Source organism: Abramis brama (genome assembly GCF_963993115.1).
Source record: "Abramis brama genome assembly, chromosome: 8".
NCBI classification, from domain to species: Eukaryota; Metazoa; Chordata; class Actinopteri; order Cypriniformes; family Leuciscidae; genus Abramis; species Abramis brama.
Genome location: NC_139970.1, coordinates 42405955 through 42520954, shown reverse-complemented (window position 1 = coordinate 42520954; position 115000 = coordinate 42405955). Strand labels below are relative to the sequence as shown.

Genomic DNA, 115000 nt, shown 5'->3' with positions numbered 1-115000 from the left:
ATTCATCTTGCTCTGTTTGTTTACCACTAGCACATGCTGATGACATTTTATTCTATATACTATCTTGTGTCGTAGCCAATAGGTGTGATCATCGTACAGTCTACATACATGTCATACCCAAGTTTATTCAGGGTTCACACACCTTGGTTAACTTCAAATTCAAGGACCTTTCAAGGACTTTCCAGGTCCAATACCCTCACATTCAAGGACTTAATATGGGGACACATTTCAAGTGAGAGCAAGGTTACATCATGTTACCTTGTAAGACACATTGTTACAGTTTTCATGCGTCAAACACAGCTATGCAAAAAAAGCTATTTTTTTCGTTCGTCATGGCAACGTACAACACAAAGCACCTCACGCGGGAAACACTTAACGTAACGCGTAAATTTGCGTAACTAACGTAAATCAAGCAAGCTAGTGTGCATAGGCCACGAAGTGTTGGCGAAATAACACATTAACGGACCAGATGGAATAATATGGAATTTTTTCCAGAAAACTTCTTGCACAAAATAAATTCAAGCACTTTCAAGGACCTGTATCTATATATGTGTAGCCTATTTGCAAAAACTTTCCAGGGCCTTGAATTTTTTTTTTTTTTACCAGATTCACAAACTTTCAAGGATTTCAAGGATTCCCTGTTTATTAGATCCATGTGTGATTTGTAAGGACCTTATAGGAGTGCTGAAATCTGGCATTAGGGCCGGTTCACACAGAATGCGTTTTTGCAGTGCAGTGGAATTGAAAACCGTGTTTCTGTGTGAACGGTCCCTTAATTTAATGCTGCCTTCACGTGCTGTCGGAAATGCCCTACTTCCCACTTTTGAAGTCGTGATTTCAAGCTTGTTGCTTTGTTGTCAAAGAGAATCATGGCTGAGATACAACTATTGTAAATCTGGAATCTGAGGGTGCAAAAAAATCGAAACATTGAGAAAATCTCCTCTAAAGTTGTTCATTTATGTTGGCGATTGTGCTGCATTCACTCACAAAAATACATGTTTTATATATTTACGGTAGGAAATTTACAAAATATCTTCATGGAACATGATCTTTACTTAATATCCTAATGATTTTTGGCATAAAAGAAAAATGTATAATTTTGACCCATACAATGTATTGTCGGCTATCGCCACAGATATACCCGTGCGACTCGAGACTGGTGACGTGATCCAGGGTCACACATAGGCCTGGTTTCACAGACAGGGTTTAGATTAAGCCAGGATTAGGCCTTCAATTAGGACATTTAAGCAGCTTTTATAAACGTGTCAGAAAAAAACATTACTGGTGTGCATCGTGAGACAAAACAATGGCACTGATATATTTTAAGAAATGTCAGTGCTAGTTGCTTTGTTAAAACAGCTCAAACATGCATTTTAGTCTGGGACTAGACTTATGCCTTGTCTGTGAAACCAGGGGCTTCAAATTATTATTCATATTTGTAAGTATGCATTATAAGTTTATGAGCTGTCCAACTCCAGAACTTGGGTATCAAAATTATCCCCGAGCTTCCCAGTGGTGATTACGACTTGTATTTACGATCATTGAGAGCGCTATGTCAAGAGTGAGACGCGAGTGCAACAGTTAAAGTCCCCCTGTAGTCAATATTTTTTTTCCTTAAAAAACTTTGATCACCAAAATGACATTTAAACGTTTTTCCGTGAAAAAAAAAAAAATTCTTTATGCCTTAGAATATCTTGAATGTAACTCGACACCCTCGCCTCATTTAGTATACGCGGTTCTATGAATATGCAAATGAGCCCCGCCTCCACTCACTCACTCACTCAGCTCAGAGATCCACTGGTTGACGATCACACGTTGATCTGATTGGTTACAAGGTAGTTTGTGACGTCAGAAACACCAGCGATTTCAAAGCGTGTTTTTGAGACGTGTCGACTTATGAATTTACACATGGTTTGTCTTAAAGCATATTAAAAACACCACACATATAAACAACATTAAAAACTGGATTTTCACCACAGGGGGACTTTAAAACACATCCATCTAGCATGTGATTTTAGGGATCGAGGATAACACTTATTTTATTTTCGATACGATACCGATACTTTCAAAGGCCAGTATTGTCAATATCAAGCTACTGATACCGCTAAACTGAACTTGTAAACTATTACATTTATTAAATTAGGTACTAATGTAAAATGGGTAATAATGAAATGTTTTTATCTGAAATTTGGAAATTTGTTTCCACTGTACATAACACAACACAACACATTAACTTATCATAATACAATCAAAGAAAGATCAGAAAAAGATACCCACTTTTGAAAGGGATTTTAACATTCAATATGCATTAAATGCAATTGATTAGATTATGTTTTTGTTTACACATGGTTAAAATGTGTTTACTGTAGTACTAGTGTGGAAATCTACAAATACTACAGCAACTGTAGTAAAACCATGGTTCATTTTCATAAGTGACAGGCTTTTGCACCCATAAAATTTAACCTTTTTATTCAGACAGAGTATGATTTATATTAACATTAGTTACAGATAGAACATGATAATTATGAACTATTAACGTTAAATTAAAATAAATGTAATTGCACAAGCTATGTAGGCTACAATTTTATTTTTATATTGTGAAATAACTCAAACATATTGTGTTTTCTGTCCTCTGATGAGCATTATTCTGGGCTGCGTTTCCCAAAAGCATCATTGGTTTCTTATGATCTATATTTGAGTATCGCCTACTTTCGATAGGCCTACTCACATTAATAACCATTTCAATAGGCAACTTCAGTATCGATACGAATATTCCTAGTGGAAAACAATGGAAAAAGAAGCTCAGTGAAATGGAAAACGCGTTTTGTGAACGGACGCTTGATTGACAGGTCTGATGCTGATGTATGAGAGATGTTGACGATTGCACAATGGAGAGAGTAAAGTTTTAAGTCTCTGTTAAAGTCTCTGTTCTTGTCGTTACTTACAATACTTTATAACATCTGCCATACTATCATGTGCTCTGCACAAATAACTGAGTTATGATGATGCAGATAAGATCAGACCACCAATAGAGCGCCATCTGCTGGCCAAATTCATTCAAAAAAAACTAAATAAAATGTATTTAGGTTTTATCGTTGATAAGAGTGTTTTCATTAATGTCTCGTTGACAGTTTTTAAACCTAAAACATCAATGTTTTATCAACAAAGCGTCCACGTAGAATGATTGACAGCTGAGCGCGTTCTCGTGGCATCTTCTCTCGCGCGCAGGTCACTGTAGTGTCCGGCAGGTGGCGCGCTTCGCCCTCATTTTACTCTTCTTTTTTTGTCTCAATCAAAATCAAAAATTCAATTTGGCATGCTTGCTTTGCATAACATTATAACATTATTTATTACACAGATAACATTATTAAAACATTAAATAGAACAGAATGGACACACGATTGAATACAGCCACTTGAGAGTGTGCACGAGACTGAAATAAGTGCACCTAAAAATCCACACTATCCACACCTGGGTGAAGTGCACGTCTGTAGTGTGCTAGACTGATGTCTTTAGGGTGTAGTGTATGAGTATTTTGTAAAACATTTGCAAATGCTTTTAAACACTTGATTAGAAGCAGCACAATTCAATTAAACAGACATTTAGACGTTTATTTTAAAGTGAAACTTGAAAATCTAAAAGTGCACAAAACTGCACATAAAGCTCTGTACAAACTTTACTTGCATTCTTTGCATCAAAAGTTATGCACACTTGAACACTTGGGCCAAATACAGGAAATGCAAAGACTGCAAGTGTGTGTAATGGGAGAAACCCATAAAATTACTGATTTTTCATTATTATCACTATTCACTATTCTGAGATCATCTTTCCCATATCACAGTCGTGCTTTGACAGTATTAGGCAAAACAAACAATCTCTCCAATAATTGTTTCTTTGACCAAAAAAAAAAAAAAAAAAAAAGCGTCGGGCATTTGAACGGTCACATGTTTGAGCCGCTCTGCCCCGCCCACATCATCACTCTGTGACGCTCGCGGCCGCTCTAGGGTGCGCGCTTTCTTCTGCACTTGAATGCGGAAGTGGAAAAACGCTTCCTTCTCGTTTCCGGGTTCCGCCTCGCGCACAAACGGAGCGACAGATCACTTGTACCGGGAGCTCACCGGCTCTTTAACCACTCGAGATGGCCGCTCGGTTACCGGCATGCGTTGTGGATTGTGGCACAGGGTGAGTTAACAACGCAATCTGTCCAGTGCTAACGAAAACCGGCGCTACACGGGCGCGCGCGCTCGCTCGCGCTCCTGCACGGATAACATTCTCTTGCTGTATGGCTGTTTTCAGTTTATCAGCTGCTGTTTGGATGTTGCGATATTAGCTTTTACCAGCACCGAGATGCGCAAATAACTGTCATGAAATCAGTGTGTTTGTGCTGAATGTGTGATGCTGAGATTACAGGCGCGAGGAGCGGCGATAAAACGCTCCGCTTTAACGCTCATATGACATTTGTGTTTTGTTCTTTTGCGGAGAGGACCGCCTAACATGATTAGATCGATGGTAAAAATTTAAAACTAAAGGTGTTTGAAGAGCAAGTGAAAATGATTGAATCTGTTGTCTTTTATTGTGCGCATGCGCACAGCTGCTTCCTCTTCCTCTACTTCCGTATTCTTGCTGCGGCCTTATATGGGCAAACACAGAAAAACACAAAATCCTGTAATATCCATAACCTGTATCAAATATCAATGCTGGACATTGACGAATGTGTAAAGTATTATAACCGCAGATCTGTCTTTGTTTTGATTCTGTGATGATGTAATTGATCAGAACAGATCGACAGTGAAGATAGTTTGACATGTCTCAACATGAAACATTCTCCGATCTGTGTGTGTGTATGAGGGAGAGATTAATTGACCAATAATTTAAAAAAAAGTTCTTAAATGCAAAAGGTTCGTGTGTTGGTCTATGGCTGTGTAATTATTGTTAAAACAGTATGTGAGAGATGTGATCCTTCAGAGTTATGATTTTAAAGAAAAAAATATTTTAGATTTTTGAACACACTCTGAATGAATGAAGTGCTCATCATAAAGAAATATGAATCTGACAGAATGAATTGTTCATAAATGGGACCCTCAGTGTTTGATTTATTTTGATCTGCGGCTCTCCAACCAGGAACTGCGAAATGAGTGACGTGCATCATGAGTGAATGAATATGAGCATTAATGTGTGCTTTTTGTTTCAGGTACACTAAACTGGGATATGCAGGAAACACGGAACCGCAGTTCATCATTCCGTCATGTGAGTGTCTGTTCTTCTGTGCCGACGACTGTACGACGACACATCTGTAGGGTGTAGTGCACATCTGTAGGGTGCATGACACTAGTGTACTAGGTTGATGACCTTTCCTATAGTTCAAACAGTAGAGTGTTGGCGCTTGCAACGCCAAGGTAATGGGTTCGATTCCCAGGGAAAGCAAGAACTGATAAGAATGTAAATGTGTACCTTGAAATGCAATGTAAAAGTGTCTGCCAAATGCATAAATGTAAGGGTGTAGTGCACATCTGTAGGGTGTAATGCATGACACTAGTGTACTAGGCTTATGTCTGTATATATTATCAAAAGTAGCGACTTCTGTACCAAGTCGGTACTGAAATTTAAAAATGTGACGATATCAGCATTTCCCTCTAGCATTTTGAGCGCTGTTGAACGGACTCTTAAACGCCTCTGATTGGCCATTGTGTTCACGCGCTCAACATATATGTCTGTGATTGGCTACAGCGATCAACAATGACATCTTTGGACGCTCTTCACCGAGCGCTTGCACAGATACACACAGGAGCGTTTAAAAGCAGGCGTCTATCAGCAGATCCCTGATATATCCACTGATAGATGCCGCTTTCAAACGCTCTCTATCTGTGCAAGTGCTTGACGAAGAGCGTCAAAGATGTCATTGTTGATCACTGTAGCCAATCACAGACATATATGTTGAGCGCATCAACACAATGGCCAATCAGAGGTAGTGTTGTCACGATACCAAAATTATTGTTTCGATACCGATACCAAGTCAAGTATTGCGATTTCGATACTTTTTCGATACTTTTCCTGAAAAGGGAGAAACACTCTCAAATATCATTGCTGTGCTTTATTTTAAAACCGGGACAACATTCTAATCATATAACACACTAATAAATGAACATATGAACAGCAGATATATTAAACATTTGAACAAAATATGAAATATAAAAATATAAAAAATAAATTAGAGCAATGACATTCAAGGTAAAAAAATTTATAAATTTAGCAGCATTATCTCATTTATCATAAGAAACATAAGAGCTTTATGTTGATTCTGAACTTTGAATAAAAATATGAACAGCGATTATATTAAACAATGTTTAATATTGGTAACATGAAGCCTCATTGGTGATATATTTGACGTGGGGAGAGAGTTGTGGAAGGCCTATACTTCATGTTAAACATAAATATATAGCAGCAAAGCAACGTCGGCAGTGTTGACGGCAAAATAGGCTACAGAATAATTCGTTCTGTATTGAGAGGTGCAATATTTGAAAATCGATAATATTTTTTTTAATTACATTTATATTGTATTTATGTCAAAACTTTCAAACATCAAAATGTCATTTATTAATATGTATTTGTGTCAAAATGACATAGAAACGTCTTTTCCTATTCTATTTTGCCTGGAAACGCTTCCAACACGCTTGCGTGTCACGTGAAAAATAGGCGTCGGTTCTATTTCTAGCATGCACGCGTTTTCCGCGCATCTCGAGCTGCGCCCAGACGCGTGTGTCACGCAGGCAGTTAACATGGGAGCCGAAATAAAAACATCATTGATGCTGATGTCGTCACATTTTTAAATTTCAGTACATACTTGGTATCGAAGTCGGTACTTTTGACAACTCTGTCTGTAGGGTGTAGGGCACATCTGTAGTGTGCTAGGCAGATGTCTGTAGGGTGTAGTACACATCTGTATTGTGCTAAGCATATTTCTTTAGAGTGTAGTGCATGTCTGTAGTGTACTAGGCTAAAGTCTGTAGGGTGTAGTGCACGTCTGTAGTGTACTAGGCTAAAGTCTGTAGGGTGTAGTGCACGTCTGTAGTGTACTAGGCTAAAGTCTGTAGGGTGTAGTGCACGTCTGTAGTGTACTAGGCTAAAGTCTGTAGGGTGTAGTGCACGTCTGTAGTGTACTAGGCTAAAGTCTGTAGGGTGTAGTGCATGTCTGTAGTGTACTAGGCTAAAGTCTGTAGGGTGTAGTGCACGTCTGTAGTGTACTAGGCTAAAGTCTGTAGGGTGTAGTGCACGTCTGTAGTGTACTAGGCTAAAGTCTGTAGGGTGTAGTGCATGTCTGTAGGGTGTAGTGCATATCTGTAGTGTACAAGGCTAAAGTCTGTAGGGTGTAGTGCATATCTGTAGTGTACTAGGTTAAAGTCTGTAGGGTGTAGTGCATGTCTGTAGGGTGTAGTGCATGTCTGTAGGGTGAAGTGCACGTCTTTAGGGTGTTTTCAGGAAGCAGAGTTAAGTATAATTCTCATATAGAAGCCGCAGAAGAGCGAGTGTTTAAAAGCGGCTCCCAAAGCCAGCTTCTATAATTTTTTTGTGGCTTTTTTTAGTTAATATACATTTTTCTAAGTGGTTTATTGGCTTGAAATTGCTTTTCACCGACTAAAGTCATTACGATTATCCCATTTCGGTTCTGTTGCGTCAGATATTTCTATTCACAGTTCAACTCAGTTTCAAAGCAGCTTTGAGAGAGTGCATGTGTCTGCGTTACGAGTGTGTTGAGCACTGAATCACTGGACAACTCGTCGGTCGAAAGAGCATAAAATCATCTCACAATCTTCACCACATCCTCAAATAACACCGTTCTTCTTTTCTTGTAGACTCGCGTCAGCACTCAGTTCTCTCTTTTCTGCCTCTCTTCATGATTGACTGCAATCTGACTATTTCTGGCTTCCCATCATCCTTTTCTTCTGTCAGGCATCGCCATTAAGGAGTCGGCGAAGGTGGGCGACCAGGCTCAGCGGAGGATGATGAAGGGTGTGGATGATCTCGACTTCTTCATCGGAGACGAAGCCATCGATAAACCCAATTACGCCACCAAAGTGAGTGAACCGGCATGAAAAACTGATTTTGTTGGTTCAAAAGTTTGGAGTTGGTGAGATTTGTTTTAATGTTCTTGAAAAAGGTCTCAACTGCATTCATGTGATCAAAAATACAGTAAAACAGTGAAATATTATTACAATTTAAAATCAGCTGTTTTCTATGTGATTATATTGTGAAATGTAATTTATTCCTGTGATCAAAGCTGAATTTTCAGCATCATTACTCCAGTCTTCAGTGTCACATGATCCTTCAGAAATCATTCTAATATGATGATTTGATGCTCGAGAAACATTTATGATTATTATCAATTTTAAAAACTGTTTCTGCTGATTCATAATTTGGGGGAAACTGTGATAAATGTTTTCCTGAATTCTTTGATGAATAAAAAGTTAACAAAGAACAGGATTTTAATTTAAATTGAATCTTTTGTAACATTATGAACGTCTTTACTGTCACTTTTGACCAATTTAATGCATCCTTGATTAATAAAAGGGGATAGATATATATGACCATTAATAGTTACAAACACGATACAAGCAGGTTCTGGTCCAGTAGTTTGATTGGCCAGTTGTGGTATATGTTTGTGACGCTCCTTGTGTTTTCATTGGCAAGAGCGAAAATCACATTTCTATCCATAATGTGTGTCAAAATGTCACACAAACATCTTGTTTATTAATCTCTTAAGGACTTGTTCAATAAAATCCTTCCAGAAAACGTTTTAGAATTTTTATCAAATGCAAATATAATTTAAATCTGTTGTACTTTTCTATTTTATTTTGTCTGGTTTTATTTGATTGTATTTATACAGCACCGGCAGATAATGTACAGCTCTGCTCTTGGTATGAGAATAGCTTTTAGTTGCTGATATGGCATTACAATTTATACTTATGGACTGCATAAAGCGATATGACACTCGAATCAGTCATGTGATGAAGACCAGCAGCCGTGATGCTGAAGGTCTCTCATCATCATCAAAGCGTGCCCTTCCTCCAGAGGTGTGTGTGATCTGAGTGTGTGTGTGTGTGTCTCCGCAGTGGCCCATACGGCACGGGATCGTGGAGGACTGGGATCTGATGGAGAGGTTTATGGAGCAGGTGATCTTCAAGTACCTGAGGGCCGAACCCGAGGACCATTACTTCCTGTTGGTGAGTAACACTCCACCTAAACGCTGATGCTCATGTGATGATCTTGTGCTTTAGGTGGACACACTAACACACGTGATTGTCCATGTTGATCAGAGGTTTTGTCCTAACCAGCTGACGACAGAGACAGCGTATTTAGGCCACGCCCACACCGGGGGGGGGGGGGACAATCCAACCGTCTCCATTGACTTTGCATTGCGAGAGGCTGCCTCCTTATAACAAAATACAAAACAATGTCTAAAAGCTGCTATGTGACAAGGTGTACAGCAAACAAGCTATAAAAAAAAAAACAGAAATAAGTTTTTATAAGCCGTCTACCCTAAAAAAACGAATGTTTTTGACACAAAAGTGGATACAGGCAATAGACCTTATACACAGCAGCGCCATCTTTGATTTTTAATGGGAATGAAAGCGAGTCTGTGAGGGACAGACATGCATCTCTTCAATGGGCTGTACTCAGAGGCGGACAGAGTACACAGCTTCATTACTTGAGTAAAAGTGCAGATACCCCTTGCTAAATTTTACTCAAGTACAAGTAAAAGTACTACAGTCAGATGTCTACTGAAGTAAAAGTGCTAAAGTACTTGTTTTTAAAAGTACTTGAGTATCAAGAGTACAAGAGTACATGCCACAGTGCTTACACTGGTAAACACAGCAAACACTTGAAGCGAAAACTATCATTAACTTGTTCAGAAAATTGAAATAGTCTGGCGAGGTGAGGCCACGGGTTGGCACATTCCCGGGATGGACCTGCTGCGTCTTCATCCATTGTTTCATCCATGGTTTCGTCTCTTATCTAAATCTGACCATGGAGTTGACTTTGGCGGAAAGCTGAAGGTGATTGCTGATAGGCTGTCCCAATCAGTGGCGCCTGCACAATCCAATCACATTTGAGAGGGAAACAACAAATTGAGGGTTTCCGAGATTTTTCTTTTTTCCTTTTTTTTTTTAGAAGTAGTAGTAGTAACGGGTACTCACGGTTATGGATAGAAATGTAGTGGAGTAAAGAGTACAATATTTGCCTCTCAAATGTACTTGAGTAAAGTCATGAGTACTCCCCAAAAATGATACTCGAGTAAAGTACAGATCCCTCAAAATTGTACTTAAGTACTGTACTCAAGTAAATGTACTCCGTTACTGTCCGGCTCTGGCTGTACTAGCCTGGGTTTCCCCATACTGCCTTGTTCGCAGCGTGATTTTATTCCCGCTGCTAGGCAGCCTGGACACCATGGACCAGATTTTCCCCTGAAAAAGGGAACCAATCACAGAACGGGGAGGGAGCAGCAAGACGATGACGACACCGCAGTTTGTTTATATCTATGGATCCAACATGTCATCAGACTCGACGTTACCTTCTACCCTCATGTTTATCTTGCACAAACGGTAATATTCGCTAAACGCCATCGTGTACAAATAAACGTTTGACCCATCGTCTTTTTCCTCGTCGAATTTCTGTCGCTCTACATACGTCATCTGGTATAATTGAAACGATTGGCTATGAGCTACGTACAGGCGCATTTGATAGACATTCATAGCGCCCAATAAACGGCTTCGCATTCGTAAACCACGCCTCAAATACGAGAAAATGAACATGTGGTTCCCAGACCACGTCTCAAATGAGACTTGGTCTGACGTTAGCCAGGCTAGGGCTGTACTGTTATTTAATGTGTTTTTCGATTGTTCTGCTCATATGAAACACTAGAAAAATATCTTTCCAAAAAATGTCAGTTGACAAAAAACTCACGACAATATAAGCTGTGGAAAATAATCTTTTTGCTTTTTACAGCGGATGCCATTGGGAAAACGGCAAGTCCATTACTCTGAGAACTAACGTTACGCCCGCTGGAGGGGAATGTAATCGGCGACAGAATAGCTTATCTTACAGAAATATAATAATATATAAAACTGACATTTAGATATTTGACTCACCAGTGACAAAATGTTTAACTTACTGCACACGTAGTGTATTTTTGTCAGTGTCAGGATCCCACAATTTACCCATTCGTTCCAGCCTGTATGCACTTTTATGCCCTTAATCGCTTGTTGTTTGGGGTCGAGCTTTTTTTTAGCTTGTTTGCTGTACACCTTTTCACATAGCAGCTTTTAGATTGTTTTGTTTTTTTCGGTGTGGGCGTGGCCTTCAGATTATGACACGTGTCGCTCTGTCTCTATGCTATTTTAGAAATGTTTTTTATTTCTGTGTGGCTGGAAAAACATGCAAAGTATGACCATGCTAATCTCAGGCACTGTTTATGTGCGTCATTTAATGTTAAAAGCATCTAATATGATGTTGACTATCATCAGATCTTGTAAATAAATTACAGGAAACACAAACGTTCAACTCAATGTGAACAAACAGGGTTCGAAATGAGGGGGGTCTGGGGGGGTCCCGGACCCTCCATAAGTCATTAGGGACCCCCCATAAGAATTTATTTTTGGATTTTGGGGGGTCCCCGACAAAATTGCATGTTTATATCCTGCAATTCTGACTTTATAATACGCAATTGGGAGATATAAAGTCAGAATTGTGAGATATAAACTATAGGTAAAAAAGGTAAAAAAAAAGGTCCGTCTTTTTTTTCCTTAGAATTGGACTTTATATATCACAATTGTTAGTTTATATCTCACAATTCTGAGAAAAGATGTCAGAATTGCGAGATATAAACTTGCAATTATGTGTTTAAAGTCAGAATTGCGTGATATAGCCTAAAGTCGCAATTGCGAGAAAAAAGTCAGAATTATTTCACGCAATTCTGACTTTATATCTCGCAATTCTGAGAAATAAAGTCAGAATTGCGAGATGTAAACTCGCAATTGTGAGATAAAAAGTCGCAATTATCTTTTAATAACATGTTTTATTCTGTGGCGAAACAAGCTTCCAGCAGACCTAGCAGCTAGACTAGTTATTCAAAGCTAGCATAACAACCTACTTGTCCAGTCAGTGATTACGAAAGATAACCAGGACTTAATTCAAGTCTGTGAGTTGATTAAAGTGAATGTGATTTGAGCATGAATGAGTATATACGAGAGCTTGGTAAGCTATCTAGGAAGCTAATATTATTTTTCTTAATTTAGAATCCTGCATCATGGAGAGAAAAAGAGGAAAAAGAACTTGTAACTTTGTTGCTCCACAGTTAGAGGTTTACCTGTTAGATTATAGCCACTTCTCCAGACACCACTACAATACTGGGCCTAGCCCAAACCATGAAAAAAATCCCAAGACCATTATCCCACCTTCAACATTGGTCCATATAATTTTGCCTACAGTATATAGTGTAGCAAGGTAGTCTTCAGAATTTTTAATAATTTAATAATTACATTTTAGGGGACCCTCCAAGAGTCCTAAGTCATTTCGAACCCTGTGAACAAATAAGTCTATTCTATGACAAAGAGTGTATCCGTGTGCTTGCAGAGAGACTCCTTGCAGAGATGTATTTTGTTGCATCTCGTAATCAAAGAAATGGAAACCATTTCAAATAAAATCACATATTGTCACGCTTTGCGGCTGGTAAGGACAAAACCTCTGATTAACACTGAAAGACACCTTTTATTGCGTAAAGCGTCTGGTTAGAACATGATGTAACTCTACTAGATGTTCATTTAGACCAGTGTATCACTTCCTGCTCTTGGTTTCTCTGTTGCAGACTGAACCACCTTTAAACACGCCAGAAAACCGCGAGTACACGGCCGAGATCATGTTTGAGTCCTTTAATGTGCCGGGGCTGTACATCGCTGTGCAGGTACACACACACACACACACACACACACACTAGAGTTGCATGATTCTGGATGAATTGAGAATCACGATTTTTTTGTTTAAAATAGAGATCACGATTCTGAATAGATGACTAAACAGAATAACATGTAATTTAATAGAGGTTCTGACAAAATGTGAATTGTTGAAGTCTATTTAAAAAAATATTTTATTAATTTGAAGGAATTATTTAGTTTGAGTGAATGATTCAATGACTTTTCATTACTGAATGAATCAGCTTTTTTGAACAAATCTCTTGAATGAATGATTCAATGACATAAATTAAAATGTATAGATTATAAGTCACTTGTCGCCACCTACTGGTGTAACAGTGTAATTGATACAATCTTTATTTGAAGAGTCAAGTAACTTTCAAAAGGTGATTTACTCTACCCTACCGTAGACATCAGTGTTTATATCCGAAATATAAACTTTTGTGATGATTTGAATGTTTGTAACACAGAAATAATGATACAGTCTGTTTGAAAAGACTTTGTGAAGCTGTTTCATATCTATACATGACAAACTGCTCTCTCTGGATTGTTCGCTTGTCAAAGGTTTAATAGACGGAGCCGAATCGCTGTCATTTAGGAATTAGATCGCATGGGTGTTTGAATCGAGATCACAATCTTTTTAACGATTAATTGAGCAGCTCTAAAACACACACACACACACAAATACACACATGCGGTGTTTGGCTGATCATGTGTGTGTGTTCGTCAGGCTGTTTTGGCTCTGGCAGCATCATGGACGTCTCGGCAGGTCGGGGAGCGAACACTCACAGGAACCGTCATCGACAGCGGAGACGGAGTTACTCACGTCATTCCAGTGGTACGTCACACACACACACACACACACACACACACACACACACACACACACACACACACACACATTACAGAACAATCATTCTGTCAAATGTGCTGTTTTAATTCTGAATGATTCTGTCCACTTGTGGTTTGACTCATGTCAGTCCTGAGAGCTGGAATATAATGTGTGCCATTTTTACATTTCATTTTCAAACATTGATTCACACTTAAACATTTTTACATTTCAATCTGGCCATATAAGATATCTGAAGATGGTGTAATTTATTTATTATAGTATTATTTTATGGTTGTGTCCTTTAATCTGTTTGAAACATCTGTTCACTTAATATATTTTTATTGTGTATTGTTTTACTGCATTAAAATCTACAGCGTTCTTTTTGTTATATGGAAAGGTTATTAAACTTGTTATTAGGAGGACAACACTAACTTAATTCAATACCATGATAAAAGCTTCAGAAATTATAGGGATGTGCTGTAAAAAATGATGTTCTTCCTCAGTGTTTCTGTCTTGTTTTCCAGTACAAATATCTAAACATTCTTAAATCAAGATACATTTACTGGAGAAGCAAAATGACTGAAGATATTAAGTCTTGTTTAATGAAAAATGTGTCAAAATGAAGTGAGTTTAAAACAAGAAATAATATCAGGAAAATAATTTTGTTTTTCCTTTTAAGTTTATTTTTCTGACCCCTTTGGCAGATATTTTCACTTTTTTTAAGCATAAACTCACTTAAGTTTGATACATTTTTCAGAAAACTAGACTTAATATCTTGAGAATATCTTCTTTAGTATCTTGATTTAAGAATGTGGAAAACAAGACACAAATACTGAGGCAGAACATCACTTTTTGCAGCGAATGAAAATTTGATACTGTCACATGATATGCATATTTTGATGTTTTGATCCTGTTGAAGTTGATCTACTTGCTCACGGCACTCAGTAGGACAGAGCAGGAACGTTAAAAAGTCTCTGATTTGATTGACAGGCGGAGGGATACGTGATCGGCAGCTGCATTAAACACATTCCCATCGCTGGCCGGGACATCACGTATTTCACGCAGCAGTTGCTGAGGGAGAGAGAGGTGGGCATCCCACCGGAGCAGTCGCTGGAGACCGCCAAAGCCGTCAAGGTGAGTGTGTGTGATGATCACACGAGCGTCTCGTCCTCCAGACTCTAGCCTCGTTTACACTGTCAGTGAAATGTGACCCAATTCAGATTTTTTGCTCATATGTGACACAGATCGGATGTGTTCTCTGAACGTGTAAACGGGGAAAAAAAACATTCATTCGGATATTTCGTTTCAGGCCTCATTCATATGTGGAAATAAATCAGATATAAATCAGATATGTGACTGTCATGTAAACGGGCAGATCGGATTTTCCTGATATCACGTGCGCAAACACATATAACCTATATTTATATATATATATAAAACAGTTATGTCCGGACGAACGATGTATTAATTATCTTCAGATTGGATTGTGTTGGTGAAAGGCTCTTATCTAACGCTAAAAGATGTTTCGTGCCTCTAACAAGTGCGTTCGATCTTCTCTCTGATCTGATGGTGTGTGTGTGAAACACTTGAGTTTTGCCACAGACTCGTCCCAGCGTCTAGAACGCAACTGATGCTTTTTCAAGCGTCTCCATACTTTAAAAACAGCGGAAAACTACTTTTAAACAGGAAATGACGGAATATTAACGTACATATTCACAGCGGGTCTATTCGCACGGGATCAGTATCACCTGAGGTCATTTTTCCAGACCTTTTTACTGAAGGTAAAGTCGCCGTAATCTTTACTGACATTGTCCGTGATGATCTCTGAGATGCACATTCAGACGGGACTAAAATCACGGAGAAGCTCTGGAGATTATTACTTTACTCCACCTCTCCATGTCACACTAGTCGCGTCCGGATAGGGCTTTAGACCTGCAGTGTAGACGAGGCCTCTGAGCGTGTCTTTCTGCTGTGCAGGAGCGCTTCAGTTACGTCTGTCCCGACCTGGTGAAGGAGTTCAGCAAGTACGACACAGACGGAACCAAATGGATCAAGCAGTACACCGGCATCAACGCCATCAGCAAGAAAGAGTTCACCATCGACGTGGGTTACGAGCGCTTCCTGGGACCTGAGATCTTCTTTCATCCTGAGGTTTGTACATGCGCACGGACATCTGCTATTAAATACCTATTAAAGGGGTGGTTGATTATGATTTGACTTTTCTAACTTTAGTTAGTGTGTAATGTTGCTGTTTGAGCATAAACAACATCTGCAAAGTTACAACGCTCAAAGTTCAAAGCAAAGGGAGATATTTGCTTTTAAAGAAATTGTTTTTTAAGGACTACAACAAACGGAGTGAGCTTCCTCCTGGCTTAGTGACATCATGAACCCTAAAATTTACATAAATCCCGCCCCCTGGGAACAATATTAATATTAATATTGCTATTAAAGAACATAGTATCTGCATAATAATCTTTGCACTTTTCTTTAAATATATTATCATCGTATCAGCAAAATGTATTATCAGTCGACATCTAATTCATATGTATTGATATTAGTACACAAACAAATTTGAGTACAGGACTAGGAAAATTGACACTCTTTATTCAAATATTAATCAAAAGATTTAAGCATATTGAGTAGTTGTGCTTGGGGTCGATTGTTTTATGTGATAATAACACAATAAACTATTTTTATCCAGGCTGTCATACAGAAATGATGAACGCATGCAGAACCAATGAAATATTAATAACTGATTATGTTGTAGTCAATGTATGCTTTTTTTGCATAGTAAAATAAAACCTATAGCTTAAGTTTGCCTTTTTTTGCCAAATAATTTTGTCAGATATACATTAACCAAGCTTAGTGTTTTGTTTTCCCCTCATATTTAAAAAAATATAAATTTTTCTCATATTTTGAAGGTTTAATGTCTTTAAAAACAAATATCCCCTCTGGACATCACTTTTGGCCTCTACTGTAGGTACATATTGAGTCTTTAGTGTGTTAAACATGTTTTGCTGATGAGTCCTCGTCGAATGTTTGCTCCAGCCTGTTTAATTAAGTAAAATAATCTCAGGTACATTACTTAGATATTTTGGGGGGTTGTTCATTTTGTTTGTGCAGTTCTTCAAAAATGTCTTAAATTGGATTTTAAAAATATTCCCCAAACCGCACGCTCACACACTCTTGTTTCCTCTTCCAGTTCGCTAATCCAGACTTCACCCAGCCGATCTCTGAGGTGGTCGACGAGGTCATTCAGAACTGTCCCATCGACGTGCGCCGTCCGCTCTATAAGGTCAGTAATGCTCCTCTGCGCTGAAGGATCAGGGTTTCTACTGGTCTTAAAAAGCCTTACACTATTCCACAATTTAAGGCCTTGAAAAGGTCACAGCAGGAAGTCTTAAATTCATAAAGTCATGCATTAAACTGCAGAATTTTTTTTGTTTTTGTTGTGTTCTAGTACAAATATCTAAATTGTAGATGCGTTTACTTGAGAAGCAAAATGGGTTTTTAAAAAAATGTTTTTTTTAATTTTTTACAAAAATACATCTGCCAATGGGGTCAGAATTTTTTTTCCCTTTTGAATTAAGATTATTTTTCTGACCCCCTTGTTTAAACAAAGTTTTCATGATTTTTTTCAAAATGCAATTTCATATCTTCAGTTATTTTGCTTCTCCAGTAAATGTATCTCGATTTAAGAATGTTTAGATATTTGTACTGGAAAACAAGACAGAAACACTGAGGAAGAACATTATTTATTTTTTTTGCATTATGATCAGAAGGTACAGTAAAAGTTTCCATATTCTAGAGGTATTCAAGCCTTCAGCTTTATCAGTTTTCTAAAAGGAATTAAAAAGTAATGTAAATCTGTTGTAAGTTGTATTTTCAAACTCTAAAGTGTTGCTAATACAACTCAGTTGTGTTTCTGCCTAGAGATTTACATGTAGAGAACATATTGATGTATTATGTTCTATTCAAGTTATTCCTTAAAATGTATTTAATTAGTCTTAAAGGGTCTTTATAAAGTCTTAAATATACTGTTATAAAACCTGCAAAAAAACTCTGATTTTGACATTTTGTGCACTTTATTCTTTAAATGTTCTTTACTTGGTCTTAAAAAGGTATTTATAAAGCTTTAAATCTATCATTACACTGCAAAATAATGTTCTTCCTCAGTGTTTCTGTCTTGTTTTCCTGTACAAATATCTAAACATTCTTAATTAATGTACATTTACTGGAGAAGCAAAATGACTGAAGATATTAAGTCTTGTTTTCTATTAAAAAACCCCATCAAAATTAAGTGAGTTTTTGCTTAAAACAAGAACAAATGGGGTCAAAAATATCTTCGAAGTAAGTGTTTTTCTGACCTCAATGGCAGAAATTTGTGCTTGTTTTAAACACTTAATCAGGTAATTTTGACATTTTTCATCAAACAAGACTTATCATCTTCAGTCATTTTGCTTTTCCGGTACATGAATCTTGATTTAAAAATGTTTTGATATTTATACTGGAAAACAAGACAGAAATACTGAGGAAGAAAGCCTTTTTTTGCAGTGTATGAAACCTGCAGAAACCCTGTGTGTGTGTAAACACAGAAACCTGCAGAAACCCTGTGTGTGTGTGTGTAAACGCAGAAACCCTGTGTGTGTGTGTGTAAACGCGCGTCCTTTTTTGCAGAACATCGTTCTGTCGGGCGGCTCCACCATGTTTCGTGACTTCGGCCGGCGTCTGCAGAGAGACCTGAAGAGAACGGTGGACGCTCGCCTGAAGCTCAGCGAGGAGCTCAGCGGAGGAAAACTCAAGGTCCCGTTTAAAGATCAACTTCAGCGTCCGTGTGTTTAGAATGAGAAATGAACTCAAACTCAATATCTCCTCTGCATCTCTTCTGCTCTCACAGCCGAAACCCATCGACGTTCAGGTCATCACCCATCACATGCAGCGATACGCCGTGTGGTTTGGAGGATCCATGCTGGCCTCGACTGTGAGTCTCTCTCACACACACACACTCACTCACACACTCACACTCTGACGCACACTCACACTCTCACAGACGCACACACACACTCACTCACAGACACTCACTCACACTCACTCACTCAGACGCAAACACGCACACTCACTCACACACTCACTCACTCAGACGCACACTCACACTCTCACAGACGCACACACACACTCACTCACAGACACTCACACTCACTCACTCAGACGCAAACACACACTCACTCGCACACACACACACACACACTCACACACTCACACACACTCACACACTCAGACGCACACACTCTCACAGACGCACACACACACACACACACAGACGCAAACACACACACTCACTTGCACGTGCACACTCACTCGCGCACACACTCTCACTCGCACACACTCACTTGCGCACACACATACTCACTCGCACACACACTCTCTCGCGTGCACACACACTCTCACTCGCACACACTCACTCGCACACACACATACTCACTCGCACACACTCACGCACACACTCACTCACACGCACACACATACTCACTCACACTCACACACACACACACTCACACTCTCTCACAATTTCACTCTCACACACTCACACACACCCTCTCTCTCTCTCTCACATACACTCTCACACACACACCCAATTTACAGCAACTTACATAATCTTTGTTGAAATATTGGTTTATTGAAATGCGAAATATTAACCACTTGACTCAGCCATTATGTATAATGCATTATTCATGCATAATTGAAACTAAAGTTAAATGCATTATAATAATTGCAGTAGGTCTGTGCAATTAATCACAATTGATTTTTGATATCGATTTTGGCTTTCAACGATTGTGAAAATGAGTCGGAGCCGAACGCGGATGAGCAAATGGTCTTCGCGTACACCCAAAACAAAACAAAAAAAGCCAGCGTGTGTATCGGTATATTGGATCCGTGCATTCGCTCTTAAAGCGACAGTAGCCTTATATTCCTGCTGTTTCTGTGCCAGAGAGCCACGCTTTTTCCCCATCACATATTTTAGTAATCATCTTAAATTATCATCGAATGCTTGAAGCGTCTCATAGACGCGCACACACACACTCTCACAGGCGCATACTCACACTCACAGACACACACACTCACAGACACACACACACACACACTCACAGACGCACACACACACTCTCACAGACACACACTTACGCACACTCACTCACAGACGCAAACACACACACTCACTCGCACACTCAGACGCACACTCACACACTCACACTCGCACACACTCACACACTCACTCACAGATGCAAACACACACACACTCACTTGCACACACACACTCACTCACTCACAGACGCAAACACACAAACACTCACTCACTTGCACACACTCACTCACACACACACACACTCACTCACTCACAGACGCAAACACACACACACTCACTCACTTGCACACACACACTCACACACACACAGACGCACACTCACTCGCACTCTCACTCACACACTCACTCGCACACACTCACACTCACTCACACACTCTCACTCACTCGCACGCTCTCTCACACTTTCACACACTCACGCACTCACACACTCTCTCTCTCTCACACATACACTCACACACACACACACACACACACAATTTACAGCAACTTACATAATCTTTGTTGAAATATTGGTTTATTGAAATGCGAAATATTAACCACTTGACTCAGCCATTATGTGTAATGCATTATTCATGCATTATTGAAACTAAAGTTAAATGCATTATAATAATTGCAGTAGGGCTGTGCAATTAATCACAATTGATTTTTGATATCGATTTTGCCTTTCAACGATTGTGAAAATGAGTCGGAGCCGAACGCGGATGAGCAAATGGGCTTCGCGTACACCCAAAACAAAACAAAAAAAGCCTTTTTGGAGGGTATTCAATCCCACAGTGGTTTATGTCTTAAGTAAACATACACCGTTGAGAAAGAAACAGCGTGTGTGTATCGGTATATTGGATCCGTGCATTCGCTCTTAAAGAGACAGTAGCCTTATATTCCTGCTGTTTCTGTGCCAGAGAGCCACGCTTTTTCCCCATCACATATTTTAGTAATCATCATAAATTATCATTGAATGCTTAAACGCTCAAATTCATCCTGTGAAATCCGTTTTGAAAATGGACGTTGTGTTACAATGGAAATTATACTTCAAACCTTTTTAGCGGCTCAATTTTCCTGATGGCAACTTCAAATTTGGAACACGACTTGGTTAGACGTGGCTTTGATTTTCTAGCAATTTTAGAGTCCAAATTATTTAGTAAAATATGCATTTCGTATAAAATAAATGTTTTCAGTACATTTGCTTAACAGTAAACAAAAAAACGTTTTTAGACTTCTATCAATATTTTGCTTTTGAAGCATTCATGAGTTATAAGCATTTCAGTTCAGATCTAAGCTCTGATGGTTTAACAGGTTAATGCTTGTTCTGTCTGAAATCACGTCGTCTAGCGAGTGACCATCTGAGAACGTCTCATCTGATGAGGAATCAGACCTTCCCTGATCACTGAGGTTACAGTTCATTGTGCTGTGAAACATACGCTAGCGTTCCAGCGTTCACTGTTACACTTTCACATATAAAGAGACTTCATTTCTATGAATAACAGCTTCTTTTATTGCACAGGTCAGAGAGAAACAGAGCCGCTGTTTAATGGCCTCATAATAATTAATCAATTAAAATGTCCTGTCTGTGAATCACTGTTTATTGGAGCGTCTCTCTGAGAACTCGATTACACTGATGTTTAGTGATGATCCTCATTACATTCACTCGGCGGGATGTTAAATCAGGATCCCGCGGGTCTTTAAAGTCTTCTCAGTTTGAGCAAATTTAAAGCCATAAAAAGTCTTGAATGGAATAATAAAGGTCTTAATGATCACTTCAAGAGGTCCTAAATTTTGGGACAGAAAAACAGAAATCACAATGTGACTGATTTTTAAACTTCAAAAGATTCGGTCGGTGGTTTAAAAGAAGCTAATGTGCATTTTAAAACTGTAAGTGATTGGAAAATGATATGAATATTTATAATAATAAGATATATACATATACATACACATATCTTCTACTCACCAAGGCTGCATTTGAATTAAAAATACAGTAAAAACAGCAATATTGCTGAATAATATTACACTGTAAATCAGCTGTTTTCTATGTGAATATATAGTAAAGTGTAATTTATTCCTGTGATCAAAGCTGAGTTTTCAGCCTCATTACTCCAGTCTTCAGTGTCACATGATCCTTCAGAAAGCATTTGCTTCTCAAGAAGCATTTATGATTATCATCTATGATGAAAACAGTTGTGCTGATTCATTGTGACTGATGCATTTTATTTTTCAGGATTCTTTGATGAATATAATGTTTAAAAGAACAGCGTTTATTTGAAATGGAATCTTTGTAACATTATAAATGTCTTTACTGTCACCTTTGATCAATTTAATGCATCCTTGCTGAATAAAAATATTAATTTCCTTTAGAAGAAAAAAAAACATTCTGGCCCTAAACTTTTGAACAATATTGCGTAGACATAAAACCATATTTTAAATAAAAATATTCACTGATTCATTCCTTTTCTTAAAAGATTTAAAGGCTAAAATGTGACATTTATCGTCTTTTTGTTTTTGCCAGATCTGTTTAAATCATGTTTTTTAGTTATTTTAAAGTTTAGGATAGACCCCACTCATATGGTGTTAATTTAATTTGTGCATGTATTAAATATGATTTTAAAAAGCTTGCAGATACCCAGTTAAACACTTTTGTGACATTGTGTTTGTCTACTTTTCAGCCGGAGTTCTACCAGGTGTGTCACACCAAGAAGGACTACGAGGAGATCGGCCCGAGCATCTGCCGCCACAACCCTGTGTTCGGCGTCATGTCCTAAACCATCACACACACACACGCGCACACATACACACTTATGGGATGGTAGGGTGCAGAAGCAAAAATAAGAAATACTTTTTCTATTGTTGGTCCCCTCAGAGTAGACACGTGTCCGACGGTGAAAGACCCGACTGCTGGAAACATACGAACATATGTTTTTTTTGTTGATTTTATCCCAGTGTAAGCAACCGAAACAGCTTCAGTCTTCAGTGAGTGTGTGACGGCGTGTAACTGAACTCAGATTGATGATGAAAACTGGACCGGCGTCATTATTGTCATTAAGGGTGTAAAGAATCACATGTTGAACTGTGTGTACGGCTCCATCTTGTCCTTTATTTTAATGTTTTATGACCCTCGACCCCTACCACATTAAAGCAAAGTGTTTCCCGCTCTACTTTGATACTTGCTTTCAATCTATCAAATTTGTGACTAAAAGAAAACTTTACAAAAAATCCCATATACTGGATTTTCTGTCTGTCTCTTTCTTTCATGGCATTTTAGATACTCAACTGCTTTTACCTTCAGATGTCATTTATTCATGAGTGCAGACCAGTCATGTGAACATGATTGAGTGGAATGATGATTGTGCCAGTATTAGCAGAAGCTTGTTTTGATAAAGGCAGATGACACATGGGTGGGATTTATAAGTGTAATGGTGAAACATTCCAATAAAAGCTCATGGTTTCTAATGAATAGGCTCACATGTGTGCTTTCAGCTCTACTTCTGACGTGACCTTCGGTTCAAAAGGCTTAAAACATCATTCTCATCTTAGTATTGAGTTTTTCAGGAGCTTGGCCAAGCATCTCAATCTCTCATGATTCTTAGGCCTACTGTAAACTACCGTTCAAAAGTTTGGGGTTGGTAAGATTTTTGGTCAGAGTCTTGAACATAAAGGAAGATATTTTGAAGAATGTTTGTAACCAAACAAACAGTTTTGGGGCACCATTGACTTCCAGTGTGGAAAAATATACTATGGAAGTCAATGAGACCAGAAACTGTCTGGTTACTGACATTCTTCTAAATATCTTCCTTTCTGTTCAGAAGAAGAAAGAAATTCATAAAGGATTGAAACAACATGAGGGTGAGTATATGATGACAGAATTTTCAATTTAAAGTGGAGTATCCCTTTAAGTACGTTAATGCCATATTGTAATTATCGATGACAACAACAGGAGCTGTTTAACACTTTTCCATTTTAATACAATATAAATTCACTTAAAGATTGATAGATTTTTATGTTATCAGAAACATCATGTTAAATTATAATCAGCTGCTTCTCGGGCTTTCTTCATATTTAAATGATCTAACCCTAACCCTAACCTATCGCGCTGAATCTGACTCTCGCGAGAAGTCGATATTCTACTCTACACAGCGAGCGTGTCATTTTACTGATTAAAACGGGCTGGGTGTGTGTGTGTTTAAAATGTGTCAAACCGAATAAAATCAGTCCTTTAACTTGCCTCATGAAAACAGATGAGTAGAGTTAAAACACGTAACGTTAGAATGGCTGCTTAATTGAGTCTAATGAGCTTCAGTGTGTTTAGATGTGAATTTTTGACAGTTGGAGTTTGAACGGTCTTGGCTCATTTGAACATTCCGTCGATGTAATAACTGTATATGGGATAATTTTCCCGAGTTTTGATCGGTTTTTTATTTGTTTGTTTTTTAAGGAAAAACGTGTGTCGGTTCAATTATATAGTTAGAAAGTCAGAATTCAAGTTGTCAGATTAAAACACGTGCTGATGTTATTTAAACCACAAGTAACAGACTCAGAATAAGATTAGAGAACTGTATGAGTTACGATGACTCAATTAACGTTACTGCATGAGAGAGAGAGAGAGAGAGAGAGAGAAAGAAAGAGAGAAAGAGAGATAGAAAGAGAGAGATAGAGGGGGAGGCGAGCACTGCTCTCTCAATTCATTCGCGTTCATGATGATCGAGGAGCTTCTGTCAGACAAACTCCAGATTCGATTCACGTTAATCGATCGCACCTTTGGATCTTCGTCTCTTTTCCTCGATGAATCAAACCGCCAGCGCCTCAGGTCATCAGGTCAAATGTCAGTCATCAGCCAAGAGCATCACAGTAAGTGTTTTTGAGTGTTTTTTCCAATGCACTGACAGGTTTGTTTGGCGTCACACAACTAATCAAACACAGATGATCAATAATAATTGAGCTGATGGGATTATCATGTAACACCGTTTTGTTTTGTTTTGTTTTACTTTTTTTTTTTTTTTTTTACATGACGCACAAATGCATCCGATCAGATTTATCATAACGAATGCATGGAGTCAGTTGTAGCCTACATGATGGGATGCAGTTCTCCAATGCATTAAACAAAGGCAATGTTTACAATGTGAGTTTAGTGTTTGTTTGGTCTTCTTAAAAGTCCATGCATGATTGACAGCAGACATACAGTCTGCGAGAACTGATGTGATGCATGGAGGGGTTGAATCCTCATGCACGAATGAATTCAATCCTAATTCAGATTCTGAAAGTTTTATTAATGAACTCTAAACGGTGCAATTCGAGGTTCCCACAGCATTCAGGAGGGGAGAAAACAGACACCCTGGAAATATCACCCTTTTTTATTGTGAAAGAATCATAGATAGATGCTTTAAGTATTGTTCATTTAGTTCATTCTAATTGCAACTTTAGAGTGTTTCTGATAATTTTATTCTTGGATAAGCCAATATAGAATATCATGAACTTTCCCAATCCTAAACTAAGTTTTCTTATCTAAATGGTCTGAAAAGTCTTGATGTTGTTTTTGGGCTCTTTTAGAACAGGTTTTCATGCTTTAATGTTGAAAAAACACATTTCCTCCAATATTCTCCATTGTTGCGGCTCCTCTCTTCCCAGTCTGTCAGTAATGCTCAGTTTACTTCCTGTCTCTATGAAGCCCCTCCTTCTGAAAAGCACACTGTGCTCTGATTGGTCGGCGCGAGCAGTGTGTTGTGATTGGTCAAGCGATTTGAGCGTGTCAAATTAAACTAATTTAGTTGAACTTAACAATAAACGTAAATAATTAAAACTCTTAGGCCTACATCATACCCTGCTATGTATGTCATCTTTTTTTTTTATTGTATAACATTATCTGAGAGATGTTTGTCAGCGCTGACGGTGTTGCCAGTCATGAGATTAATAATCGGACTGATTTAATTACATTTTTAATGTTATTTTTGTTTATATTACCACCCATTATCGTCAATCCAGTCATTGCACTCAAACACGGAGGATATGATTTATTTACGATGTTCAAACGATTTTTAAATAATCGTCTATGGGCTGAAAATATTCCTTTATTTAAACAACTTCAATTCAATCTAATTATTGATTATTGCATCGTAAAGTGCATGCATGAAAACATTTTTTTTTTTTACATAACATACATAAATTACATGCATAATTAAATAACATTTAATATGTTCCCCCCAAACCTTTAATCTAATCCCCCAAAATAGTCGTGATTTAATATTTTAAGATTTGTCTAGTTCTAATGCTCTTTAATGTCGTAATATTATGACACCTTTTTTCTTTGTTTCACAATACTCAATTGATGATTGTAAACTGAGGTTGGTGTCCTTAGAAGAAGCATGTGCTGAATTGTACACACATAAGTCACAGCCATTGATACAGGCATGTAATGTTGCTGGCCTTTTACGTCTAGGAGATTTTAAGTCTGTGTGCAGGTAATTGTTGTTAGGAAGTCATAAACCGATCCTGTGTGTGTGTGTGTGTGTGTGTGTGTGTGTGTGTGTGTGTGCCGGTTCCTCTTTCAGCAGTGCTGGAAATGAGAGGTCGACCAGTAACACAGCCCTCATCACTCTGTCCATCATCTCAAACGCACATTATATACATTCACACAATGCAATTAGTATGGCACTAGTGTGTGTTCGTGTGCTCATATTACTTCAGAGAGGCTATCAGATATGCTTATAACAGGAGACTCCGGTTACACACTCACACAGAGTCATAGAAAGCATTGCAGCACTTCCCAGTATTACACTGAAGCGTGTATCTGTCATGACACACACACATACACGTGTAATTAGCTGAGAGAGCGACAGCATCTGCTAACTGAATGTCAGAGTCGAGAACATCGGACAAATAAGATAAAGAGAAGGAAAGTGGCATTAGAGGTACTGAAAGGACAAAAGAAACATGGTTGTTTTGTGGTGAATAGAAGATAGATGATGTTCAGGACACTAATATCAGCCGCTTCTGCTCTGAGTTCAGATGCATGTGTGTGTGACATTCCCAAAAATATCAAAATACCATTTTTTTGGTGACTTGTATACATTATTACATTGAAGTCATTCAATTCTGTTCCGAATACTCCCAATGAAAATTCGGATAATGGTTCAAGAGTATTTTTGTTGTAAATATAGGCTAGTTTTTTTTAGTGACCAAAAGTGATGTCTGGTGGGGATATTGTTTTTAATGACCCTACAATTTCGATTCATTTAACCATCAAAATATGTGGAAAATACACTTGGTAAACTTGGTTAACATATTTATTTGACAAAAAAGACAAACTACAGCTACAGGTTTTATATTAGTATGCAAAAACAAATGCATAGAAAAAGAAGCAGCTCACAGGAAAAATAAACTTAATATTTAATTAATATTTCGTTGGTTCTCTCTTGTTCATACTTTCTTTGTATGACAGCCTTGATTAAAAAATGATGTCGGCCCAATTTGTCATGTTTCATTGTGTTATCATCACTAATAAAACAAATGACTCCAAGCACAACTACACAATATGCTTAAAAAAAGTATTTTCTACTCTTGAATGAATTGAGTGTTCACTCATTCTGAAGGTGAATTTATACACCATTGAAATAACACCATTACTGCACAAACTTTGAGTCACTTTATTTAGCAGCTGATTTGTGTCCAAGTGCATTCATTTCAAGATGATTTCAATTTTATAGAACTGTACCAAGTATGTATTCACGTTTGACCTTGTCTATCACAGCCTGGCTTCGTTCCAAAGTACCTATGAATGATTCATAACCGTTACCTTTCTGGCCTTTACAGCCGCTGTGTCGAGTGTTGAGGTGATTGTCAATTTTGCTTTGCAAACACTGGAATGATGGTTTCCCGTTATTGGTTTGATGACATGTAAAAGGGGAATTAAGGATGATTCAATTGCTTGTAGATGATGTTGGTGGGCGGCAGCTCGCTAATGCGCCGCATAACTCCACACGCACCCACGCAACACATGCAGGAACATGCAAACACACAGCGCTTGTGTGTTCCAATGTAAATGTAAGATGTTGGCATGGTGTCCATGCGAAAGATGTTTACCCTAGGCTATCAACAGTAAATGAGAACCACAGCCTAGTATTTTGTATGTTTATTGTTTAACACACTGTTTATTAAAACCAAATTACTTTAAAGTCTCCATCAGGTTTGTGTAATTTTAAAGAGGACATATTATGGCCTTTTTTAAAGTCTTGGTGTTTTTTGGGCTCTACTAGAACAGATTTTTGTGCTTGATGTTGATTATTTCCCTCATATTCTCGATTGTTGCAGCTCCTCTCTTCCCAGTCTGTCAGTAACACTCTGGTGTGTGTTTCCCGTACAACGCCGTAAGTCACTGGTTCACTACCATGGTACGATAGCCTGGAAATCCAGACCTAAATCTGAAAGATTAATGGTCTGGCATCGACTAATGAAACTCGGCCAGCTCGAGGGGCGGCACCAAGCATGCATTTGAAAATCTCACTGCACGCAATTGGATAACACTACGACCAATCACAACAAGCCCCATACGCTTAGCTACCAGCAGAGCTCACTGGTTGATTAGACTCTTACCATATCCGGTCGGCAAACAGCAAAAACGCGCGTCTTGCAAAGGAAGGATTCGAGCGCCGTCTAATATATTTATAACAACCTCCGGCATGAAGGCACGGCTCACCTCTGGCCATGAAGAAAATAGAGCACCGGTGTTAGGGCTGCACAATATATCGAAATTATCGAAATATCGCAAATGTATATATCGCGATATGCATATCGCAACGGCTTGCAATAACTGGGGTCATGAACTAAAGACGAAGAGAAAATCACTCACTGCTCTTGGCTGAATAACTTTTGTAGCTTTAATAAGAATCAGTAGTTGTCAGAAGTTGTAGGGATGTTTTCTTGTCACAAAAAGAATGTGAAACACACAGGTTATATAATTTAAAATATATTTTAAAGATAATTTAATATCTTAGTTATCGTATCACATATCGCATTTTTCTTCAATATCGTGCAGCCCTAACTTCGCTCACGCCTCCATGTCCCTTTCCCATCCATGATCAGATCCCAGTCTGACTGCAGTAATGATGGATGGCAGAGACAGGTGAAGGCGGGAACGGTGGTCAGCTGATTCATCAGAATAAAGCCGCACAATGAGAACCGCTGTGTTGAGATGGCAGGAGGATGTGGGGGTCACCGCCTGTGAATATGTGATTGTTAGAACAATAAGTTTGAATAAAGCTTTGTTTCATGTGTTGTTGACTTGTGTATATACACTCACCTAAAGGATTATTAGGAACACCTCTTCAATTTCTCATTAATGCAATTATCTAATCAACCAATCACATGGCAGTTGCTTCAATACATTTCGGGGTGTGGTCCTGGTCAAGACAATCTCCTGAACTCCAAACTGAATGTCAGAATGGGAAAGAAAGGTGATTTAAGCAATTTTGAGTGTGGCATGGTTGTTGGTGCCAGACGGGCCGGTCTGAGTATTTCACAATCTGCTCAGTTACTGGGATTTTCACGCACAACCATTTCTAGGGTTTACAAAGAATGGTGTGAAAAGGGAAAAACATCCAGTATGCGGCAGTCCTGTGGGCGAAAATGCCTTGTTGATGCTAGAGGTCAGAGGAGAATGGGCCGACTGATTCAAGCTGATAGAAGAGCAACTTTGACTGAAATAACCACTCGTTACAACCGAGGTATGCAGCAAAGCATTTGTGAAGCCACAACACGCACAACCTTGAGGCGGATGGGCTACAACAGCAGAAGACCCCACCGGGTACCACTCATCTCCACTACAAATAGGAAAAAGAGGCTACAATTTGCACGAGCTCACCAAAATTGGACAGTTGAAGACTGGAAAAATGTTGCCTGGTCTGATGAGTCTCGATTTCTGTTGAGACATTCAGATGGTAGAGTCAGAATTTGGCGTAAACAGAATGAGAACATGGATCCATCATGCCTTGTTACCACTGTGCAGGCTGGTGGAGGTGGTGTAATGGTGTGGGGGATGTTTTCTTGGCACACTTTAGGCCCCTTAGTGCCAATTGGGCATCGTTTAAATGCCACGGCCTACCTGAGCATTGTTTCTGACCATGTCCATCCCTTTATGACCACCATGTACCCATCCTCTGATGGATACTTCCAGCAGGATAATGCACCATGTCACAAAGCTCGAATCATTTCAAATTGGTTTCTTGAACATGACAATGAGTTCACTGTACTAAAATGGCCCCCACAGTCACCAGATCTCAACCCAATAGAGCATCTTTGGGATGTGGTGGAACGGGAGCTTCGTGCCCTGGATGTGCATCCCACAAATCTCCATCAACTGCAAGATGCTATCCTATCAATATGGGCCAACATTTCTAAAGAATGCTTTCAGCACCTTGTTGAATCAATGCCACGTAGAATTAAGGCAGTTCTGAAGGCGAAAGGGGGTCAAACACAGTATTAGTATGGTGTTCCTAATAATCCTTTAGGTGAGTGTATATTTATTTATTGTGACGGTGAATCTTTTACTCATTTATTCATGCTTCTTGTCAGTAAATACAATATAATGAATTTCATTAATTAATGCATTAGGTTAATTCATTGCTTGACTGAAAATTGAGATGTGTTCACTGCATTTATCTAGTGTGTATTCATGCATTGCTATGACAAAACAAATTACATTTAGCTTGTTTTACTAAAAAAATATAATTTACAGTAAAAAAAAAAAAAGTCATATAATTAAGTATTGGTCAGCATTTATCATTATTATAGTGCATAAGTGTTGGGGTGGGCTAGCAATGCAATTAATTTTTTGGGTAATTTTAATTTTTAAGGAGTGATGCTTGAATTTTCCCAGAATAAAACAAGTTTTCTCCAAAGGCGAGATCTTCGCACAGCTGCCCGTCTCCTTTCTGCAGACATTACAAACGCTGAGGAAAACTGTTCTAGGTAGGGCTGTCGAGTTACTGATGTCAGTGCACCTGTTGCTCATATCATTTTATTATTGCAGAACTTATAGTTACATAAAGATCAGGAGATACCATGGTTGTGTCTTTCAACGGTGAACAAGCATAATGACAAAAAAACAGAAAACATATATATCATGGGTTTGTGTAGCCTACCGTTACATCATAATATAAGATTATATACACGGGGGAAAAGCACAATGACAAGGTTAAATATCTTTGAATAATTCATCATAATACATAAAGAAAACACATTTTTTTGTTTGCTATTTATAAGCCTGAGGGATAAAACAAGGGTTAAATTCAACAAGAAAAAGAGGAAAACAATGGAGATTTAAGCGACTTTTGCTTTTGTGGGTGAACATTTTTGCATATAAAATTAAGAAATTAACAACATATTCAAGAGATGACGATTTGGTGGTTTCATAATAAAAATAATATCTTTAAGGATAAAACTGGGTATAACTATAACTATTGGTTATACTACAATCACAGCTGTTTATTCATCAAGACCACAATAAGCAAGTTTCATCAATAGATATTTGCAGATAGATGAGGTAAACCTGTCGCTCATATCTTTTAAGCTGTCGCGCGTGTGATAACGTCGTACGTCACATGATAACGTCAACATGGCGGATGATGTACGGATTGCATTCATACCTGATTCATACTTAATACGAGATCAGGCTATATAGCTCTTAACTCTTTTAGACCTCGTTAAGTAAGTCTTTATTGAAATTAAGTAGCCTACCTAGTGAGTATGTGGTTTCGGACGCGGCCACTACTAACTAAGTCAACCAGGCCCCGCCCCTTTATTCTGCGTATGAATTATTTAAATGAGAAATATTGTGAAGAAAGCTCAAAACTTCAATGGGGGTGTTTCATGGAGTTCAGAAAGACACTGATATAGAGAATAACTCTTTCAGAGCTTTTTCATGCTCAAACAGCAACATCACACACTAAATGAACATGAAGAAAGCATAATAGGAGCCCTTTAACACTGTTCGACCCATAGCCTATTTTTGTACTGTTTATTATCTCCTCAACTTCATCTTTCGCCTGTTTCTTAGCAGCAGAGTTAAGTGGCTTTCTTCCCACACATTTTCCCACAGTTGTAATGGAACTAATGGCTCTTCATATTTGAAGTTACACACAGATTCTCTGTAATTGGTCGCCATAAAGTGGCACATCGCAGCACTTGTCCCTGATTTAAGGTCTCTCTCGATTTGCACTATAGTGATGCTGTGCGTTTGGGTTTTATAGATGTTAAAGCCTTGTGCTGATTCAGAATGAGAGAATCTCTTTTATTCATCAGTTTATCGTCTGAGGTACCAGAAGTAGTAATTCGGTATTTGACTGCACTGACTATCAGACGAGAATTGAGCTGAATAATTGCACTATTGTCTTTTTAGACTATTTGAATTTGTCTCATATTTAAAGTTGCTGCTTTGAAACACTCGTTGTATAAAGCGCTATAGAAATAAAGCTGATTTGACTGACTTTAATCTACCAAAACTCTTTTAATTTATTGCTGCATTTTGATGGTGTTGATTGTAATGCATTATTAATTACTGTAATTTAATTACTTTTCCCTTGAAAAAGTAAAGGATTACTCTACTCTTAATTGTTTTTAATTACAGTTGCTTTTGATGTAATTTAATTAAACACTGAACAATTCTTTATAACACAATAGTGGATTTAACATCAAAATCTAACATCTAATGTAAATGTATATGTTTTTAATGTTACCTTCTCCCTTTAAATACTTTGCTCAGTTCAAGAATAATTTATGCAATTTATGTTATTTATTTGAAAGGATTAAAAAAGCAGTTTCATGTCTATCCTTATAATGTTCAACTGGTCGAGGTTGATATTGGATTTAGTAGTAGTTAGTTATAAGTAATGCAATACTTTTTAGAGAGAGAGAGTAATTAGTGTAGTAATAGTATACTGTCCGCAGGGGATATATGTTTTTAATGACCCTTCAAGTTCGACTGAGGAAAATATTTAAAAAATATTTAAAATATGAGGGAAGAACAAAACATTAAACTTGGTTAAGCTTTTTATCTGACAAAATTATTTGGCAAAAAAATTCAATATACAGCCACAGGTTTTATTTCACTATGCAAAAAAACAAAAACAAAATCATAGAAAACAAAAAGCTCAGAGGAAAAAGCGAACAGTGACTACAACATTATAAATTATTTATATTCTATTGGTTCTCTCGTTTTTGCATGCGTTCATAATTTCTTTGTATGACAGCCTAGATAAAATGTCACGATTTGTCATGTTTCATTGTGTTATCATCACAAATAAAACAATCGACTCCAAACACAACTAATATGCTTACAAAATCTTTTCTGAATGAAGTGTGAAGATGTCAGTTTTCCTATAGGCCGGACACCACTTTTGCCCACAGCTGCACACAATACTTCTATCAAATTGATGCGATTAAGCTCATAATCGTATAACCATAATGGTAGTAAAATATGTGGCATTTGCTGATTTCACTTTTCACATCACTCATGGCCACTAATGTAGATGCACTGACTGCCTGAACTGCTCATTCCTGACCACTAGAGGGCAGTGCAACATGGCAGCCTGCATGAACTTCACTCAATCTATACCTAAAAATAAAGAAAACACTGAAGTCAGTCGTTTATTTTCAGATGTGGAGAAGTTATGGATCATTCCTGCTCTTCAGAATGTATAATATACTGCATAAAATATTAAACCGTGAAGTTTTAAAGATGTGAAACGTATTAGTTTTATCACAGTAGTGATCTCTTTATTCTGATTGTCCTTAAAAAAAAAGACCACACCTTATATTAAAAATAAAGGTTTTTATTGTCATTGATGGTTCCATGGAACCACAAAGGGGTCCTTTATAGTGGAAAAAGGTTCTTTAGATCATTAAAATGTTCTTCAAATTAAGAAAAAAATGGTTCTTTTATGAACTGATCACTTAAAGTTTCTTTGTGGAACCAAAAATGGTTCTTCTATGGCATCGCTGTGAAAAACCCATTTAGGAACCTTTATTTTTAAGAGTACACTGCAAAGAAATTATTTTCTTACTTAGTATTTTTGTCTTGTTTTCCAGAACAAATATCTGAACATTCTTAAATCAAGATACACTGACGACGAATCTCTTGAATGATTCAATGACAAATACATTTGTTTACAGTCACTTGTCGCCACCTACTGGTGTAACGATGTAACGATTACAATCATTAATTTGATGCATCAAGTTACTTTCAAAAGATGATTTACTCTATTTTGATCATTACTGTAGACATCAGTGTTTATATCATATGACAGATTTTACCACCATTATTGCTATGATTATGAGCTTAATTGCATCAATTTGATAGAAGTATTGTGTGCACTGTGCAGTAGTGGCCAAAAGTTATGTCGGAAAAAACTAACATCTTCACACTGTATTCAAATATTATTTAAAAAATCTGTTAAAGATTTTGTGGTCATATTGCATAGTTGTGCTTTGAGTCGATTGTTTTATTTGTGATAATAACGCAATAAAACATGCTAAATTGTGGCAACGTAATTTTTGTCCAGGCTGCCAAAATATTAATAACTGATTATGTTTTAGTCAATGTATGCTTTTTCCTCTTGTTTTTCTGTGTATTTTAAAAAAAAATATTATTATTATTGCATAGTTAAATAAAACCTGTAGCTGTAGTTTGCCTTTTTTGCCAAATAATTTTGTCAGATAAATACCTTAAAGGGGTGGTTGATTATGATTTGACTTTTCTAACTTTAGTTAGTGTGTAATGTTGCTGTTTGAGCATAAACAACATCTGCAAAGTTACAACGCTCAAAGTTCAAAGCAAAGGGAGATATTTGCTTTTAAAGAAATCGCTTTTTAAGGACTACAACAAACGGCTGGTAGAGACTACACGACATTCCTCCCGGGTTAGTGACATCACCAACCCTAAAATTTACATAAACCCCGCCCCCGGAACATGATGATTATCAAGACAGAATATGCTAATCAGTGACTAGAAGATAACTACACATAAGCTTCATAAATTCATCAACTAAACATTCAGAAATGTCCTGTTGCTTCTACATGTTGTCACTTCTTCTAGAGTCTCTCCATCATTGTCTGACTCCGGTTTGAACATAAAAGCCTAAAAGTTTTTGAAATGTTCAGTGCATGTGTGTGTGAGTTAAAAGGACATAAGCTGTTGAAGCTCCGCCCCCTGTGCCGGGAGCAGCAGCTCATTTGCATTTAAAGGAACAGACACAAAAACTGAGTTTTTGCTCACCCTCAAAAATTGACAATTTTAACATGCTATATAAAAATATCTGGGGGGTATTTTGAGCTAAAACTTCACACACACACTCTGGGGACATCAGAGACTTATTTCACATCTTGTGAAAAGGGCATTATACCACCCCTTTAATTAAGTTTAGTGTTTTGTTCTTCCTTCATATTTAAAATATTAAAAAAGATAAAATATTTTCCTCATATTTTGATGGTTTATTCGAGCAAATATCCCTCCTGGACATCACTTTTGGCCCCTACTGTATCTGGTTTATAGAAAACAAACTAATTTCAAACAAAGAGAATTTGGTGTGTAATTCAAACACGCTGTGTTTCTCTCTGCTTTGAGCGCGGCGAGAACGAGGCCGAGTGATCATTCATCAATGGCATATCATTCAAAACCAAAGTGCTGTTTCATCCCACTTTTGTTCTTTCTCACATGAATCAGAACAGCTGTAGTCGCACCCTAATTAAATGTAGTTGCAGCCTAATTAAATTTAGTCACAACCACAAGAAAAATGCTCTGATATTGTTGATCAGATTATGTGTCAATTTTAAAGCTGTAATCCTCAATTAACAGAGTGTCAGTAAAGGTCGCCGGGGTCAAAGGGCAGAAGACTTGGAGGACTTTATTAATAGTGCTGAATCCAGCACGTACTTGTGTAATTATCACTCTGACCTGGAATAATTAGCATACACTCCCGTGAGAGAGAGAGTGCTGTCTCAGCTTAATGAGTGTAAAGCCACCGTCACACACACACACACACCAGATGAAACCAGGACACACAGCTGAGCTCCATCCAGCTTCTTTTTTTGACAGATCCAGTGAGCTTTAGTTCAGCTCTGGTTCTGGTTAGTCGAGTAGTTGGTCAGGCGAGTCATCAACTAGCCCAATCGGTTTTAAAAACATGTAATTTCCTCACTGTCAGCAGATTCATCATTCAATTATCTTGACTTGAAAGATGAGGAGCTGGAAAACACAGACAGGCATACATAAAGGGAGACAGACAGTAGGTGTGATACTTTAATACAACCTAGATTTAGTCTCACTTTGTATTAGGTTTTGCAAAATTCCGGGAATTTTCAAAGTTGGAAACTTTCCATGGGAATTAATAGGAATATATGGGAAATAGGGCAATTGGCAAAGCACAAAGAAGGCACGATATGCCATGCCAGCATGGCTGGAAGCATCAGACCAACTGCAACAATGAGTAATTAAATACATTTTGATATGATTTTAGTCAAAATGGCTGAACAATTATAAATACAATAACTAGTAATAAGATATAATGGTTTCTCAATTTTTACCAATAGGTGGCGCTGTGAACAAATTGATGTGGTGTGGACAGAGTGAGGTGACAATGTCACATGCAAAGTTTGGTGTCAATATGACAAAGCATTGCAGAGATAAAGTCTCAGAGTCATTTTGGCATCATACCAACAAATACGTTGATGTGGTTTATGAAAACGGTTTCGTCTGTCGACACGAAATTCCATAAAAAAGAATTTCCAGCATGGTTTCATTACAATAAGCTAATTTAATCAAAAGCTATTTGAATTTTTGGAAATGTGCTTATACCTTTTGACCACAAGGTGACGCTGCCCCGGACGTGGGGCTGAACAATTGTTTCGTTACAATACGCCAATGCGTTTGTAAAATATAGCATTTTACGACGAAATTCAAAATGGCAGATATAGGAAAATTTGGTGTCTAAAGAGACCAGTTTTGTGATTTTTGGCAAAATCGTTAAGAATTTAGAAGCAAACATTTAAATATCACATCTCCTGACCACTAGGTGGCACTGTACTGAAACTGTGCAGGTACCCCCAGGTCATGGCTGTCATAACACACACCAAGTTTGGTCAGAATACACTAAAGCGTTGAGGAGATATAGCCTAACATCCATTTTGATTTCGTTCCGCGTTATTCGAAAATGGTTTGACAAATCAACTATAGCATAACTATTTGTCGGCATGATCTGAAGATGAACTGGTTCAGTTTTTGTGAAAATTGGAGCAACGGCCTAAAAGGAGTTCGAAAGAAAGAAAAAAAGTAGTTTCTTTGGAAAATTGTAAATTGTAAATTTTCGGTAACACTTTATTTTAAAGTGTCCTTGTTACATGTACCGTAGTAATAACAGTAAATTATGCATAATTACATGCAACTAACCCTCAACCAAACCCTAATCCTACCCTAACCCTATAGTAAGTACATGTAGTTGCTTAATATTACTCAGTAAGACTAGACAATGACACCTTAAAATAAAGTGTAACCAAATTTTCAGGCCGAAAATAACATCATATGGTCTTTGGTCAATCAATCAGAGGAAAAAAGAATTTTGTTTATTGCCCTTATGGTTAAAAAAAATTAACATTTATGTGAGTGCTACTTTGGACAGTTGGTGGCGCTAGAGGGATTGAGTTAGAGACTCCAAAATTGCTATGTTGACAGTTCAGACTGTCCTCTATCTGTGTGCCAAATTTCATCACTTTCTCACAAGCGGTTCTATGGGCTGCCATAGACTTATAATAGGAACGCCAACGGATGCAATAGGTGCCTATTCCGTTCTTGGCCCATAATAAACGGGAATATATAGGAACAAACTGGAAATTTGTAAAATTGCAGGTTAGCCTATAAGAGGAACTAAATGTAGTTGGAAAAAAATACCTTGCAGAGTAATCTTTGTTAAAGCAACCAGATTTAATGCAAATTCATTTGAATGTCTACACTGCACATTGCTCAATCACATGCACACAGCAAACAGAAACAAATCTTAAGAAGCTTGAGAGAAAATGCGTGCATTTCACATTTTTAATGGGACATTTTTTGGGGGTGGGAATAATAGAGAATATGCTTGTTTTATTCAACATTCATGCTTTTTCGTTGTTCAGTGAAAGAATCGAATGAAGTTCTACTCACAAATAAGTCAGTCAAAAATGCAATTTTTCAAAATTAGTTTTAGTTTGCATGCATGTCTATATTTTTTTATATATGATACAGTTTGTATAAATTACCACTAATTTCCAGTTTATCCCCGTAAATTCTCATCAAGTTTCCAATTTGTAATATTTCTAAAGTTCCCATCTTAACTTCCAATGGAAAGTTTCTGGATAATTTTCCGCCCCTCTGCAACTCTACTTTTAATTGAAATTTGTGATTTGATTTGTGATAAGAATTGATATGATTTGGGCTAAAACTGTTGATTATTGTTGTTGTTTAAAGGAAAAGGTCAGTCTTTTGGACAAAGACTCAACGCGAGGGGGTTTAAGTGGGAACGTAATTGCAACGTGAGTAAAACATGCCGCAACAAACACCAAGATTCAGTCCATAATGCAGTTTGATCACTGTAAATAATGAGTAAAACACTTCAGATTGTGAAGTGTGTTGCAGATATATCCACAAACACATCATAAAGTGATTATAAAACAGTGAGTTTTAGGGTGATGGGAGGAATTTAAGACCGATCAAAGTCAAGTCAAGTCAACCTTTATTTTTATAGCTCATTTAAAAACAACAGAAGTTGACCCAAAGTGCTTTACAGATCAAGCTAGAATAAATAAACACATTTAAATACAACATCAGCTTCTAAAACCCAGTTCACGATCTATTCAAAAGCCAAATAAAACAGATATGTTTTTAAGGAAGACCTAGAAATGGCTAGCGATGAAGATGACCTCACATGGAGAGGAAGACTATTCCATAATTTTGGACCCTTCCCCAAAAGGTCACCCTTAGATTTATAACGGCAACGAGGAACCGTCAATAGCAGTCGGTCAGAAGACCTGAGTGCTCTAGTTGGAGAGTAAGAGTAAAAAACATCACTAATATATGTGACCCTGGACCACAAAACCAGTCACATCAATTTTTTGAAATTTAGATGTATACATCATCTGAAAGCTGAATAAATACGTTTTCCATTGATGTATGGTTTGTTAGGATAGGACAATATCTGGCCGAGATACAACTATTGAAAATCTGTAATTTGAGGGTGCAAAAAATTGAGAAAATCTCCTTTAAAGTTGTTCATTTATGTTCACGATTGTGCTGCATTCACTCACAAAGATAAATATTATATATATTTACGGTAGGAAATTTACAAAATATCTTCATGGAACATGATCTTTACTTCATATCCTAATGATTTTTGGCATAAAAGAAAAATCTATAATTTTGACCCATACAATGTATTGTCGGCGATTGCCACAAATATACCCGTGCGACATGTGAATGGTTTTGTGGTCCAGGATCACTAATGTATTGTGTGCGAGACCAAAGAGTAAACAAAAGTCAACATTTTATAATCCACCCTGAATTTCGCCGGCAGCCAGTGAAGAGATACCAAAACTGGGGAAATATGATCCTGTTTTTCTTGATCCTGTTAACAGCCTGGCTGGAGCTGGACGAGCTGTAGACGGCATAATGCAGTTTAGGGCAGAACACTATACAATGATTTTCAATAGTCTAACCTATAAATAATAAATGAGTGCATCACAATTTCCAAGTCAGTATGGGAAAGGAGAAGTTTTATTTTCGCAATTGATCTCAGATGGTAAAAACTACTCTCTTGGACAAGTGTGTCGTATGGACTGAATGTACAATATGTCCATATTATCCACACACACACACACACACGAGCCGGTGAAATCAGGTCAGAAAGAGATTCTCTCTCTCATTCTTGAACACCTCGCACAAGGTTGTCATCACCTTGACTAAATCTGGAGCTCATGAATACAGAGGCGATAGATCACAGAGCTTTGTATTTTCAGGATGTTTGGAGAATCTGAAAAACCTTTGAAATGACACATAAATACTGCAACGTTAAGTTTATCCGACAGATAACATGAAGTCCAGTACTGGTGAGCTGTGAGTGAGACGCTGTGTAATGTTTCCTATGTCCAGGGTCTGATTCTCTTCCTTAAGCCCTCTCCGCTCTCTCGATTAGTATTATCTGGGGACCTCGTGTGATTTAGAAATTACCCAACATCTAAATTTTGTGTTTACTCGAATTTACTGATTATCTCCTGGATATGATGTCAACAGGCTATTGCTTGGAAATGTCTTGTCGTTATTATAGGTGTAGCTGTGTGATATATCATAAACAGAAGAATGTTCTTTACCACATGTCATCCATCTCCATCTAATCATTCTTTTTGTTTCGATCTTCTGATGATTTTCAGCTTTCTCTTTCTGCAAATTGTATAGTTACAGCGATATGATCCAGCACCCAAAATACTATCAAAACGCAGCCTCCATTCTTCAAAAACCACAAAAACCTTGAAAAAAGTATATACGACCCCGCCAAATCACAGAGATGCCGATTTGCACGGGACTAATATTATCACAGGACCTCGGTGTGTTCGGCGAAATATGGAAGGTCATTTGCGGGGGAATTTTCACTTTACAAATTACAGACATGGCCGATTCGCACAGGATTAAGATCACGGACAACCTCCGCAATTATTACAAATGACTAGAGGTCACCAGGTCATACTAATCCAGTGCGAATAGGGCTTTAGTATTATTTAGTATTTCTCCATGTCCATCTTTCTTTAGTGTGTAATGTTGCTGTTTGAGCATGAAAAAGGAAGTTCTTCTCTATATCAGTGTCAGTGTTTCTGAACTCCTGAAACGCCTCCATTGTAGTCTTGAGTTTCTTTTGGGAATGAACACGTCACAATATTCCTCATTATAATAATTAATACGCAGAATAAAGGGGCGGGGCCTGGTTGAGTTAGTTAGTAGTGTGTTGAAACTGGCGGTTATGGTAATTATAGGGGCGGGACATTTCCCAAACACACTGCGCTCGACCAATCACAACACACTGCTCCAGCTGACCAATCAGAGCACAGTGTGCTTTTCAGAAGGAGGGGCTTCATAGAGACAGGAACTAAACAGAGCGTTACTGACAGACTGGGAAGTGAGAAGCCGCAACAATGGAGAATATGAGGAAAATAATCAACATTCAAGCAGGAAAACCTGTTCTAGAGCTCAAAAACACAATCAAGACTTAGCATAACTGTACTGCACTTGAATAACAACTGCAATTAAACAACTTTCATACTGTATTGAGAGTATAAACGTACAGTACCAGTCAAAAGTTTGGAAACATTACTATTTTTAATGTTTTTGAAAGAAGTCTCTTATGCTCATCAAGCCTGCAGTTAAAAAAAAAAAAACCCCAAAAAAACAGTAATATTATGAAATATTATTACAATTTAAAATAATGGTTCTCTTTTTTAATATACTTTAAAATGTAATTTATTTTTGTGATGCAAAGCTGAATTTTCATCAGCAAGTACTCCAGTCTTTGGTGTCTTATGATCCTTCAGAAATCATTCTAATATGCTGATTTATGATCAATGTTGGAAACAGTTGTGCTGCTTAATATTTTTTTTATAACCTGAGATACTTTTTTCAGGATTATTTGATGAATAAAAAGTTAAAAAGAACTGTATTTATTTAGAATAGAAATCTTTTGTAACAATATACACTACCGTTCAAAAGTTTGGGAACAATAAATATTTTTTTGTAAAGAAATTAGTACTTTAATTCAACAAGGATGCGTTAAATTGATAAAAGGTGATGGTAACGATTTATATTGTTAGAAATGTTTTTATTTTGAATAAATGCTGTTTTTATGAATAAATGCTGTTAACGTTTTACTCATCAATGAATCCTGAAAAAAGTATTCCAAAAAAATATATTAAACAGCACAACTGTTTCCATCATTGATAATAACTGAGTATCAAATCAGCATATTAGAATGATTTCTGAAGGATCATAAGACACCAAAGACTGGAGTACTTGCTGATGAAAATTCAGCTTTGCATCACAAAAATAAATGACATTTTAAAATATATTAAAAAAGAGAACCATTATTTTAAATTGTAATAATATTTCATAATATTACTGTTTTTTGTTTGTTTTTTTTTAACTGCAGGCTTGATGAGCATAAGAGACTTCTTTCAAAAACATTAAAAATAGTAATGTTTCCAAACTTTTGACTGGTACTGTATATCATTACACTATACATTACATTGCTTTTAAAAACTACAACATTCAGATCCACCCACAGACATCAGGTGTATGTTTGTTCAGTTTTATTTATTCATTTCCACAAACAGTTCTGTTCTTTGTGAACCGACATGTCAATCAAATCACCTTTATTTATAGCTAGCTCGATACTCAAAGCAGCTTCACAGTGAAAAACATTGATCATTGATGCACAGAATAATTCAATTCTGCTGTAAAGCAGCTCTAAACAAAGAATAGTGTCATTATTCAGCTCAAGTCAGTGTTGATTTGATTCAGTGTAAAGCATGTCACAGATGCATCTTTCAGTGATTCAAGCCATCGATTTGTGAGTTTTTGGTAATATTTAATCAAGGATGTGATCTCAACTGTTGTTTCCATATGAAAAGTCAGTGCAGGTAATTTTTTATTTTATTTTTTATAACAACTTCCTGCTCCTGTTGTAATCCTGCTTCTTGTCCAGCATGTTAATCCTCAAACGCTGCTGTTGTCGGGCTCCTATAAAAACCCTTTTTCCCAGTAAATCTCTTAAAGGGTTAGTTCACCCGAAGTTAGAAATTCTTTCAGTAATTACTCTCCCTCATGTCGTTCCAAACACGCAATACTTTCCTTCGTCTACGGAACACGAATGAAGATATTTTTGATTAAATCTGAGAGCTTTCTGTCCCTCCATTGACAGCTACGCAACTATACTTGATAGTTATTAGGAGTGAGATCTGGTTAGTTCCTAATGTTAATGTGTTGCCTATAGGATCTGGATTTTTTTATGGAAAGTTATGGACTTTTCCTCCTGTTTTCATCTGATGTCTTTTGATTGGATCCTTTCTACTGTGGAAAAGTGATTCATTGCAATTTTTCAATCTTTTTTTTTTTTTTTATCTATTAAGAGTGAATTTTTTGGTCCAATCCAGCCAAGTAATTCATGCTTTTAATCGCTCTTTCTTCTTTTAGAGGTTTATCAACAATTATTTGGGCACAGTTTAGTAACGTGTTCAAAATGAGTGGACCGTTCATGGAAAAGCCAACCATACTATGGAGAATTCACGAACTTTACATGTCAAACTGTAATGGATGCAGAATTTATCCAGCACACATTTCAAAGCTTCAAAAGAGGGATCAAAGCTGTTCACTTGAATGATTTTAAAATTCTGATTTTATAAGTGCATTGACACTAACTGATTTTTTTAATAGAAAGAAATATAATCCTGATTTAAGAAAAAAGCTGTATATCAATTTAGCTTTATATCAATTAAGCGAAAGACGTCAGAGAAATCAAAAGAAGAGTTACACAAAGTCATACCCATATAGTTTTATTAATATTAAATGCTAGGCTATTCACAAATAAATTAAATGAAGAGCAAATGTTTTTCCTCTTTTACGTAATTCTGTGTTGGATGTCATTCAGAAGTCACTCGAGGTCGCGCTTCTGGTAGAAAACAAGTTGACATTGATGATGCTCCTCAGGGATTGACTGCAGGTGTCAGTCAAGATGCTGGAATTGATGCTCGCTGCAGAATGCACTAATGCAATTACTAGAATTGCATTGATGCATGTGATATCCTTGAGCTCTCGTGCTGTTCAAGGTGCTGTCTGTCTCTCTGTCTGTCTGTGGTTTCACGTCATCAAGCACCCCCCCCACCCCACCCCCCCAGGCTCAGCCTCAGCATCAGTGCGCGCGCTGCTCCCGCCTTCTGGATTTGCATCAGTTATTTTCCCGTCAGTTTAAGTTCGCTCGAGCTCAGAATCAGATACACATCGTTCGCAACGATCGATCACGCGTTCCGGTTGCGGTGTAATGCCAAACGCGCCGCGCGCGCTCCTCCTCCACGGACGAAAAGCACACGGAGGAGCGACTCGAGATCACGATTCTGCAGTGCTGGAATCGCCAGTTTGGGTATTTTTGGCATTTCTCAGCGGCATCTGAAAAGGGAATCAAATCATGACGGCCACCAAAGAGCAGCAAAGCCAGAGACCGAATCCGCAGGACGAGGTAACGAACGGCATATGCGTTACACACACACACACACTGATTTGTAACGGCTTTTCTACCCGAATCGAGAGTATCAGGTAATGGACGCACGAATCCAACGCCCGTTCAGTACATTAATGACATCAGACCATTCTGTTCTAATGTAAGGGATACATATATATAACAATTCTGCTGTCGTGTTTTTAATTTCAACGCCTCATCCGCATTTCTTCCAGCTGTCAATCGCGAGTATCAGTTTTTGCGCGACTATTGTAATTAAGAATCGGCGCACGCGCGCGCCCGTGTCTAAACAGTGCATAAAGTCATAAAATGAAATCACAACATGAGACCGAATGAAGAATCAAAGGTGCTTCATGTCTGGCCGGTTCGGGCCCGCGTGTCACCTGTCCGTGCCGCGAACCCTTCGACACGGTGCGACAGTCCGTCTGTGAATAATTGATCGCGGCTTTCTCTGACATAAGAGCGAATAGCTGATGAATTTTTCATCAAAGCTGCTTTGAGACACTGTCACGTTCACGCAACGGAGCTGGACTGCATGTTTGGGGTAGTTGTCGCATCAAGTGTTGAAGGTTTGAATATGAGTGGATGTTGTTCTGCATCTATAATATTATCCTATAGTATCCAATAGACTTTTGTCCACTGTAGTGACATTGTATTTGAGTGAATTTCTCTGACACCGTTACCCCTTACGAAAATTAACCAGGCTTCACTATAAATACTAAATAAAAACTTGGTTATTATAGTTAAAACATGGTAACCACAAATTAACCATGGTTTAGCTATACTAACCATATGGTATTTGTAGTAAAACTGTTGTTAAACAAGTCGTAATCAATCCACCATAAAACTGTTTACTACACGTTTATAATAAAACCATGGTTATTTTTCGTAAGGGATGTGTCACAGTTTTAAGTCTGGATGTCCTTTAAAGAGCACATTCAGGGCTTTATACCAAATGTTTGGAGGTTTCACCATGAGAACAACTTCTCCTTAGTCTTTACAATGACTGACATTAATTTAGAGATCAGATATATATTAACAATATTATGGAATTATGATATTTTGTAATTATTTAAATCGGACTAATTTTCAAATCAACATCTGAGGAAAATGGGTTACGAAACCGGGCATTGATTTCATACATCATGTCCACTGTAGAGACGCCAGGATTAAATCATGTTTATCAGGCATTCTGGGAGACACCGCATGTGAATAGGGAGATCAATTATATATCAATATTCCTATGAAATATTATGAAAGTGTTGCCAATTGTTACTCCTATTACGCTTCTTTTTTCATTACATGTTGCCCCAAGATCACATTAGTATGCAAATAAAATACAGTTTATTGATGTATTGAATGGGAAAACTCATTTATGGCCATTTTCCCCACATATTGCATAAAGTAAAATGGTATATCAATTAATTCCGTTATTTTTTCCATAACAGTTGAGAATCATTCGTTTAAAAAAAAAAAAAATCCTTAAATCTTAAAATGAATTGGTGAATGACACAAAATCACATTGTTTTTGCCTATACATGTCCTTTTATTTTTAAGTCCTGGTAACATGAATAAAAAATATTTTTTTTTCTTTTCTTTTTTTCTTATACTCTAAACAATGTAATGACATAAAAAAAATATTAAATTCCAAAACTTAGTATATAAACGTTAAAAGTATGTGACAGTGATTAAGCATAAAGGCACTGCATTCGTTCATCATCAGATCAGAGTTTGCTCTTCTGTCATATTTTTTTATCATATTTTTTTCCACTCATTTCAACGTTTGCATGGTTTATTCTACGTTCTGAAATGCTTGTTGGCTGCTGATATCCACAGATGACCTGAGGAGTGAGTGTTTCAGCTGTGGTACGAGGCAGTCATGCAGAAGTGTTTTCTGCAGGTTGTTTGTGTTGAATGTTGTACACCTGTGTTCTGTTAGAGTCCGTCGGAAGCATCTTCAGACCATCGCCGGTGTCTCTCACACGTTTTAAAACAGAAAGACATTGTCGGAGTAGTTTGATGTAGCTTACAGTCAAACTGAAAAGTCTTCCTGCTAGGACATATAGAGTAGAATAAAACATACAGCTTACTTTTTTTTAAATGAAAATGCATTTTAGCCTTCATTTTCAGAGCCAGCCTTTCAGATGCACATTCCAGGTAATGATTGCTTTAACTATGGGTTATTAATCTAGAGAATGTGCCATTTATTGGATTGAATGATTGAGTGGTACAGGCAACTATAAAGGCTCTTTCACATCACAAATTAATGTTCAGAGCAAACAAGATTTTGAATAGAAGTAATGCGTTCCTTTGGTGCCTGGCATGCCGGGGACAATGTCCTGATTCATATAATTTGAGCTTTTGGTCACGTGTCTCAAACCACAGTGGGAAAAAATCTGCATTAATCTCATCTACTGTCACAAACAAAGCCTTAGACTTAACCAGTCTATTTCTCTTAAATTCAAGGTTTAATGGAGAATGTGTCACATATCTGGTAGGGTAAAGGCCCATTCATACTAAGAACCATAACTTTTAGTGATGCACCAATTTTGACTGAGACCGATAACCAATAAATCTATATATTTGAAAGCCGATAACCAATATATTGGTCTAAATCCAAATTTTTTTTAAAATAATTTTTGAGAGCCTGATTACAAAAACAATAGTCTCATGTCCTAAGCACACAATTATAATCATGTTCTCATTATAATTTTATTTAGCCTATATGACAAATTTGCGATTCGCATGTTGCACTGAACTGTATTCCTTTAAAAAAAAAAATCAATCATATTTCAAGCAATTCCAAACCATCATGTTGAACAGTGCACATCTGAAGTGTCTCAGCTGAAGGAAATAATCCATTATTTATCGGCGTTAATAAATCGGCCAAATTTTCTTATTGGGCCGATAACGATAACATTAATAATGGATATATATCGGGCGATAGTCATGTGTCGCTTAAAATGCTTGAGCTTTTGGATGAATTCTGATTGGCTGCCAATGTTGGAAAAATTATTGGAAAAGTTGGAAAAAAAAGATTGCTCTGAAAGTGATTCCAACAATATCATTCCTCAGTGTCGTTATTATTATAGTTGTGTTGTGAACTCTGCTATTCTCATTAAATTAGAATTATTATTACAACTTTGTAGTTATAGTTGTTCAATTTCAAAAAGGGGGGCAAAGCAAAACATATATTTTAACGATCTGAAACTTTGTGGGCGAATCTCGCAAATCTAAAATGTGTTGGTCTGAAGTCGCTTCATTACTCATAGGTGTGGTTTGGGCGTAACGTGAAATAAACCAATCAGAGCGTCATCTCACATTCCCTTTAAGAGCAGGCGCGCTTGTTCCATGGCGGATTGCTATTATAACGGCGGATTTGCCAGGAGCGGTTCACAGCCGAGGAGACCGACGTTCTCGTCAGGGCCGTAAAACACAGAGAAGTGACGTTGGGGATGGAGAAACACACCCAAATTAGCTTCGGTTAAACAGGCGTATAATAATTTGGGTAAATGTGTAAGCTAGATTTATGCCTATTTTTTCACATCTTCATGGACACCACAATGATTTCCCTCATGTGGAATATTTTTCCATTTGTATGGTTTGTAAAAATGTGAACTGCTGCGTCTGTGTAGATTAGAGAAGCAAAGTGCACACGCTACATTATGGCCAAGCATGCGCCCTTAAAATAGCATCTGAATAACGCGCCACTGACTTTAGACGAGGTTTCTCCTGGTCAGTGGTGGAATTGTTTTCTGAAACTGCAAAATAGCACCAGGGAATGTTTGCGCCAGAACACGCCTCCTCTTTTCGCTGAACCGCCCCCGGGAGCGCAAGTTCATTCCCTAGTTTACTGACGTGCGTCTGTGGAGGGAAAAGTCCGCTGTGCGTCGTGTGCAAAATAGGAATGATACATGCGTCGGTGTACAAAGTCAATTGCGCTGGGTGCAAGATAGGGCCCTTAGTGACAATATGGTAATATTGTTGCAACATTTGTAAATATCAGAGGATATTTTAGTGCAGCTAAAAACATCTTTACCTTTATGTATTGCATTGATGTGATTCGACCTGTATTGTATTTGACATTTACAATGCCTTCACAAAGAATAACAATCACATTTACAGTGCAATATTATTATATTCATTTTAAATCATCTTTTGTGTATTCGTTTCTCTGTTCTCTATTCAGAATGATTGCACACAATGACATTAAGATGTCAGATGCAGGGAACCATAAAACTCCATTCTAAAAACAGCTCTGCGCTCTGTAGAAATGTCTCTGTAGTTCAGTGTCTGTGTGCAGGGATGTGATATAATGATGTAGTTCATTACTGGATTATGGCTGTGCAATCATTACTGTAAAAATCTGAAGCGTAGTCATGTTTATGGTTTGATATATGTATACATGTACACTACCGTGCAAAAGTTTGGGTTCAGTAAGATTATTATTTTTATTTATTTATTAGAAGTGACAGTAAAGACATTATAATGTTTTAAAAGATTTGTATTAAAAATATATTCAGTTCTTTTGAACTTTCTATTTATCAAAGAATCCTGAAAAAAATGTATCCCTGTTTTCCCAAAATTATGAACTGTTTTCAACATTGATAATAATGAGAAACGTTTCTTGAGCATCAAATCATCATATTAGAATGATTTCTGAAGGATCATGTGACACTGAAGACTGGAGTAATGATGCTGAAAATTCAGCTTTGATCACTGGAATAAATTATATTTTACATATATTCACATAGAAAATAGTGATTTTTAAATTGTAAATATTACTGTTTTGCTGTATTTTTGATAACATAAGTGCAGCCTTGGTGAGCAGAAGAGACTTATTTCAAAAACATTTAAAAAATCTTATGGACCCCAAACTTTTGAACACTACTGTACAATTATCTTGTACGATTCTTGCCTTTAATTCTGTGTTAGCGCCACCACATGCTCTGATGTGTGTAATTGCAGGGGCTCTAGACATGTGACCAGTGTTGCCAACTATTTTCAATTGGACAGTAAGTAGCCAAAGCCTGCTCAAAGTCGCTAGATGACGTAATGCGCCAGTCTGCAGTTTACATGTTTTCTCTCCTAATCCATGCTTACATACTGTCATTTTAATATATAACCGAATGACTGTCCAATAAAGCTGTTAGACAACTGATCGTGTATAATATAGTGACTGACTATAAATCAGCAATCCAAAAAGTCACTATTTTATTTTATTTTTATTTTTTTGGGGGGTGGGGAGTTGTTGCAGGGTCTGAAAAGTCACTAGTCTAGTTGGCAACACTGCATGTGACCCTAAGATCAAATATTATTGGTTTGATGGATAGACTTACTAAAAAAAAAACGGATGTGAACATATAGAAATGCATTATCTCTATTCAAAATCTTGAGTAAATGTGTGTATGTATAAGCCATTAACCATCATCTTTCATCAGAAGCTGTTAGCTTTCATCGGTGAGAGGAAATGTTCCTGTATAGTGTTTCTGGTGCTTCATATAAGCAGCAAAAGAGAATTAATTAGCATATGCACACACTGTCTGAGAGACGCACACACATCAAACACGCGCACATAAAGCCGCTGCTCATACAGAGCTCATTTTGCCGCATTATTAGGCTTCAACGTTCGAATACACACACTTATGTGCCAAAACGCCCAACTATTTACTTGTCTTCTGTAAGCTTGATTTTTTTTTTTTTTTTACTTATGTTAGTAAAACTAAAATTATTTTTTTGTGAAAATGAAATTGGTTACACGAATTGTAAAGTTTCAGTGGTTGATGTTAAAGGGGTGGTTGATTATGATTTCACTTTTCTAACTTTAGTTAGTGTGTAATGTTGCTATTTGATCATAAACAACATCTGCAAAGTTACAATGCTCAAAGTTCAATGCAAAGGGAGATATTTGCTTTTAAAGAAATCGCTTTTTAAGGACTACAACAAACGGCTGGTAGAGACTACACCACATTCCTCCCGGGTTAGTGACATCACCAACCCTAGAATTTACATAAACCCCGCCCCCTGAGCACGGTTTATAGATTATCAAGATAGAATATGCTAATCAATGACTAGAAGATAACTACACATAAGCTACATAAACTCATCAACTAACCATTCAGAAATGTCCTGTTGCTTCTACATGTTGTCACTTCTTCTTGAGTCTCTCCATCATCGTCTGACTCCGGTTTGAACATAAAAGGCTAAAAGTTTTTGAAATGTTCAGTGCATGTGTGTGTGTGAGGTAAAAGGACACAAGCTGTTGAAGCTCCGCCCCCTGTGCCGGGAGCAGCAGCTCATTTGCATTTAAAGGAACAGACACAAAACGGTGCGTTTTTGCTCACCCTCAAAAAGTGACAACTTTAACATGCTATATAAAAATATCTGTGGGGTATTTTGAGCTAAAACTTCACATACACACTCTGGGGACATCAGAGACTTATTTTACATCTTGTGAAAAGGGCATTATACCACCTCTTTAATATAACCTTGTTTAAAGTAAAAATATAGACAGTAGTCAACATTTGAAGTTAATCTGAGTCATCCTAAAACAAGAACTGGTATTGTTCAAAATTCATGTATAACTTTGATGAAAGGTTTTGATCCACTTCAAATGTTGATTCACTGTATATCATGATATATATTGTTATCATGAAATAAAATTACTCCTATTGTGATATTAAGATTTCGGTCATATATTACCCAGCCTAGTTGCAATAGATTCTGGAGGTTTCCAGAGGCCAGATGTTGTGATGTCCATTTTATAATTCTGACATTGTCCAGTCCTTTCTGTAATACATACAGTAAATGTTAGAAACATTTTGCATTTGACATTTGCTTATGTAGACTTGCAGTTTATTGCATTTATGGATTTTGAGCGGTCACACGTGTCTTCGGTCTTCTGCTACATTAGTAAACGCGATCGATTATCGTGTTTCATGGCGTGTGAGGGAATGCAGGTGACATCAAGCGTACGAACCTGAGGGCTTCTGCTCATTTAAGAGATGAATAATGATTGGGTGAATCTGTTCGTCCCTTTGACCGTCCTACATCTGCCCTCAGCGAGGTCAAGGCAAGCAGCCATTACACGTGTTGCCTCGCTAAAAATAGAGGCACACGCTCTCTCTCTCTGTCTATAAACACGTGTACAGACGCTCACATTCAAAGTTTGATGAGTTCATTTTATTTTCGTATTATTGCCATCAAGTGAAATCACAGCTAATGCCAAATCATTCTTCAGATCTGCAGTTTTTTAGCATATCACATTGTTTAAAATTGTTGAAACCCTTCTCTCATAAAAATAACTCACAGATGGTGGTTCTGCAGACAGAGAGTGAGAGTTAAAACCTTGAAGTCTGTGCATATGAGCACACGAGGCTGTTAATTGACGTTTGCAGTATTTAAATAGTTTATGATCCTCTGAAAGGAGAGCTATTTATCCCTGACTGAAGACATAATGTACAGGTATGACTATGGCTGGCTATCGAATTCGATACTTTTTAGGCACCGACCAAATTGCCTCGATACCATCGAGTATCAAAATATGTCTTGTAGTTCGGCACCAAATTTCGATACCTAAGGGGTTAATCTCGTCAACGTCAGTGACCAACCCTCTACACACACCTTAGCAATAGAATCGCCATTGGCTAGTACATTTTTTGGGTTACTCGCCAAACTGATATACTATTTTATATATATATATATATATATACAGACCCTTTCCAAAAAATTAGAATATCATGGAAAAGTTTATTTATTTCCATAATTCCATTCAAAACGTTAAACTTCCATAGATTATAGATTCAGGGCCCACAACTTAAACGATTTCAAGTATTTAGTTGTTTATTTGTACATAATTTGGGCTTCCAGCTCATAAAACCCACGAAAACAGGATTTCAAAAAATTTGAATATTACATGAAATCACACAGTAATTACACAGTGATACCATGGTCATTGAACCAGGTTTTGGTTCTTTTGGCAGTGTGGGCAGGTGCAAATCCTGCTGGAAAATGAAGGAAGCATGAAGTGCTCTGGAAATGTCCTGGTAGACGGCTGCGTTGAGTGGACAGCACAGTGGACCAACACCAGCCGATGACATGGCTCCCCAAACCAACACAGACTGTGGAAACTTCACACTGGACTTCAAGCATCTTGGATTGTGTGCCTCTCCATTCTTCCTCCAGACTCTGGGACCTTGGTTTCCAAATGAGATGCAAAATTTGCTCTCATCAGAAAAGAGGACTTTGGTCCACTGTGCTTTATTAAATCCAGAGTCAACGCAGCCGTCTACCAGGACATTTCCAGAGCACTTCATGCTTCCTTCATTTTCCAGCAGGATTTGCACCGGCCCACACTGCCAAAAGAACCAAAACCTGGTTCAGTGACCATGGTATCACTGTGTAATTACTGTGTGATTTCATGTAATATTCTAATTTTTTTTAAATCCTGTTTTCGTGGGTTTTATGAGCTGGAAGCCCAAATTATGTACAAATAAACAACTAAATACTTGAAATCGCTTAAGTTGTGGGCCCTGAATCTATAATCTATGGAAGTTTAACGTTTTGAATGGAATTATGGAAATAAATCAACTTTTCCATTATATTCTAATTTTTTGGAAAGGGTCTATATATATATATATATAATTCCACCAGTTTAGCTTATAATTGTAAAATGGCACAGCTTTTTAAATATCTAAATGTACACTCTTAAGATCAGTCAATCAAACATTATATTATGATATTATGATAATCAAGCATTATTTAATGATAGAACTTTAGTAATTCGAACTAAAACTTGATAATCATGCATGAATGCATATTTGTCATTTTAGCTGAACTTAGGACTGGTGGTGGTGCTTAAGATGTTGTTGGTAATTATCAAAAAATAGATAATATTAATTGATAATAGTAATTATTATTAAAAGATAATCCTACTACTAATTCTACAACTAATAATGACAATATACAACACATGAGTTGCTGGGTTCATGAATGTTAATCCTGCATGTCTTCTGCTTGTTCTTAAAAGCTGAATAATTCCAGATGAACTCTTATATTGACAGGAAAATACAAACAAGAAAATCGTTTACATGTAGCGCGTCAATTTTGCGTGGTATGTAAGATTCTCTCTCGCTCTCTCTTTGCGTGTGTGAGAAACGCGACGGCGAGTCGTGCGCCTTTACACTAGAGTTTACGGTACATCAAACTGAGCTGAGCTGCATTTGAAACACTAGCACAGATCTCTTGATGAAGAGCGAAACTCTCAAGCGCTCAGTCAGAGTGTTCAGCGAGTGAAAATATATCTATGCTAAACTTATACTTGGCATCTAACACACACACTGGTGAGTAAAATCTAAGAATTTATTAGCCAATGGCTAATGATAGACATTATTTAGTCGCCCAGAGTCAAATATACTCACATATGCGAGTGATTTACGCATTGTAGAGGGTTGGTGAGCCAATAAGCATGCAGCATAATTGGCTGTGGCGAGGCGCCGGGGCATCAAGGTAAAACACTAGTTTACGCCGGTTACGCCCAGAGACGTCGTTTACACATGAGGCTGTAGTGTGTAAGCGTCCCAATCCCCATAGGTGGAAAAGATCCACCAGGCTCAATGCCAACAGCGGGCAATGCAATATTTCTGACAAGATAATTGCCACCAAGACCAGCACTGTACATCACCTTGTTTGTGTTTTATTACATGAAGTCCATGTGGAGACTTGACGAGTTCTCTGACTGCTCACTTCAGCCTGAAAGCGCCATTAGCTTTCATAAGTGAGCGGAAATGTGTTCAGCGTTTCTAGTTCTTTGTGAAGATAGCCTAAAGGTTTAAAGTAACTTGTTGGCAGAACACAGCGGGGAGAGAAGATGAATGACGTCTCCACAGCTGCTTCTCAGAACATTTAAGGTGGAATAAGCTCTAAAGTGTTGGAGCAGAAGGCCTTGATCCATCTGACAGAAACCTCGTCTCCAATTCAACTAGTTTGAACATCACACAGTCTGAAAAACTGATCTTTCGGGTGTGTTTGAGCTCAGTTATACGCAACTCTTGCTTATAGGAATATTCCAGTGTTTTTTCAAACGAATTTCTGAGTACCTCTTATACGAGACATTTACCCAGATCATTCAGACTCGTCCCTCAGTGAGTACAAATGAACTCAAATGAAACCTTTATTAACAGCTTCAGTAAAGCATTACTAGACTTTAAACCCTCAACTTTGCTTCTTTTTTTTTTTTGCTATGTTTTATGAAGAAATATCTTCATTTCTATAGCGCTTTTAACAATGTAGATTGTTCCAAAGCAGATTTACATTGATAATAGGAAATTAAAGTAAAGTGTTTTGGCTTTACAGCAGCTCTAGAATAAAGTTATTGTCCAGCTAAATTTAGTTTGATTGATTCACTTCCGTCGCAACGATCATTAGTTATTAACTTAAGGGCCGCTAACACGACACCGTTTAACAGAAAACTCTTAAGTTCTCTCTGCGCAAACTTCACCTAAATGTTTGCTCACTCATTGCGTTTTTACATTGTGGTTATTTTGTTGTTAAGAGTTTACACAACACAAGGAAGCTTGATTTCAATCTTTGAATTAAATGTTAAATGTGTGTAGGTCTAACTCCAGTATTCAGAAATACTATAGAAACAGAATAAAGTAATCAAATGTAAAATAACACATAGTCTTTTAGTTCTGATTCCTGACTAAATTAAATACACAGGCTAATAATTCTCATTCATTACAATTAAAGCTATCTTTTGTTGTTTTGACGACAACATTAATGACAGACACATAGCCTATGGCTGCTGTCACTTTTACAGCTAGTGCACGGATCCATTACTGTTTTCATTATACTGTCTGTCACACTGTCACATGCGTTTTATACATAACCGACTGTGTTTACGAGTATACTTGCCAAGACCGGAGGTTTTACACAATTTTGCGTTTTTTCCCCCATTAAAGCGATATAATCTGCGAAAAATAACTTTTGTTACTCGCGAGCTGTACTCTTATGTATGCACGCAGTGCAACTATCTCTCAGAGAGCGCGCGAGTAGCCTACTGGATAGTTTAAAATCGCTTGACTATTTAAACTGATAAGACTTAAGAAGACGTGAAAATTATAAACTTTAGTTACAATGCACTGATGGCCCGATTGTGCAAGAGACCATTCAGTCATGTCCCGACTCCTAAACGCGAGAGAGAAGACGTGCGTCGGCAGCACCGCTGAACACTCAAGCTGTTTTGTGAAATTGCTAAATCGTCATTGGAGGCTGACTTGCTGCTCTCGCGCTCAGACAGGTGTTGTTGTTGTGCGCGCTAGGGAACGTAAATGCGGCATACGTCATCGCGTCGCTATATCATTGATATCGCGATATGACACTTTTTTATCATGTAAAAATGTATACCGCTATTATTGTGGACGGTATGATATGGCACACCCCTAGTTTGAATATATGTGCGCAGGCGTGTAGTCCTTCCCTACCAACCCTCAACATACTACTTGTCTGGCCTTAAAATTAATAATACAGAATTTTATCGCTTCCATGTAGCCATGTGAACCGGAATTATCCCGAAAACGCTTTATCTGTACAGAGGTAAAGGGAGGCCTTCACAGGGAAGAGCCTAGTTGACATTTCAGGACTGCGCTGTCGTCGCGTCCAGGCGCAGGTCCTTCATCAGATCTGGATACGGCCTGGATCCGGCGGACTGCGGTAAACCTCGGGATAAACAGAGAGACTAATATTAGCGTAGACACCATTCTTCTTATGATGTAACAAGTACATCAGGATTTATGGGAAGTGTTCCCAGTTCCGGCTGATCTAATCTATGCAGCCTAACATTGAATTATAGAAGTCAATAATGTGTTATGTGTATGCTAGGTCAAAGAGATGTGTTTTTAGTCTAGCTTTGAACTGACAGAGTGTGTCTGCTTCCCGGACAATGTTAACGTGTCTGTTTGTCTTTCCTGAAGGATCTGGGTGGCATGAGTCCACCTCAGAGGAACTGGAAGGGGATTGCGATCGCTCTGCTGGTCATTCTGGTGGTCTGTTCTCTCATCACCATGTCTGTGATCCTCCTCACTCCAGGTACAGCAAACCCCTAATGATGAATTTACAGGTTTTTTCCAATTGCTAACACGCTAAAATGACACGCACAGCACAATTATTTAAACTGACACACAGAGAGCCTCTTCAAAACCTCTTCAAAAGTCTAAACACATTTTATGCTTTACACACATTTTGCAATGCAAAATGGCACTTTTTAAATGCACTGAACACGGTTCTCTGCATAAGACACAACAATCTGACATTAAGTCACGTTTGCCATTTCAAAACACTGCCGTTCAAAATGACACTCCATGATCTGATTGGCCGATACATGTGCCACCTGACCAAACTCCTCAATGGTTCATTGTTAACACTTCAGACTCCTCTTATTTGAGGTTGTGGTTATTCCAACATTAGAACTTTTTAATTGGGAAAGGTCCTCGAGCTGGCACTCGAACTCGGGTCGCCTGAAGCACAACCGCATTACCGTATTTTCCGGACTATAAGTCGCTCCGGAGTATAAGTCGCATCAGTCAAAAAATGCGTCATGAAGAGGAAAAAAACATATATAAGTCGCACTGGAGTATAAGTCGCATTTATTTAGAAATTTATTTCACAAAATCTAAGACCAAGAACAGACATTTAATCTGGAAAGGCAAGTTATTTAACTACACAGTAGCACACAGAACAGCAGGCTGGGTAGGTGTCCGGTGTGTTAAAGCAACACACTAACAGTTATTCAGCTACACAATAGCATAAAGAACATATACCTGGGAGGCTGAATAGGCTAAATTAACATAAGCCAGGGAGTCCAACAAGCAAGTTACCAGTAAACAAGTTCACCAAGCTCCCGCGATCTCATTCCACATCACTGAATCCATTGAATTTTCTTCATATGGTGTCGCTTCTGAATAACTCCGCCAACTAGAGCGCCCTCTCGCGGCTGTAGACGGTAATGTTTTCTCTTGGTTCATCTCAGTCTGAATTAATTTTGATATATAAGTCGCACCTGAATATAAGTCGCAGGACCAGCCAAACTATGAAAAAAAGTGCGACTTATAGTCCGGAAAATACGGTACACCTCAAAGCATTGCCTGTACAAGGCTATCGGCTCTGACAGTTAGAAGATATTTAAATAAATGTTATAATCGTAATAAAAAATATTATTGTATCACTTATGCAAAGCATATTTGTTCAGTGATAGCAATGAAGAAAATGGATAGTAAACCCATAGACCTAACAGTCTTCTCAATTACTTGTACGAACTTCCGGGTAAAGCCCGGCCCACTTCCGGTTTTATCCGAATACGGATATGATTAATTTTGAGATTGTTACAGACTTTCTACTGACTATAAGTATCTTTGCAAGTTCGACTTATTCTACTAACCTTAACCTACCAGTCTACTAATAGTCTAATGAGAGTTAGTTGACATCTACAGTTGTGACCAAAAGTGATGTCTGGGGGGAATAACTCTACAAGTTCGATGAAACAATCAAATTATGAGGACAATATTTTATATATTTTTTTAAATATGAGGGACGAACAAAACACTAAACTTGGTTATGGTATTTGTCTGACAAAATTATTTGGCAAAAAAGGCATAGAAGAACAAAAAGCTCAGAGGAAAAAGCATACATGGACTACAACATAATCCATTATTAATATTTCGTTGGTTCTCTCTTGTGTTCATAATTTCTTTGTATGACAGCCTGGATAAAAATTATGTTGGCGCAATTTGGCATGTTTCATCGTGTTATCATCACAAATAAAATCCAAGCAAAACTACGCAATATGCTAAACTCTTTAAATAATAATATTTGAATTCGGGGGAAAATGTCAATTTTTCCTAAGCTTGACATCACTTTAACCCACTACTATAGTTGCAGATTAATGAGTTAGTTGACATGTTCTTGCAAAATTACTTATAGTTAGCAGAATGTTTAAAGTGGACTATTGAAACAAAGTGTAACCAAACCTCTGCATTGCTAAAGACTTGAGTCTGTGTGTTAGTGAATCTGCTGTTTGTTTATGTAAAGTGTGACACCCGTGGCCTTCAGCGGCTCCATTACTGCTCGTGACGCTCGTGTCTGTCTGTGTGTGTGTGTGTGTGTGTGTGTGACAGTGGACACGCTACCAGGCAGTGACACCAAGTTGGCGGTGGAGGATCTTTTCAGTGCAGATTTCAGCGTGCACGACCCTGAAGCTCTCTGGATCAACGGTAAGACAATATGACCAGAGATCCACACGCATCATTAATTTCTAATGGCTCTCATTCATTAATCATCTGTACACCATCACGAGCTCTTAAGCACAGCTGATCGCAGAGGATGATTGATCATTACCGCAGATAAACATTATAAAACCACCAGGTTGAATAAAAGGAAAACATCTCTGAGTGACATGTTAAGATTCACTGCAAAAATACATTTCCTTTCTTAGATATTTCTACTGGACAAAAATACTTGGCATTCTTAAATCAAGACGCATTTACTTGAGAAGCAAAATTACTTAAAGGGTTTGCTCACCCAAAAATATAAATTCTGTCAGTAATTACTCACCCTCATGTTGCTCCAACCCCGTAAGACTTTCGTTCATCTTCGGAACACAAATTAAGATATTTTTGATTAAATCTGAGAGCTGGCTCACTCCTCCATAGGCTTCTAAGACATTATAACTTGCTGGCCCAGAAAATGCATTAAAGAGATCGTTAATATAGTCCAAGTGACTACAGTGGCTCTATCTTAAGTTTATAAAGCGACGAGAATACTTTTAGTGCGCAAAAACCAAAAAACCCTCAAAAATAACGACTTTATTCCACTATTCATTTCCTTCTCTAGTGTTTTAGTGCAGCGCGTCTGTGTTGTACGTCACACGTAGGCTCACTATTGGCCGATGCTGGTCATGTGTGTGATGTGTGTGACGTATAACACAGAAGCGCTACGTAGTTATACTTAAGCCACTGTAGTCACTTGGACTATATTAACAATGTCTTTAATACATTTTCTGGGCCAGCAAGTTATAATGCCTTAGAAGCCTATGGAGGAGTGATCAGCTCTCAGATTTAATCAAAAATATCTTAATTTGTGTTCCGAAGATGAACGAAAGTCTTACGGGGTTGGAACAACATGAGGGTGAGTAATTCATTTTTGGGTGAACTATCACTTTAAGTTAATGAGTCTTGTTTTCAGAAAAATGTGTCAAAATGAAGTGAGTTTATGCTTAAAACAAGAACAAACATCTGCCAGTGGAGTCAGAAACATAATCTTTATTCAAAGGGAAAACTGTCACATTATGTTCAGTTAGTTTCATTATCATGGACTTTTAGTTTGTGTTCATGTTCATCATGTGTTCCTTTGTTTAGTTTTCCCGTTCCTCATTATTAGTTCATATCTGTCAGCTGTGTTCTATTAATCATCCTAATATGTGTTTGCTATATAAGTTGGTCCCTCACATTCATTCTCTGTCCGATCACCGTTACCCTATGCACTGCAAAAAAAATTGCTTTTCTTACTCAGCATTTTTGTCTTGTTTCCAGTCCAAGTATCAAAAAATTCTTAAATCAAGATGCATTTACTAGATGAGTAAAATGACAAAGGATATTATGTCCTGTTTTCCGGGGGAATTAATTAAAATTAAGTGAGTTGATGGGGTAAGCCAATGGGGTAAGAAAAATATTCTTAATTCCAACAGGAACAGGATTATTTTTCTTACCCTATTGGCAGATAATTTTGCTTATTTTACACAAAAACTCACTTAATTTGTATTTATTTCCCCAGAAAACGACTAAATATCTAATGTAATTTTACTACTTTAGTAAATGCATCTTGATTTAAGAAATGTTTGATATTTGGACTGGAAACAAGACAAAAATACGAAGTAAGAAAAGCATTTTTTGCAGTGTGTGTGTGTTACCCTGCTTGTGTGTTACCTTGCTTGTTTGCCTTCCTTGTGGATAATTATCATTAAACGTCGTGTTGGAACTTGATCCTTCTGACTTCCTGAACCCACACATGACAAAAACATTATTTTTCTGACTCCATTAGCAGATATTTTTACTTGTTTTAAGCCTAAACTCACTTCATTTTGACACATTTTTCAGAAAACAAGACGTAATATCTAAAGTAATTTGCTTCTCTAGTAAATGTCTCGATTAAGAATGTTTAATATTTTGTCTTGTTTTTCCATTACAAATATCTAAGAAAGAAAATCAAATACAGTGGCAAATAAAAGCACTTGTATCATGTTCTTCCTCAGTGTTTCTGTCTTGTTTTCCAGTACAAATATCTAAACATTCTTAAATCAAGATACATTTACTGGAGAAGCAAAATGACTGAAGAATGTTTAGTATTTTGTCTTGTTTTCCAGTACAAACAGGGCCGGGTAGGGCCGCTAGTGGGGTGAAAGGTGGTGACAATTATAGGGGCCCCCGCTGCCCAGGGGGCCCCACAAAATCCAGCAGTTATACTATATAGGCCCCTGTTGTGTGAATAATTCTAATATTTATATTAGTTGTATGCCTGAGATTTAAATAAAAACCACGAAAACATGCAATTTGGTTAAATATTTTTTTCAAAATATTCTCTTACCTCCCTATAAATGGTTTAGTCCGATCTAAAGTATTTATTAATTATTCAGTCAGTGACAAACATCAGATCGACCCAATAAAATTGTAAGTCCCGCCCCAGCTCGTGAACAGAACCAATCAGAGTTGAGGCGGCAGTGCCTGAAGTTAACGATGAACTTGGTGGAAGAGCAGGAGATTGACTGAAAATGTTGGGGAAAAGAAAACATAACTTAGGGCACCAGAAATGCTATGAAAAGAATGAGAGGGAGGCCAGGAGAGTTGCTGTATCACAGTCGATCAAGACGTTCTTTGAAGACAGGTTGTATTGTTATTTCGCTGGAAATAAGAAAACTACCGTCTACAGCCTGTCGGGTAGGCTACTCACTCTTCATTATCGATGCGCAGTTGCGCACCACAATCGACCGAATGATTACGTGTTCAAAATCCCTGTCTTTTTACACTATTGTAAATAGAGTTAAAAAATTGACACGAGTCACGACGCATTGCATTATGCAACGGACCTGCCGGCTGATGTATTTATTAGCCTACATCAATAAAACACGAATGCACTTGAATGAATAAATTTTAGCTTTATTTAATAATATTATCTTTATTAAAAAAATAAAAAATAAATGAGGTTATTTTTTACATTTGACTGCATTCTTGTCATTCTTGTATAAATGTTTACTTTTTGATTTGAATTATAACAGACTGTTTCCCTGATGGGGGAAAAAACATTATTTTGCTGTTACTTTTTTTAAATTGGTTTTATTATTATTTAACAATTTCTTTTTATTAGTTGTAATTTTTATATAAATGTAACTTTTAAAATAAAGGTTTTACAACAACATCACCTTCTTCTGTTATACTGTATGTGGGCCTCCATGCTCATCTATTGTACAGTATATGATATTGGTGGAGGGTGGTGGGGGCCCACATCAATATTTTTTTCAGGGGGCCCCGAATCCTCTAGCTACGGCCCTGAGTACAAATATCTAAGAAAGAAAATACATTTTTGCAGTGCAGTCACATTGTGAATGCCAATTTCAGCAGCTCTGACCGTTTTTGTATTCAGTTCGGATCCGTCAGTGTAATTTGAATATTAATATATCATTTTAATATCATGTTTAGTGTTTGACAGTAAGCTTTGCTCAAAAATGTTCCTTATTTATCACAGTATGGTGAGGCTGTTAGGGCTGGGCGGCATATTGAGTTTGTATGATATATATTGAAATATTTGTATAAACTGTATAGGATGAGGCAATGCCATTCATATCGGTATAGAGCAGCTTAATATTACGAGCGGAGGACAGAGAGTGAGCTACTGTGCGGAAAGTGCATAATCCAATTTGTCCTAAACGTGAGACATGCTGTATATTCACAGCTTCAAAATAACTTAACATGGTTTGCCCCGACAGATGCTCTGACAGATACTCGTGCGCTTTAATGCGTTTGAGATGTGTTTTCCTCAGTGCATTACTTAACATAATTTCACAGGTATATTCTCCATCTGTAAATGCTAAAAAGTCATGCAAATATTTCCATCTCGCTGTCAGGAGTGGATGAGCCTTATGCAAGCGGGTCTCCGCGAAACTTCACAGACTTCAGGGGAAGAGCGCTGCATTTATTTTATACAAAATTCAGTAAAAACTATTTAAATATATTTTAAAATGTAATTTATTCCTGTGATCAAAGCTGAATTTTCAGCATCATTCCTCCAGTCTTCAGTGTCACATGATCCATCAGAAATCATTCTAATATGATGATTTGATGCTCAAAAAATGATTATGATTATTATCAATGTTGAAAACAGTTGTGTACAATTTTTTTTCAGGATTCTTTGAATATAAAGTTCAAAAGAACATCATTTATTTGAAATAGAATCTTTTATAACACTATAAATGTCCTTACTGTCACTTTTGAACAATTTAATGCATCCTTGCTGAATAAACATTAATTTCTTTCCCCCCAAAAAAACAACAAGCCATACTGACCTAAAACTTTTAAACGGTAGTGTATAATGTTACAAAATATTTATATTTTAAAAAAAATGCTGTTTTTTTTTTTTTTACTTTCTATTCATCTAAGAATCCTTTTTTTTTTTACATTAAAAATAATCATAAATGTTTCTTGAGCATCAAATCATCATATTAAAATGATTTCTGAAGGATCATGTGACACTGAAGACTGGAGTAATGATGCTGAAAATTCAGCTTTGATCACAGGAATAAATTACACTTTACTATATATTCAAAATAGAAAACCGTTATTTAAAATTTTAATAATATTTCAAAATATCACTGTTTTTTTGTGTGTGTATTTTTAATCAAATGAATGCAGCCTTGGTGAGCAGAAGAGACTTATTTTAAAAGCATAACAAAACGGCAGTGTATATTGTATATCACTATTTTGCCCAAAATAATACAGAGATGTGATTTCGTCTTTATCGCCCAGCCTTATGAGGCTGTGAGTGGACAGTGTGTCATGCATCTTCCCATTCCTGATCAACAAGACTATTTTCTATAGTATTTCCTGCATCATAAGAATCAATGAGACGAGGAAGAACTATTCGGGCCAGCCTATAGGAAATCAGTGTGTGTGAATAATCCAGTAGCACGTGATGTGACGTGTCTTTGAGAACTTGACATTTCAGTTCCTTGAATACCATCTAGCGACTCTTAAAATATTTTTGCCATATCGGGCATCACAGGCATTGGCGGTTTGTGTGTGTGTGTGTGAGGAAGTATCTAGATGTGGTAGTTGCTATGGTAACAGGAATAGGGAAGGATCACTCAGGTCTTACACTGGCAGCAGCAGCAGCATGAATATTTCATTGTGTGTGTTTGTGTGTGTGTGATGCAGTTGAGCTTCCAGACAAACCCATGCTTATCAGAGTCATGCAGTCACTCCAGTCCTCAGCTTAACGCTGCTCTTCAGCGTGTCTCGCACACGGACGTGATGCAGCTGATCTGATGTGACCCTGAGAGCCGAGCATCTGTGTGTAGATCGTCCTCTAGCGAGCGCTTGTGTGAACGTGCAGCGCATGAACCACAGAACGAGTCCACGCATCACATCAGTACAAGAGAATAAATATTTCACAGCAGCATTTCTCCAAACGTTTTCAAGAGCAGCCACTTACTCAGCTTTACTGTTTTTCGATAATCACTGATGACATCATGGGCATCGGGAGATTTAATAGGCTGGACTCACACTAATGCATATTTTGACACATCAGATGTTTTGCCCTGTCTGTCTCAAGTCCTCAAATGAACACTGTTTACTCTTTCTCCATGTTACTGGGCCGAGAAATTCACATTTTCCGTCAGATTTCGTGAAAACCACAGATTGTACTTCCGCTTTTTTGTATCCCCGCCCACAGACCGTCGGATCGCGGGGGGGTTATTAACATAGCAGTTTTTCTATTCTTATTAAGAGTAGCTTTATCACTGAAAACGTTATCGTACTTTGTCAAGTCTTTAAACATCATTATGGTACAAATGGAAAACTATGGCAACAGCTTTCTTTCAGGTTTTGCCCTCCTTTTGGCCTAAAACACTGTTCGTTATCATCCTCTTTGAAATGCTGACTACAAACACTGAGTTTTTTCAGATTGTCCGTTGTGTCATTCTCTCCATATTTATGATTCTTTTCAGCTAGTCAACAGACTCGGCACTATTGTGATTAAAAGTTTGCTAAGAAGTATTACCTACTAAAGCAAGCTCTTATTTGACTCTGTTCAGGCGTATTCATAGCGGACTGGGACGGCACCATGTCCACTGCATTATTGAAGCTTTAAAGCTAAGTTTTATTGAAAGCCCATTCTGTCAGTGGTGAAATACCACTTTAAGACATAACTGACTGTTTACATTAATCTCGCATCATAAAAGCATTTTGAGATGCAAGTGCATTCAACCACTTACAGTGAGGAAAATAAGTATTTGAACACCCAGCTATTTTGCAAGTTCTCCCACTTAGAAATCATGGAGGGGTCTGAAATTGTCATCGTAGGTGCATGTCCACTGTGAGAGACATAATCTAAAAAAAAAATCCAGAAATCACAATGTATGATTTTTGAACTATTTATTTGTATGATACAGCTGCAAATAAGTATTTGAACACCTGAGAAAATCAATGTTAATATTTGGTACAGTAGCCTTTGTTTGCAATTACAGAGGTCAAACGTTTCCTGTAGTTTTTCACCAGGTTTGCACACACTGCAGGAGGGATTTTGGCCCACTCCTCCACACAGATCTTTACTAGATCAGTCAGGTTTCTGGGCTGTCGCTGAGAAACACGGAGTTTGAGCTCCCTCCAAAGATTCTCTATTGGGTTTAGGTCTGGAGACTGGCTAGGCCACGCCAGAACCTTGATATGCTTCTTACAGAGCCACTCCTTGGTTATCCTGGCTGTGTGCTTCGGGTCATTGTCATGTTGGAAGACCCAGCCTCGACCCATCTTCAATGCTCTAACTGAGGGAAGGAGGTTGTTCCCCAAAATCTCGCAATACATGGCCCCGGTTATCCTCTCCTTAATACAGTGCAGTCGCCCTGTCCCATGTGCAGAAAAACACCCCCAAAGCATGATGCTACCACCCCCATGCTTCACAGTAGGGATGGTGTTCTTGGGATGGTACTCATCATTCTTCTTCCTCCAAACACGTTTAGTGGAATTATGACCAAAAAGTTCTATTTTGGTCTCATCTGACCACATGACTTTCTCCCATGACTCCTCTGGATCATCCAAATGGTCATTGGCAAATTTAAGACGGCCTTGACATGTGCTGGTTTAAGCAGGGGAACCTTCCGTGCCATGCATGATTTCAAACCATGACGTCTTAGTGTCTTACCAACAGTAACCTTGGAAACGGTGGTCCCAGCTCTTTTCAGGTCATTGACCAGCTCCTCCCGTGTAGTTCTGGGCTGATTTCTCACCTTTCTTAGGATCATTGAGACCCCACGAGGTGAGATCTTGCATGGAGCCCCAGTCCGAGGGAGATTGACAGTCATGTTTAGCTTCTTCCATTTTCTAATGATTGCTCCAACAGTGGACCTTTTTTCACCAAGCTGCTTGGCAATTTCCCCGTAGCCCTTTCCAGCCTTGTGGAGGTGTACAATTTTGTCTCTAGTGTCTTTGGACAGCTCTTTGGTCTTGGCCATGTTAGTAGTTGGATTCTTACTGATTGTATGGGGTGGACAGGTGTCTTTATGCAGCTAACGACCTCAAACAGGTGCATCTAATTTAGGATAATAAATGGAGTGGAGGTGGACATTTTAAAGGCAGACTAACAGGTCTTTGAGGGTCAGAATTCTAGCTGATAGACAGGTGTTCAAATACTTATTTGCAGCTGTATCATACAAATAAATAGTTAAAAAATCATATATTGTGATTTCTGGATATTTTTTTTTTAGATTATGTCTCTCACAGTGGACATGCACCTACGATGACAATTTCAGACCCCTCCATGATTTCCAAGTGGGAGAACTTGCAAAATAGCAGGGTGTTCAAATACTTATTTTCCTCACTGTATAGTCGCACACAGCCGTATGCCGCAAGCATTTGACAAAAAAAAATAAAAATGGTCAGAAAAATACATTTTTTACAATTAGCCTTTTAAACAAATGTTTTTATGTTTATGCATTATTTAGCAGTAATTATTTGACATATGGGCCTTTAGCAGGCCTACATCCGCTCGTAAGATTGCCTTTAGCTTGCTTGGCAATCCAGAAACCTTCTGTGGCAATAGACCTTTAAAAGATCTCCTTCACTTTAGCATGTTTTCATTGTTCAAGCTTTAAACATTCAAGCATGAAATTCTAGTAGAGCCCAAAAACAAAATCAAGACTTTGAAAAAGTCAAGTCAAGTCAATTCACCATTATTTATATAGCCCTTTTTACAATTGTTTCAAAGCAGCTTCACAGTGATAACATGAAAATAATACAAAAAAGTTTGTTTCTAGAAGAAAATTGTGTCATCGTCCACCTTAAGTAACTCAGATCAATACTGTTGTTGAATATTTAATGTCCCCAACTAAGCAAGCCAAAAGCCAAGGCAACAGTGGCAAGGAACCAAAACTCCATCAGTGACAGAATATAGAAAAACACCTTGTGAGAACCCAGACTCAGTCTCAGTTCTCCTCTGGCCAACGAGCGAACAGTTTATGATTATGATCCAGGCAGCGTTACAGGTCAGAGGTCAGATTGGATTAGAACATTCAGAATATTATCCAGTTCCGTCTGGTTGGAAGTCGGAGTCACGCCGGTGTGGAGACGAGTTTGTTGAGGATCAGTGCTGATGGCTGTCGTGTCGATGAGGCCTTCACAGGGCTGATGAGGCTGGACCTTCAGGGATGCGTCGTGGACGTGTTCAGGCGCAGGTCCACCATCTGATCTGGACACGGCCCGGATCCGGCTGACTTCAGTAAACCTCGGAATAAACAGAAAGACTAACATTAGCGTAGATGCCATTCTTCTCATGATGTAACGAGTACATCAGGTGTTATAGGAAGTGTCCCCAGTTCCGGCTGACTATCTATGCAGCCTAATAATCATTTTACTGATTTGAATAATAGAAATGTAATGTTCTGTATGAATGCCAGGTAAAAGAGATGTGTTTTTAGTCTAGCTTTGAACTGACAGAGTGTGTCTGCTTCCCGGACAATGTTAGGAAGACTGTTCCAGAGTTTTGGTGCTAAATAGGAGAAGGATCTACCGCCTGCAGTCGATTTTGATATTCTAGGTATTATCAACTGGCCGGAATTTTGAGATCGTAGTAGTCGTGAAGGACTATAATGCGTTAAGAGCTCGCTCAAGTACTGCGGAGCTAAACCATTCAGTGCTTTGTAAGTAATCAGCAATATTTTAAAATGTATACGATGTTTAATAGGCAGCCAATGCAGTGTTGACAGAACCGGGCTAATATGGTCATACTTCCTGGTTCTGGTAAGAACTCGAGCTGCTGCGTTTTGGACCAGCTGTAGTTTGTTTATTAAGCGTGCAGGGCAACCACCCAGTAGAGCATTACAATAATCTAGCCTTGAGGTCATGAACGCATTAACTAACTGTTCCGCATTTTTCATTGAAAGCATATGTCGTAATTTAGATATATTTTTAAGATGGAAGAATGCGGTTTTACAGATACTAGACACGTGGCTTTCAAATGAAAGATTGGTATCAAAGAGCACACACACACACACACACACACACAGGTTCCTAACCGACGACAAAGACTTAACAGAGCAGCCATCGAGTGTTAGACAGTATTCTGGGTTAATGCGTGCAGAGGTTTTTTGCCCAATAATTAGAAACTCTGTTTTTTCAGAATTAAGTAGTAGGAAGTGACTAGTCATCCACATTTTTATATCAAAGTGAAAAAGGGCATAATAGATCCTCTTTAAATCAGAGTTTCACAGTCTTCCAGATGCTTTCTGCTTTCAACAGTCAGTGTTTTGTTCTGGTTTTGTGTTTGCTACTGAGAGATCTATTACTCTATTTTACGTGTCGTCTGCTTTTCCTCACTGCAGCTCTGCAAGAGTCTCAGACCGGAAATTTACCTTTACAACCGTCAAGCAGCTCATAAATGTGAATGACTGACCGTGAAACGGATGAACAGTCCTGCTTTACTTTCAGCCTGTTTATCTGTCCAGAAGTGTGAAGTGTAAGATAGATCAGGACACAAGCTAGAGCACAGGTGAAAGAGAAAGAGAACACGAAAAAATATCTGCAAATGGGGTCTGCAAAAAATGATCTTGTTTTCACTTTGGCTTAAGTTGATTTTTCCAACCCCGCTGGCAGATATTTGTCTTGATCACAGATAGGATATATTGACTAACTCCTTTTTTTAACTCTTTATCAGAATCTGAGGTTATCTACAAAAACCACGATGGACATGTGATCAGGTTTAACATCCTCACAAACCAGACTGAGGTCGTGCTGAAGAACGTCACATTTGTGAGTAAATATTATTTATACAGTAGAGGGCTAAAGTGGAGAATGAACATCTTCACCCATTATTCAAATATTATTCAAAATTTGTTAAATATTTTGTTGTCATATTGCGTAGTTGTGCTTGGATTGTTTTATTTGTGATGATAACGCAATGAAACATGCCAGATTGAGCCGATATCATTTTGATCAAGGCTGTCATACAAAGCACACATGCAAAAACAAGAGAGACTTTAATTTAGGGTCCAATTCTCACTATTAACTAGTTGCTTATTATCATGCATATTATTACTAGGATATTAGCTGCTCTAACTATTAATACGCAGTAGTTAGGAGTTTATTGAGGCAAAAGTCATAGTTAATAGAGAGAATTGGACCCTAATATAAAGTATGACCGTATGCTTTTTCCTGTGAGCTTTTTTTTTGTTTTTCTATGCATTTTTGTTCTGCATAGTTTTGCATTTGGCCAAATAAACTATTTACTAATGTAGAAACACTGGCTGAACATACAATTGAGTTCAAAAGTTAACAGACACCTTGCACAATTTGAAAAATGTTAATCATTTTTAGCCTGTAGAAATTATTAAAAAAAGCCTGTTTATAATTTATATAAATGATAAAAAGCCTGTAGTTTTGAGGATATGAATGTTTATGATCCGATGCAGTAGTGAGGATGACATCCATGTTTTCTTCTTTTTTTCCAGGACACTTTTAAAGCCACCAAATACTCTTTAAGCCCGGACATGAAGTATGTGCTTTTCGCCTACAATGTTAAACAGGTGTGTGATGTTTTCAGGAATTTAACAGATGTTTTATGAAGCTTTGCATTTTTTAAGGGCTCCTATTATGCTTTTTTCCATGCTCATCTTTCTTTAGTGTGTAATGTTGTGGTTTGACCATGAAAAAGCTAATATCTGGATTAATTTTGCTTCTCCAGTAAATGTATCTTGATTTAAGAATGTTTAGATATTTGTTCTGGAAAACTAGACAAAAATACTGAGCAAGAAAATATATATTTTTTCTGTGCACAAACTCTCATTTTAGTAATATGGTTTATTTATGCGTTTAAAATGGGATTGTGTTTAGTTAAGTCATTTGAGCTTTCTTGAAGGTGGTTTTGTTTAATCTTTGTTGTTGTGTTTTCTGACTGCAGGTTTACCGGCACTCATTCACGGCGTCCTACATCATATACAACATTCACACCAGGTGGAGTAAGATCTGTTATTGATCTCACAGATCAGTCAATCAAATCAATCAAATTCAGTGTTTAAACATGCCTTTGCTGCACCAGGTGTTCTTGGGTAAACAATGTGAAATGCACTGAAAAGTATGTAATTAATTAAGTCCTAATGAGAGAGGAGGAGCGTCAGATATGACTGACGCTTTGAACATGCGGCTGTGATGTTGAACAGCTTAATGGTTCAATAACTGTGTAAAATTGATCAGTTATGAAATGAGTTTAGTTTTAGCTATAAGCAGACATAGACGACAATAGTGTCATTATTCAGCTCAGTTCAGTTAAAGTTTTGCTCTCATCCGATAGGGCTGCAACTTATTATAAAAACAATGTTATTCATATGCGCATTTATATGTGACAAAGATGACCATGAAACATGCGTGTTGAGGAGAATAGAAGTTGTTGCATGCAGCAGAAATGTAAAAGCTGTTGTTATAATGTCAATTTGAACGTTGTCGTGTGTGTGTGTGTGTGTGTGTGTGTGTGTGTAGGGAGGTTTTGCAGCTGGACCCTCCAGAGGTGTTGAACTCTAAACTGCAGCATGCGGAGTGGGGCGTTCAGGGCCAGCAACTGGTGAGATCAACTTTTACTATCATTCAGTCAGTGGCGCGTTATTCAGATGCTATTTTAAGGGCGCATGCTTGGCCATAATGTAGCATGTGCACAACGGCATACACTTTGCTTCTCTCATCTACACAGACGCAGCAGTTTTCATTTTTACAAACCATACAAATGGAAAAATATTCCACATGAGGGAAATCATTGTTGTGTCCATGAAGATGTGAAAAAATAGGCATAAATCTAGCTTACACATTTACCCAAATTATCATACGCCTGTTTAACCGAAGCTAATTTGGGTGTGTTTCTCCATCCCCAATGTCACTTCTCTGTGTTTTACGGCCCTGACGAGAACGTCGGTCTCCTCGGCTGTGAACCGCTCCTGGCGAATCCGCCGTTATAATAGCAATCCGCCATGGAACAAGCGCGCCTGCTCTTAAAGGGAATGTGAGATGATGTTCTGATTGGTTTATTTCACGTTACGCCCAAACCACACCTATGAATAATGAAGCTACTTCAGACCAACACATTCTAGATTTGCGTCGGGCGCAAGAGTCATTTATCCCGCCGGTATAATAGCAACAGCGGCCGAGATCCGCCCATAAAGTTACTTGCGTTTCACTTTTGATACTTGTGTTTCAAATCGTTAAAATAGGGCCCATAACTAAAGTTGCGTCCGAAAACGCATATTCTCTTGATATGGTACTTATTTTGAATGATTACATACTTTTGCAAGTGCAAAAAAAAAGTTCAATCCGGACGTACTACAGTCGCCATGTTGCTATAGTCAGTGTTGGGGATAGTTACTTTTAAATGTAATGCGTTACAATATTGCGTTACTCCCTAGAAAAGTTACTTTTTCTCACCTGGGCTGGGCTTGCTTGTTTAACAAAAGTTATGTTTTTGGCAAATGTAACCAACAGTGAAATTAATAAGCCTCTGGCTGAAAAAAATGCAAATTCAGAGGGTTGTAACAAACCTTTCAGCTGTGTTTATACTCTGGATCGCAGAAGAAGAAAGTTCAGTACTTACTTCAGCATTAAAAACTAAAAAATGAAACGTCATTTTTGCTTATTCATGTGGTTAAATTGGATTTTCAAAGGTCAGCAGCAAAGATATTGGTTTATAAAGTTAAATTAAATGCATAAAGTGTATTTGTATATTTAGTATTTGTGTATTTATTTATTGCAGGTTTGCGTAATATTCTGAGTTTGCATCTCACTGTTTTTATTCATTTTGAGGAATACTGAATCTGGTGTTGTGCAAGTGAGAAGAGTAAATGAATGCTCACATTTAGTCTAGAACTACAAGACAGGAGAGCTCTTATTTGTTGCACAACAATATTTTGTTGTACATTTAAAAAGTAGAAGGTCATCCTGGGACTTTTCACCTACTCTTTTATTGTACTGTGAATTCTGACATACTTCTTTTGTCACATACATATAATAGGGAAATATGTGATTTCAGACGCAGCCCATTCCTTGAATAACGGATCAAAGTTGTTGTTGTTGTTGTTGTTGTTGTTGTTGTTGTTGTTGTTGTTGTTGTTGTTGTTGTGGTTTTTAATTTGATTGTCATCTGTCATTTTTGACGAGTGCTGTTAGACCACTGAGGTAAACCAGCCTGAAAATGTCATTTTATACTGTGTGTCATCCTAACAACAAACCGAGCGATGCATAATGGAGCAGAGTAGCATCAAGAATATCAAATATTGTGGGGACATTATTGTTTATCGATATCTGTGGTGGCTAATGGCCCTGCTATCAACATTTACTGTTTACCTCCAGATACTCCTTAAACAGAGCTGTTGATTTCAGAGAGACAGTCTATAACTCTAAATGTGTTATGTCTTCTGTGTGTGTGTGTGTGTTTAGGTGTACATATTTGAGAATAATATTTACTATCAGTCGGACATCAGGAGTAACTCGCTGAGATTGACCTCATCTGGGAAGGAGGGCATCATCTATAACGGCATTGCTGACTGGCTCTATGAAGGTGAGACTTTGCTCTGTTATATGATGATTTAAGGAATATATATGACAAGATGATGATTAGAGCTGCACCATTTTTGATGAATTGAGAATCACAATTTTTTTGTTTAAAATAGAGATCACAATTCTCCCACGATTCTGAATATACAACTAAAAAAAAACTAAAAAACATGTAATTTACTAGAGGTTCAAAATGTTACTAGAGATAACAAAAGGTTATCCAAGGTTCAATTAAATTGAATACTTTTTAAAATTTGGTTTGAATGAATGATTCAATGACTCATGAAGGCTTGTTTTATTACTGGGTGAGTCAGCATTTTTGAACAAATATTTTGAATGAATGATTCAATGACAAATACTTTTTTTTTTAAGTCGCCACCTACTGGTGTAATGATGTAATTGACACAATCTTTATTTAAAGCGTCAAGTTACTTTCAAACGGTGATTTTCTATATTTTGAGCGCTACTGTAAACATCAGTGTTTATATCCGAACTGTAAACTTTTATCCAGTACTTCTGTGATAAATAATATGAATTATTGTAACCGAAATAATGATACTGTGTGGGTGAAAAGACTGTGTGTGAAGCTGTTTCATACCTAAACATGACAACTTCTCTCTCTGGATCAGCAGATTTGAATGTTCGCTGTGATCCCACTTGTCAAAGATTTAATAGACACAGCCGAATCGCTGGCATTTAGGAATAAGATCACGTGTCTGAATCAAGATTGCGATCTTTTAATGATTAATCGTGCAGCTCTAATGATGATGCATGTTTCCTCTGGTGCGACACACAGATGAAGATGAGTGACGTGATGCTCAGGTGTTTGTGTTTGACTCCAGTGTGAGATCTCATACATAACAGATAACTGAACCTATTGTAAAAGACCTAATGACCAATTGCAATTACCACAAACACGCATGTTCAGAGGAGGTCCTGCACACGCATGTGGCACACTGGTGGTCACCTGACGGCGAGCGCCTGGCGTTTCTGGTCCTGAATGACAGTCTGGTGCCAAACATGGTGTTGCCCTCTTTCACTGGCTCTACGTACCCGAAAGGCAAACAGTACCCGTATCCGAAGGTGAGTTTGACCTTCACATTCTCATGCTCAGATATATTACCCAGCGGGGTGGGGAAAGTGAAGACACGGCATTATTTATAAGGAAATAATAGGGCTTTTCACACTGCGCTGATTCCTGGGTTATTGTCATTATAAACCCTGCTTTTGACCCTGGGTAGAGGATTGTTTCAAACTTGTAATTTAGACACTCCAGAGCAGGATTATGGCCGTTTCACACCGCAAGCTTGAGCTTCACGTCAGCGTAACTACATCATCGCTGTGCCTGCGAGAGTATTCACACTGGAAACGTTTATACAGCGTCACAGCAGCGGCTCCAAGGCAACATACAGTACTGTGCAAAAGTCTTAGGCATGTTAATACCCCCCCCCCAGTAGGAAATATCCAAACATTCTTTTTGCCATTAATTGTAATAATCCAGTGAGATTTGTGTGTGCACAAGGAGTCTGACAACATCCATCTGTGACTACATGAAGAAACAGAAGAAACTGAGACAGACTAAATCCAGAAGAACTGCGGGAACGTCTCCGAGACGCTTGAAGAAACCTTCCTGCAAAGCTTCCTGAAAATCTATGCGCAAGTGTACCTGGACAAAAGTCTAAATATTATAAAGTCTATATTATTTTAGAATGTTTCCTGGGGTGCCCTTATAATGTTAGTATGTTTTTTAGATCAAATAATCGATAATTTAATAATAATTTAGAAATAAAAGGCATTTTTCCTAGCCTGATTTTAGCCACTGATTTGAACACTCTGTTTGAAGGGGCGTGTCTGTGTGAGACTTCAGTGTAAACGCCCACTGCTGTGATTGGCTGCTGTGAGACTTCAGTGTAAACGCCCACTGCTGTGATTGGCTGCTGTGAGACTTCAGTGTAAACGCCCACTGCTGTGATTGGCTGCTGTGAGACTTCAGTGTAAACGCCCACTGCTGTGATTGGCTGCTGTGAGACTTCAGTGTAAGCCTGTTGATCGCGTGAATGAAGATCTTATCATTGCAACGCAGTTTCTGCACTCTCACTAATGATTTCACCAATGCAAACATGATGTATGTACAGTAAGAGCTTCGTTGTGCAGCGTGACAGCATCACTGATTTCATAATGAGTTTTGGCAAGTGTCCAGATAAACTCGCGCTGTGTGATTGACAGCTTGGGCGACTGGAAAGGGATTGTTCTTTGATCGCTTTCTGTATAGGCTATATATTAATCACAGTTTAAGTAAGATTATTTTCATCCTACTAAGAGAAACGACGTGAAGTTGATCGTTTAGTCACTGGCTTGATTTACTGATGCATAAACGGTATTGAACGACTTTGAGAGAAAGATTTACATGCCTAAGACTTTTGCACAGTACTGTATAAGCGAGCATTTCTTTACAAAGACAACTATAAATTTGTTTTTAGAAGTTGGTCATTCATAAACCTGATAGTCTTGGAAGTTTAAGATGGGGAGGTGTACAACATTCACATGTGAATGGTAAACAACAAAAGCAACCAAGAAAACAGCTCCGATCTTGTCGGTTCAGTCATACTCCGATGTTAACAAGACTAGTTTGACAAGTTTATATATCATATTTTCTGGCTAGTTTATTTTATAATGTTTTTTTTATAATACACCATACTTTCGCCCAAACTGAATAATTAAAAACAAGTTGAAATGGGTAAATCTTCTATAAATATTTTTGAGTCTTCATTTTCTTTTCTGAAATTTTCCAGTTGTTGTTAAAACATGCAACAAACATGCAACATAAAGACATGCTTATTCTGTGCATTTGGGGCAGTTTTTGTGTGAAATCATATTTATTTTGTCCATCAAAAGTGTGCTTTCACTTTAATTGAGCGTGAGCAGCACAAATAGACTCGGTCTGAAACCCCCACATCATCACTGCTGCTCACGCGGCGCTCCTGCTCTTGGTGTGAATGCAATCATTGGTTAACATGCACGCCGAGAAAAAAATTAAATTAAAATAAAAATTGAAACAGCCATTAGTTTTGCACTGTTAACCCAGCACTGCAGAGCCAAACATGTGCAGTGTGCCCTGATTTGTGCATGTGACATAAGGTGATGACCCAGAGCGTGATGGAGACATTCACTTTGATTCTAATTGGGATTGGGACATTCAGACATTTCGAAGTGTGACTCGAGTATCTAGAGACTTAATAGTGTGCTGTGTGTTGTAGGAAATATCCCATTTGGGTTACACTTTATTTTGTCATTGTTACAGTGTAATTATATATTTAAGTACTGAGTAATATTAAGCAACTACATGTACTTACTATAGGGTTAGGGTAGGATTAGGTTTGGTTGAGGGTTAGTTGCATGTAATTATGCATAATTTACTGTTATTACTATGGTAAGTACATGTAACATACAGTATGTAACAAGGACACTGTAAAATAAAGTGTGACCACAATTTGTTTTGTCATCTGTCCTTGGTGAAAAAATTTAATTGTTTCTGTTCTTGATGTTATTTTAAATTAGTGCTCCAAAATAAAAGTTTGTTTACATAATATATATGTGTGTATTGTGTATAATTATTTTGTATTTATAAATACACACACATGCATGTATATATTTAAGAAAAATCTATTATTTATATATGTAAAATATTAATATTTGCATATAATATAAATGATGTATAAATATATATACAGTATATATACATGCAAATATTTCCTTAATAGATGCATGCATATGTGTGTATTTATATATACAAAATAATTATGCACAATACACACACACATATATTATGTAAACACAAACTTTTATTTTGGATGTGATTAAGTGTTTACGTGTGTTGTGTTTGCAGGCTGGGCAACCCAATCCAATGGTCAAACTATTTGTAGTCAACTTGTACGGACCGACACACACGCTAGAACTCACACCACCAGATGAACTCAAGCTCAGGTATAGTGTTAGTGTGTTTGTGTCTGTGCAGAGGCTGGAGCGGGTGTGTTAGTGTGTCTCTGTGTCTGTAGGGAACACTATGTGGTGATGGTGAAGTGGATCAGTAAGACCAAGACAGCGGTGCGCTGGTTAAACCGAGCGCAGAACGTCTCAGTTCTGACCGTCTGTGACTCTACCACTGGAGCCTGCATCAAGGTACACACACGTTCACTCACACACGGGCACACTACTCACACATTTATTTACACACACACACACACACACACACTCACACACACAAGTGTTCATACGCACACTCGCACAAGCACAAACACACATGTACTCACACACGCACAAGCACTCGTATGTACACACACACAAACAAGCACTCACACATGCACACACACACACACAAGTACTCGTACACATGTACTCGCACAAACACTCACACACACACAAGCGCTCACATGCACAAGTGCATGCACACACACACACACAAAAGCACTCACACATGCACTCGCACACACATGTACTTGCACACGCACAAACACATGTACTCGCACAAGCACTTGTATGCACACACAAGCACTCACACATGCACTTGCACACACAAAACACACATGTACTCACACACACGCACAAGCACTCGCATACACACACACACGCACAAGCACTCGCATGCACACACACACAAGCACTCACACATGCACACACACACAAGTACTCGCACAAACACTCACACATGCACAAACACAATGTACTCGCACACTCACACATGCACACACACACTCAAAACACACATGTACTCACACACACACACGCACAAGCACTTGCATGCACACACACACACACACACACAAGTACTCAAACATGCACACACACACACACACACACACACACACAAGCACTCACACATGCACACACACACAAGCACTCACACATGCACTCTCACACAAGCACTCACACATGTACACACACACAAGCACTCACACATACAGATGGTGCCCAACCAGAATGCGACTTTTACCGCCGCCGTTCCCGCGGCGGCAAAATTGGGATGTGTATTTGTTGCCTTTTACCGCTGAGTGGCGCTGTAATCACAGACTTTGAAAAGTGTCAGTTTATTCTCTTTAATGCCGTAATCTGCCGCGGCAGTAATCTGAGCTGAGGTCACAGATAAATTTAAGATAAATATTGTGGTTAAACGAATTCAAATTCATTTAATTTAAACAAAGTAGACACACGTTAACATTGTGTGCCCAGTTTTTCTATAATTTAGAAAGGCTATGTCAATAGGTTACTTGTCATTTACTTCGTGTTATTTTAATGTGTTTGTAGATTTATTAACTGAAACATAACAGTGAAATAAATTAAAATAATTTACCGTAAAATTAAAACATTTTCAGGACTTGCAGTTACTAGGCTAACCGATGTTAGTCGGTTTAAGCATTATTTCTTATATTCAGAATTAGGCTTACGTTGTTATGATTATCAGTTGAATTCTTTAATAAATAATCAACCACAATGCCTATTACTACTGCCGCAGCAAAAATAAACCAGTCGAATTTCAAAGTCGTTCGCGAAATTACTATAGGCTATACCGGGCAAGTGACAGGGCAAAACAGCAGCAACTGCGGTATTTTAAAAGGTAAGCTTCCTATCTGTTTATTTAAAAAAAAAAAAAAAAAAAATTAAAAAAAAATCATTATTTGAACAAAAATGAGACTGATTGAATATGTTAAAATATAAACAAACAAAGCAGAGAATAAAACAAACTTTTAGGGAAAAAATATAGGCCTATTATGCTCAGAATTGGTTAACATTAACGAAAGCAAAATATGTAAAAATACATTTCAAACAAAATAAAACAAAACAAATTCGTGGCCGAGTGGTAGGCTATAACTTACGTTTCAAATCCCGAACAAACATGGGCTACTTTTTTATTATTAATTTGATTTGATAGTTCTAAAATATTGCTACACCATATTGTTTTTTTCTCCTATAGCCTATAGGCTATTAAATATTTTATATTTTTAAAATAAAATTACCATTCATTTCCATTTTACATTAGGGACAATCTTTTTCCAACAGAATGGCTGAATTAACATCTGCATAATAATAATAATAATAATAAATAAATAAACAGCACAAGGTCTTGTAAAAACACTTTTTTTATTTTTTGACATAATTTTTTTTTTTTTTTTTTTACTTTTAAAACAGAGAAAATAGTAGACCTAGGCTATTCAGACGATATCTGTGGTCAATGCATTAACAATAGACTCTCGGAGCTTCAAACGATCTGAGATCGAATCTCAGTATAGCCGACAGTGTTTATGTTTTTCCGTTCATGATGCTTAAATATGTATCTGTTTATTAAAGTCAATCATCTTGTTTAATTATCAATTGTACATTAACATAAATTTGCTACATTCCAGTTGAGCCGCTGCACGCTATGACATATCTGATGAAGGAAGACTGTCAGCCGATTGCACCAGAAAATGAAGATGATGAAGCTCGTCTTTAATCTGCTAAATTATGTTTTTTTGTGTGTGTGAATCATTCACGAGATTGAGATGACTGACAGTAATACCCGGCCATAGCAACGGTAGACATTTTCCAAAACAGATCGAACAAATCAGAAAAATACTTTCAATACAGTATTGCTTTCAATTAAAAAATAAACAATGAAAATGTAAAAGAAAAAGAAAATTAATTAAGTTTGAAAACCCATCGCACATTTCAAGGTATGAATAAAGTGTCGGGACAGTTTTATTTAAACAGGGTTGCATCGATTCGATAGAGTTTATTCCCTTTGCGATGCAAAATAAGAAACATTTTAAATTTATTGTCAAAGAAATTGCAGCTAAATTAAAAAATGAAAACGGTACAAAACGAAAAAAAAGTTCAAAGCAACATAAATTAAGAACAGGCGTTTTTCTTTGCCTCTCTCGCGCTGGATATTTTTTTAGTAAGTTTGGTCTCCCTCACTGCGCGCGGCGGGTCTTTTTCGAAATTAAGCATTTCAGCGTAAAAAACACCATACAGCTGATAATACTGTATATGTCGCTGTGTGTCATCCACACAAATCACGAAAGAAAAAACTGTAACAAATAGCTTTTGTTCCTTCAAAGATACAACATGCCTTGCTGAATTCACCTACAATAAAACGAGGTGGGTCGCGAATTAAATAGCTCTGTATCTGCTAAATTGAAATTGTGTGTGGAAAACCTTTAAATACAATCAATAAAACTACAATATATAATTTAATAAGATATAGGGCCTACTGTACATAGGCTATGGACTTTTGGAGATTTTGAGATTAAACCTTAAAATAACTTTGCCTTTGCCTGCTCATCAGGCTGGCTCCGACACTCTCCATATGAAAGAGGGAACATTAACACCTCTGTCCTGCACCCCCACGATAAAGCAACTATTGCCTTCTCGAAACCCCCCACAGGCTAGCTGAGTTTGCAAAACAAAACAAAGAGTTTGCCACTCGTTGTGGTGTGCCAAAACACTTCATTATAAACTTCAATATTTCATTCAAAACAATCTCAAAACGCTTTGTGACATTTTGAAAAGCCGTGGATGCATTACTGCCACTGGAACCATGAACGCAAATACTGGTTCTGATTTTATTGTTTGTCGTTTAAACGTCATATATATATATATATATATATATATATATATATATATATATATATATATAGGCCTATATATTAACAGAACTGCTTTTGAAATTACGATTGGAATTATTATAGGCTACAGAAGTAAAGTCATTGTATAATTTTGTTCCTTAGTGTAAAATGGAAATGCATGGTGATTTTATTTAGTAAATAGGCTATAAGCAAAAAACTATGTTTTAGAACTAGACAAATCTCTCTGCATCAACAATAGACTATAAAATGCATTAATAGGCTAATATAAAAATATCAATAGTCTAAGTTAGTTCGGGATTCGATCCCGTGTCATCTAAATGATCATAACGTAAGTTCAACCACTCGGCCACGATTCACTCGTTGCGACATGGCCTAATGTTCCAGTGTGTGTTCGCTCACACGAGCGAGAAGCGCTCTTCATTCAAATGAACGCGCCGCCGCGTTTGTCGAACACTAATTCAACATGCCAGAATAAAACCTGGCTTTGGAACAATGCATAGCGCCACTCGTCGTGGTCTGTGCCAAAAAATTATAATAATTTAGTTTCATTTATTTCAGTGTTAGTGTTTGAGTTAAAAAAAATCCTCTACAAATTATATTAACACAAAGTCGGCTGTAAGAGTCCTTTATAGGCTAAGTAAAAAGCAAAGGGCTTACAGTCTTAACATTTAGGCTACTTTGCTTAAATTCGATACATTTATTTTCAGTAGGGCCTAATAAATTTGTAGGGATGTAATTTCAGTATGCTTTACCAACGCTATGTATTCAATTAAAGTTCCAAGAGGTCTGTTATATATTTCCTTCCCAGCTGACACTAATATGCAAGTGCACAGCAAAAATCACAACTTGTGCTTGCTGCGAACGCAACTTATTTAAGGTGTCTCAACTGTACACAGTCTACCCTACAGTGTGAATTCGTTACAAGGTTTCATTTAATTATTTTTTTTCCATCTATGTTGAATATGAAAAGTGAACAGCACGAGTAGCCTAAGATAGGATGCATTAGGCTATATCGAGAGATGGATATGGAGTGGGTCAGACATGATTTTGACCACTTCATTAAAGTCCGCGTGAACCGGAAGTTGCAAACGACTTTTCTCCAGTGCTGTGACGTATTTCCCAGTGAAAAGGAATATTGAACAGAGGGCAGGGTTTTACTCTAGCGCTCCTCCTCTCCATCTCTCGCTCATAGCAGACTAACGGTTTGAGGGGAGTGGTTAAGCGTTTCCCAAACCAAGCCGTCAAACATACGTCATCAGGGAAGGTCCTCCAATGCAGAGGGGAGGGGCATTTTCAGATTTTGATTAAAGATTACAAAGCCAAAAAAAAATTTTGTGTGGATTGACTTGCATGGATGAATTGTTCACCACAAAACTAACAATTTAGGCAAACAAAGTAAATATGGTCAATTTTGAATTCATGTGGACTTTAAGTTTTGTTCAGTAGAAAACCTTTCTTTAAAGTGAATTTCGTTTTCTATAAATTGTATCTTAATTTTAACCAATTTTTCATCAACCAATTGCCTGTAAGTTGCCTATAACTCTTATAAGTAAGAGAAGCAAATATAACAGACACTAATCATGGAGGCGCCCGCGCGGTCACTTGCGTTGCACGTCAGCTGGAGCGCATCTCATCCTAACTTAACGAAACTCAGCGTATGCCTCACACAGACATGATAAATACATCAAATACACAAAGCTTGAAATGCCTTCAAACGAAATAATTCAAAACGAAAAGAAAAGGCTACTCTCTGATAATCAGATTATGTCTTTATGTGCATTTATCTCTAGGTGCGTTCACTACAAATATGGCGATCGTCAAGAAAACACTAGTTTATTGATAAAAATCAATGCACGCATCACCGGATTTAAATACACATCTTGCTTGTTGCACGCACACATATTATGTCGACAAAACGATATTATGATATAACGAAATATTATGTTGAAATAACATTATTATTAATAATACATCTTTTAGAATATTTGATTAAATGCTGATTGTTGCGCTTGTTCAATTTAATAAAATTAAAACTTTAATTGTGATAATTCAAATAGGCCTAATTGAAAATTAAATATTTAGTGGCCAAGTTTTGCTAATTTATTATATAGGCTATTATATGCCTATTGCCTATATTAAGTAGGTCATATTAAGACAAGGCATATATTAAGTTATTTTAGCTGTTATGAGAAAAAAAAAATCTAACGAAATCTAAATTCATAAATCAAATAAATCAAAAAAAAAAATTCTAACGCCAATTCAACATGCCAGAATAAAACCTGATTTTTGAACAATGCGTAACGCCACTCGGCCTGGTGTGCCAAAACACTACATTTTAAACTTCAATGTTTAATTCAAAACAATCTCAAAACGCGTTGTGACATTTTTTTAAAGCAGTAGCCAAGCCAATATAGATTAAGGGCATTGAAACCAGGATCTTAACTAAAACGCGTTCCGCGTAATCTCTCAAAATTTATGCCACACTACTCCATGTATTTTTTTTTTTTTAAGGACTGCTTTTGAAATCACTATAAATTACTATGCAATTGTATCGCTCACGAGAGCTCTTCATTTATCTAATTCCTCAATAGAATAGTAAAAATATTCAGCGTCATTGCTCCTAATATCGTTTCTATTTTTAACTTTTGATTCTATTTTTTCAGTTCTAAAATTGATTCTATCTTTAGTTCTATTCTGTCGTAGTCTTATAGGCCTATTTATATATATGGAAAATATGCCTATTAGGCTTAGGGTTTTATATTTAACCCACTTACATTTTAAAATACGGCAATTGCTGCTGATTTGCACAATGTCCCTTTGCGCCACCTGGCGGTCATTTCGGGAACGACTTTGAAATGCGGCTGGTTTATTTTCGCCGCGGTGATTTCGCCGCGGCGGCTGGCGCGGCGGTAATAGGCATTCTGGTTGGGCACCATCTGTACACACACACACACACAAGCTCTCACACATGCACTCTCACACACAAGCACTCACACATGCACTCTCACACAAGCACTCACACATGTACACACACACACACACACACACAAGCACTCACACATACACACACACAAGCACTCACACATGCGCACTCACACATGCGCACACACACACAAGCAGTCACACATGCACACACGCACTCACACATGCACACACACACACAAGCACTCACACATGCACACACACACACACGCACTCACACATGCACTCTCACATACAAGTACTCGCACGCACACAAACACACATGCACAAGCACTCGTATGCACAAATACATGCACACACACACAAGCACTCACACATGCACTCGCACACATGCATACTCACAAACACAAACAATCACACATGCACAAGTACACGCGCACATATTCACAAGTACTCGCACAGTCACACACACTCAGACTAACACACGAGCTGATGATGATTATGATGGTGATGATGTTTCGTTTCAGAGGCATGAGGAAACCTCAGAAGTTTGGCTCTCGAAACAGGTGAATCTCCACTAGATGTTTGCTTGGTGATCTTCAGTCTCATGAGTTTAATGCATCTCGTGTTCCTTGGCTGGTTCTCTGCTCCAGAACCAGGAACCGTTCTTCTCACGAGACGGCAACCGCTTCTTCCTGACGGTCCCGGTGAAGCAGGGAGGACGCGGAGACTTTCACCACATCGCAATGTTCACCTCTCAGGTACACACACGCTAGGAGCAGGGTTTGAAATGAACACCCGCCAAATGCTGTCAAATCACGAGCCAATTTGGCGTGTTACTATGTTTACTCACTTTGCTGGGGAGGTTCGTGTAAGACAAATCTGCGCAGATTTAGCGCAAATCCTCAACTTGTGAGTCATCCTGATATATTAAATACAGCGTATTGTGCAGAATCTGGCTTACTTGAACACACACATCACTACGCAACAAATAACAACGCGCTTGTTCATTTGCATTGAAGTAATAGCGAAGATTAAAAAGCATTTGTTTAACAGAAAAGACATTGTTATTTTTCAACATCTTATATATAACATTATATAAACACATTTTTGGTGATGAGGATGAAAGAGGAAGGGAGGAGATGCTGCATGACAGGATTTTGTTTGAATAAGAAATTTTATTTTATATATATATATATATATTAGGGCTGCACAATATTGAAGAAAAATGCAATATGCGATAACTAATTAAATATTGCGATATTCGATATGCAATACGATAATGCTTAAAGTGTGTAAAATAAACTAAAATTATCTTTAAAGTATAATTAAAATTATATAACCTACCTTTTTGTGACAAAAAAACATCCCTACAGCTTCTGAAAGTGAACAGCAGTGTTTTACTGTAGAATAAGAAGTGTTATTTTAACATCAGTGTAAACCACAGGGTTCAGGGTTTCAGGAAGGCCTACATTAGGTTTATTTAACAACAGTATATACTGTGTATGTGTGTATATATATATATATATATATATATATATAAAAAAAGCTGTGACATAGTTAATCTGGTTCATGGGCGATAACTTAAACATTTCGTAGCCAAATTGGCCGGTGGCTGAAAATGTTAATTTCAAACCCTGGCTAGGAGTAATGCCAATATTTGCTAATCTGTTTGTACAAGCGATCGCGTCAGTCTGGTGTTGATGATCTCGTGTGTGTATTTAGGTGCGGGCGGATCAGAATGAGGTGCGTCATCTTACCTCGGGTAACTGGGAGGTGACGCAGATTCTGGCTTACGATGAGAACGCACAGACCATGTGAGTAAAACACGGCTGTGAACTCACTCCAACACACAAACCAGGGTCTCTATCACTGTCATACTTGCGTAACATGCATACAATACAATAAAATAAATTAAATGTTAATTTATGAAGCACAATTTAAAAACAACTTAAGTTGACCAAAGTGCTGTACAAGAAAAAAAGAAAGAAGAAAAATTTAGAAGAAGAAGCTGTAAAATAAGTGGAACGCATGAAAGTAAAATCATAAAACAGCAAGTTTGATTTGATTTGATTCACAGTGCCTATTAATAAAGTTGGGTTACACTTTATTTTAAGGTGTCATTGTTACAGTGTAATTATATATTTAAGTACTGAGTAATATTAAGCAACTACATGTACTTACTATAAGGTTAGGGTAGGATTAGGGTTTGGTTGAGGGTTAGTTGCATGTAATTATGCATAATTTACTGTTATTACTACAGTAAGTACATGTAACATATGTAACAAGGACACTGTAAAATAAAGTGTTACCTAAAGTTGATATACTTGGACAAAACTACAAAGAAAATGAGCTTTTTCAATCATTTATTCTACAAAAGTCCCTTGAATTTCTTCTTTAGAAAAAGTAAGTACATCCTCGCCTCAGTATCTAGTGTTGCCCCCCTTTCGCATCTTGTAGGCATTTTGCATAATTGTCCACTCTAACATTGGCTTGCTGGGATATTTGACCTCTCTTCCATGCAATAGTCTTTCATTTGCAAGATGAAGGTTTTCTGCCCGTTTCCACAACATTTCAGTGGGATTCGAGTCTGGGCTTCGACTAGGCCATCCCATAACTCTCCATTTCTTCTTTTTGAGCCGTTCTTTGGTGGATTTACTAACATTCTTAGGATCGTTGTCCTCGTTGAAATGTCCACTTGCTGTTCAACTTCTACTTTCAGACAGATGGCCTCACATTATCTTCAAGCACTCATTGATATGATGCAGAACTCATAGTTGAATTAATGAATGCAAGCTGTCCGGTCCCTGAGGCAGCAAAGCAACCACAAACCATAACAATTCCCCCAGCATGCTTCACAGGCCAGATGAGGTTCTTCTGCTTTGGTCTGCGCCAAACATTTCTGCTGGTACTGTGGTCATATTGGGGCTTTTAAAAATGTGGTCGATTTAAAATCAATTCTCAAAGGCCAGATATAGATTTTTTTTCCATATTTATTTATCTCTCACCCAAAATCCAGTATTAGTTTTCCTCCACTGTTCATAGGCTTGTATGTGAATGTTACAGCTAATGCTGTGAGATTTGATGTTTGTTTTCTCTTAAACATAAAATAACCTGATCCTCTTTGATCAAGGCATTCGGATCTGTTCTGACTCGCCCAATTTTCAGCATCAATTTTTCATCTTGCATCAAAATCCTGTCTATTCACTGTATGCATCTGAAATATAGAGTTGGGTTCAGTTTTAATGTACCCAAGTGTACCTAAAATAAAAAGAGAAATACATTTATTTTATACTAAGTATACTACAAATACATTTATATTTATGTACTTAATATAAATATCCTGCAATTGTACTTTTAGTATACTAAACTGATATACTTAAAGTCTGTCTAATTGGAACAACTAATTTTGTACTTTATGCACTTTAGTTATCCGGAAATAGGTGCATCTAAAGATATACTTAAGTATATTTGATTATGCTAAAGTGGAACTATTGCAAGTATACTTTAGGTACACTTTAAATATCTTGCATTTAAATAAATATATTATACAGATCTTACTATCCTTAATAATAGTGATATTATATTATTACACATTTTAGGCTTAATATTAAGAAATGTGCATTGTGCTATAAAGAAGTACTCCAAATAAAGTTTAATTATAATATTTATATCAGTAAGTCCATGTAAGTCTAAGCGATATGCCAGTAAATGTGTTAATGGATTTACTTGCTATGAAATAAATGTATTTTAAATACATTTTCGTATAGGTTTTTTCACTTGGGATGTTACTCTGAAAGGTCTGGTCTTTGACGATATGCTCATTGGGAAACTTTAGACAGCAAAGGCTTTTTACTAGCATGCCTCCCATCTCTTTTTTGATTGTAGATGCATGTACTTTGACACCAGTTGCTTACTAGCAGATCCTGGTTTTGGAAACATATGATCTGCTCTTGGGCTGAATTTTCTGGGACGGTCTGTCCTGGACATATTGGCATTCATTTGAAATCTGTGCCACTTGTAGAGGATTTTCCTTACAGTGGAATGATGTATATCAAATCATTTGGAAATGATGTTAAATCCCTTGCCAGACTCATAGGCATCCGCAAGAACTCTTTAGACCGTGGCATGATGACACGCACACACACACCTCAAAAGCGAAGGGAACACCAGACACTATATATGACCCTGGATCACGTCACTAGTCACGAGTCGCACGGGTATATCTGTGGCAATAGCCAACAATACATTGTATGGGTCAAAATTATCCATTTTTCTTTTATGCCAAAAATCATTAGGATATTAAGTAAAGATCATGTTCCATGAAGATATTTAGTAAATTTCCTACTGTTAATATATAAAACATTTATTTTTGTGAGTGAATGCAGCACAATCGCCAACATAAATGAACAACTTTAAAGGAGATTTTCTCAATGTTTCGATTTTTTTGCACCCTCAGATTCCAGATTTTCAATAGTTGTATCTCGACCAAATATTGTCCTATCCTAACAAACCATACATCAATGGAAAGCTTATTTATTTATCTTTCCGATTATGTATTAATCTCAATTTCAAAAAATTGACCCATGTGACTGGTTTTGTCATCCAGGGTCACATATATGAGATGTTTAAATAAGACTCATTAAGTGGCACCCAGTCCTGAACATCTGATCCTAATTTTAATGGATTTGAAGGTGTGAAAAATGTAAGGATGTACGTACTTTTTCCATGTGACTCGTCTGTTTTTGTGTACATTTAAATTGTGAAAATTGCAAAATGTCAATTTAATGTGCAATTTTATATAGTATATCAACCTTATTGATAGGCACTGTTTCAAAGAGGATGAAATGTTAACTTGTCAAAAAAGCTAACTATTTCCATGGGATGAACTTATTTTTTCACGGTTTTCTGCATTTTCATTATATATTGCAAAAAAAAAAAAAAGTTCTTACTCAGTATTTTTGTCTTGTTTTCCAGTACAAATATCTAAAAAAAAATCTTAATATCCAAGTAAGTTTGCTTCTCAAGTAAATGTATTTTGTTTTCTGGGAAAATCATCTAAATTAAGTAAGTTTATACTTAAAACAAGCACAAATATCTGCCAATGGGGCCAGAAAAATTATCTTGTTTTCCTTTTGAAATAAGTTTATTTTTCTGACACCACTGGCTCATATATGTTCTTGTTTTGAGCAAAACTCAATTAATTTGCACATGTTTCAGAAAACAAGACATAATATCGTTGTCAGTTGCCAGTAAATGTATCTTGATTTAAGAAAAACAAGACAAGAACTTTTTTTCTTGGGGTGCATGATCTAACTGTATCATGCATGATCACAGTGTTTTGAAAACCCTATAAATCAGTGTGTGTTCTGCAGATATTTCCTGAGCACAGAGGGCTCCCCGACCCGCCGGCATCTCCACAGGTGAGATTCGTGTCCGTTCATGTTTGTTCCTCCAGATCAGGACAGAAAACAGCCCTTTATCTAATGTCAGACTCAGAAAATGATTCTCGAAATACTTCAAAGCTGTGTTCTGATTTAATAAGCGTCACTCTGACAACAGTCGTCACAGAAACTGTGATCAACAGAAGCGTGTTCAGATGAGTGATGGGAAACCAGGCCTCTGATCAAGGTTATTATTAATGAAAACTATCACAGAGATTTCTGAGAAAAATGCATACGTTCTTGTTGCGTGGTTTGACTAAAAACGGAGATTGAAAGGAGTGGATCCATCAATGTTGCTGACCCATAAATAACCAGTAGATGGCATCGCATGTATTAGAATTAGCGAATTAGCGGTGGTGAGCCACTAATGGAAAAATGTATCTGTGGGGAAAGACAGAGTTCAGTTTGGGATTTAGTTTTTTACGATTCTGCTTCTGATAAAAGCATATGCATGGCAGTCACTCAGCAGCAATGAAAACATTTATGGTATTTTAATAAAGGGGAAGATTTAAAGTGCACTTAAGAAACTCTCACAATGAAGCAAATGCATCTTTTACTTATTCCGTCTGCTGATCTGGTTATGGTGCAGAAGTTGTGTGTATATATATATATATATATATATATATATATATATATATATATATATATGTGTATATATATATATATATATATATATATATATATATATATATATATATATACACTACTGGTCAAAAGTTTTAGATCGGTACGATTTTTTATGTTTTTAAAAGAAGTCTCTTCTGCTCACCAAGGCTGCATTTATTTGATAAAAAACAATAATAATAAATAAAAAAAACAGTATTATTGTTAAATATTATGACAATTTAAAATGACTGTTTTCTTTTTGAATATATTTTTAAATTTAATTTATTCCTGTGATCGAAGCTGAATTTTCAGCATCATTACTCCAGTCTTCAGTGTCACATGATCCTTCAGAAATCATTCTAATATGATGATTTGATGCTCAAGAAACATTCATTATTATTTTCAATGTTGAAAACAGTGTACAGTTTTTTTTTTAAATTCTTTGATGAATAGGAAGTTCAAAAGAACAGCATTTATTTAAAATAGAATATTTTCTAACATTATAAATGTCTTTACTGTAACTTTTGATCAGTTTAACTCATCCTTGATGAATAAAAGTATTGATTTATTTTATTTCTTTCCCCCAAAAATAAAATAAAAATTCTTACTGACCCCAAACTTTTGAAGGGTAGTGTTTAATGTTACAAAAGCTTCTATTTCAGATAAATGCTGTTCTTTTAAACTTTCTATTCATCATAGCATCATGAAATAAAAATGTAAAAAACAACACTGATAATAATCATAAATGTTTCTTGAGCATCAAATCATCATATTAGAATGATTTCTGAAGGATCATGTGACACTGAAGACTGGAGTAATGATGCTTTCATTACAGGAATAAATTACACTTTACTGTATATTCACATAGAAAACAGCTGATTTAAATTGTAATAATATTTCACAATATTACTGTTTTTGTTTGTATTTTTAATCAAATAAATGCAGCCTTGGTGAGCAGAAGAGACTTCTTTTAAAAACATTAAAAATCTTACCGATCTAAAACTTTTGACCGGTAGTGTGTATGCAAAGTGAAAAGCTTTACATTTTGGTGTTGTTGTTCCAGACAATATTTTAAGGTTTTAATATTTAGGAAGTGTTTAATACTGCATGATTCATAGAATTTTTGAGTTGTATGAAATGGCAAAACAGCTAAATTCATTTTTTGTAGCTTGTTAGGTATTAGATACTCTTGTCTTTTGATAATTTACTCCACCTTAATCAAATTTACATTTACAAATATAAAGGCTTTTACCATGATATTAAAAACTAAAACTAAATACTAACTAAAAGTATTGATCACAATGAAATATTAATGCGCCATTAAAACTAACTGGAAAAAAAAAAAAGTAAAATAAAAAACAAAAATGGACAATCTTTTTAAAACTAAAATAACCCTGCCTCTGATTGGTCCCTCTTGTGTGCAGTGTGTCCACAGTGGACTTATTTTCACGCCGATGTCTGACCTGTGACCTGTATAAAGCTCACTGCACGTTCTTCAGTGCCGTCTTCAGCCCCACCAACCAACACGTCCTACTGCACTGCAAAGGTACGACGACCATGAGTTTATAATGCACTCCTGCATAACAGTCCACAGTCCTGATGAGTGACCTTTCACCCCTCTGTGAGCATCAGCACATCAGCAGCAGACTGCATCTTCTTTTCCAGTACAAATATCGAAACATTCTTAAATCAAGATTACTGGAGAAGCAAAATGACTGAAGATATTAGGATCTTTCCTGAAAAATGTGTAAGTTTAAATCAAGAAAAATATATCAATGAAGTCAGAAAAATGTACTTAGTTAAAAGGGAAAACTATTTTTCTTTTTCTGAACCCAATCCACCTTATTCCTGCGCCACATGACACTTAGCATGAATTATGGGTGTAACTTCAGTTAAGCTGTGAACAATCAGTGAAACGCTCGCTCTATGAACGCAATATGTTAAAAAACTGTCACAGTGAGATGACATTAATCTACTCACACTTCAACCATCGAACATTAAAAGGAAATTTAAAAGTGTAAAAGCATCTTTCAACAGACCAAATAACCCCAAAAGCGAGAGTCTTTCACAGCAATAACAGACGGGTTAAATATCACTGTAGTAATACAGACCCTTTCCAAAAAATTAGAATATCATGGAAAAGTTTATTTATTTCCATAATTCCATTCAAAACGTTAAACTTCCATAGATTATAGATTCAGGGCCCACAACTTAAACGATTTCAAGTATTTAGTTGTTTATTTGTACATAATTTGGGCTTCCAGCTCATAAAACCCACGAAAACAGGATTTCAAAAAATTAGAATATTACATGAAATCACACAGTAATTACACAGTGATACCATGGTCACTGAACCAGGTTTTGGTTCTTTTGGCAGTGTGGGCCGGTGCAAATCCTGCTGGAAAATGAAGGAAGCATGAAGTGCTCTGGAAATGTCCTGGTAGACGGCTGCGTTGACTCTGGATTTAATAAAGCACAGTGGACCAAAGTCAGTCCCTCCAGAAAAACGTGATTATGCGATCGCATGATTCAATGCATAATCAGCCAAAGTCCGCATATTTATGCGGGGGACGCATTTTTTCAAATATGCCGCACTTTTGCTGCATAAATTGCAGATTTCCGCGCGCAAAATATGCAGGCTTGCATGATTTCATAATCCCCGCATTTTCGTTGCAAAAAGTCACATTTATCTTAGCAGAAAGTTGAAAAATGTTGCGTTTACTTCACACAAGCGCAGTCATTTCCCCTGTTGCCATGGGAACGTTATGAAGTGACGTAATTACGCGACATCATTGAAAAGCTGTTAACCCCAGGTTAACCCATACAATTTGTATTATGCATTTCCTGAACATGTACTTGCTAATCAAACACTTTATATGAACAAACTACTAAATCTATAAAACACAATCGGTCTTTCGACCTTTTACTATTGTGTCAATTGATGTTGATATGTGCGAGGGAGAGAGAGCAATACAGCATATTGTTTGAAGGCGGTGAGAGTGCGCGCGCGCGGCCGGGGCGCTCTCTCTCTGCTTGTTCTTTTATGTGCCCTGTGTCCACTGATCTAAATAATTAGTTGTTACGACGACTTATTTGTTCCCTCGTTTTAATCAATCGTGGACACGTTGAACTAATTCCCTCCCTCATTTTGATTTAACGAATTACATGGCCACAATAGTAAAACGAGGGAACAAATTATAACCTGCTGAGGTATTATTAATTCGTGGCCACGAAACAATATTCACCTGAATATTCACCAATTCACAAAAATATAGGTCTTTTTAAATATATTTAAATATATAAACCAAAACGCACGGGTAAAACTGCTGTAGTGTTTTGTAAGTTTGAGCCATGTGTTTATTAAGGTCTGAAATAAGATGAGAACTTAAATATTCCCAGCATTTTATGTGATGTAGTATGCTTGCTTATCATAGGAAGTAATAAGAAATGACTCTTTACATTAAAGTAGTAGCCTAGTGAATAGGGTGTTGGGGGAAGCACTTTTTTTTCTCTTTCATCAAACCGCAGTTTTTGCAAGTTTCATCGCATAAAATTGCATAAATATCCTGCATATTCCATTGCATTTTTTAAGAAAACGTGCCGCATAATCAAGGATTTTTGCCCGCAACAATCACAAAAAAACTCCACGTTTTTCTGGAGGGACTGCAAAGTCCTCTTTTCTGATGAGAGCAAATTTTGCATCTCATTTGGAAACCAAGGTCCCAGAGTCTGGAGGAAGAATGGAGAGGCACACAATCCAAGATGCTTGAAGTCCAGTGTGAAGTTTCCACAGTCTGTGTTGGTTTGGGGAGCCATGTCATCGGCTGGTGTTGGTCCACTGTGCTGTCCACTCAACGCAGCCGTCTACCAGGACATTTCCAGAGCACTTCATGCTTCCTTCAGCAGACAAGCTTTATGGAGATGCTGACTTCATTTTCCAGCAGGATTTGCACCGGCCCACACTGCCAAAAGAACCAAAACCTGGTTCAGTGACCATGGTATCACTGTGTAATTACTGTGTGATTTCATGTAATATTCTAATTTTTTGAAATCCTGTTTTCGTGGGTTTTATGAGCTGGAAGCCCAAATTATGTACAAATAAACAACTAAATACTTGAAATCGTTTAAGTTGTGGGCCCTGAATCTATAATCTATGGAAATTTAACGTTTTGAATGGAATTATGGAAATAAATCAACTTTTCCATGATATTCTAATTTTTTGGAAAGGGTCTGTATATATATTATGTAATAATACAGATAGTGCCTTAATCAGAAATGTTCATTAACGTCAGCATTACGTGACGCTATTTCAAAGTGATTTCAGTCATTTTGACAGATTATAAATTGCATTTTCCTGTGAAAACAAACCTGGAAACAGACGTGAGGATAACGAGAGAATCTTTGTGCGTTCCAGTGAATTATTAATGGCATATATTGTAAATTAAATCAGGAGAACAGACCACAAATGTGCAGCACATGTTGACCTTTTTCATAGTTTTACAGCGGATTGCAAAGGAAAAAAGAAAATAATCACGACTGAAAAGAGCTCTTCCATAGATATTCTTGTTATAACATGTATAACGTTATTCTCATGATGTCTGAAAATAAATCATGAAGGAAAACTGACGGCTCATCCAGTCAGACTGACGATCAGCTTTATTTGTAGGGCAATCTTATGATTTGAAATGATTAGTTTCAGCCTTTTTGAATGGAAGTTCCCCAAACCGGAAGTGCCTCCCATAATTCAACACGCAGTAAGCTTGTCAGGAATAAGGTGGATAGCATACATTTTTTCTTGATTTCTTGATGCATAAACCTTATTTTTAACAATTTTTCAGAAAGCAAGCCTTAATATCTTCAGTCATTTTGCTTCTCCAGTAAATGTATCTTGATTTAAGAATGTGTAGATATTTGTACTGGAAAACAAGACAGAAACACTAAGAAAGAACATATTTTTCTGCCTGTTGTGGTTATAGTGGTTAATTATCACCACATTGTCTGGTTTTTGGTTTTCTTGCAGGTCCAGGAGCACCGACAGTGATCATACACTCTCTCAACACTGCCAGTGAGTTTTCACTTTCTCTTTTTTCCATCTTTCGGCCAGGGCTGGGTATCGGCACAGATGTCTCGATTCGATTCCGATTCACAAGATCTCAATTTTATTCGATTCAGGATCAAATTTGAGTTACCAGTGAAGTTCACAATTCTCAAGTCCAATTTCAATACCACAGCTAAAACTATGAACTCATAAAACATTTCAAAGGTTATTGAAGGCAAGGAAAGATTGATTCGTGGCTTTTGAGAATGGATATCGAATCGACCTCATTTTAAAAAACAATCGAAAAACCGGATTAAGAATTCAGATGTCTTGTAGGCCATTTTACTTTGGCATTAACAGTTTTACTGACTTAAAAGGAACTTTGTTGTTCTATGCTGGAGTAAAGTTCATAAATGATTGTTCTTTCCCATTGGATTTTGTAAAACTATGTTGGGTGGACCTCTGTCCCTGTAGGGGGATTCGGGTTCCCAAGAAAATGTTGTACATTTTAAGGTTAAATGCATCAATCTGGTGCGAGAGCTCAAAATTAAGAGTTTCGACCCATGAACTGTGAACACTGAACAAAGAAACAGCATTGACTTGCACCTGGACATTAAAGAGGGCTCAAACATCTTTTTAGTTATGATATAGAGTCTCAGTCTACATTACATTATCACTGGTGTTTTAGGATGCCAAACAATTATTATAATAATTTAATATAATTTATATAATTACAGGGTTCCCACGGGTCCTTAAAATCCTTGAAAGTTTGTGAATCTGAAAATTAAAATTCAAGGCCCTGGAAAGTTTTTGCAAATACACATAAATAGATACAGGTCCTTGAAAGTGCTTGAATTTATTTTGTGCGAGAAATTTCTGGAAAAAATTCCATATTATTCCCTCGGCTCCGCTAATGTGTTATTTCGCCAACACTTCGTGGCCTATGCACACTAGCTTGCTTGATTTACGCTAGTTACGCGCATTTACGCGTTACGTTAAGTGTTTCCAACGTGAGGTACTTTGTGTTGTACGTTGCCATGACATTCACACGCGCACGAAACTACTACGATGATACCTCAACATTTCACGCAAAAGTTAATATCAGATCATTTTAGAATACAGTATAGGATGTACCGAATATTCTTCAGTTTTATGCAAAACAAAAATACGACAAATATAATATCAGATCTGTCATATGGCCAATAATCAATGCAAAAACCCTAACCCCCTTTTTTGCATAGTTGTGTTTGACACATAAAAAACTGTAACAATGTGTCTTACAAGGTAACATGATGTAACCTTGCTCTCACTTGAAATGTGTCCCCACATTAAGTCCTTGAATGTGAGGGTATTGGACCTGGAAAGTCCTTGAAAAGTCCTTGAATTTGAAGTTAACCGAGGTGTGTGAACCCTGTAATTATTCCTATGACGTAACATCCATATAGCCTATAAATGTACTGTATAAATAAAAATTAATATTTCAAAAGTATATTCATTCAAATGTAATATTTTACATTACACTATAGCAGTGTTTCCCAACCTTTTTTCAGTCAAGGCACCCTTTGAAAATTGTAAAAAATGTGTGGCACCCTACACTAGTGTTGTCACGATACTTTACCTTGAAATGTATAATTTTTCAATACCACAGGGAAGAACTGCCATATAGGCCTACTGTCATATAGATATTTTTAATATTATCAATTTTTTTTGTCCATCCATTTAAAGTCTAGGAAATCATTAATTTCTTCTGAAGAGATCATTTTATATGATGACATTTTTAATTAAGGCTTTTATTCATATATAAACATTGCTCAATTACCATTGCAAATCTCACCTAAATGTTTGCTCATTCTGTGTATTTTTGTTTTTATATTGGGATAATTTTGTTTTTAAAAAGCTTGTTTTTAATATATTTTATGTAATAATTTCACAGTTAATCTCCAAATTAATCTAGAAACAACATAAAGACAGTATATTTCAAATAATTGTTTAATGGCATATTTTCATGAATGAAGTGTTATTTGATTCTGATGTCAGTGCTGCACATGTCGATCCCACACGCGTCCCATTTTCTCACAACTCTTAACGTTCATTTAAGACTTTATTTAACTAATTTAAGACGGCTCTCATGAGGATACTCAAAGCGAAAGCGAAGTCGATTCTGGCGCGCATCGTTCTGTGCGTCGTGTGTGTCGTGTGTGTCAGCATCACAGACAGCGCATTCTCTTTTGTATTTTCTCGCTTGCATGGTTTAAAAGCATTTGCATGAAGAAGAACGTGATTATATAATGTAACGCTAGCCAAAGGATGACAGAAAAAAACGGATGCTGCTTTAATTGCGTTAAATATTTTTAACGCGTTAAACTGAAAAACATGAATCGCACGCGTTACCGTTGACAACAGCACGGACATAACCGATGTGTTTATGTGAATACGCGGCAAGACGGACGTTGTGACAATGTTTTCGTGTGTATTTGACCGTAAGCGCAACAATGAAAAATAGGCAGCTTTATGTGGACGCACTGGGAATGAGGCACGGGAATAAAATCACGCGTAAGCGCAACCGCCGCAATTCAACGGCGAAAACTTTTTATTATAAATCTGTGCACATTATTTGTTGTTATTAGAGACTTCCGACAATCCGAGATTGATGGTAAGAAAATTTTTTTTTGACATTTTAGCAATTTTTAAATGTTTGATGGAGTTTTTACACAGCACCCCTGCTCTCGCCCGAAGGCACCCCGGTTGGGAAACGCTGCACTATAGAATAGGAAAATTACAATACTTTAGTCCTAATTTCTTCACTTGCAAGAAATAAACCCTTGAGCTTTTATTGTGGAGAAAACACCAGATCACCATGCTGATCGCGTGAGCAAAGTGCGCACTTCTCTTTAAATCACACTGCACAAACAGAATGCCTTTATAGGATACTTAAAGTCTTGTGCTGTTTTATAAAGGCCCAAAGCCATATCACGGTTTCGATTTTAGTTCGTTGGCAAAATATAACGTTAGAGACCTTTATGTTAGGCTATAAATTTGACATCTCATATGTGTTGAGAAAAGGGACAAGAGCGAGTTCGGCAAAAGGCGGATTCGAACTCGGGTCGAACGCAACTTTCAAGCACCTCACGACCTATGACCTATGCCACTGTAGATATTTAGTGGCGGGCGTCTCTTTGCCAAAAACACAGGCACTAAGTGCACATATACGCTCCGTTATCGGAAATGTATGAAAATAAGGATTTTATTTCCTTCCACTCGCTTGGGCCCCATAATGCCCATTGGATAATCCGGCCCTGGGTGCTCCCCATTGGCTGGTGCGCCAGGGCACTCGTCCAATCCCGTCTATGGATAATCCGCAGCCCTACTGTCTGCCCTGTTCTGCTTGAATAACTCTTGTACTGTTGATCTCTTGTCAGATTATTACATCCTGGAGAATAACTCAGTGCTCAAAGCTGCTCTCAGTTACAAACGGATCCAGATGTTGGAGTACAGGAGCATCCAGACCGACCACTTCGGTAAAGTATCGCTCAGCTTTACCTGATAAACACGCAGAGCAGCTTCAGCCGACAGTGTGAAAGAATAATGCGTTGGTTTGGTTCTGCTGGAGTTCAGTATCTTGCTCTTGGCCAAAAGTGACGTTGTTAATGACCCTACAAGTTTGATTAAACCATTAAAATATGAGGAAAAGAGTTTTTTTTTTTTAAATATGAGGGGAGAACAAAACACTAAACTTGGTTAAGGTATTTATCTGACTAAATTATTTTGCAAAAAAACTACAGCTACAGGTTTTATTTTACTATGCAAAAAAAAATAATGCACAGAAAAACAAAACACTGACTACAACATAATCAGTTATTAATATTTTGTTGGTTCTCTCGTTTTTACATGTTCATAATTTCTTCATATGACAGCCTGGATAAAAACAATGTCAGCACAATTTGTCATGTTTCATTGTGTTATTATCACTAATAAAACAATCGACTCCAAGCACAACTACGCAATATGCTTATAAAATCTTTGTATTTTGAATAATATTTGAATAAAGTGTGAAGATGTCTATTTTCTAAGCTGGGCATCACTTTTGGCCACTGTTGAACTGTTCCTTGTGTGTGTTTGCAGAGTTGCCGCTGAAGATGTCCTATCCACCCGACTTCTCTGAGTCCCGCAGTTACGCTCTTCTGCTGATGATGTAAGCAGATCTGTGTGTGTGTGTGTGTGTGTGTGTTTGTACAACTATCTTTGTGAGGACCAGTTTGAGTTTTAGACCATTGGAGTGAGGACAGAGAGAGTAAAGTGAGGACATTTTGGCCGGTCCTCACTCTCTGAGAGCCTTTAAAGGCCTGTTTGAGGGTCAAGACTTGGTTTTAGGGATAATGTTATAATGAGGTTAAGGGTCGGTTTAGGGTCAGGGGTCGGGTTAGGCACTTAGTTGTGATGGGTAAGGTTAGGGTAAGCGGATAGAGATTGCATCGTGTCAATGAATGTCCTCATAAAGATAGATGTACAAGAGTGTGTGTGAGTGTGTGTGAGTGTGTGTGTGTGTGTGTGTGTGTGTGTGTGTGTCACGCTCTGTTTTGCTCGAGCACAAGTCAACGCAGGACACAGTCAGGATCATTGTGGTGGGAAGTACGCCACTTCTTCTTCTGTGGTAAATCCAAGATAAACTCACAGCGTGTCTTCCAAAACTCAATGAAAGGCAGAGGAAACCAATTTGCTGCCCTTGGCAAGATCTTACCTTTTGCCCCTGGCATCACAGCCCATCCACCCGTCATCGTGTTTATGATATTATCAAAAAATAAGGCTGATAATGGTTAAACTATACAAAATAGCACCTAAGCCACATTACAGCATGAACACAAATAGCAAGAGCTTTACATCTAGCCATTCATGCTCAAACTATTCATGTTTGTTTTCCAGTAGATGGCAGCAATATTTCACTAAACTATGGAACCTTTCACACTTTTGCCATGAATGAAACTGAGAAATGTAGATCTTCTTTAATGTGAATTTTACATAAAATGTTAGTATTTTAAACAAATATGATTACTATTTGCACAAATAAAAATGCAATATATCCCCCTAAATCCGTGCAACAGAGCAAAAATATTAATAAAAAAGTGATATTACAAGCATTTGAAAAACTGACATGATTGTTACAAAAATCACACAGTCTGGGGCTTCTGGAGAACAGCTGTTTGCATCAAGTTTACGGTAAAACATTAATTAGCGAACATTACTAGTAAGCTATCTTACTATAGGATACTTGGATAAACTGTTCATTAATTCATTAATATAATATAATAGGGGGACTTTAAGAATGTTTAGATGTTTGTACTGGGAAAAAAAGACAAGGAAAAACAATTTTTTTTGCAGTGCAGAACTATAAAGCAATGATGCAGAAAGAAGTCTTTGAAACTTCCCATGATGCCTTGGTTTTGTGGACAAATGTTTCAATCTACTTGCACAAATACTTCCAATGGATCCAGCATATCAAGTAGAGGCTTTGTTCACATGGTACTGTTAGATCTGCTCTTCACCTGGGTTTATGGAGGAGTTTGAAGTGTGTCTCTGCCTATACTACTCTCCTAAAGCCCTGTGATGTGACGTTCAAGCAGCGGTGGAGAATTAAACGACTCTTTGTCTGTGAAAACATCACATTCTGTTGAATTCCAAAGGCACTGTCAACACACGACCGGAGACAGGAGATGCGTGTTGTTTCAGATTGAAATGTTGGTGTGTTTTGTTTGTGCGTCAGTGATGCTGCCCCCGGTGGTCAGCAGGTGAACGACCAGTACGCAGTGGACTGGGACTCTGTGCTGGTCAGTTCGGACAATGTCATCGTGGCTCGTCTGGATGGCCGGGGAAGCGGTTTCCAGGGTCAGAAGGTTTTACAGGACGTGCACAAGCGCCTGGGAGCCGTGGAACTGCAGGATCAGCTGGCTGCTGTTGAGTAAGCACGTTTACCTGCTGTTTTCTTCAGGGTTCGTACAAGGTGCTTAAAGGGGTCATCGGATGCAACATTCACTTTTATATGGTGTTTGCATATAAATGTGTGTGGACACAACCACCATAAAATGAAAAAAATCCATGTTTTTATCCTCAAAAAGCTGACGTATTAGCATATTTCCAGTATTAGCCTATTTCCTCCCTCAGCCATTTGTATAAAGTCCACAAAATCAGCACTTTATGAGTGATAAAGTGAGCAGTTGCTCATTATCATTTAAAGAGACATGCACCGAAACGGGTTGCTGTGAACAGAGCTGTTTTTGAGGAGGTAAAAGGGTTTTGTTTTACACAACCATTGAGGAATTTAACTAAAGTATGTTACAAACTTTACATGAAGACCCTAAAGAATCATACTAACATGTGGAAACTGGGCATCCGATGAATCCTTTAAAGGGCGTGTAGTACTTGAATTTGACTTTTCTAGATGTAAGTCCTGAAAACAGCCATATTTTTGAAAAGGTACTTGAAAAGTGCTTGAATTATTGAAAGACAAATGTGAAAGAAGTGTTTAATTTTATCGATAAAACAATCTTTTCTCACAAAATTAAAGCTCTGATTGAATGAAACCCGTCTGATATACAGTAGATATAGAGCAATTTCTCATGGCTATATAAATACAGTCATGTGATACATTTTTCATACTTCAGGTCAATTGTATATTAATGGGGGAAAAAATCATTTTGAGAGAGAAAAGTGATATATTTGACATAGTGTTAAAGTTACCACAGTCATTTCATGTGCTGCACTTTATTTGTACCATTTTGGTTTATTTGTGTTAATCTATTTACCTTTTTTAGAATTTGAAAGATAATAATGATATTGTTTGATAAGTGAGATCACAGATTGTAGTCCTCAAAAAAGCTAAAAAAAAGTAGTGCTTAAAGTCCTTGAAAAGTCCTGGAATTTCATTGTACAGTATCTGTATGAACACTGTTTCTTCTATCATTCAGACAAAAATGACCCTTTTCTGTCCTCATTTGCTCTTCTTCGTGCACCTCGTGTTTGTGTGATCTAATACGGCACACACACTGCTGTGAAACATGCTGACGAAATCATGCTTTTGTTCCAGGTACCTGTTGAAATTTCCGTACATTGATCGAACCAGAATTGGTGTGTTTGGTCGGGTAAGTCGCAGTTTAAGTGTCACACACGGCTTCTGTAATGGTAGAAAATCACTGATCTTTCTTCACACACATATTTGTGTTTCCGCAGGATTATGGAGGATATATCGCACTTCTTCTGATTAAATCCACCGAGAACTTGTTTAAATGTGCAGCGGCCATGTCGCCCGTGACAGATTGGAATTTGTATGGTAAGTTATTGTGATGTGAATGTGCTTTTTTTAAAGTTTTTTAGTGTAATGTTTCTAAAACAGTTTGAATAGTTGTTAATATGAGAGTTATGAGACATTATTTAAGAGATTTAAGTAGGGCTGGGTATTGACACAAATTTCACAATTCGATTCGATTCGATTCAATATTGATTATTTTGGATATCAGGTACAATACATGGCACATTTCAAATCTCTTCACTAATGCTGTACACTATGGGAGTCAGTTGTAGCCTATAGGCTTCATTAGCCGACTATAATATTGAAGATAAAAATTAACTGATTTGTATACAGACACTTAAATTACACTTTTATTTATTTTTATAATAATAAAGTTATATGAAATGTAAACATTTAAATGGTGGCTGTCATAAAACTTGCTAGATGTATTCAAACATGCATTAAATATTGAAGAACATTAAAAATTATAATGAATATGTAATATGGTGCATATATTTAGCAAAATGCTCCTCTAGAGTAAATTTTTCTAGCTGACTAACAAGTTTATGGTCACTGGATATGGTTTTTCTGAGGTAAATGTGACGTTACATGACATTGTTTACAAACCGTTTTCTCTCTCTCTCTCTCTCTCTCTCTCTCTCTCTCTCTCTCTCTCTCTCTCTCTCTCTCTCTCTCTCTCTCAGCCTCGGCCTTCTCTGAACGCTATCTGGGATTTCCTCTTCAGGACGACAGCAGATATCAGGTAAGTGCTGGTTAGATGTTGTGTAACTCAGACTGTGTTGTAGTGAATGCAGTGACAGACACAGGTGTGTTTCTCCAGTTCTCCAGTGTGCTGCAGAATCCACAGGGTTTCAGAGACCAAACGCTCATGTTGCTGCACGCCACTGCTGACGGTCAGTGTGTGTCACAGTTTACAAGCTACACTATTCGCACAATGTGCGATTCACATACATTCTCTATGAATAAATGAATAACCACTGGCCTGAATAATTCCATACAGATATTCCCTTTCTACAGTTTCCCTCATCCTCTCCTCCCGGACCTGTAACTAATCCTTCTCTTGCGGGTCAAAATGAACTGAAAATTATACTTATGAATTTTTTTTTTCATCTAGAAAGCTTATATCACTTAATTTGTATGTATTTTTGATAAATGTTTTAAATGCAATTTTTGGGAGATATTTTATTTTTGTATTTTATTTTACCTCTAAATGACTAGATTTAATCAATAATTTTAATATTAATAAGCACATTTTTCACATTCTTTCACATTGCGTGTCTCTGCCGACCTCTTGTGGAAAAAAAATATTATAACATGATATTTCATGACTCTAGATGGCCGATATATGGAGCAAATTAACCATTTGCCTGGTTCCCAAAGTCCGTTTTCTTCCGTTTTTCTTTTCAGTATGCATTCAGGTGTATATTTAAACATTTAAAATCATTTTTTGGTAAATTTTTAGTTTTATTGTTACTGTTAGTTGCATTGTGACTAACTGATTTAATTTGAAAAATTTAAAAACATTGCACCCGTTATATAACCCCCCCTTCCATTCATTTTAATTGGAATTCCTTGTTGTGTGTGTGTGTGTGTGTGTGTGTGTGTGTGTGTGTGTGTGTGTGCTTTGGGGATGCTCTATAGTCTTATGCCTTTATTTGTGTGTTTGTTTGTAATGGATTGTATCAGATGTTTTATATTTTTTTGACAAATAACAAAAAAAAATCCCCCATTTTCCATTCAAAATGACCCACGAGGGCAGGATTTGTTACTATTTTTATTACAACCACATAAGCTCCTTGAATCCAGTAAAAAAAATGGTGTGTATTCCAAGTTGAAGTGTGACAAATCTCCCAAGTCTCACTCTGATGAACACTCAATTTAAAAAAAATTGAAGAAAACAAATTTTGGGTCGAAATGACTTGAGGAGAGGATGAGGGATCAAAATATTAGGAAGGGAGGAATTTTATGAGCACAATTCGGCATGTTTCATTGCATTATCACAAATAAAACAATCGACTCAGAGCACAACTGCTTACAAAATCTTTAACAAATTTTGATTGAAATTTAAATAAAGGCTGAAGATATAAATTTTCCTAGACCTGACATCACTTTTGGACACTACTTGGTATTCGCAATTGTCGCGTATCGTTTGATTGCATTACTCTGCCATTGAGCCATTCTTGAAAATTGTGTCATTTTTTCCTCCAGCGAACATTAATTTCCAGCACACAGCCGAGCTCATAAAGAACCTGGTGAAGGTGGGAGCCAATTACACACTGCAGGTACTGAAAAAAACACATGTCAGCATCTGTGTGTCTGTCCATTGATGACAGTCTAGATTCTTGATGGTTTTCTGCACGGTTGTTCTTCAGATTTATCCAGACGAGGGTCATTTCCTGTCTAAGAGCAGCCGGAGACACGTGGCCTCGACACTGACCAGCTACTTCAGATCCTGCATGCAGGACGATGGGCTTCCCATCAGTGAGGAGGAGGAGGAAGAGGAAGAGTAGAGTGAAGATGACACGCAGCACACAAACACACACTGACACACACCACAATACACACACAAACACTCGGGACTGTGAAACACACTGGACGTTGAGACAAACATCCAGAGCAGAACGCTCAAGTAAACAGCGAGAGCCAGGAGTGTGTGTGTGTGTGTGTTTGAACATGTATATATGCATGTGTGTAACAGTTTGGATGATGTATGTATTAAAGCTGTGTGTGTGTGTGTGTGTGTGAGAGAAAGAGAGAGAGAGCGAGAGAGATAGAGTTTCTATGTTCCTGGCCAATGGATCATTATCGCTGGAAATGGATTAGAATGTTTCACATATCATGAATCACTATGATCTCCAATTGGCCGATGCGTTGGCCAATCACAGCACAGCAAGTCAGCCATTGCATGGTCCTTTTGCTTTGCTTCACTTCTTTTGCCTCTTTTGTGTCTCAGTACGTTTTCACCTTCTGCATTCGATTTCATTTCTCACCATCCGTGACGAGCACCCGCTGGGAAGAACCGTAAATGCATCTGTCGAAAGCTCGAGGATCTGCGTGAAGATCAGCACACGTGCAGTGCATTCTGGGATGGATGCAGCTGTGTTGTACAGAAGAGTAAGAACATACATCAGATGGACAGTCTTGGATCAGATTATTTGTCTCTGGAGGGCTTTTGTATCGCTGACTGTTTAGTTTTACTGGTGGTGTGTGGTGTGTGGGGTGGGGGGTGGGGGGGGGCGGGTCGGGTTGGTTGTTATTGTTCTCTAGTCATGTCTATAAATAAACAACTAGTCCAAATCCAACATTATTCAATTTTGATTGTACTATAATTTACTACCACTCTCTGTGCCATTCTTCCTGTTCCTGCAGATTGAACCACAGTCATACCAACAGTACAATTATGAGAAAATATTAATTATTTCCACATCTAATAATGGCCAAAAGTGACATATTTGTTTTAAACAACCCTACAATTTCAATTAAACCATAAAAAAATTAGGAAAATATTTTTTTTATTTTCAATTTTGATGAAGAAAACACTGAACTTGGTTAAGGTATTTATCTGACAAAATTATTTGGCAAAAAAGGTAGTTTGCCTTTTACAGTTACAGGTTTTATTTTACTATGCAAAAATCTAACAGGAAAAAGCATACATTGACTACAAAATATTCTGATATATATATATACAGTATATATATATATATATATATATATATATATATATATATATATATATATATATCATTGGTTCTCTTTTGTTTTTGTATGTGTTAGCCTGGCCAAAAATGATGTAAGCACAATTTGAGATGTTTCATTGTGTTGTCACTAATAAGTCAATCGACTCCAAGCACAACTACGCAATATGCTTATAAAAATTTTAACAAAGTTTGAATAATATTATAATGAAGGGTGAAGATTTTCCCTAGGCTGTACATCACTTTTGGCCACTTCTGTGAACTGCTCCTCAAAGGTGATCTGATCTTCACTATCGCAAGACAGACTCTTTGATTTGAAAGTGTTTCAGATGTTTAGCACTTTTTTAATATAGTTGACAGGATATTGTTGGATCAGGAACCCAGTCCTGCATCGCCAGCTCCACGTTACCAGCGGACACGGGTAAAGAGAGCGCTATTGAACATCACTGAAAATTGCAGATTAATTTGGCATGTCAACGTGTTCATTTTCATATGACAGGATCGATGATGACTTCTGGAGCCAGTGGCTGTGGGAATCGAAGTTTACTAACGGTAACGAAGTACAGGTCTAATTGTATGAATCATGTAAATTATAGCATATTTTCAATTTAAAATGGAAAAAATTAATTAAAAAGTTGATATTTTATAACTAGATATGACTCACTAGCATTAGGATTATTTTTTTCCCCATTATTTTTGTTTAATAATTCCTGTTTTATTAAAACATTGATTTTTATGAATGCTCCTATATATTGTAATACAATCATTCTTCATTCTGTTATTATTCTGATATGTGGCCAGTTGCATAAACTGCTTAGACTAGTCTTACAAGATAGTCATCTAAATCTTTCTTCAAGACTGGTCATAATTTATTATTTTTTTTATGTCAGTTACATAAAAAGGTTGAATGATCTAATTTAAATCTGAAAAGTAATACATACCACATGAAAAGATCGTACGTGGGTGCTCTGCTCTTGTTTGCCAGATGTGGACCACAATCAGACCACAGCAATGCAACATGTCAGCCAAGAGCAAAGCAAATAAACCATGATTGTACCTTATCTGAGCCACAAAATCTGTATACATTCCATAGAGTAACCTCAGCCTTAACAAACCTGTTAACAAGCAGAAACACTGAGGGTAAGAACAGAAGAAAAAAAAAAAGACTTCCAGCCACAGGCTAAGATGAAATCGACTGCGAATAAAAGACAATAAATCTCTCAAGTTATCAGCAGAGGAAGATTAAACCTCCAAAAACAGAATTACCATCTTCACTTATTACAAACCAGTTTGACTTTATTTCTGTCATACATCAACGTATGCATCAACGCATAAACGTCATTATGGTGATCAGTGTTTTCTTTAGTTGAACCCTGGTAGTTTTTCTCTGGTTGCTACAACTTTATGAGACCTTCCCAGGAGCGATCTTCCTGGGGTGCATTTCCCAAAGCATTGTTAGCTAATATGGTCACAAGTTCCATCGTTATCAGCATAGTTCAACGAGTCTGTGTTTCTCTAAATCTTAGTTTCAATGAACATTCAACTGGGTCGGTTTATCAGGTCCTGTCTTAAACTGGTTCAGATCCTACTTAAAGGGGTGGTTGATTATGATTTCACTTTTTTAACTTTAGTTAGTGTGTAATGTTGCTGTTTGAGCATAAACAACATCTGCAAAGTTACAATGCTCAAAGTTCAAAGCAAAGGGAGATATTTGCTTTTAAAGAAATCACTTTTTAAGGACTACAACAAACGGCTGGTAGAGACTACACCACATTCCTCCCGGGTTAGTGACATCACAAACCCTAAAATTTACATAAACCCGCCCCCGGAACACGATTTGCGAACACAGAATGTTAATCAATGACTACAAGATAAATACACACAAGCTACATAAATTCAACTAATCATTCAGAAATGTCCTGTTGTTTCTACATGTTGTCACTTCTTCTTGAGTCTCTCCATCATTGTCTGACTCCGGTTTGAACATAAAAGGCTAAAAGTTTCTGAAATTTTCAGTGCATGTCTATGTGAGGTAAAAGGACACAAGCTGTTGAAGCTCCGCCCCCTGTGCCGGGAGCAGCAGCTCATTTGCATTTAAAGGGACAGACACAAAAACGGTGCGTTTTTGCTCATCCTCAAAAAGTGACGATTTTAACATGCTATATACAAATATCTGTGGGGTATTTTGAGCTAAAACTTCATGTACACACTCTGGGGACATCAGAGACTTATTTTACATCTTGTGAAAAGGGTATTATACCACCCCTTTAAGTAGCAGGGTAAACTGCATTGCACTGGGTACCGAAACCTCCAGGCGTCATATCCTGTGTTGTTCCTCAAGGCTCAATTTTGGGCCCTCTATTAATTAACTTATACATGCTTCCTTTAGCTGGTGTAATTAGTTAGTACAATATTTACTTTCACCATGCAGATGATACATCTCTTATCTTTCGCTTGCACCAGATTCCCACAATTCAGTTTCCACTCAGCTGGACTGCATAGAGGGAATAAAATATTGACTCTCTATCACTTAAACCTGGCAATCAGGTCAAAAATTTAGGATTCATGTTTGACAGTGACCACAGCTTAAAAAAAAACCATTAGCAATGTCACTAAAACGGCATATTATGACCTCAGAAACATCTCCAAAGTACTGATATTCTCTCCCCTTCTGACCAGGAGAAACTTGTTCATGCATTTGTTACTTGACTAATGCAATAGTGTTTTTGCTGGGTTACCAAAGAGCTCTATTAAACACTTACAAAGCGTTCAGAATGCAGCTGCACGAATGCTCAATTTAAAATAAGAAATCACATTACTCCAACACTCACATCCCTTCACTGGCTGCCCGTATCATTCAGAATTGAATTCAAGACCCTCTTATTAGTTTTTTTATTTTTATATTAGGTATATTTCCACCAGTTTCTACCTATGAGTTGAGTGATATATTGCTACATATCTAAATGTATGTTTTTATTATGATTATCATTTATGTATAGTTAAATATTATTCTTTATTCATGAACTAAATCACTGAAAAACATGTCTAGAGTGTTTTACACTTGCAGATTTGTGTTCTGAGGTCTTTTTATTACTGAATGCATCCAGGCTGTTTGATAAAAAAAAAAAAAAAATCTATTCTGACATGGACATATAGTATTCATTTTATTTCTTCAGGTCTTATAAGCATTTTGACACTATAATTTTTATAAAAATGGTAGAAAAAGCAGAAAATATTTTTTCCACCACTTATATACATATAATTGCTAATTTTGCATTACTGTTAAAAAAAATTGAGAACCATTGAGTTGTTATAGTGATAGTGGCATTTAATACTCTTAATGTCAGACTGCAGTAGTACAGGTTTCTCATGCTCCCTTTAACAAACAGCAAACTGACGCACGTGTCAAACTGTGTGTATCAGTGAATGCAGATGACATGCGCTTTATGCATCATTATTATTCTGCACATGAAAGGATGGCTGATGAAACAGAATTAGGCCTTCAGAAAGAGCCCAGAAAACCAGAGGATCGGTGACTCAATGGGAGCCCAGAGTGTTGAAAACACACGTTAGATATTAGATTTTATATTGTGTACTTCTCTGAACATAATCTATAGACTAGTACAGCCCATAATAACTGATGACAGTGAGACAGAACAATGTTTCTTTCAGCCTGTTAAGAGTGACAGCACTCAACATCAGTCACGCTGCTGCTAAATACAGATTTAATGCTATAGTAGTGTGGACAAATGATGAAAAATAACAAACTGAACAAGTAGTGTGAGTGTCCTCGGACTCAACGTCTCTCTGTCTCTGCCTTTAGATCACGTCATCTTAAAAGATGGGAGAGCTGGTCGCCAAGAGGATTCTCCCTGGAGCAACTGATGCTAGTCGTCATCGTCGAGGTCACTGGTTTCTGTGGGAACAGGTGCGTTGTCATGGAAGCACTCTCTGAAGAAGGAGATGAGCGCGTTCAGCATGTAGCGTCTGCTGATGACGTCATGACCCTCATCAGGGAAGATCTGCACAGAGGTGAGAGGTCAAAGAGGTGAGAGGTCAAAGGGACGAGTGCACAGTGCAAGTCATAAGCTGTGTCCCAATTCAGAGGCTGTTTCCTCGAAGGCTGAATGCTTCACAGCGGCGCAACAAAGGCAGTCCCAAGAGCGTAAGGTCAAAGGGCGTGAGGTCCGAGTCGAGCATGTGAGGTCACAGGGTCGACAGCGTGAGGTCAAACTGTCGATAGCGTGAGGTCAGAGGGTCGATAGCGTGAGGTCAAAGGGTCGATAGTGTGAGGTCAAAGGGTCAATAGCGTGAGGTCAAAGGGTTGATAGCATGAGGTCACAGAGTCAAGAGCATGAGGTCACAGAGTCAAGAGTGTAAGGTCAAAGGGTCGATAGTGTAAGGTCACAGGATTGAGAGCGTGAGGTCAGAGGGCGTGGTGAGGTCGGAGGGTCGAGGGCGTGAGGTCAAAGGGTCAATAGCATAAGGTCACAGGGTTGAGAGCGTGAGGTCAGAGGGCGTGAGATCGGAGGGTCGAGGGCGTGAAGTCAGAGGCCATGACGTCACAGGGTCGAGAGCGTGAAGTCAGAGGGCGTGAGGTCACAGGGTCAAGAGCATGAGGTCAGAGGGCGTGAGGTCACAGGGTCGAGAGTGTGAGGTCAGAGGGCGTGAGGTCACAGGGTCGAGAGTGTGAGGTCAGAGGGCGTGAGGTCGGAGGGCCAAGGGCATGAGGTCACAGGGTCGAGAGAGTGAAGTCAGAGAGCGTGAGGTCAGAGGGGCGAGAGTGTGAGGTCACAGGGTCGAGAGAGTGAAGTCAGAGAGCTTGAGGTCACGGGGCGAGAGTGTGAGGTCAGAGGGTCGAGAGTGTGAGGTCAGAGGGCGTGAGGTCACAGGGGCGAGAGCGTGAGGTCAGAGGGCGTGAGGTCACGGGCGAGAGCGTGAGGTCAGAGGCGTGAGGTCACGGGGCGAGAGCGTGAGGTCAGAGGGCATGAGGTCACAGGGTCGAGAGTGTGAGGTCAGAGGGCGTGAGGTCACAGGGTCGAGGGCGTGCAGGTGCTTGTCAGTGTGAAGGACTCACCTGTAACCTGTAGTTTACATTGATCACAGACAGCAGCTTCACTAGTTCTGCAGTTTGTTGAAAATGAACTTTCGCTAATAAGAGAGAAAGAAGAAGTCATGGGACGATGCAGCCGTTCTGCCTGAATGTATTATGCAGGGCAATAACCACCATTAAGGGTCACAAGTCCCTCCCATTCATTAGAAATGGCCAAATTATCCCCCCCAGTCCTATTATTCATGATTCTCTGCTGCACTCCATTACGCACCGCTCTGTTTGATATTAGGATATTAGTTTTAAAAGTAACATTTTCAGGCTGCTCTGCCTCAGTGGTCTAACAGCGCTCGTCAATGTCAAAGTGATTGAAACGGCCAATCAAATCAAAGAAGGCCTTACAGTTCACAGAACACGAATGCAAATTCCAACAAGACGCTTTAGTTTTAACAGTGAAAGACTGTGTGGTAAGATGAGCTAAACATTTAATATTTGACAACTGTTTCACTATAGAAATGTTCAACAACTCAACCTAACTTTTGATTAAATTTTGCCATTTTGAAACTTTTTACATTCTTGTAATTAATATAACTGAATGTGATGAGACCAGGAACGTTTTGTGTTTTCAAAATATTAGACATAAAAGTGAATGTGAACATATTTTTAAATAAAATATTATTTGCAAATAGATTACTTCATCATAACTACTATTAGACCCAGAACGTCTTTTACCATCTCATTTATTTGTAGGCTATTATGTGTTTTCTTTCATGGGCTCACCATCCGCCGTCCCGTGTAGAATCAGGAAGCGTAACTCCTCGGAGCGCGTGCCGTTCTGCAGGAGGCTGGAGATCTGAAGGACACAGTAACAGTGTTCTGTGATGTCGAACCCGTTCAACCGCAGAGAGCTGAGCCTCTCGTTCACACTGCACCACATTCAAATCAGCATTCAGCACGCCAGACAAATACAACTTCTGTCAAAGTAATTCATTACTTTTAAAAGTAAGTTTCCCCAACACTAAATGTCACACACCTTTATGTCTCAAATCAAACAGTAGCAACAACATCTTACCTTGTATTTTAGCTCATTTTGTACGGGGAAGCCGAAGTATCTCTCTGTGAAGGCGGAAGCTGTGTAGAAACACAGAGGGGTTACACTAGTGAGTGTGTGTGTGTGAGTGTGTGAGTGTGTGTGAGTGTGTGTGTGTTTGGGTCACGTACCGTAGAGTTGCCAGTCGAACACTGGAGTCATGGCAGCACCACAGCGGAGAGCAGAACTGTGTGAGAGAGAGAGTGTGTGTGTGTGTGTTTGTGTGTGTGTGTTACGTACCGTAGAGTTGCCAGTCGAACACTGGAGTCATGGCAGCACCGCAGCGGAGAGCAGAACTATGAGAGAGCAGCAGAAGCGAGCTCAGAAACCCACCGTACACCTGCACACACACACACACACGGTTCACTATGGACATCTGATGTCTCAGATCAACTCACACACTTTGAAATGTACAAAAACACTATAGGTTTTGATCTTGTAGAGCCTGTTTCTATATCTGTAGTAGACTGAAACTTTAATTATAGTACAGGTATTTTTATCCGATAGAGATTCAGTTTATTTAAAGAAACTGATGTTTAACTTTCTGTGCTTTCTTTGGCCAATTTATTTAAGCCTGCGAGTGTAAACCCTACGTCATACAGGTGAAGAAATAATAAAATAATTCACACAGTAAATTATAATTCTGTCATCATTTACTCTCCCTCATGTCGTTCCAAACTTTTCTTCTGCTGAACACAAAAGACATTTTGAAAAATATATCTGCGTTTTTTTTGCCCATACAATGAAAGTCAGAGGTGTTCGGTTTCCATTGTTCAAGTCTATTGAGATTGTTTTAAAGCAGCAATAAACAGGAAAATAACAGAATCAATGATGCAAACTTCAAATTCAGCTGTAAAGCAGCTTTAAAAGACAATAGTGTCATTATTGGATGAGAAGAAAACTTGAACTGATCTGAATAGTGTCAGTCAAACCAATAATATTACTGAATATTAAGTGTCTTTATCCCCAACTAAACAAACCAAAGGCAACAATAGCAAGGAGCCCAAACTCCATCATGTGACAGAAATGGTCTTCAAAATATCTTTTGTTTTCGACAAAAGAACAAAGTTTTACAGGTTTGAATGACATGAGGATGAGGAATTTGGACCCTGTAATGAAACCTCACCTTGCCAAAAACCCCGACTCTGCCTCCATCAATGTATGGCTGCTTCACCAGATACCTGCCGCAGACAAACACACACACACATGGAGGAGGAATGCTAACATGAGGGAAATACTTGTGCAACCATTGAAGATTACTGTTATTCCCACAGTAGAAGATATGATGATGAATCATCAGTTTCTTCCTAATGAAATGCAAAACTGAAGCTGGATATTTCAGCCTTTTATTACACGCAAGACACCAATTCATGTCCACAACCAATTTCTACTCAAGTTAATAAACATTAGATGCTTTACAGAAACATTTGTTTTAATACTGTTATTTATATATTATGCTTTAGTATTCCAGTGGGAAATATCGGTTTTAAATTTCACTTGTTTTATAGCCATACTGAAAGCCACAATGGATAATTCACCACAGATCTTGAAAATAATTTAAAGTCCCCCTGTGATAAAAATCCAGCTTTTAATGTTGTTTATGTGTCTATGTGGTGTTTTTAATCTGCTTTAAGACAAACCATGTGTAAATTCATAAGTCGACACCATTGCTGAGTATTTCCTCCTTAAAACTGCAGTGAACCAAAGACAGTCTCAAAAACACGCTTTGAAATCGCTGGTGTTTCTGACGTCACAAACTACCTTGTAACCAATCAGATCAACGTGTGATCGTCAACCAGTGGATCTCTGAGTGAGTGAGTGAGTGGAGGCGGGGCTCATTTGCATATTCATAGAACCGCGTATACTAAATGAGGCAACGGTGTCGAGTTACATTCAAGGCAAGAAGGAAAACGTTTAAATATGTAATTTTGGTGATCAAAGATGAGTTTTAGGAGATAAAATGATTGACTACAGGGTGACTTTAAAGATTGTCAGTATGTGTTTTTGAATAAGTAATTACTTCACAACCGCTAAAAAGTACATTCTACTGTATATAGTAAGAATATGTGTAGAATGAATATAATTTGGAAGTATACTACATTCACCATGTTGTCATTATCATGTGACCTACCGGCGCTTCACTGCCATTCATAAATACTCCTCTCCTGTGGCCTCATGGGATACTAAAGTGTCCATTGTATGCACACTTCAGAATCCCACCAGAAGAAGGTCATCCGGGGACTTTTCGCCTACTCTTTTATGAGTATTGTGAATTCAGACATGCTTCTTTTGTCGCACACTGTTTTTCACCTACTTTCTATGCGATTTCTATCATTAATTTTAAAATGTGGTCGATTCAAAATCAATTCTCAAAGGCCACGAATCGATTTTTTTCCATATTTATTTATCTCTCACCCAAAAGCCAGTATTAGTTTTCCTCCACTGTTCATAGGCTTGTATGTGAATGTTACAGCTAATGCTGTGAGATTTGATGTTTGTTTTCTCTTAAACATAAAATAACCTGATCCTGTTTGATCAAGGCATTCGGATCTGTTCTGACTCGTCCAATTTTCAGCATCAATTTTTCATCTTGCATCAAAATCCTGTCTATTCACTGTATGCATCTGAAATATAGAGTTGGGTTCAGTTTTAATGTACCCAAGTGAAAAGTTTAATATACAGGTTCGTGGCTCTTTATTTCTTTTTATTAATTAACCAATTGTAAACTTACGTTCACTGTTCTTTTTTTATAAATATAGGATTTGTATTAAATCTATATTCATTGAGTTGAATCGGGAATCGAAATCGAATTTAGAATCGAGAATCGAATTGAGAGCTTGCGAATCGAAATCGAATCGAATTGGAACATCTGAATCAATACCCAACTGTAGTGTGGACAGACAAGTTGTTTGTCGCTGCAATCTCATCGCATCACATCTGGTTAGGACACAGCGTCGGTAGATGGATTATTTTTTTTACTCACTCTAAAACCGAGAGTTGATCGTCTGCGTCCACGAGTCCCAAGCGCTTGTAAACCCCCTGGAGAATCTGCTGGCCCTGAAAGCCACTCCCTCTGCCGTCGGCCCGCGCCACAATCACATCATCACAGCCCACCAGCACATCGGCCCATTCCAGACGGAAGCGCTCGTTCACCTGCTGGCAGCCGGGGTCACACTCCCTGTCACACACACACGGAGAGAGAGAGGTCAGACTGATGAGGCATGATCTGATGTGCTTGATGGATGTTTTTGACAGTTGCACTAAATCGCGCAGCTTTTTCAGTTTCAAGTGCATACGCTTTAAATCACTTCGGAATTAAAATGTCCTGATAATTTACTCTCCCCCACGTCATCCAAGATGTTCATGTCTTTCTCTCTTCAGTCGAAAAGAAATGAAGGTTTTTGAGGAAAACATTCCAGGATTTTTCTCCATATAGTGACTTCAATGGGGTCCAACGGGTCGAAGGTCTAAATGTGAGTTTCAGTGCAGCTTCAAAGTCTCGACACGATCCAGCCGAGGAATAAGAGTCTTATCTAGACATTTTATAACAAAATCCTGTTGATAACCGCTGAAGTCACTATATTACAAACTTTTAATTTAGACCCTAAAGAATCATATTAGCTTGTACAAAAATGACATTATATGACCCCTTTAAAAAATATACTGTATCCAAGTTGCAAAA

At 37.6% G+C, this 115000-nt stretch overlaps 3 protein-coding genes across 4 annotated transcripts in view; 2 read left to right on the top strand and 1 right to left on the bottom strand.

Annotated features, from left to right (window-relative positions):
* Positions 1–4012: 4012 nt before the first annotated feature.
* On the top strand, positions 4013–23384 carry actr3 (actin related protein 3). The gene is made up of 12 exons (XM_084122405.1): positions 4013–4182; positions 5192–5247; positions 7948–8072; positions 9108–9218; positions 12860–12955; positions 13693–13800; positions 14785–14928; positions 15772–15945; positions 16997–17089; positions 18472–18597; positions 18692–18775; positions 22597–23384. Exons 1-12 carry the CDS (start codon positions 4139–4141, stop codon positions 22690–22692), a joined length of 1257 nt encoding a protein of 418 aa, XP_083978531.1. The 5' UTR covers positions 4013–4138; the 3' UTR covers positions 22693–23384.
* Positions 23385–24620: 1236 nt separating this feature from the next.
* dpp10 (dipeptidyl peptidase like 10) lies at positions 24621–104789 on the top strand. Of its 2 annotated transcripts, none has more exons than XM_084122401.1 (26): positions 24621–24775; positions 56184–56298; positions 58383–58478; positions 68677–68771; positions 69470–69544; positions 69919–69971; positions 70494–70575; positions 72435–72555; positions 73480–73634; positions 76438–76535; positions 76607–76730; positions 83623–83661; positions 83749–83856; positions 84821–84912; positions 88471–88518; positions 90570–90691; positions 94166–94210; positions 97603–97701; positions 98306–98375; positions 99942–100136; positions 101262–101316; positions 101405–101504; positions 102167–102225; positions 102304–102376; positions 103692–103765; positions 103856–104788. In XM_084122401.1, exons 1-26 carry the CDS (start codon positions 24710–24712, stop codon positions 103991–103993), a joined length of 2397 nt encoding a protein of 798 aa, XP_083978527.1. In that variant the 5' UTR covers positions 24621–24709; the 3' UTR covers positions 103994–104788. The 2 variants fall into 2 exon arrangements, with proteins under 2 accessions (XP_083978527.1, XP_083978528.1); XM_084122402.1 differs by lacking the exon at positions 24621–24775 and adding an exon at positions 43915–44211 and having other exon boundaries at positions 103856–104789.
* A 3701-nt stretch (positions 104790–108490) lies between these two features.
* The window catches only part of LOC311087913 (inactive dipeptidyl peptidase 10), a 35787-nt gene continuing 29277 nt past the window's right edge, over positions 108491–115000 (bottom strand). The window contains exons 20-26 of the mRNA XM_084121423.1: positions 114302–114496; positions 112445–112499; positions 111559–111658; positions 111301–111359; positions 111009–111081; positions 110256–110329; positions 108491–109200 (exon numbers count right to left, since the gene is read on the bottom strand). Coding sequence (XP_083977549.1) covers positions 109066–109200; positions 110256–110329; positions 111009–111081; positions 111301–111359; positions 111559–111658; positions 112445–112499; positions 114302–114496 — 691 coding nt within the window. The 3' untranslated portion in view covers positions 108491–109065. The remainder of the gene's footprint in view (positions 109201–110255; positions 110330–111008; positions 111082–111300; positions 111360–111558; positions 111659–112444; positions 112500–114301; positions 114497–115000) is intronic.

Excerpts from the sequence above, each read along its gene's own strand:
- actr3 (XM_084122405.1), top strand. The coding sequence starts at position 4,139 with ATGGCCGCTCGGTTACCGGCATGCGTTGTGGATTGTGGCACAGG. Across the intron at positions 14,929-15,771 it reads AGACCGCCAAAGCCGTCAAG|GAGCGCTTCAGTTACGTCTG; the intron begins GTGAGTGTGTGT and ends TCTGCTGTGCAG. Across the intron at positions 15,946-16,996 it reads AGATCTTCTTTCATCCTGAG|TTCGCTAATCCAGACTTCAC; the intron begins GTTTGTACATGC and ends TTCCTCTTCCAG.
- dpp10 (XM_084122401.1), top strand. The coding sequence starts at position 24,710 with ATGAATCAAACCGCCAGCGCCTCAGGTCATCAGGTCAAATGTCAGTCA. Across the intron at positions 69,545-69,918 it reads TCGCCTACAATGTTAAACAG|GTTTACCGGCACTCATTCAC; the intron begins GTGTGTGATGTT and ends TTCTGACTGCAG. Across the intron at positions 98,376-99,941 it reads TACGCTCTTCTGCTGATGAT|TGATGCTGCCCCCGGTGGTC; the intron begins GTAAGCAGATCT and ends TTTGTGCGTCAG.